At 41.5% G+C, this 121,896-nt stretch overlaps 1 long non-coding RNA gene and 1 pseudogene across 1 annotated transcript; one reads left to right on the forward strand and one right to left on the reverse strand.

Moving 5' to 3' along the window:
* Positions 1-5,174: 5,174 nt before the first annotated feature.
* LOC148147655 (uncharacterized) lies at positions 5,175-118,079 on the reverse strand. The gene is made up of 4 exons (XR_015759489.1): positions 118,009-118,079; positions 112,314-112,341; positions 93,083-93,131; positions 5,175-5,254 (listed from the first exon to the last, which is right to left on the reverse strand). It is a non-coding gene; the product is annotated as an uncharacterized LOC148147655 (long non-coding RNA).
* Positions 34,781-35,863, forward strand: LOC148147656 (uncharacterized; annotated as a pseudogene).
* Positions 118,080-121,896: the final 3,817 nt, after the last annotated feature.

Here is a 121,896-nt window from a genome sequence, read left to right on the forward strand (position 1 = left end):
GCACAGAGAAGGCCAGAGATGACATCTCTGTCCCCATCAACACTTTGTGCTAGGCTGCTTCTTGTCTACCCAAAGATTGTGGGACATCATCGGATTGAGTGCAGCCTAATGCAACATCCAACTTCACCACTTCCAGAATTATTATCTTATTGTCTCACCCACCAAGTTTTTTATTACCTGTAACTATATAGTTAATAGTTTCTCTATTTGTACATTCAGCATACAGTATAACTATTTTTACATTCACCACTACCCAATTTCCACTCAAGTGTCAGACTTCTCAAATTCAGGCAGTCTGGAAATTTCACATTTCTTCAAGAGTGCACTTTCTTCAGACATGGAAGATTGGTAAGTCATTTGTTTGAGGATTGTCAACCTTGATTCTGATCTTGACCTGGATTGGTCTCCAGGAGATTTCTCCACTTTTGAATCTTTTATTGCTGAAGATATTGTTCTAGTTAGACCACTGCCTGATCTGGAGGATGTTTCATGTCCCAGATTTGTTTTGCATAGGAACTTTTTCCTGTTAATTAAGGCAGTTGTCCCATAAACTTACTTAGGGAATCTTCAGTCTCATGAAAGTCAGCAGCTCTGTTCAAGCAAGTATTTTCTTCCTGGGATTTTTAGACCTGGTACATTCTTCTTAACCATATCCTGAACTTATAGACATTGGTCTGGCTTCCACAGTCACATGCAGCCCATCTCGATTGTGTTCAAGCAAACCTTTATTCTCAATCTGTTGACACATCTGCTTTGAAGTGTGAGAGTTCTTCACTTTGTTTGATTGTTAAGGTTGACTGTTTCATTCCCCATCTACGGTCACCCACCAGTGAACCCAACATTTTTGCATCTTCCTCAAACATACTGGAAAACTCTTGTTACCCTTGCTGCTAGTACTATTACTCTCCTTTGAATGATGAAGAGTTGAAAAACTGTTCTTGAACTTGTGATAGCTCATTATCAGCAATAAAGTCAAATCTGATGTTGCAATTTATTCAACAGACTGTATAAAAATATTTGTTTCGAGATCTGTCACAAAGGTAGCACTGTTCTTTCTTGTTCTCAGTATTTGATTCTTCCCACGATGTCGCTTTTTGTGTTCAGTAATGATAGGAAGGAAAAACATTTCCATCAGTCCTGTGAGTGTGTTCAAGCCTCTGTATCGTCTGCCTGATGGAGAAGATTGGAAGAGATCATTACAAGGTTGGGAGGGGTCATTGATGATGTTGGCATACCAGCAACGGAAGGTGTAAATGGAGTCCATGGATGGGATGTTGACTTCCGTGATGATCGAGACTGTGCACACAAGTTTCATTCGCTTCTTATAGTCCTGGGCATAGCAATTACGGTTTCAAGCCATTATGCACCAGGATATAATGCTTTCTATGGTGCATCGGTAATGGTTGTGAAGGTCCCTATGAACATGTCGAATTTTCTAAGCAGCCTGAGAAAGAAGAGAAGTTGTTGTGCCTTCTTGACCTTCACATTTACATGGGAGGTCCAGGACAGATTGTCGGTTCTCATCACTCCTAGGAACTTGACACTCTCAACCCTCTCCACCTCAGTTGATGTAGGTGGGGGCGTGACTTCCTCCTTTCTTCCTGAAGTCAATGATCAGGTCTTTTGTTTTGCCGACATTGAGGGAGGTTGTTATCATTGCACTGTGACACCAAGCACTCTATCTCCTTCCTATATTCTTACTCATCATTGACTGACAAATGATCCGCAACACAGCTATTTGTGAACCGTTACAGAGCTCTGTATTGTCAGAATTGAATTGCTGATGGTTATGAATCAAGAGTGTGGTGCTGGAAAAGCACAGCAGGTCAGGCAGCATCCAAGGAGCTGGAGAATCGATATTTTGGGCATAAGCTCTTTATCAGGAATAAGCGCATTCCTGATGAAGGGGAAATGCACAAAATGTTGATTCTCCTGCTCCTTGGATGCTGCCTGACCTGTTGTGCTTTTCCAGCACCACACTCTCGACTCTAATCTTCAGCATCTGCAGTCCTCACTTTCTCCTCCCTGATGGGTATGTATCAATGCAAGATATTTTAAAGCACGGTCATAATTAAACTTCTCAAAGCTTGCAAGGTAGTCAGGATGCTGAGGTGTTGATTTATCAGATTCCCGAACTTCAAAGAAGATACAGAGATCTTTCTGCCTTTTTGCTCTATATTACTGCTTCCCTTTTGTCTTTTTTTTCACTCATCAGGTACTTGAAGTAGAACTCAAAACTAGCCAAGATTTCTTAGTAACCACCAGCACAGAGATCCCACAGTTTCTTACATAGAGGTTATTCCAATCATTAAGGGCAATCAGTCCTTTTTATTCTAGAAGATCTGCACACAGCTCAATATCTTCCAGTTGTCCACATAATCTTTAACTACAAACAAGCATTCCTAACATAATTTCATTACTATGGCTGGAGTAAATCTTAGCATTTTTCTGTTCCAATCCCTCCAAGAGAAAGAGGTCCTTTTACCCTATATTTGTGTATTCCCTACCTCTTATTGATCATATTTCACATAGCTTTATGAAGCCCAGCCAGGAAATGACCTTTCCTTCCTGCACCCTGCAGAACCCCCCCACATTTCTCCTCACTCACATAGGTTGTCTCTGTATCGTCCCCAATGTCGTTATCCAACCTCCGGCCACAGCCCCTGAAACTAATCTCACTGGCCTTGACTGTGATCCCCAAAAGCCAGCTCCATACTTCACTGGGTCATGAGAATAGCTTTAAGCTCACACATTGCTGCTGATATGATACGATAAAAGGTGGACTGATGCAAGAGCTGTCTAGCCTTCTGCTGGGGAAGATGTTTCATTCCTTTCACTTTAAGTTAGCAGGATAGTACATCACAATGTAATAAGGCTACAGTAAATGTTACAACAGTGCAAGTGAATATATATTTTTTAAAAGAGCAAACCAGGTACATGCAATAAGCACCTGTGCCACCCATGTGCGCACAAATGTCATTGTTTTTATTTGTTGACCACTATATCTTCGTGCGATTCTGACATTCTGAGCTAAAATGGAGGCAGCCTTTTAGTGACTATAACTTGATGATGGTGATGAATTAGCTGGAAGTCTCCTGTGGGCTCAGGGCCTGGACTGCCGAGAGTCTCCTGCACAGTTGAGATGTACCCTCCTGACCTGCTCAAGGTAAAGGGATCACTACAGAGGGGAAGTGGAGAGATAGAGCACTGAGAGGAAATCCTTGGGATTTCTGGCTGTCACTCTTCCTCCTTTTGGGTGACTAATGTGGCTTCTTTGCCTCCCTTAGGTAAAGGTGCAGTTGGAGGATCTCACCTTCCTCTTGTCTTGCCATTAATGCCGAGCACCTGGGACTTCAGTGATGGACTCAGATTAGAGTTCATATTTGGCAGACACTGTGTGCTCTCCTGGATCTGGGTGTTCCAACTGAAGCAGCCAAACATTTACATGCTGGAGCTGTGACAGTAGCCAGAGCTTGGATAGCCTCCTCCCTCTTTCATTCAAATCTAGTGAGGGTCTCTAGCATCACTGCTGCGTGTTCCCCTGTGTGGCTCAGTAGGTTCAATGTGTCACTTATAACTTAGCACAAAACCACCTGCATAACGCTCAGCAGGTTCCTGGTTTCCCAATGCCCTCTGAACCTCCAAGACCTCAGCTGTTGCTTCCTCCACTGGCTCTGAACCTCTTTCAGCGATGTACTTACCGAGTGGCCTTACCTGGGGTGACAGGCTCCTTGCTGCTGGTTGTTGCAGTCTAAATACCATGCTGCTGCCTCCTCTGACACTTCAGAAACATCACCCTCTGAGCTGGTGCTGCTAATGAGGAGAGATTGTGGCATCTTATATTTTAGCTTCTTCTGGTATTGGCTGGCACCTGGAGTGGAGAAGAAAAATAGGTGGTGAATATATGCAGTCACTCATGTAAACTAATAGCTGACACCAACATTAGAAGACAGTGGGTTTCCTCACTGATGTGGGGAAAGTCATGGTCGTCCTCACCAGCTCTGAGGTTTGCTTGTCATATAGAATGAGGATTCAAATACCCGGCTCCAGTTTGAGCCATCTTCCTTCATGTTGTGATTCATCTTGACCTACGAATATAAAGTGAGTGTGATCACCACAGATTTCTGTACATAGTCTTGAACTCTCCCCAGTGATTTGAGTAGGGAGTGCACTGCCCCCCAGAACTGTTAGGACATTGAAAGCATGAGATGGCTGTCAGCCCTTCATTCCTGAGCTGGGAAGTGTGGGCAAGCTTGTGCAGAGAAATGTCCTCTGAGTGACAGTCATAGAGTCATAGAGATGTACAGCATGGAAACAGACCCTTCGGTCCAACCTGTCCATGCCGACCAGATATCCCAACCCAATCTAGTCCCACCTGCCAGCACCCGGCCTATATCCCTCCAAACCCTTCCTATTCATATACCCATCCAAATGCCTCTTAAATGTTGCAATTGTACCAGCCTCCACCACATCCTCTGGCAGCTCATTCCATATACGTACCACCCTCTGTGTGAAAAAGTTGCCCCTTAGGTCTCTTTTATATCTTTCCCCTCTCACCCTAAACCTATGCCCTCTAGTTTTGGACTCCCCGACCCCAGGGAAAAGACTTTGTCTATTTATCCTATCCATGCCCCTCATAATTTTGTAAACCTCTACAAGGTCACCCCTCTGCCTCTAACGCTCCAGGGACAACAGTCCCAGCCTATTCAGCCTCTCCCTATAGCTCAGACACTCCAACCCTGACAACGTCATTGTAAATCTTTTCTGAACCCTTTCAAGTTTCACAACATCTTTCCAATAGGAAGGAGACCAGAATTGAATGCAATATCCTGTACAACCGCAACATGACCTCCAAACTCCTGTACTCAATACTCTGACCAATAAAGGAAAGCATACCAAACACCTTCTTCACTATCCTACCTACCTGCGACTCCACTTTCAAGGGGCTATGAACCTGCACTCCAAGGTCTCTTTGTTCAGCAACACTCCCTAGGACCTTACCATTAAGTGTATAAGTCCTGCTAAGATTTGCTTTCCCAAAATGCAGCACCTCGCACTTATCTGAATTAATGGTGCCACTTAACCTTATGAAGTATAAGCAATCCATCATCCTTATTCCTGCATTGGATCCATGGACTTTTGATTGGGCCATGGGCACTGACCTGTTTTGTGACCTTGTTCCAAGTTACTCAGAGCAGATAGAAGGGTTTTCTGCTGTCAATAGCGTCACAGCAACACCGTCATTTTTGATCTTCTGAAATAAAGTAAGAATTGATCAGCTTCAGGGACCAGATACCTACGGATTGGAAAAGAAAATGAACCAGCATCTGGAAAGTTATCCTGGAATTGAAAATCTGGATCTTCCGAAATTCTATGTGGATTTGATGCCTTTCTGAATAAGGCTGGATGTGAATACAAACCAAGCTTTTGATGTTCAAGATTAGATCCCCTACAGTGTGGAAACAGGCCCTTTGGCCCAACAAGTCCACACCAACCCTCTGAGTAACCCACCAAGTCTCATTTCCCTCTGACTAATGCACCTAACACTATGGGCAATTTAGCACGGCCAATTCACCTGCGTGGACTCTGGGAGGAAATCCACGCAGATGCGGGGAGAATGCGCAAATAGTGGGCGGCACGGTGGCACAGTGGTTAGCACTGCTGCCTCACAGTGCCAGAGACCCGGGTTCAATTCCCGCCTCAGGCGACTGACTGTGTGGAGTTTGCACATTCTCCCCGTGTCTGCGTGGGTTTCCTCTGGGTGCTCCGGTTTCCTCCCACAGTCCAAAGATGTGCAGGTAAGGTGAATTGGCCATGCTAAATTGCCCGTAGTGTTAGGTAAGGGGTAAATGTAGGGGTATGGGGTGGGTTGCGCTTCGGCGGGTTGATGTGGACTTGTTGGGCCGAAGGGCCTGTTTCCACACTGTAATGTAATCTAATGTAATCTTAAAAAAAAATCTAATCTCCACACAGACAGTCGCCCAAGGCTAGAATCAAACCTGGGACCCTGGGGCTGTGAGGCAGCAGTGCTAACCACTGTGCCACCCCTGTCTCAACTTATGACTAGCCATAGACTTGTAGTTGCTGCCTCACATTTTAAGAAAGGACTGATTTCTTTAGGCAACATTTGACATTGATGCAACTTTAAAAGTTTCACATTAAAAGGACCTTTAAGCAGAAGAACTATTAACCTCAGATTTTGAATTTCTGTCATGTAGTAAGTTGTGATAATCAGCTGCCTAGAGGATAGATTTTTCTCTTGGCCCATTTTCACACTTAATAAATTACTGTTAGAAAGTGATGCAGCCTTCTCATTTACATTTCAGTACTGAGTTGCTGTCAGCTCTCCTGGTTGGAGGTTGAGTGGGCAGTGTGTGGAGAAAGTCAACTGTGATGAGAAGGAGAACTGTATAGCCTGAAGGAGAGCTTATATTTATAAATTTATAAAAGAAGATAAGAGATATAGAAAGAACCTGCTGGACCTCTTGTGTGTCCTAAAATGCCACCCTCGCTGCTGGACATGGAACCTTGCCATTTACTTATTCATCTGTAATATTAATAGGCCCTACTGAAAGGAAGGGGATTTGCAATAACAGTGAGCTCATTGACATTAACTTGTGATTAGCAAGGCATGAATCATAAAGCATTTTGTTCAAATATTCACATCCATAGCACTGAGCAAGTGAATATGGTAAAAACAATGACTGCAGATGCTGGAAACCAGATTCTGGATTAGTGGTGCTGGAAGAGCACACAGTTCAGGCAGCATCCTGAACAGTAAAATTTTACTGCTCCTCGGATGCTGCCTGAACTGCTGTGCTCTTCCAGCACCACTAATCCAGAATAGTGAATACAATGTATAATAATCAAACTCTTTAACAGGATTATAACAAACTATTCATATAAGAAGAAAAGGTGCCTTCACATTACTATTGTAAACAGTATCCGAGAATCCCATACAACAGTTAGATACTACTGTGTGCAGTTCTATTTGCTCTGTTATAGGAAGGATGTTTTTAAACTGGAGAGGGTTCAGAAAAGATTTACCAGAATGTTGCCAGGTATGAGTGGGGGGGAGGTTGAGTTTTAAAAATAGGCTGGATAGGTTGGGACATTTTTCACTGGAGTGTAGAAGATTGAAGGGTGTCCTTTATGGAAGTTTTTAAAATCTTGATGGACACAGACAAGGTGAATAGCAAAGGTCTTTTCCCCAAGATCGGGAAGTTTAAAACTAAGGGGCATATTTTTAAAGTGAGAGGAGAGAGATTTAAAAAGGACATGAGGGACAACATCTTTTTTTCCACAGTGGTTCATGTGTGGAATGAATTTGCACAGGAAGGATGTGGGTATAGTTACAATATTTCAAAGGCATTTGGATACGTACATGAATAAGTGAGTCCAACTACAACATTTGGCAGACACTTGGATAGGTACATGAATAGGAAAGGTTTGGGGGGATATGGACTAGGAGCAGGCAAGTGTAATTATTTTAGTTTGAAATTATATTCAGCATGGACTGGTTGGACCGAAGGGTCTGTCATATGACTCTGTGTGGTTTGAATTAGGAATCTATGCCATATTAATACGATTTAAACAAATAATTATGAGACAAAGTCACCATAGTCTCACTCTTTAGTTACAGAGGGACAACTGATGCTGAGTTTAACCAGAAGGTCGCTACACCTCAGGAAAACGTGGGCCTCTGATGGTAACCTCAGGGGGTATGGAACTTCAACCTGCACTCTGCATGAGAGACCAACTGTCCAGCCAACAAAACTAACTGGGCCAAAACTAAATGACTGAGTCCATTTAAAATAATTAACTTTCCAAATCTTTTCACAGGACAGTTATATTTCATGACTCAATCTTCCAAGTTCAGTAGTGTTGCAAGGCCAACATTAATTGCCTCTTCCCAGTTGTCTTTGAATCGATACTCAAGTACAAGTTATAAAATAAAAATGGACATTCAGCCTCACAATATTTTGTTCGGCCTGATGGTCAAAAGTTTTAAGGAGCATCTTAACAAAAGGCAGATAGGATTGGAGGGTAATCCCAGAGTTCAGGACATAAGTAATTGAACAACTACCAATAAGGAAGCAATTATGCTTCATGGATGCTATGAGGTTTGAATTAAATGAGAACTGATACCTCAGAGGATACCAAAGATGAGGGAATTTAGCTGTGTACAGACTGATGGAGCTTAGCCTGTTTTTCTTGGTGCAGCAAATGTTAAGAGAGTTATTTAACATAGTTACTGAACATCATGCAAATGTTTGATAGCTGTCATGTCCCAGATGGGAAGAGTGCACCCAAAATCAAACCCCATTGTTCCAACAGTTGTTGCAGATGTATAAATGACCAAATTTGCCTGACTTTCACCACTAGCTAAAACAAAATAAATTCTCACCAGCTTACATCAATAAATTAGAAAACAAATCTTTATTGTAATGAACTTTATCATCTTACAAGTGGCAAAACAGGTTATTCATTGCTCATATACACACCTAGACAACAACCCTTTTAAATCCCAACACACACACACGCAAATGAACAGTGGTTAGCACTGCTGCCTCACAGCGCCACAGACCCGGGTTCAATTCCCGCTTCAGGCGACTGACTGTGTGGAGTTTGCATATTCTCCCCGTGTCTGCGTGGTTTCCTCTGGGTGCTCTGGTTTCCTCCCACAGTCTGAAACTGTGCAGGTCAGGTGAATTGGCCATGCTAAATTGCCCGTAGTGTTAGGCGGAGGGGTAAATGTAGGGGAATGGGTCTGGGTGGTTTGCGCTTCGGCAGGTCAGTGTGGACTTGTTGGGCCAAAGGGCCTGTTTCCACACTGTAAATAATCTAAAACAAAATGCATTCACAACCAGATAGTTCCACAGAACTCTCATGGCTGGGAAATATAAACAAACATGAACAAATTCCATGAATCAAGGGTCAAAATTCAAAATCAAGAGAGGAAGGTGACCTTCTCACAGTTCTTTTGGTTTCTGGCAATGATCTTGTATTGTTCTTGACCAGAGCAGCCCTCAATTTGGAGCTGGCAGTTGGACCTGGATATTTTTTGAGTTATAAATTCTTCTTTTCTGTGCCTTTGAATGTATTCTACTCGTAAAGAGATAGAGACTTTTTTTGTTTCGCCCACCTTTTGAAAGTCTCAGTGCAGTTACTCCTTCTCAGTTCAATGACCAACTCCTGCGTAATTATAAAGGCTATTGCTGGGCAGTTTTTTTAATAAGCTAAAATTACTTCGTGCCAGTGTCTCTCATTAAAGTATTAAATCCAGCAAAAGTTACATAAACTTATGTAGTCATTAACAGAGCACCATCCAGTTCCACTTTCATTCTCTGCATGACAGAAGAGTGTAAACTTCCATTTTCCAGTTTATATTTCCAAAAAGGATATATGTTGACCTTGCATAGTTTAAATATGGAGAAATCATTTCCAGTAGCAATGCAAGGAAAGGTATTGTATAAAGCGAATTGCTGTAATCTAAAACATTTTGCCTGAAAAATCTGTGAAACAGATTCAGTATGTGCCTTTACTTAAATACATGCTAAATTCAAATCAAACTGTTTGCTGGTTAAATATAAAGCTCCATCCGATGTGATACATATTGCAAATGAGGGACAATGAAAGCACCTGCCATAGTTAAATTCCAGAATTAAACCTGACTTAAGGTAGTAGAAAAACCTTCTTATAATATCAGTTCAGAAAGCAGTTGAGTTTACAGTCTGAACTTTAACAGAAACAGTTACTAAGTAAACAAGAAATGATTCTGCAAGCTCTTTCAGTAACTTCAGACAGAAAATACATATGAGCTAAGAGGGTGGTGGCATGAGCACCAATGATAATTTTCAAAAGAGAATTGGATAAGTATTTGAAGAGAAATGTTTTTGTAGGATGACAAGGAAAGTGCAAGGGAGTGGGTCTAATTCAGTATGACAGCAAAAAGCCAAAACAATGAGACCAATGGCTTCTTTCTGTTCCATATAATTTTACGATTGTAATTATCTGTAATGTATTAGGGAGTTATGGACTAATAAGTCTTCATACTAAAGCATTTTAGAAAAAATACAGCCTGCAATTGTGTCATTATTGATGGAAGAGTTAAGTTCAAATGTAAATGTTGATCTTCAAACATTGTTCCCACTGAGAATTACTGTCTGTTAACTTACCATTATTTTCAATTGTGTTGTAATTCCAATATTATCAGCATTAACATAATCATTCTCATTTCTCTTTAACAATTTCTGAATTACAAGAATACACAGAAAAAGGACAGTTAATAAAGCAGAAAGAGTGGAAGGTGCATTCCAGTAGATGAATGGTATAATCATGTGCTGTTTAATACACCATGAAATTTAACCTGAGTTTTGGAGAAAGAAACCTACTAAATTGCAATGACAAAGTTTGATATAAAACAGGAGACTGCATTTGTTGGAAATCTGAAATAACTTGACCAAAACTCTGTCTTTGGATACAGTGCTGACACTCCTCTTTAAAAAACAAAATCCAGGGAAGTTAGCAAGCAGGTAACAACCTAAGAAGGAAGAAGCATGGTGAAAGGAAAAAGTTTTTTGAAGACATTAAAAGAGGCACTTTGGATATGGCAAAGCCGTTTTACTATTTTTCTGTCAAACCTGACTTTCAGACCTATATTGTTCAGATGAAAATGTTAGGTCATTCACCTGTACTAACTCTTGATGAGACTTTCAGCTTTGGATCTAAGATACTTATAGCACAGAAGGAGGTTTTCACTCAATCACATTCTGTTGTTAGAACAATCCAAAATCAGGTCCCCTCTGCTTTTCCCATCCATCACTTCAGAGGTTTTACTTACCTTTTTCATAAAAGCTACAGTGCTGGCCAATTTCATTGGTTCCTGGGGCAAAGTGCTCACAAATTACTAACAATTCTCTGTTGTGGAGATATTTTTCTCACCTTGCTTCACTGCCTTAGTGAAAATTTGAAACTACCACTGAATTCCTAACCTACCGTATAACCTTTCCATAAAAGCTTGGCCCTAGATGTTTCAATTATACACAACCTGCATTAAACAACAATGTGCTAATGTTAAATGCCTACATGATTTAGCAAAGTAAAGAACGTAAGATCCTCCTGATACTCAGCAACCAATTCCCTGTTGAGTCAAAATACATTGTCACCTTCCACTATCGTTGTCCCCATGTCCAGGCATTAACTGACAGAGCACATTGCAAATTGCTTGGAAGCCTGCTTAATAGATTTTTTTTATTTAATTAAGATGGTTTCAAAGCTTTGAAGTATTTTAAAATAAAAGATTCTCAGCAGGCTATAAGGTTTCTTGTTGTCACCCTTTGAGGAGTTGAAATTAAAATTTTAACAGGTTCAGGAGTCCTTCTCTCTTTCCGAATCTCCAGGTTAGAGGGAATTGCTGTTAATTACTGTGGCTGATTTGCACCCAATTCAATAGTTTCTAGTGGAACTCTGTCTGAAAGTATCTTCTAGCTGATTCTAAAGAGGAGGCAGAAAGCATGGGCATCTCATCCTGTGATCTCTTACAAGTCCGCAGGTCTTTTCCAGGTGAGATGGGTGTCAAAGAGTGTGGTGCTGAAAAAGCACAGCCGGTCAGGCAGCATCTGTGGAGAATGCACGTTTTGAGCATAAGCCCTTCATCAGGAATGAGGCTTGTGGGCCAAGGGGGCTGAGAAATAAATGGGAGGGGGAGGGGGAGGGGGTGGGGCTGGTGGGGGAGGTAGCTGGGAATGCAATTGGTAGATGAAGGTGGGGGTGAAGGTGATAGGTTGGAGAGGATAGGTGGGAAGGAAGGAGGACAGATAGGACAGTTCAAGAGGATGGTGTCAAGTTGCAAGGTTGAAACTGGGATAAAGTGGGGAAAGGGGAAATGAGGAAACTGGTGAAATCCACATTGATCCTGTGTGGTTGGAGGATCCCAAGATAAAAGATGAGGCATTCTTCCTCCACGCATCAGGTGGTAGGGTTTGACAGGAGAAGAGGACCAGGACTTGCATGTCCTTGGCGGAGTGAAAGTGTTCAGCCACTGGGCGGTGGTGTTTTATGTGCTTTTCCAGCATGACACTCTTCAATTTTTAGTCCTACCTGTCCTTCTTTCTTCCCAACTACAGCTCTACCCTCCTCTCCAACCTATCACGTTCACCCCCACATTTATCTATCTATCACATTCCCAGCTACCTTTCCCCCAGCCCCACCCCCTCCTATTTATCTCTCAGGCCCCTTAGCCCAAAGCCTCATTCCTGATGAAGGACTGATGCTCAAAGCATCGATTCTCCTGCTCCTCAGATGCTGCTTGACCGGCTGTGCTTTTCCAGCAACACACTCTTCGATTTTATCTGTAGTCCTCACTTTCTCCAATTGAGATGGGTGTAAAGATCAATGAGAACTGATATCTCAGAGGATACCTCCAATGAGGGAATTTAACTGTGTACAGATTCATGGAGCTTAGCCTGTTTTCTTTAGTGTAGGGAAAGTTAAGAGGGTTATTTAACAGAGTTATTGAAAGTTATACAAAGGTTTGATAGTTGTCACGTTCCAGAAGGGAAAGGTGCACTGAAAAACAAACCCCACTATTCCACAAGTTGTTACAGATATATAAATGACCAATTTAATTGCTAAAATGTCTGTCTTTGACCACTCCTTAAGATAAAATAAACTCACCATCAATAACAAAAAAAGCTTATTTATTATAACAAACTTTTTTTTTTACAATTACTAATATGCACACCTAGACAATAACCCTTCTAAATCCCAACACACACACATTCACAAACACACACATTCACAACTAGGACAAGCAGAAAGTTCTGCAGAACTCTCATGGCTGGGAAATATAAGCAAACGTGAACAAAATCCCATAAATCTAGGGTCAAAATTCAAAATCAAGGGAGGAAGCAGGTACCTTCCCACAGTTCTTTTAGTTTCTAGCAGTGATCTCACATTGTTATTGACCAGAGCATTCCTCAGTTCGGGAGCTAGTTAGTTGGACCTAGATATTTTTTGGAGTCAGAAATTCTTGTTTTCTGTGCCTTTGAGTGCCTTCTGCTCACAAAGAGAGAGAGAGAGAGAGAGACCTGTTTTGTTTTGCAGACTTTTTGGAGGTTTCAGTGCAACTACTCTTTCTCAGTTCAGTGATAAATTATCACTTAACTATAAAGATTATTGCGAGGCACTTTTTCAACTCAAAAATACCGATGCTAGTTTGTCTTATTGAAGTATCAAATCCAGCTTCTCTTAGGATTGGTGGTCTTGTAGGTCACACATCATATGTTGTTGATTCACACCTCTATACTTTGTGAAATCCATGGCCTTTATATTCAAACAACATATTTAATTTGATGATTATGCCCTTTTGGATTGGTTTCAGGGAGGAGTATTGATTAAGTCTGGAACATTAAATTGGGTGACCCGCAGAATGCCATCTTTTGCAGCCTTTTGTATTTAAGTTTTTTAAAATATAAAGATTGGAGTGATGTTCAGACAATTAGTTTGCAATGTTAGAAGAATATTCAAAATAAAAAGCACTTGGACTGCCTGTTGGAATGGAACTGGCATTGTCCATTTTGCAATCATGCCTACTTTATAATTCTCCATTGTAAAAATATACATTTAATACTATTAAACAAGAGAGACTGGACATGTTCAAAAACCAAAGAAAAATTGGTTGGGAAATTTGCACAAGTTTCTTGTTAAGCCATAACTAATGTATTATATACAGTTTTTGTTCATAGACATTAGGACAGGTGTGAGAGTTTTTGACAGGATCGATGGGAGTTTTACCAGTATAATTCCAGAGACGGGGGAGTTTAGATACAAGGTAGATTGAGGTGAGATTTGATTGGGGTATATAAGATTATAACAGGTTTTGCTGAGATGGACTAGAAAAATCTATTCCCATGTATGGGGAGCACAAGGACAAAGGGCACATATCTTACAGGCTGAATTTTCCTGTTAGCAAGTTTTCCTACTTTGCCAGTGATTGCATCATGGCCACGTTAAGGTGCATTATTTTTATTGCTTAGAAATATCGATTATTTCACATGACAGACTTTGCTGAATTGTTCTGAACTACTTTTATTTTTTGGTCTGTACTGAATCATGTCTGAGCCAATGTTCAAAAAGGTTTACTTCAATCTCAATACAGCAGCAGTCAACAAAGCAGTCTGATCTCTGCTTCTTATGAAATCAAGGCTGCTGTGTGGGAGCTATTATTCTGAAGCAGACTGCACCTTAACTATAAAATCAATAGCCACACGTGGAACAGCAACAACCTGAAGGTGGTGCAAATAAGAGTTCCAAGGCTCCCTCTCCTCGGAGAACAGTGATACCAGTAAAATTCAGGCAACATTGGTTGTTCAGACCTGGAGTGATCTGTGTGGCAAGGAAACCTATGTAATTCTACATTGCAACAATTCACTTCCAGAGAAACTGAATGAGCTGTGAAGTGCTATGGATGGTTTTTCTTTTATAATGTAAAATAAGTAGAATGTTAAATAGTGTTACTTTCCAGACATCCTCTACAATAGGATGAGGGACAGCATGTTTCAGTTAGTAACTAGTCCGCATAGAATTTACGACACAATGTTCTTGTCCACACAAAGAACTATCAGATTCAGAATATCTTGGGACGAGATAGATGGTGTGCTAAATTAGATTAGATTACTTACAGTGTGGAAACAGGCCCTTCAGCCCAACCAGTCCACACCGACCCTCCAAAGAGTAACCCACCCAGATCCTTTACCCTCTGACTAATGCACCTAGCAATACAGGCAATTTAGCATGACCAATTCACCTGACCTGCACATCTTTGGACTATGGGTGGAAACCGGAGCACCCAGAGGAAACCCACACAGACATGGGGAGAATGTACAAACTCCACACAGACAATCGCCTGAGGTTGGAATCGAACCTGGGTCCCTGGTGCTGTGAGGCAGCAGTGCTAACTATTGAGCCACCATGCTGCCCGTAATGCTAGGAACAGCATAGTCACACCAATTGGCAAACGAAGACCCTTGGGGCAGCTATATAGCCACGCAAATTATGTTGTTTTTCTCCTGAAGCAATTGATCAACAATCCACAATGACCTAGATGGATCATGGGTTCCTGATGATTTTGTTTGTAGAATATGTAAATGAATTGAATTTTTGTTCAAACACTACATTTTATTCAATTATATAATTCCCAGGTTTTTTTCATTTGTAAGCCTTTACCTGCAACATGAGAATGAATCTAGTCGATGCTAAACCTCAAACAATATTAAAATGTACTCAGCAATCTTCAAAATCTCAAGGTGATTGTCAGGAACTAACGATTCACCAACTCACTGTTTTAAAAAAAGGATTAATGACAGGTACAACTGTTTTTTAAATGTAAGAATGGGGAGATGAGTCAATCATCAAGAGCAGTTGAATTGATAATATCTTTCAAGAACTCAAGATCACAGTGTAGCCTTAAAGTGTACAAGGTTAGTGTGGGTGTGTGTAGATGTAGACTTCAATTATAGTCACAGAGTCATGGAGATGTACAGCACAAAAACAGACCCCTCAGCCTCCAATGCTCCAGGGGAAACCAGCTTTTCAACTTTTTAAAAAACTAATATCTTTTCTGTAGCACTATCACTTATTGAGCAAAATTGACAATAATTATGGGAAACAGAGAGGTAAGCCCATATATTCAAGGAGTCATAACAATTCCAGAGCCACTTGAAATGAAGGGGCAAGCTTCATTATGAATGCTCGATGGAGAACCCATCATCGTAAAATGGTCATGTGAGTGGCCTCTTGTTTACTTTGCTATAGGAAATTGAGACTTATCTAAGAGTTCGAACTCAAATGGCTAACGTTAGTGATAGTTTGCATACACAGCTGTTTATTTTGCCTGACTGACAGCTTTATGTGGTTCTAACACGTTTTTTAACATCAATGTCTCAGTGTTAACGTGCATATGATTCAGAGGTATGAGGATCTAATGACACTCTAATAGGGCTGTAGGAATATCATTTTTTCAATGGATTATGAAAGGTGCTTTTATTTCTGAGTAGTTTCACATATGCTGTTGTTACTATAGAGTTCATTTGGTTTGTGGGTTATGTATATTGGGTAAATGGCATGGAATGACCATGAATAGTAATGCAGGGAGTGAAGGCCATGGCTAGGAGAGGTTTCATGAGTGAGCATTGAGTTATCATAGGGGCAATAAGAGGCCATGAAAGTGGATGGCATGTAATGGAGAGAGTGTGCTGAGGAGTAGAAGGCAAAAGATTTAACAAAATAACTGAGACAAAGTCTCAGAGAAGGGGATAGGTCTTTTAACCAAATGTTGGCACTCTGTAGTATTCTCTGTTCTTTTTCCAGGGATGGGGAGCTCGACTCAGACAACATCTTCTCCTGTCCAGAACCAAGTCTGGGCCTTTCAGGTGCCTTTTAATCAAGATGGGTGTGGCAAGCCAGGAAATTATCTAACGCAAATTATCCATCTCAGTAAGAAAGATCTGGGTTGTAAAGTTGTTTGGAGCCTCCTGTGAGAAGGCGTATTTGAGCAGCACACTGGCAGGTGAAAGTAATTACAGATTAATAAATTGCAAGAGCAGTTTTAATTTTAAATCTGAACAGAGAAAATAATCAAGGTAAAGTCAGACACAAAAGCACAACAAGAACATAAAATGGAAGGGAAGGTTTTGAAGCGGAAAAATGTGTAGTGTTACGATATGGCAGAGAACCCCTCTGGTAATTAAACCAAACACCCAGAAAACTTCACCTCACCTCGTAATCTATTAAAATATGAGTGACAGAGAACTCCCAAATTCCACTATTTAAAAGAAAATAATACCAAATTATTCTTTAACTCCAAATGTGAACATTAAGCAACTAGTATTCACAACTCTGAGCCCCCTCCCTCTTAACTAATTATTATTTGCCTTAAACTATATAACAATGTACTATTCCAATAAAACACTTATTAAAATTGCATCAACTTAATTTCAAAACCATACAGTGGCTGTCATCGTCAGTATCTTTCTTCTTCCAGCTGAAGATCTCCCAGGGTCGTCGTCTTCCTTTTTACTGCAAATATATTTCATATGAAAAGGTACCTTTGATAGAAAGTGTTTCAATGGCAGTTACTGTGTCTGACTTTCAAATTGCCTGTCTTTCGTATACCCCCAACATCAGATTGTCTCATTGGTTCGCTTTTGGCAAAACCAAACAAAATGCAAACGCTATTGGGTTTTAGTATCCTGGGGCATAATTTAAACTGATTGGTTAAATTCAAATTGTTGTCAAAACAGCAACTAACTCAGGTATCCACTTCACAGCCGAATGTTACATATTTTCCAATACACTCTGAGACTGCTAGTTAGTCATGTGACAGGTGCTTGTGAGCTCTCAGTTCAGAACAGCATTCACTCTCCCTTAAGGGTACAGTACATGCCTTCAACTTCATAACAGTAGTTACAAAATTTTAATATATTATGAATTGGGCAATACTTCAATTTAATCCTAACTAGGAATCATGTCTGCTTTTGTATGAGGTCGGGAATCATGGCTGCAAGTGCTGTAGGTTGATTGCTGGAGTAATGATTTACTTCCTTCATAAAATGTAAGTATTGCCAGCAAGCCACTATTTCATGCCCATTCCTAATTGCTTTTGAGAAGGTGGTATTAAGCTATCTCCTTAAGTGCTGCTTAAACTGACAATGCTGTTGGAGTGGGAATTCCAGGACTTTGACCCTGCAGAGTCTAAGTCAGGGCATTATGGAAATTGGAACAATTGGTGGTGTCCCCAGGCACCTTTTTTCTCTTGGGACCAGAGGTTCTGAATTTGAAAGCCACTGTGCATCAATCGTGAACAGAATAAATATTTATTTTGGTGGATGGGATGCTAATTAAGATAGCTGCTTTCTCTTGGATGGTATTGCGATTCCCAAGGGTTACACTGCTCCATTAAACTTAAAGCCACAACTTGCAAAAGAATCTTTAATTTTCCAGACATAACCGTTTTTAATTGGAATGAAACAACAATGTCAGTTAGCAGTCAGTACTTTATTTTTAAAAAATTGAAACACTTTGATACGTGAAAGGTCTTCACCCTAAGCATGCTCACTACAGGTTGATAAGGTCACAGCTAAATGGTTACTTTGTAGTGCCTGAATTCTCCTTTTTTTCCCTTTGCAGTGCTTTCATCTCTGTTTCCAGCTCTTCATTCCCCCTTTTGAGACACATCTTTCCCTTCTTTGCAGCCTCCGTTTGCCATTAGGCCCCTAGCCTTAATCTGGAAATCATCTATCTGCTGCCTAGATTCTATCAGTGGGCCTCAATCACTGACATTGAAACCAACCTCAGTTACTGGCATCATTCATTAAACCATGATCTCACTCTCCAGTTATATCTTCACTCCTCATCCCCACTCCCGGTCTCGCTCCTTGACTCGACAACCTTACTTCCCATTCTCCTGCTAATAGGATCATGATTCACCACAGGGAAGAACCTGATTTTGGAAGTGAATTTGTCCAATGCCTCATTGTACTTTGAGTGTTGACATCAGATATACCTAAAAATGAGGAAGAGGAAGCTCCACAAATAGACCCCTTCTCAATGACAGTGGGAGCCAGGGCAAAACAAAAGGCTGAAACACTTCCAACTACCTTCTGCCTGCCACATGTGCCAAGTGGAATTTCCATCTTGGCCTCCTCCTAAGGTTTTCAGCATCACTAATGCCATTCTTCAGTGAATTCCATTCACTCTGTTTATCAGGATGTGGCTGGAACACTGAAATGCCAAATGTAATGGACCCTCACAACATCCTGGCTGCAGTGCTTTAGCAATAGCTGTGGCCCTAGTCATGTCTTTTTCCCATCTAGCTCATTATTGATTTCTCTCTAATGACGTGATAAGTAGTGTGGGATTGTGGTCAAATAACGACCGAAATTGATGAATGGTGAAAATAGCCTCTTCATTCAGCAATCACAGCACAAATTCCAGGCGGCAATAGAATCCTGAATTTTTTACATTTTAAAAGAGTTTTTAAGTTTTTAAGAGCACCTTTATACACTGCCCTTAATAAATATTAGAATTCCATCATTATGGTGTTACATTTTTTATTTATAGTGCACAAAGGTTTGAGGGGCTTCTGTCCTGGGAGAAGGAGGTGGGTTAAACTAAGTGCTGGCTGTTACATTTTATGGGATTTAAGGGTGTTTTGCATAATTAAGAACTGTTAGTCCTTTTGTCTTAAATTAGTAAATGTTAGTAAAAATACTAGGCCTATATGCTTTAAATAAGTTAGAAATTGTATGTGTACTTAACAAAATAATAAAGGATATTAAACTGATTGCTGCAGCTGGGCTGTGAGATTTATTTACTATTTACCAGTATGAGTTTCATTCATTCATGCAATTTCATGGAAACACTGTTTTGTCAGTTAGTTTCTTCAAGGTATAATGGCCCAGTCAAAAGGTATTCAACAGGTGCTTAGACTAATTGAGGAATCTATTCAGGTCCAGGACATGGTTGGTAAGGGCTGATTAATACTATAATGTTTTGTGGATACTTGATGGGAATGGTATGCTACACTTATTCAGAGGTAAACACTGCTTGTAGCAAGAGCTAATAAGGCGTGAAAATACAGTAACATATAGTATGCTGGTAAGTGAGTTAATAAAGATAACCTATAACACAATACCTCATAACACACTATCTCACAGTAGCCAAGGTATATCCTGTTTGCAACAATCAGAACAAATTCAAACTGGCCAATTACCAGTCTGCTATATGCCTGCTCTTAATCATTATTAAAATGTTGGAAGGTTCAATTGACAATGCTATCAAATGGAATTTACTCTCCAGCAAGTTATTCAATGCTACTTAGCTCTATTAAGAGCATTTAGCTCCAGACCTTTTTACCGCCTATGTCAAAGCTGTTCAATAGAGCTGACTTGTAGCACTGCGGTGCGAATTATCCAATCATCTTCAACTGCTTCATCAATGACCTTCCCTTTGTAATAAAGTCTGAAATGGAAATGTTCACTGATTATTGCACATTGTTCAATAATATTCACAAGGCCTCCAAACATGATTTGGAGATGCCGATGTTGGACTGGGGTGTACAAAGTTAAAAATCACACAACCTGAGAATGCAACTTTTTTAAAAAAGAAAGAAGTGAAACTATCATGGTATTCAAACAGATGAAAGACTAAACAAACAATCAAGGTATTTTTTTCAATGTATAATTTCAGTTACATCACATTGTAAATTTTTGCTATAAATTCTGTGTCTTACAATTGTGTCCTCCACAACCACCTGATGAAGGAGTGGCGCTCCGAAAGCTAGTGTGCTTCCAAATAAACCTGTTGGACTATAACCTGGTGTTGTGTGATTTTTAACTTAGATAATAAAAGCAGCATGTGTTGTACAGCATGACCTGACACGATTCAGTCTTGAGCTAATAATTGAGCAAGCAATGTTTGTGTCACAAGAGGATCACACAAAAGTGAGTCTGACCGTCTTCCCTTGACATTTAACTGCTGAATCATTATTGAATAACAACATGCTCCGCTCCCATATCTATGATTGACAGGCTCATTGTGAGCTAAGTTTTCTCATGTTATGGCTTTAAGTTTAACAGAGCAATGATATTTATTGGGGATATTAATGAAATCTCCTGATTTTGCTTCTCTGCGAATTCAAATCTGCCACAAAGCAAAAAAATATTGTTTTTAAAAACGTCCATAAATATTTTAAAAAATTACTGTGTCATTGTATCCTCCAAGGAAGAAGTTAATGGGACTGAAAACAAAGAGTTCTTGAAAACTAGCACATAGCTCCCAAAACTCAAAAAATACCCTGAAGATATCTCATGAACTGTTGTTAAAAATAAAAAAAGATTTTACACCCTGCCAAATGCTGCACTTGAGATGTTCATGTTCACTCCTCATTGAGCCATGATTGATCCCTGGTTTGATGAAAATAATAGACTGAAGGTAATGCTAGGCCATGAATTACAGGCTGTTTTTGATTGCTGATGATGGTCCACAGTGACTCATGCAAGCCCAGTCTGAAGTTGCTAGATCATTCTGAATCAATCCCATTTAACGACATGATGGAGTATGTCCTTAGTCTGATGCTGAAGATTCATCTCCACAAGGTAATCTCTGGCCAATCCTGTCAAGAACAGATGTATCAATAATAGGTTGCTTGATAAGGATGAGGTCAAGTAGGTTTTTCCTTTGCTTTGATCATCTCACTGTCTTCCATAAGTATAAATTGGCAAGTATTATATCTTCATGATCAATAATGATGCTACACAACCACCCTTAGTGATGGATATTGAGGGTCCCACATGCAATAGATTCTGTGCCCTTGACACCCTGGCTGTTGAACATGGAGCAGTGATGATCCATCTGCTCAAGGAGGTGACATATGGAATTAGCAGGTGATTTCCTTGTCCAATTTTGCCTACTGCCATGAGATTCCCTGAGGTCCTGAGTCAATGTTGATTATTCACAAGGCCATTCTCTCCTGATAGTATATCACTGTGTAATAATTTCTGGTCAATCTGCCCTGCCAGCAGGACCAGACATGCCCAGGAATGGTGATGAAGGGGACTGGCACCTCAATTGTGACAGTAAGAAGCCACCTCTGCTGAATGTATCCTCTGACAGGACATACCTATATAAGGTGATAGCGCTATCTGAGACATTAATCTGACTATGTTAGGTTATTGTTTTACTGGTATGCAGCACAGCTCTTCCAGTTTTGGCATTAGCTCCCCACCCCCCCCACCGAGAAGAGACAAGAACACTATAGAGTCAACAGGGTAGTGTGCCTCTGTCATGTCTAACGTCCAGATTGATGCTGGGTGATTCACCCTGTTTTATTCTTACTTGACTTTCTTCTAAGCAGTTTCAATACAACTGAGCTACTTACTGGGATATTTTGAAGGGCAGTGCAGTAACAAACATGTCACTATCTGTCATAAATCATTTTAAAAATGTAAGGATTCTTCTTTAAAGAATATTAGTGAGCTTGCTGGACTTTCACAACAATCACTTTCATGGTCACCATTATAGAAACTAGATTTTGATTCTATGTTTATTTAGTTAATTGAATTCAAATATCCCTCAGATGTCTTGATGGAATTTTAAATCCATGTTTATGTAATAATAATCCAGGTCCAGTAATATGGCCACTAGGCTCCCTTCAGTAAATGTCATATTGGACTGGAAATGTGAACTCTGTTTTTCTTGTCATTGATCCATTGCAGGTAGCACACTGTAAATTAAGCCCTGGTATCCCCAGAGACAAAAAAAAACTGCAGATGCTAGAATCCAAAATAGACAGGCAGGAGGCTGGAAGAGCATAGCAAGTCAGGCAGCATCAGGAGGTGAAGAAGTCGATGTTTTGGATCCTGAAGAAGGGTTACACTTGAAACGTCAACGCCTCCCAATGCCATCTGGCCTGCTGTGTTCTTCCAGCCTCCTGTCTGGTATTCCCAGAGTCATATTAAATGTTAAAGTTGCGATTTTTCAAGATGCACTTAGTACTCCAATTTACCTGACTTTCAAATGAAGGTTGATAGAAAGCGTGGCAGGTCAGTCAGCATCCAAGGAGTAGGAGAATCAACGTTTCGGGCATAAGCCCTTCTTCAGGCTCATGCCCGAAATGTCGATTCTCCTGCTCCTTGGATGCTGCCTGACCTGCTGCGCTTTTCCAGCAACACATTTTCAGCTCTGATCTCCAGCATCTGCAGTCCTCACTTTCTCCTGATAGAAAGCGTGGTCTAGATTTCTGTTTTAACTGAGAATTATTATTTATTACAAGTAATTAGACTGTAGCTCGCTGAACTGCAAGGTTCCTTATCAGACATTTCCTCACCGTACTAGGTAAAATCATCAGTGCGCCTCTGGTGAAGCAATGGTGTTATGTCCCACTTTCTATTTATGTGATTAGGTTTCCTTGGGTTAGTGATGCCATTTCCTGTGTTGGTGATGTTATTTCCTGTTCTTTTTCTGAGAGGGTGGTAGATGATGTCCAAATCAATGTGTTTGTTGATAGAGTTCCAGTTGGTATGCCATGCTTCTAGGAATTCTCATGCACCTCTCTCGTGGGATGGATGTGTTGTCCCAGTCTAAGTGGTGTCCTTCCTCATCGGTATATAAGGATAATAGTGAGAGTGGGTCATGTCTTTTTGTGGATAGTTGATGTTCATGTATCCTGGTGGCTAGTTTTCTGCCTGTTTGTCCAATATAGTGTTTGTTTCAGCTCTTGCAAGGTATTTTGTAAATTTTGCTTGTTTTCTGTATAGGGTCTTTTAAGTTCTGTTTTAAGCTGTTGTTTTAATGTGTTGGTGGATTTATGTGCTCCCATGATACCAAAATGTTTGAGTAGTCTGGCAGTCATTTCCGATAGGGGAGGTAGGGGAGAGTGGCTAGGGATTCTGGGCGTGATTTGTCTGCTTTTTTGGGTTTGTTGCTAAGAAATCAGCGGACTGTGTTCATGGGGTACCCGTTCTTTTTTAATACGATGTATAGGTGATTTTCCTCTGCTCTCCCTAGTTCCTCTGCGCTGCAGTGTGAAATAATGTTCTAATGTAGCTTCATTTGTGGGTTTTGGGACGATTGCTTCTGTGTTCAGTATTTGGTTGTATGTGTTGTTATTGAACAAGCACCAACAGTGCCACCAGGCTGATGGAGGAAAAGTTAAAGTCAATACTGATTTCTAAACCCTGATGTTGCACAATAATTCCTGCTGGGCAACATGAATTCTGAACAGGATATGACAATGAGACTGAACATACCATAGTTGTGATGTTCTTCTGGTTGAATAACCATAGCAACTGATTATTTTGACTCGTAATAAAGAATGATGAATTAGGAAAGGTGCAATAACATAACCAGTGTCTCTGCAAATGGAAAGAAAATGGCTCAGCATGACCAAGGGTTGGAGAGTGGTAGCAGTCTGGGGTGAAACCAGGTTTGAAAATTTTAAAATCAATGCGCTGTTGAAACAGGGACCAATGTTAGTCAGCAAGGATAAGACTAATGTACATGGAAATTGCAGGAGAGTTGAATATAAGCAGATCAATTTTCATTTGATCTTACAGTACCTGAATATGGGAAATCAGAATGAAAGTATAGTGGAATCTTATAATTAATCAAAGTGCTTGAGTGGAACATAAACATTGCCATACTAAGTTTAAGTAAGAAGATCCTGGTAAGAGGAAACCTCTATCTTTAAGATGAATCCAGAATTAAGGGCCACCATTTGGAACCTTGAATCTGTTCTGCTGTTCATCGTCTTGGGTGATCTAATGGTAATGTCAAATCCACTTTACTACTACACCATTTAAGAGTCAGGGATTATATATCATTTAAACAGAGATTAAGTGAAATGAGTTTTTTTCAAAGTTGAAACTCTCAGAGAGTTTCATGAGACTTTAGAATTTGCCGCCTGAAAGCTGATGGAAGCAGACTCTTTGAATATTTGTTAAAGTAATGGCAGAATGATTCTTGCCAAGCAAGAGGTTGAAAGATGATCAGGTGTAGGCAGTAAAGTGGAATTGACATTACCATTAGATCACCATGATCATATTGAATAGCAGAGCAGGCTCAAGATTCTGAATAGCCTATTCTTGCTCCTAATTCATACGTTCATATATTCATGTGTACATAAACTAAATAAACATTTCAGTTCAACACTGTGCCAATAAAATTCTTTTTATCCTTTGAAATTTGTCACAAGATCTGAGGTTTATGTAACAGAATGAACTCAAACAATGCACAAAATCTGCCCTCAAGTGGTGCAAAGGCATCCTTGCACTAGCAATATTGCAAAGTGTAACAATCAACTGCATCAACCATAATTAGATATGGTGTAATTAAGGCATTCAGGAAAATTGTTGAAGGCATGATAAGAAAATGGATAAGGAGGCATAAGTGATTCCTCAGCTCTGATGAAGTGTCACCAGACTCTAAACATTAACTCTGCTTTCAGCCCACAGATACTGCCAGACTTGCTGAGTTTTGTCAGCAATTTCTGTTTTTTGTTAATAGAATTGGGGAACCGAGCTTATTTCCCCCTCCCCCTTGCACCCTTTGCACTCTCCGCATCTGTAACAGCCACTTAAGCACCTAAAGAGTGGGCAGAATACCTGTCACCTCTGACAGAACCAGTAAAATTTCAAATAGGTCAACCTCTCCATATCTTGTCCTCAAGGTGGATGTGGTGGGGAAGAGGCTTTTGTCCACCTCATTGTGGAATGTGCCTTTGCAATGTAGATCTGGAGAGAGATGCAATTGTTTTTAGTGAAGTTCTTACCAAACATATCTGTGGCACAGGATTCTGTGTTCGTACAGGCTGTTTCCAGGTACATACACCAAGGTAAACATCAGTTGTAGCTGGAAGGCTATCAACTCAGTAAAAGGCACTCTTTGGTCTGTCTGAAACTTGTTGATCTTCCAGTGCAAGGCGTTTTCCTCAACCAAACTGGAACATTCCAATGTGACTGGACTGTGTGCTCAGGGATGTCATAGAGTGATAGAGATGTAAAGCATTGAAACAGACCCTTCGGTCCAACTCATCCATGCTGACCAGCTATCCAAACCTAATCAAGTCCCTATGCCAGCACCTGGCCCATATCCTTCTAAACCCTTCCTAATCATATACCTATCCTTTTTTAAATGTTGTAATTGTAAGAGCATCCACCACTTTCTCTGGCAACTCATTTCATACCCACAACACCCTCTGCGTGAAAAAGTTATCCCTGAGGTCTCTTTTAAATTTTACCCCTCTCACCCTAAACCTATGCCTTCTAGTTCTGGACTCCCCCACCTCAGGGAAGAGACTTTGTCTATTTACCCTATCCATGACCCTTATGATTTTATAAACCTCCATAAGGTCACCCCTCAGTCTTAGACACTCCAGGGAAAACAGCCCCAGCCTATTCAGCCTCTCCCTCTAACTCAAATCTTCCAACCCTGGCAACTTCCTTGTAAATCTTTTCTGAACCCTTTCAAGTTTCACAGCATCCTTCTAATAGGAGGGGAACAGGATCGCACACATTGAAATAGTTACAATTATATTGGTTCAATTTGCTTAAAAATCCTGTAAAATTCAAAATGAAATGTTTGCATAATTATTTTGTTCACAAATCTTTTGGATAGTGTATATTTTTTGGGGAGAGTGTAGCCTTGGGCAGACCAGGGAGCATTTAGATGAAGTCAGACTATCACCAAACATATAAAGATGTTACTGTCTTGATAGAAGAGTGTTACCTGTTACCCTTGATAGAGTTGTTTAGGCTTCAGCATGTGCCACGTTATGTTTTTTTTTAATAAAACCTACTTTTCTTATCAATCTCTTCAGAGATGTTCTTACATACCTCTGGATTGGTGGGACTTGAAGGCAGGCCTTCTGGACCAGGAGGTAGGGACATTACTACTGCATCACATGAGGGTCACAAATTGGGCTTATGTATATATTTCCCTAAATAGTTGGGTTGGAAGTTTGGGTTAGTTTAATTGTTTTTTAATTCACCTATTTTTCTGATCAATGTGTTCCAGTACAGATGGGACTTGAACGCAGGTCTCACAGTTCAGGGGCAGGCATATTACCATTGCACTACAAGAGGGCCCCAAACTGAAGGTAAGGAATCAGGGCTTGTCTATTTGAAGCCATGACCTCTCGTATGTCTGCAATGTACAAGCCCCTAAGCAAGAATCATACCCCTAGACCAATGAGCCATTGACAAAATGTGACTATAATGACTATATAACCATTGCATTTTACAAATTGTCATGTCATAGACAGAGTAGAGGGAATATAATGTTAATTGAATACCTAAACCCTAATTTTCAACAACCTTCAGTTAAGTTCCACATTTTCTTTGCTGTTTTCATGCATTTATTTTACCTCTAAGTCTAACTATGCCAGTGCTGACTATTTCTGGATGGTCTCCTACCAGCTACCCTCTGTGAACCTGATGTTTTCTCAAACTCTGATCACCATATCCCTTTCATACCAAGTGTCATTAACCTACCACGTTTTGCTTGCTAACTTACATTCATATCAGCCCAAGTAGCATTATGATTTTAAAATTCTCAGTCTTGTTTTGACCTCCCTCCATGGTCTAGCCACCTCTCTAGCTCGATAATTTCCTCCAGCCTTGCGATGTTCTAGAGCAAAATACTGCAGACCCTAGAATCCTGATGTAATAACAGAAAATCCTGTAAATGTTCCACGGTTCTGGCAAGTATCCATAGAGAGAGAGAGAGAAACAGAGTTGACAGAACAGATTTCCCTATTTGAAGTAAGAATTGTGAGTCAGACCACTTCTTAATGTTATATTACCACCTCCTAGTTTACCTGACAGGCGCGTCAAACTTTCTGCCCATGGAGCAAGGCCATGCTGGAGTCAGGATGGCAGCCTACTGAGGCAGATATAAAAGAGGAAAGAATAAGTGCCAAGGTGAACATCTTGGAAGCTCACTTCCACTTACTGATACACCTGTCCACTTATGCAGAAACATTAGGCATTCCATCTCACTCCATGACCTGCCTTATCCTCACCACCCCCCTCCATGTAAACCCCAATGCACAAAAAGCACCAAGGGCTGAATCTGACATTATTTTGGACGTCAGTTTTGTTCATTTAAATGGACGGTATAATGATTGTAACAAGGTCAACCAGGTGGACCTCCTTCATAGACATCAAGCCAATGCATGGCAAGAATCTCACCTCTAAACCCAGAACTTAATTAAAAGTTGCAGATAGTTGTTCCCAGTTTCAAGATAGGCCTCTCTGGACCTCTCACACTACTCTGCCATGTTTCTCACTATAGCCTGTGGTGTGCAGACCTCTATAAAATTCTATCCCAAGTGTACAATATTAGCAGAATTCATGAGCCCTATAATAACATTGAGAAGTCCTGGAGATACTCATAAAACTGTAAAAAGAACCATACATTCAAAGGACTCTTCAAAAACTATAGGTGCTCAACTTAAATTAAATCTAAGTAAATCTCAGTCTCTTTGACAACTGTGTCAATTACAAATTAAGCTAAATCCGTAATAAGTTTAGAACTTATCAAAACTTTCATAATATAATTCCATTGATTAACTGCATAAAGTAACCTCATTGAGCTAAGATCTGGAAGGTGAGACAAAACATTCATTATGGGTTTTTAAAGCATGGCTGTGTCAGCAAAGCTTCCAGAAATATACAGATTAAAAGACTACTGAAGTAGAAAAAAATTTAAACTTATCTGCACCACTGCTTCAAAAGACTGAATAAATTACCTGGACTGTGAATCAATGAAAGTTAGAAACATAGAATCCAAAAGACATATCTCAAAACTCCTGAATGCAAAAGAACACTTTATCCTTTGGATAATGCAGTGCAATGTGTGTAAACACTTTCATAATACTGGTTAATTTATTGGTCATTTACCTTTTAAGAACAAAGCTGTATAATCGATAACCATATTTAAAGACACACACAAATTATTAAATGTGAGGTTCTCAATAACTTTTAAACTTATATGCCAAAAGTTTCCAATTCCAGAACCAGCTTCCCCTATGGTCCACAAACCCTTTGATCTGCTCAGGTTCACACAGGCTTAAGAAAGTATCTGTCACTCTGAATGTTACAGATTGCAAGAAATAGGAAATATAGGGAGGCAACCATATTTGCCTTTCTTCAGTTCAAGTTGCAACTGAAACCATTTCTCGTGACAGACAAAATGGTGAGTGGAATTCAGGGGGCCATGTTGGTATTCGGGTACAGAACTACACATGTAACATTGGGCCAGATCTTCCAATAGGAAGGCAGTCACTATTAAGCATGGGCTTCACAGAGGTTCAGAAAAAAACATCCAGCTCATCAAGGTTCTTCATATTTTTCTGCACATTATTCACATGAAAGGGCACTTTAAAACCTGAAAGGTGGATTTAGGGCAAACACAGAATATGTCACTGAATAACTGTGTTATACATTCTCCTTTTCATTGTACTCACAACTTGCTCGTCATGTTAATCTGGTCAGAGAATAAAAAGATTACAGAAGTATTTATATTCACAAGTATATTCGACTATTAAGATCACATAGATTAGGCCAGCAAAGCTGCAATAAACTACAATAAACGTGTAGCAGATAATTGACAAATGAATTTCACTGTAGATGAACATGATGCATTAATCTTGCTAAGAAAAATAAAGAAACCTCATATTTACATGGAAAGTAAGAATTAAAGTGGGAGTATAAATACACTAGAAGTTCAAGTAATAATGTAAGTAATAAGGCTGTAAAATACCAAACCAAGCATGAGGTTTATTGCTAGGGATATAGGATTAAAACACAGGTATCTTACAAAAGTTGTATCATACATTGGTTTCCTAGATCTGGAGAACTGTGCCCATTATATTACAAAAGAATATAGAAGCATTGGCCAGTGTGGAAAAGATGATGTTAGGTTATATCAATCAGGAAAGGCTAAATAACCACCTCTCAAAATGAGAGGCCTGGTTATAGTATCATAGAAACCCTACAGTGTGGAAGCAGGCCATTCTGAGCATTGAATCCACACTGACCCTCCAAAGAGCACCTACCCGGACCCATCCCTTCATCCTGTAACCCTGCATTTCCCATGGCTAACCCACCTAGCCTGAACATCCCTGGACACTAAGGGTAATTTAGCATGGCCGATCCACTTAGCCTGTGCATCTTTGGACTTTGATAGTGAGCTTAGAACAAGGAAAGCTTTTGATATTGGAGACAGTGTTTCCATTTGTGGAGAAATGAATGGCCAACAATATGGGATATTTGACAGGAAATCAAAAGGGACTTCAGAAGAAACTTCTTTGCCAAGAGAATGGTGGACATATGGAGCTCACTGGCAGAGACAGTGGTTGAGGACAGTAACAGAGGTACTATTTCTGCTGGACTTGAATATCTTCAACAAACTTCTTGAATAGTCATTTGGATTTTTGAAAGCAACATAGTATTGTGTACAGAGGCAAGTTTTTACTGGGGTTCCCACAAGCTAAGGTTAAAACTCCTGCTCTTCCAATATTAATAACATACACTTTTGTATGCAAAGCATAATTTACAAATTTGGAGATCAGAACAAGCTTGGAAGTAATGTGAGCTATGATGAGTGTGATGCCAAAGGCAGACACAGGATGGTGGAATGGGCAGACAAGTAAAAGGTGAAATTTAATGCAGAAAAATGTGAAGTTATTTGTTTTAGTCAGAAGCACAGAGACACACAGTAAAAAAACGTAAATTGTACAAATCTAAAGGGGGTGCAGAAGCAACAGGATCTGAGGGAGAAGTATTTGTACATAGATCATTGAAGGTGCCTGAGCAATTTGAGAGGATGATTAATAAATGTGCTTTATTTATTCTATCATCATTATAAATAGGAGGATAGAATAAAAGAATAAGGAAGTTCTGACAAATCTGCATAAAAATCTGGTTCAGCTATAACTGATATATTGTGTCCAGTTGCAGTACCACAATTTATAGAACACAGAACAATACAGCACAGCACAGGCCCTTCCGCCCTCGATGTTGTGCCGACCTTTTATCCTATTCTAAGATCAAACTAACCTACAAATTCTACATTTTACTATCATGCATGTGCCTATCCAAGAGTCGCTTAAGTGTCCCTAATGTGTCCGACTCGACTACCACAACTGGCAGTGCATTCCACACACCCACCACTCTCTGTGTAAAGAACCTACCTCTGACATCTCCCCTAAACCTTCCTCCCATCACCCTAAAATTATACCCCCTTGTGAGAGACATCTCCACCCTGGAAATAAGTCTCTGACTATCCATTCTATCGATGTCTCTCATCATCTAGTACACCTCTTTCAAATAACCTCTCATCCTTCTTTGCCCCATTGAGAAAAGCTGTAGCTCCCTCAAACTTTCTTCATTAGACACACCCTCCAGTCTAGGCAACATCCTGGTAAATCTCCTCTGCACCCTCTCTAAAGCTTCCACATCCTTCCGATAATGAGGCGACCAGAACTGAACACAATATTCCAAGTGTGCTCTAACCAGGCTCTATAGAGCGGCAGCATTAGCTCACGGCTCTTAAACTCAATCCCCTGCTAATGAAAGCCAACACACCATACACCATCTTAATAACCCTGTCAACCTGGATGGCAACTTTGAGGGATTTCTGGATGTGGATTGAAATATCCTTCTTTTCCTCTACACTGTCAAGAATCCTGCCTTTAACACTGTATTCTGCATTCAAATACGACCTTCCAAAATGAATCACTTCACACTTTTCCAGGTTGAACTCCATCTGCCACTTCTCAGCCCAGCTCTGCATCCTGTCAATGACTTGTTGCAACTCACAATAGCCCTCCACACTGTCCACAACTCCACCAACCTTCACATCCAGTTGACCTATCCACATTGAGTCAGGAATCCTTTCTGGACACACCTGACAGAATCTACTCCATCCAAACTATTTGCACGAAGCAAGTTCCAATCAATATTAGGGAAGGTGAAGTCACCCATGACAACAACCATGTTTGTAGAGTTGTAGAGATGTACAACACGGAAACAGAACCTTCGGTCCAACCCATCCATGCCAACCAGATATCCCAACCCAATCTAGTCCCACCTGCCAGCACCCGACCCATATCCCTCCAAACCCTTCCTATTCATATACCCATCCAGGTGCCTTTTAAATGTTGCAATTGTACTAGCCTCCACCACTTCCTCTGGCAGCTCATTCCACCCTCTGTGTGAAAATGTTGCCTCTTAGGTCTCTTTTATATCTTTCCCCTCTCACCCTAAGCCTTTGCCCTCTGGTTCTGGACTCCTCCACCCCAGGGAAAAAACTTTGCCTATTTATCCTATCCATGCCCCTCATAATTTTGTAAACCTCTATGAGATTACGCCTCAGCCTCAGCTCCAGGGAAAACAGCCCCAGCCTGTTCAACCACTCCCTATAGCTCAAATCCTCCAACCCTGGCAACATCCTTGTAAATCTTTTCTGAACCCTTTCAAGTTTCATAACATCTTTCCGATAAGAAGGAGACCAGAATTGCACGCAATATTCCATTAGTGGCCTAACCAATGTCATGTACAGCCGCAACATGACCTCCCAACTCCTGTACTCAATACTCTGACCAATAAAGGAAAGCATACCAAACGCTTTCTTCACTATCCTATCTACCTGCGACTCCACTTTCAAGGAGCTATGAATATGCACTCCAAGGTGTCTTTGTTCAGCAACACTCCCTAGGACCTTACCATTAAGTGTATAAGTCCTGCTAAAATTTGCTTTTCCAAAATGCAGCACCTCGCATTTATCTGAATTAAACTCCATCTGTCACTCCTCAGCCTATTGGCCCATCTGATCAAGATCCTGTTGTAATCTGAGGTAACACTCTTCGCTGTCCACTACATCTCCAACTTTGATGTCATCTGCAAACTTACTAACTATACCTCTTATGCTCACATACAAATCATTTATGTAAATGACGAAAAGTAGAGGACCCAGCACTGATCCTTGTAACACTCCACTGGTCACAGGCCTCCAGTCTGAAAAACAACCCTCCAGCACCACCCTCTGTCTTCTACCTTCGAGTCAGTTCTGTATCCAAATGGCTAGTTCTCCCTGTATTTCATGAGATCTAACCTTGCTAACCAGTTTCCCATGGGGAACCCTGCGGAACTCCTTACTGCAGTCCATACAGATCATGTCTACTGCTCTGCACTCATAATCCTCTGTTACTTTTTCAAAAAACTCAATCAATTTTGTGAGACGTGATTTCCCACACACAAAGCCATGTTGACTATCTCTAATCAGTCTTTGCTTTTCCAAATACATGAACATTCTGTCCCTCAGGATTCCCTCCAACAACTTGCCCACCACCGAGGTCAGGCTCACTGGTCTTTAGTTCCCTGACTTGTTCTTACGAATTTTCTTAAACAATGGCACCACATTAGCCAACCTCCAGTCTTCCAGCACTTCACCTGTGACTATCAATAATACAAATATCTCAGCAAGGGGCCCAGCAATCACTTCCCTAGCATCTCAAATAGTTCTCGGGTACACCTGATCAGGTCCTGGGAGCTTATCCACTTTTATACATTACAAGCCATCCAGCACTTCCTCCTCTCTAATATGGACATTTTTCAAGATGCCACTATCTATTTCCCTACAGTCTATATCTTCCCTGTCCTTTTCCACAGTAAACAATGATGCAAAATACTCATTTATTATCGCCCCCATTTTCTGTGGCTCCACTCAAAGGCCGCCTTGCTGTTCTTTGAGGGGTCCTATCCTCTCCCTAGTTACCCTTTTGTCCTTAATGTACTTGTAAAAACCCTTTGGATTCTCCTTAACTCTATTTGCTAAAGCTATCTCATGTCTCCTTTTTGCCCTCCTGATTTCCCTCTTAAATATAGTCCTACTGTCTTTATGCATTCTAAGGATTCACTTCTGCAACTTTCCAAAATCTGCCTCGCAATCTACTTCTCTGTGTCTCTGTTGCTATTGGGGGATCTGTAAAAAACTCCTTTCCTGTTTCTGACTTCCACCCATACAGACTCTGCAGATAAACCCTGCTCGATGACCTCCCTTTCTGCAGCTGTGTTACTATTCCTGATTAGCAGTGTCACTCCCCCACCTCTTTTACCTTCCTCCCTATTCCTTTTGAAACATCTAAAGCCCAGGACATCCAACAACCATTCCTGCCTCTATGATATCCAAGTCTCCCATAATGGCCACAACACTGCAGCTCTAAGTATTGATACATGCTCTAAGTCCATCACCCTTATTCCTGACACTTTATGTGTTAAAATAGACACACTTCAACACATCACACTGAACTGCAACGTTGCCCTATCAACTGACTATCCTTCCTCAAAGACTCTCTGTATGCTTTATCTGCCTGTTCACCAGTTACCCCATCCTCTGATCCGGTTCCCACCCCCCCTGACAAACTAGTCTAAATGCTCCTGAAGAGCTCTAGCAAACCTCCTGCCCAGGATATGGGTACCCCTCCAGTTCAGGTGCAACTGTCCTCCCTGTACAGGTCCCACCTTTCCCAGAAGGTATCCCAATGATCCACATATCTGAAGCCCTCCCTCCTACACCAGCCCAGCAGCCACGTTCATCTGCACTCACTTTCAGTTCCAAGCCTCACTAGCCCGTGGCACTGGTAGCAATCCTGAGATTATTACTCTGCTCATCCTGCCTTTTAGCTTCCAATCTAACTCCCTATATTTACTTTTCAGATCCTCATCCCTTTTTCTAGCTGTGTCATTGGTACTGATGACCATGAAAAGATTCACATGGATGGTTCCAGAGATGAGATTTGGAGATGCCAGTGTTGGACAGGGGTGGACAAAATTAAAAACCACACAACACCAGGTTTTAGTCAAACAGGTTTATTTGGAAGCACTGGCTTTCGGAGCGCTGCTCATTCATCAGGTGGTTGTGGAGTGTAAGATCATAAGACACAGTATTTATAACAAAAGTTTACAGTGTGATGTAACTGAAATCATATATTGAAAACAACCTGGATTGTTTGTTAAGTCTCTCATCTTTTAGAACGAACATGTTGTTTTCAGTTCTGTCATATGACGGCAATGACGACATTGCGGCAACAGCCTCAGTACTCAACACCAACAACTGCCAATCTCCAAGCACCGTCCTACAACTCATCCGCTTTATCCTCGACCACAACGATTTCATCTTTGACAACCAGTTCTTCATCCAGACACATGAAACAGCCATGGTGACCAAATTCGCATCCCAATATGCCAATATTTTCATGCATAGGCTCAAACAAGACTTCTTCTCTATGCAGGACCTCCAACCAACATTATACACCAGGTACATTGATGATATTTTCTTTCTCTGGACCCATGGAGAAGAGTCATTGATAAAACTACACAGTGATATCAACAAGTTTCATCCCACCATCAAACTCACCATGGACTACTCTCTACTATCTGTCTCATTCTTGTACACATGCCTCTCCATCAAGGATGGGCACCTCAGCACCACACTCTACCACAAACCCACAGATAACCTCACAATACTACACTTCTCCAGCTTCCACCCGAAATATATTAAAATAGCCATCCCCTATAGACAAGCCCTCCGCATACACAGGGTCTGTCCAGATGAGGAGGAACGTGACAGGCACCTGGAAGTACCCAAGGATGCCCTCATAAGAACAGGGTATGATGCTCAACTCCTCGACTGCCAGTTCTGACGTGCCACAGCGAGAAACCGTAATGACCTCCTCAGGAGACAGACACGTGCTGCAACCAACAGGGGACCATTCCTTGTCCAGTACTTCCCAGGAGCTGAAAAACTACGCCATGTTCTTCGCAGCCGGCATCACATTATCAATGAGGATGAGCAGCTTGCCAAGATCTTCCCCACACCTCCACTTCTCACCTTTAAACAACCACCAAACCTCAAACAGATCATTGTTTGTAGCAAACTGCCCAGCTTTCAGGACAGCACCATACAACCTTGTCACAGTGGACGCTGCAAGACATGTCAGAATGTCAACATGGATACCACCATTATGCATGGGGACATCTCCCACCTTGTACAAGGCAGGTACTCATGTGCCTCAGCCAATGTTGTCTATCTCTTACGCTGCAGGTAAGGATGTCCTGAGGCATGGTACATTAGCGAGACCAAGCAGAGACAACGTCAACGAATGAGTGGACACCGCTCAACAATCAAAAGACAGGAGGGTTCCCTCCCAGTCGGAGAACATTTCAGTGGTCCGGCACATTCGTTCTCGGACCTCCAGGTGACCATCCTTCAAGGGGGACTTCGGGACAGACAACAATGAAAGGTGGCCGAGCAGAGTCTGATAGCCAAGTTCGGTACCAATGGGGATGGTCTCAACCGGGACCCTGGGTTCATTTCACACTACAGGTGACCCCATTGCACTATACACAGACAGACACATACACACACATGTGCGCACGCACCCACTCACAGACTTGTACCCCTTCACTCTCACACTCACACACACTCTCACAGACACCCCCTGCCCAATACACACGTACTCACGTATAAGTTTGTTGGGTGAACTTGTACTTGCAGAATTACATATTATTTTGGCCAAAAACTGCATGAATCCATGTTGATTCCATAAATCTGTGTTTTAGATTAGGCCATTGTGGCACAGACAGTCTCACACAGGGCATCTCACTCCTTCAATGCATTATCTGGGCCGATATGACACCGTTGTTAAAGTTCACTTGAGAATGTAACTTTCAAAAAGTTCTGTGATTTACATATAAAAGTACTAAAACCAACATTTTTATTCTAAAATATGAGAGCCTCAACAAATAATCCAGGTCTTTTTCAATATATAATTTCAGTTACATCACACTGTAAACTTTTGTTATCAATTCTGTGTCTTATGATCTTATACTCCACAACCACCTGATGAAGGAGCAGCGCTCTGAAAGCTAGTGCTTCCAAATAAACCTGTTGGACTTAGCCTGGTGTTGTATGATTTTTAAAGATGAGGATTGTTAGTTATGTCAGTAGATGGGAGAAAATGGGACTGCTCTCCTTGGAATAGTGAATGTTGAGAGGAGATTTCATAAAGATGTTCAAAATGTTCTGGGAACTAAACAAAATAGTTAAGGATAAACAGATCCCATTGTTAGGAAGATTAAAGATCAGAGGACATTGATTTAATGTGATTGACATTACAAGGAAGCTGTTGCATAAGTTTGTAAAGGGCCTATGGAGTTAATAATAGAGTTCCTGAAACACCATTCACCATGCTGATATCATAAGATATAGGAATATAACATCACAGAATCTCAAAGGACTAAGATCTTCCACATCATGTCTTTATCATAGTGTCTGTGATGTGTCTATTACATCAATGTAACTTGAACCTAGTTGCTATTATGCAATAGACTGCATCTTATTTAAGACAAGAGACTCTTCTTCTTAAATTACCAAGTGGTTTTCCTTCATCACTCTTGATCCTTTTTAGCAAAGAGGATGGTGACAGCAATTTTACTTCAGAGTGAGCTACAGTATAGAGAGCTCACTATTATATGGTGAACAGTGATATAGATTGATTATACAACAGAAGCAGTTGTTGCATAAGGAGAAATGTTTTTACTCAGCAGATTGTTGGATCTGGAATAGACTACATGAAGGTTTGGTGGAGGCAGATTCAGCAGTGGCTTTCAAAAGAGACCTGGTTCATGACCTGAAGAAGAAACATTTGCAGAGCTATGGCAGAGAAAATAGGGAAGTGTCACGAGATTCACTGCTCTACAGCAAAGTGGCAACAAAGTGCTGAATGGCCACTTTCTGTGCTGGAACCATTCCTTGATTTTAAACTGAAGAAGAAACTGGATTAGACATGTGAGGAATAAGGAGCCAGTGGGTTCTGTTGATGGATGAGGAAGTCTGATAGGATTAAATTATTAGTGCTAGTTTTACTGCTGGGTTTTGAACTGGATATTCTATTTAACATTACATAATTACTAACTTTTACACCTATATGTAAAAAAATTAGATTAATCTACCGTTAGTGGACTTAGTTCAGTCAAAAAAAGATCTCAATTCACTGAGCTAAACAAGTATGTTATTTATATAGAAGCACTTATAAAATTAACTCAATCATATTAACTCAATAAAAGGTAAAGTCACCATAGTCCCAGATAACCATATAGTTTCCCTCCCATTAGAGAGAGAGAGAGATAACTGGTGGTGAGTTTAACCTGTGAGTCACCAAACCTCAGACGAGGGGCAAGGTGAGAAGGTGGAATCTTCATAGTGACCACAGCCAGTATGGAAAATGAAACCGTGATGTTGATAACACTTTACTAAAACCTTTTATTATTTAATCAAGTTAGAATAAACAGTCAGCTGCCACTAGGTGGCAATGTAAGCAGGACAATTGGACAGTGATGAGTCAGGCTGAATTATATATATCATTACAAATAGAGGAATTTGTATGTTGCATGTAAATTTTATCACAGCGTGCAAAAAACAGATTTGAAAACTTTTAAGATCCTAAACAATTAACTCACTTCATTACTCATACATAATTAAATCACAGAGAAGCTATCAGTCTCATTCAAGTTGTGGCACAGTCATCAGATAAATGCAAAAAGATCTCATAATGCAAAAAAGACTCAGGGTTCTTCCATTTCACCACCTCTCTAGCCCTACGATGTATTCCATGAATTCTGAGGTTTCACCTGAAGCTATTTTATGTTGATTAAGCTTTCCCTAAAAATTTGCTACGGTCAACATGAGAAAATTCAGGCAGACACAAATACCATCACACCAATCATCCAACAGTTAAAAAGATTATATCCCTATGTTTAGTAATATTTGCATACTTAAAAGTTCCACAACAGAATGCTGCTTTTAGAAATTAAAATGAGCAAAAGTTATTACATTTGACAATGTTCAAAACAGTCAAGTTCAGAAAAAAAAGAGGAACAATCAAAACCAAGCAGTATGTCTTTACTTTCACAGCCCTGATGACACACTACATATTTTAATTCCATCACCAGGCTAAACAAAAATTGAAGCATGCGTGTTCTTTCCATTATTCAACAAGCAGAGAAATGCGGTGCATGATAGTTTTATCATATTGAAAATAGTCAATAAGAACACATTTTTTAAAAGTGCATGTTAATCACTTGCATTTAGCAATAAGCAATATCAATAAGAAATGCATCTACCATGATTTGGAAGAAGGGCCTGTGCCCGAAACGTCGAATCTCCTGTTCCCTGGATGCTGCCTGACCTGCTGTGCTGTTCCAGCAATAAAGTTTCAACTTTTATGTAACACAGTGTTGATGTGCTGATTTAAATCTCAGGATGCGTTATTACAGGTCTGAACAGAGCAGATGGTGAAACAATTAGTTCCACTTCTCTCTCCTAAACAAGGTCAAAAACAGCATGACAACAGTAACCATTGCTTTCTGCAGTTGAGGTAAATCATTAATCTTGTACACTACACATATATTGTCTCTGCTATTGTATGTGTTTTCTGTACTTCTTTTCTATTTGGTGAGATACTAGAATTCAGACCAAACAGAATTCACCCATCAATAAAGAAGGAAAACTTCTGAATAAACCTTGCTGGTTAACTGCTGCCTATCTTGACATTCTCAGAACTGGACAGAAAATCCTGAAGAGAAACTGACCCAAGCACACGATTTCCTGGTATTTCCTGCAAGGCTGCACAATTCCTTCCTGCAAGTGTGTTTAGACAGAGCTCAGCAAAGCAGAACTGCATTTCCAATGTTGCCCATTTGGAACACACCCATCCTAATCTGCCTTCATAAAACAGGATCAAAAATCAAACAACACAAGGTTACAATCCAACAGGTTTATTTGAAATTGCAAGCTTTCAAAGCTCAGCTCCTTCCTCTGGTATGATAGGGAGCTATAAGACACGGTATTTATAAGCAAAACGTTAACAACTTTAAACCTAGCTGCCCTTGTTGAATGATTTAATCAGCTAGGAGGTAGACTGCTGATGAAAATGCAAAATCCAGATTCCTTTCAAGTCTTTGTCCCTAGGTAATTAAGTGTTTTATCAATGTACAAGAGGTGACATCAGTTTAGACAATGCAATTTTTAGCCAAGCCACCCAGTGGTCTGTGAGCTAGCCTAAACACAAATACAGTCTGTAGCCATTTAAGATGGTTCTCCAAAGAAAGCTCTTTGATAACAAACAACAGAGTTGATTTTAAAGGATTTAACATTCATGTACTTGTCCGAATGTCTTTTAAATGTTGTAACTGTACCTGCATCTATCACCTCCTCTGGCAGTTCATTCTACATGTGAACCACCCTCTGTGTGAAAATGTTGCCCCTCAGATCCCTTTGAAATCTTTCTCCTCTCACCTTAAAAATATGCCCTGAGTTTTGAACTCCCCCATCCTAGGGAAAAGACCTTTTCTATTCACCTCATGATTTTATGAACTTCTATAAGTGCCTCAAGAATACTGTTAGCTGCTGCATGTGTCACACAGGGCTATAGAGACCTAAGCAGTGCCACCATGACCATAGTTATGGGTGTAGCATGATAGACAGCAGGAATGGAAGGAGGTTAAAGATTTACCATGTCTTGTTGTTCGTAGAAAAATGGTAATTCTTTGAAATAGGGTTGAATCCCAGCAGAAGTAGGTTCCTCCCATTTTCTGAATCCATATCGAGTTGTAAGGAGCGGATAGATGGGGTGGGACATTTTTCATTGGAACTAAAGAGGTTACGTGGTGACCTTACAGAAGTTTATAAAAGCATGAGGAGCAAAGATAAGGTGAATAGCAAAGTTATTTTCTCCAGGGCAGGGGAGTTCAAAACTCAGAGCATATTTTTAAGATGAGAAGAGAAAGATTTAAAAGGGACATGAGTGCATTTCTTTCACACAGAGGGTGGTTCATATGTAGAATGAACTTTCAAAGGAAGTGATAGGTGTAGGTACAGTTACAACATTTAAAAGACATTTGGACAAGTGCATGAATAGGAAAGGTTTAGAGGGATTTGGGTCAAAAGCAGGCAAGTGGAAATAGTTTAGTTTGGGAAACTTGGTAGGCATGGACAAATTAGACCTAAGGGTCTGTTTCCGTGCTTTATTACTCTATGAATCTTCAATAACTGATGATTTTCTACTGGTTTTGACCAGAATTTCAGTTGATTTATTGCAAGAAAATAGTAAATGATTCACAACGATCAACCAAAGAATACAATGAGGAACCGACTGATAAGAATACTATGAGGAACTGACTGATAAGAGGAAGTAGGTGGTCAGATACTGTTTGTTGTTCTTTTTAGATATTGCTATCATTCTGTCTACTCCTATCCACTGGGGTCCTAGGCAGAAATAAAATTATGAGGAGAAGATTTCATTTCAATTTTGATCACAACATCCCAGAATGACATTGACTGAAATCTGCACAACTGGGCACTTCAGAAAAATGTGTACCTGCTTTGCCTACAGAAACATTCTAACTTCATGCACACACTCCAAATAAAAAATGACATCAGCCTTCAATGCATCAAAATCTTTACAATTTCAAATGTGGGACATACACGTCAGCACCAGGTGACAGCCAATTCTGTGAAAGAAGTGGCCTTTGGAGAATGCTGAATTCTTTACCCAGTATCCATCAGGGCAGAAGTTACCTCTGGGATTGAGTGCTTCCATGATTCAGTCCAGGAATAGAATGGTTTCTATTTCCACTATAGATTCAGGGTGAAAATCTTCAATTGGAGAATAGCCATACTTTTCACAAAACTTACAATACATACGCTGACTTCATTGGCCTCCAAGGTGACGGAAAGGGTAGGTGGAGTGTGGGAGAAACTGTCTTTTCCAGCTCAAGTACTGTCATATTCATATACATCCAGCAACCATAAAATAGCTTTTCCTTCTGTGGCCACATCATTGGTTTTGTGTACTTTTCATTGAAGAGAATTGGGAGAATGAAAGTGGATGGCTTTCCCTGTCTTCTGTCTTTCTCCTGTTCCAGACATTGATGGGCAGGCCTGTTAAATCCCAGCTGTCATCAATCTTCCTACAGACTCCTCATTAACCAGAAAATAGTAGTTTCACTCACCTTATGGATTATAATGTTCAATGGTTTGATTAATATTTGGTTGAACATATTATTACACTATTATGTGTTTACAATACATTTTTATTTAGTGTAAATAAACCTGCTATAGATTTGGATCTAATATCACCTCTGCATTGCTCTGGGATAAATCATACTTCTATAGTATACAGCAAATCAGTGAATATGAATAAAAATTGGGAACAAAGATAGTTAAGAATCAGGGCAGGACTAATATACTTAATGGGCAGGTCCAGAGGAGTGTTGCTGAGCAAGGAGATCTTGGAGTGCAGGGTTCATTGTTCCTTGAAAGTGGAGTTGCAGGTAGACAGGATAGTGAAAATGATGTTTGTTTCACCTGCCTTTATTGGTCAGCGCATTGACTGTAGGAGTTGGGAGGTCATGTAATGACTCTACAGGACATTGGTTAGGCCACTTTTGGAATACTGCATGCAGTTCTGGTTGACCTGCTATAGGAAAGATGTTGTGAAACTTGAAAGGGTTCAGAAAAGATTTACAAGGATGTTGCCAGGGTTGGAGGGTTAGAGCTACAGGAAGAGGCTGAATAGGGTGGGATTGTTTTCCCTTGAAAGTCAGAGGCTGAGGGTGACCTTACGAAAGTTTATAAAACCACAAGGGGCATGGATATAGTGAATAACCAAGGTCTTTTCCCCAAGGTAGAGGAGTCCAAAGCTAGAGAGCAAAGGTTTAAGGTGAGAGGGGAAAGGTTTAAAAGGGACCAAAAAGGCAACTTTTTCATGCAGAGTAGTGGTGAAAAGTGGTGTGTGTATGGAATGAGCTGCCAGAGGAGGTGGTAGAGGCTGGTACAATTACAATACAATTTAAAAGGCATCTGGATGGGTAAATGAATAGGAAGGCTTTAGAGGGATATGAGCCAAATTCTGGAAAATGGGACTCGATTAATTTAGATTATCTGGTTGGCATGAATGAGTTAGATCGAAGGGTCTGTTTCCATTTCTATGAATCTATAAGAAATATTTAACTTTATTGGCTCCAGAAACCATTTCTTCCTTTAGCAAGGGATCCACTCCATGTTGTAAGAGTGATGAGCATAGATAGTTTGGACAAAGCAGAGATCCATTAAAAATTGATTCTTGTACATTGTCACAGTGCAGAAGACCAGTAAAAATTCCAGTGGCTTACAGAAAATATGTTGACATTTGATATGACAGTGAATGCTCTTGAAAAGATCTTTTGGGCCAAAGAAAAAGTGTGATGAGTGAAATAAATTAAATTGGATATTGCAGGGAAATGGTGAGCCCTTTAAACAATTCATGGCATATTGGTTTCAATTAATATACCAACAAATCAACTCATTTATGTATTGGCGGTGCCAGTGTTAGACAGGGGTGTATAAAGTTAAAAATCACACAGCACCAGGTTATATTCAACAGGTTTATTTGGAAGTACTAGCTTTCAGAGCGCTGCTCCTTCATCAGGTGGTTGTGGAGGGCACAATTATAAGACACAGAATTTATAGCAAAGGTTTACAGTGTGATGTAACTGAAATTATATATTAAAAGAGACCTGGATTGTTTGTTAAGTCTCTCATCTTTTAGAATGGGCAAGTTGGTTTCGATTTGGAGATGCCGGTGTTGGACTGGGGTGTACAAAGTTAAAAATTACACAACACCAGGTTATAGTCCAACAGGTTTAATTGGAAGCACTAGCTTTCAGAGCGCCACTCCTTCATCAGGTCATTGTACAACCACCTGATGAAGAAGCGGCGCTCCTAAAGCTAGTGCTTCCAATTAAACCTATTGGACTATAACCTGGTGTTGTGTGATTTTTAACCATGTTGGTTTCAATTCTTTCATATGTAAACACCAGAACTTTCTTAAAAATTACATTCTCAAGTGAACTTTAACAGTAGGTGTCATGTTGGCCTAGATAATGCATTGAAGGTCAGAGCTGCCCTGTGTGAGGCTGTATGTGCCACAATGTTCAGACTGATTCTAATCTAAAAAAATGGATTTACTGAATCTTACATGGATTCATGCAGTTTTTGAGCAAAATAAGATGTAATGTTATTTTTGTATATTTTATCTTGCAGAATTAAGAGCAAAGTCAGGTCAGTGGGATTGAGATACAGATAAGCCATGTTCTAATTGAATGGTTGAACAAACTTGAGGGACTGATTTGATTTGATTTATTATTCTCACACACACCTAGGTACAGTGAAAAGTTTTGTTGTCTGTGCAGTACAGGCAGATCATGCCATAAAAGTGCATTAGGGTAATAATACAGAGCAAATAATACAATGTTATAACTGCAAAAAGCAAGATCAACATTAAAGTTAAAATTTGAGAGGTCCATTCAGAACTCTAATATCAGCAGGGAAGGAACTGTTCTTGAATCTGTTGGTACGTGTGTTTAAGTTTTTATATCTTTGGCCCGACTGAAGAAGGTGAAAGAGATTAAAACCAGGGTGGGCCAGGAATGGCCTACTTCTGTCTTTGCAAGTTAACACAAGGAATTATATTGCATACAGACTCAATAAAAGGTCTTGATTATGCAATAGTTTTGAAAATTAATTTATGCACTGCACAATTATTAATTACTATTGCCATTAAGAAACTTAAGGGTTTTTCATGTTTGACTGCTCTTACCATGCTGGTTTGTAACTTTAATAATTTTGTAATCATATAAACTTTCCCTAATTTTCCATCAGCACTCATGCTGTGAACATGCACCTTTTCCAATAAATTGCATAAAAGTTCTGTGCAACTTTAGACGTTTGTAAAGTGTAACATATTGTTCATCAAATGAAAGTTTCAGAGCAACTTGAGTTTGAAAGTTGCCATGTTTGTACTTCAAAGTGTATGTCTTGACAAGAATGATTGTCCCTTGAATACACTCCAGGCTATAAATGATGAACATTACACAAAAAATTGGAAATATTTAATGTTGGACTTACTGTAATACAATTTTGAAATGTCTGCAGCAGAAAAGTGTGATTCAAATCAATGTTCATGCCGTGGGGCCTCAGATTTAGGCATGTCACCATAAAACGGAAAGTACCCTTCAGATTTAGGGGCAACACATTTCATGGATCAGTCCTATTGCTGACATGTAATTTTGTGGCTTTAAGTGAATCATTTTTACTATTATGTCAATTTTGAACAGTAAAATATCTACAGGGTTATTGTATCTCTCCTACTTCTTTGGCCTCAGCGAGATTACATGAATTTAGCACTGCCCAGTAATAGATTGGAAATGTTATAAAACAAACCCAAGATATACTCCCTTTGCTAAATTTGCAAAATCGTATTGGCTTAAAAGTGGACTATAAAATGGCAAGTCTGTTTTGTAAAATGAATAAATAATTACCTAGATACAAAGTATCTGAAAATGACAAACTGTAAAGCAGTAAAAGTAATTCCTTATTAATTTGGGAAGACCAAAATATAGATTTAATTGTCTCCTTGGCTGTACAAACCTTGAACGAGAAAACTTGAGAGCAAACAGAGATGGAGTCAACCAGCACTATAACAGCATTAGATGCAATCAACCTTCCAGCCAATTACCTGCTTCCTTGCATTGGAAGGAAAGGAGCGATCCATGACTAATCAGCGACCCAGGATGAGTGAACTGGATATCACCCTCACTCACCAAGTGTAAAGATCCCCTGCCACTTCATCCTCTCCTTACTTGTCATGTCAGTCTAAAAACAATGAAAAAATAAAGAATAATAACCTCTAAATGCTGACATCTTTGGCCACACATAATGCAGCTGTGGCCCTATTTGCAGGCCTTTATATCTGCCCTTGTGTCACCTCCTGGTGTAACTGTGCATGTGTGTGTGTCTGTCCGTGTGTGTAGGTGTGTCTGTGTTTGTGCGTTTGTCTGTGTGTGCGTGTCTGTCTGTCTGTGTGTTTATATGCAATGGGGTCACCTGTAGTGTGACATGAACCCAAGGTCTCAGTTGAGGCCATCCCCATGGGTACCGAACTTGGCTATTAGCCTCTGCTCAGCCACTTGTTGTTGTTATTTGTCCCAAAGTCCGCCTTGGAGGATGGTCACACAAAGGTCCGAGGTTGAATGTCCCAGACCACTGAAGTGTTCTCCGAATGAGAGGGAACACTCCTGTCTGTTGATTGTCCTGCAGTGTCCATTCATCTGTTGCCATAGCCTATGCTTGGTCTTGCCCACGTACCATGCCTCAGGGCATCGTTGCCTGCAGCGTATGAGATACACAACATTGGCTGAGTCGCATGAGTACCTGCCACGTATATAATGGGAGATGTCTCCACGTGTAATGGTGGTATCCATCTTGCAGCGTCAACCGTGACAGGGTTGTATGGTGTTGTCCTGAAAGCCAGGCAGTTTGCTACGAACAATAATCTGATTGAGGTTTGGTGGTTGCCTAAAGGCAAGAAGTGGAGGTGTGGGGAAGATCTTGATGAGGTGCTTATCCTCATTGATAATGTTTTGCAGACTGCAAAGAACATGGCGTAGGTTTTCGGCTCCAGGAAAATACTGGACAACGAAGGGTACCCTGTCAGTTGCAGCACATGTCTGTCTCCTGAGGAGGTCATTACGGTTTATTGCTGTGGCACATTGGAACTGGCGGTCGATGAGTTGAACATTGTACCATGTTCTTATGAGGGCATCCCTGAGTACTTCCAGGTGCATGTCATGTTCCTCCTGATCTGAACAGCTCCTGTGAATACATAGGTTTTGTCCATAGGAGATGGCTGTTTAATATGTTTCAGGTGGAAGCTGGAGAAGTGTAACATCATGAGGTTATCCGTGGGTTTGCGGTAGAGTGAGGTGCTGAGTGATGAAGGGCTTTTGCCCGAAACGTCGATTTTGCCTGTCTTCGGATGCTGCCTGAATTGCTGTGCTCTTCCAGCACCACTGATCCAGAATCTGGTTTCCAGCATCTGCAGTCATTGTTTTTACCCCACTGAGGTGCTGAGTTGCCCATCCTTGATAGGGATGCATGTGTCCAAGAATAGGACAGATTGTAGAGAGTAGTCCATGGTGAGTTTATGGTGGGATGAAACTCATTGATATCACTGTGTAGTTGTAGATGACTCCTCACCATGGGTCCAGAGGAAGAAAATGTCGTCAATGTACCTGGTGTATAGTGTTGGTTGGAGGTCCTGCGTAGAGAAGAAGTCTTGTTCAAACCTGTGCATGAAAATGTTGGCGTATTGGGGTGCAAATTTGATCCCCATAGCTGTTCCGTGTGTCTGGATGAAGAACTGGTGAAAATGTTGTGATCGAGGATTAAGCGGATGAGTTGTAGGACGGTGTTTCGAGATTGGCAGTTGTTGGTGTTGAGTACTGAGGCTGTTGCTGCAATGCCGTCATTGTGGGTTTTGCTGGTATAGAATACTGAAATGTCCATTGCGACAAGGAATGTTCCTGGTAGGACTGGTCCATGGGTGCTGAGTTTCTGTCAGAAATCTGTAGTGTCATGGCAGAAGCTGGAGGTCCCCTGTACAATTGGTTTCAAGATGCCTTCAACATAGCCAGAGAGGTTCTCACACAGGGTCCCATTACCTGATACAATGAGACATCCATCCAGGTGTGTTGGCTTTGTGTATCTTCGGAAGGCAGTAGTGGTCACCAAGTACATGGGATGAGTGTGCGTAGGGAACTCTGAAGGACTGGATCCAAAGTCTTGATCAATGTGTTTAGTTCTCTTTGGTATGCTCTTTGGTCAGACCGGCTGGTAGTTGCCTGTAGTGTTCCTGGTTGTTCAGTTGTCGGTACACTTCCTTGCAGTAATCTGTTCTATTCTGAATGACAATGGCTCCTCCTTTATCTGCTGGTTTGATGACAATGTTGTGATTGGTTTTGAGAGCCTGGATGGTGTTGCGTTGTGATTGGGTGATGTTCTGCTCCACCTTGTGGGTATGGCTGATGAATTTGGCTTTTATATATTTCCTGACGGTTTGAGCATACATGTCAAGCCCAGGGCAGCGGCCCTCAGGTGGAATCCAAGGTGACTCCTTCTTTGGTCGCTCCTCTACAGGTTCCTGTGATGACTGTTCAGGTTCCTTGGTGGGCTCACTGGGCATCTTGAAAAAATTCCTGGCGTCTCGTTCATCTGATGAATTCCTCCGTGTCTGCTGCACCAACCATGGGGTTCATTTTGGTGGTGGGGCAGAAATTGAGACCCCTGCTAAGAAATTCAATCTCTTCCAGTTGAAGGGTGTGGTCCAATAAGTTGCTAATCGACTTCCCCGTGGAGATAAAGTTTTCCACTGTGGTGCCAGGGTGGGCTTGGCTACTGCTGGTGGTGATGCCAAGTTTCTCCAGTTTCTTGTTCTTGATGTGCATGTACGTGGTGTAGTTTTGTCACACTGCCTGTTTGGTAATGACCCGTAACTGTACCACTGTATCCTGAGTGCAGGCTGATAGTGTGGACTCCATCTTAATTTCAAGGTTGTGCCATCTGATGTAGAGTTGGTGCATGAGATGATTGAGGAGTTTGCGAGAGGTGGAGTGGCAAAGTCTCTCCGCATAGTCTGTGTTGTAGGTCGACTTGAGCGGGTTCGTGATCCGTAATCCTTTTGAGATCTTTCCTGCTTTCCTGCACTTCTGTAGAAACTTAATGTCTGTGTCAAGATGTGTGATATTCTTGGAGATCCTCACCACTTTAAGCTGGCAGTTAGTGGTGTTGATGGTAGCCATGATGTGGAGATGCTGGTGTTGGACTGCGGTGTACAAAGTTAAAAACCACACAACACCAGGTTATAGTCCAACAGGTTTATATGGACTACACTCACGCAGACCCTCTCTCATACGCTCACACATACACTCCCACACTCACACATGCACCCTCTCACAGACTTACCCACACACATACACTCCCACTCACACACACTCTCTCACAGACACTCATATCCCCCATTCCAATCCCCTCACAGACACATCCACATGCACACATACACATATAAGTTTGTGGGATGAATTTGGACTTGCAGAATAACATTTTACTTTGCTCAACAACAGCATGAAGCCATGTAAGATTCTGTAAATCCATTTTTTAGATTAGAATCAGTATGACAGACAGTTTCACACAGGGCACCTCACACATTAAATGCATTATCTGAGCTGACATGACACCAATTATTAAAGTTCACTTGAGATTGTAACTTTTAAATGTTCTGTGATTTGCATATGAAAGAAGTGAAACCAACATATTCATTCTAAAAGATGAGAGACTTAACAAACTATCCAGGTCTTTTTCAATATATAATTTCAATTACATCACACTGTAAACTTTTGCTATAAATTCTGTGTCTTACGATCTTATACTCCACAACCACCTGATGAAGAAACAGTGCTCCAAAAGCTAGTGCTTACAAATAAACCTGTTGGACTATACCTTGTGTTGTGTGATTTTTAACTTAGATATATGTGTCTGTCAGCCCACACTCTCCTGAGACAAAAACAGAAATTGCTGGAAAAGTTTGGATTGTGAAGAAGTGTCTTTGGACCCAAAGCATTAACTCTGATATCTCTCCACAGATACTGCCAGACCAGCTGAGATTTTCCAGCAATTTGTTTTTTGTTTCGTTTATCCACAGTTCTTATGCTTATTTTTGTCTTTCATTCCTCTAAAGTCTGTTATTATCCACCTTGCTGTTTGTAGCCATGTACGCTGTTCAGAATCAGGGAGATAAGGATTTCTCAAATACCAGCTTGATGATCAAGAATCTGGAGTTTCTGGTCGAGTTGCATTCTCCTCGACAACTGATTTTACATCCCTTTTCCTAGCTCACAGAGTTATTTCAAGAATTTCTGATAATTGTGTATGACATTGAGCAAGTTGAAAGCCATAGATTAAAACTTGCTGGTTATTCCCCAGGCTCCCTGCATTCTGAGACTAACTTGAATGCTAACGAGCTTTGCCTTTTACCCCAACAATTAAGATAGGTTTTCTTATATGCTGACAAGCTGACCTCTGGAGCTTTGGATTTAAAGACGTCTTCTGATTTATAGACAACTGAAAGATGCTGGAACCTTGACTGTAAAGATTGAAGAGGATGCAATAAGGCACACTTTAGGCGATTCTTATCAATAAAGGGAAGTCAGTAGTGGTTTATCATGTTAGCACGCAGAACTCTGCAAGAGGTTGGTGGGGGTGTGGATTTAAACACTGCTTCCACTATACATTGATGCAAATATTGAATATCAGATAATTTCCAAGAGGAGATGGCTTCCTCAGGCTGTCCTTTAAAGCTAACTTTCAGAGAGCACATGGGGAAAGCTAAGAATGACGGCCCACCTGCTCAGTCATAGATGGTGTAAAGATTGGAAAGAACAATGCCGGAAAAGCAAGGACCAAGAAAAGAACACAGTTCTGACACAGGTTGGAGGGGGTACGTTGTTTTCTTTTCTAATCCCATTCGTCCAAGTGTCAAAGCCAACCTTAAATGTAGCCAAGTGATGATGGGGTCAATTCTACGAGTCTCAGACTGTGTCAGGTTCAAAATTAAGATGTCAGCAAGGTTTCATCAGTCAAAAACCCAATAGCTGGTTATTTCCAAAAATAAACTGACTCAAAGATACAAAGATTATTGACAATCACAACTTTGGGTTGTGAAAAGCCTTACACCTACCTTCTTAAAATAAAACACACCCACACACACTCCACAGATAAATTCTCATACACACATATGCTCATGCAATGAGGGGAAATAAAGACAAACCCTGCAGAGTGTTAAGCTTAAAGTACTGACCAATTATTGGGTTGAAGTCATTAAAATACTGGTAAGTCACAAATGGTCCCCGAATAGTGTTCTGATTCTGTATTTACGCTACACGCACAGGCTACTGGCACTGGAGTGGCTTCCTGAGAAATTCCTTATCATGAACTTTCCTGATTGGTAAAGATTATAGTGTGGCACAGTGGCTCAGTGGTTAGCACTGCTGCCTCACAGTACCAAGGACTTGGGTTCAATTCCAGCCTTGGGTGACTGTCTGTGTGGAGTTTGCACCTTCTCTCTGTGTCTGTGTGGGTTTCCTCCTACAGTCCAAAGATGTGCAGGTCAGGTGAATTGGCCATTCTAAAACTGCCTGTAGTGTTAGGTGCATTAGTCAGGGGGAATGGGTCTGGGTGGGTTACTCTTTGGAGAGTCGGTTTGGGCTGAAGGGCCTGTTTCCACACTGTAAGGAATCTAGTCTACTAACTTTTGGTGGATATCCTGGTCAGACGTTTTGCTGAAGTGAATTACAAAGAAAGAGAGAAAGAGAAATGGGCTGATGCTTCTCAGGTTGGTATCAAATTCTTTCCTGCTGTGTCCAAAATGCAACAGTCCTTGTGAGTATTTTCTGAAAGTTTCCCAGACTGTGATTCCATTCTAGCTCCCCACTCCTTACAGATGCAACGTTATCACTGCTATAGATGGTGCCTTTTCCATTGTAAAGGGTCATTTGTTTAAAAGTTCAAAATGGATCCACATAAACTTAAAAAAAATATTTTGAGCCACATCCTTTCATAACATTTGCTAGTTGGGAACTATTTGCAAAAATGAAGCCTGGGATGAAGGCCTTTGGGTATAAGTCATGTCACAGGAGCTCACTAAATGGACTTACACATTTATTGCAGCTTACACCCTCAGGTTGAAGAACATGCAATTTTATATGCAAATATAGCAGGCAATCTGCAGACAGTACCACAACCAGAAAATGTCAGCCTAGATTATGTGTGGGTCAATAATGACAGTTCAACCCACAATCCTATGAGTCACAATTCACAGAGCTATCAGCCGTACATGCTGACACTTCTCCAGTGCAAAGTAACTCTCTCTCTGGTTACAGTGATGGAGCCTTCCTCTCACTTTGTTCAGTTAATCTCTCTCTCTGAATATTTCCCCTGACTTCTCTATTACGTTTTAAGAAAACAGTTTTAACTAAGATGTTATGGGTGTCCTGTTATTGAAAATATGTAAGGCTGAAGCTAAAGGGATTTCTGGTATTTCAGGAAATCAGAGGATATTGGGAGGAGACAGGCAGATTGTACTGAGGTGAAATGAAAGATCAAGAATGATTGTGTTGATTAATGAAGCAGACTTCACAAGGCTTACTCTTGCTTCAATTTCTGACGTTCTTATGAATCACTAGAAGGTGAGGCATATGAGACCACGTAGAGAGACCATAGTATTTGAAGGTGAAGGCTCCATTTATGTGTTAAACACACAAAAATGCACAAAAAAATGGGTCCTCATGGAATGGGGAGTGGGACAAAAATGAAGGGGGGTTTAGTGGAGGGGTGAATAGACAGACATAAAAACAAGAACAAGAGTAGATCAGTTGGCCCTTTGAGCTCACTCCATCATTCAGTAAGGTCATGGCTAATGTGATTTGATCCTTAAACCTACATTACTACACATCTTACATCCCCTTAGTATTCAAGAATCTATGTAGCTCTGCCTTAAATGTATTCAGATCTGTGTCTACTGCCTTTCGAAGAAAGCGAATTCTAAAGACTCATATTTCTCTAAGAGAAAAAGATGTATCCTCATAGGTGACCTCTTCATACACAGAGCAGTAGATGTGATCTATATGGACTTCAGTAAGGCGTTCAACAAGGTTCCCCATGGGAGACTGATTAGCAAGGTTAAATCTCATGGAATACATGGAGAACTAGCTATTTGGATACAGAACAGGCTCAGAGGTAGAAGACAGAGGGTGGTGGTGGAGGGTAGTTTTTCAGACTGGAGGCCTGTGACTAGTGGAGTGCCACAAGGATCGGTGCTGGGCCCTCTACTTTTTGTCCTTTACATAAATTATTTGGATGCGAGCATAAGAGGTACAGTTAGTAAGTTTGTAGATGACACCAAAATTGGAGGTGTAGTGGACAGCAAAGAGGGTTACCTCAGATCACAACAGGATCTGACCAGATGGGCCAATGGGCTGAGAAGTGGCAGATGGAGTTTAATTCAGATAAATGCGAGGTGCTGCATTTTGGGAAAGCAAATCTTAGCAGGACTTATACAGTTAATGGTAAGGTCTTAGGGAGTGTTGCTGAACAAAGACACCTTGGAGTGCAGGTTCATAGCTCCTTGAAAGTGGAGTCGCAGGTAGATAGGATAGTGAAGAAGGTGTTTGGTTTGCTTTCCTTTATTGGTCAGAGTATTGAGTACAGAAGTTGGGAGGTCATGTTGTGGCTGTACAGGACATTGGTTAGGCCACTGTTGGAATATTGTGTGTAATTCTGGTCTCCTTCCTATTGGAAAGATGTTGTGAAACTTGAAAGGGTTCAGAAAAGATTTACAAGGATGTTGAGATGGAAATGTGTTGCTGGAAAAACGCAGCAGGTCAGGCAGCATCTAGGGAACAGGAGAATCGACGTTTCGGGCATTAGCCCTTCTTCAGGAATGAGGAAAGTTGGTCCAGCAGGCTAAGATAAAAGATAGGGAGGAGGGACTTGGGGGAGGGGCGTCGGAAATGTGATAGGTGGAAAGAGGTCAAGGTGAGGGTGATAGGTCAGACTGGGGTGGGGGCGGAGAGGTCGGGAAGAAGATTGCAGGTTAGGAAGGCGGTGCTGAATTTGATGGATTTGACTGAGACAGGCTGGGGGGAGGGGAAATGAGGAAACTGGTGAAATCTGACCTGCTGCGTTTTTCCAGCAACTCTCCAGCATCTGCAGACCTCACTTTCTCCTTTACAAGGATGTTGCCAGGGTTAGAGGATCTGAGCTAAAGGGAGAGGCTGAACAGGCTGGGGCTGTTTTCCCTTGAGCGTCAGAGGCTGAGGGGAGACCTTATAGAAGTTTGCAAAATTATGAGGGGCATGGATAGGATAAATAGACAAAGTCCTTTCCCTGGGGTCGGGGAGTCCAGAACTAGAGGGCATAGGTTTAAGGTGAGAGGGGAAAGATATAAAAGAGATCTAACGGGCAACTTTTTCACGCAGAGGGTGGTACGTGTATGGAATGAGGATGTGGTGGAGGCTGGTACAATTGCAACATTTAAGAGGCATTAGGATGGGTATATGAATAGGAAGGGTTTGGAGGGATATGGGCCGGGTGCTGGCAGGTGGAACTAGATTGGGTTGGGATATCTGGTCGGCATGGACAGGTTGGACCAAAGGGTCTGTTTCCAGGCTGTACATCTCTATGACTCTGTAGAATGCTTTATAGTGTAAATCAAGGTACTTTGAAGAAATTTACTGGAATCTGACCCTACGAACTTATAAGTAGTGAGAGACCTTCCCAATACAAAACAGGTACCAGTTAAACTAACGAAATATCCAAGTAGCATTCAAGTAGACCCAAACCACAATCATGGCAAAAGGGTGATAGCACTAATCTACACACAATTTGTTGCCTTTGATGAAACCCACTGGAAGATATAAGAAGGAGACTTCTTCAGGAAAAAAGTCAAAAGAGTAAACTTGATGAAAGACCCACTGACAATTGGTATCAATGTCAACACCAGTTGAGCAGTCGCTACCCTTTTCCCAGCCAAACCTCCAAAGATCCATCGGGAGACCAGTGATGGGAATTGTAGGGAAAGCAGTTCAAAAGTATTGAATAATGTTGGTTTTGCATGCAAAAGAACTGGAACACCAGTTTTGTACATTCCTGTCCACGGTGGGGTATTTGTTGACAATGTCCTTGTTGGAGGCACATGAGAGTTTAGCAGATTTGACACCATCCAAAAATAGTTTGATGTATATCTTGGCCCAAAATGGAAACTCATCATCAAGGGAACGTGATCCAATCTGAGACCTCAAAGGCCTGGGGAATCCATCAAATCCTTCCTGACAGACCTGGACTATGGCCACTTATTGTAAGCATCCACAATGAAAAGTGATTAGGTTTCTTGTGGACAAAAGAACAATCTAATACTCAAAGAAGTAGTTCAATGTAATGGATGAATCTTTTAGGTGGACGGGCACAAAGGTAGCATCCACACTCACTCAGAAGCCTACTAATATGGGGCCCAGAGTGGGAAACCCCTGCGGCAGCCATTTTCAAATGCTCACATTATGAAACTAAACTGCAGCATCAAACGCAAGTTTGTTCAGCGGAATTCAGAGAGTTTCCAGTGAGGGAAGACAGCACTTTAAACAGTTTCTGAAAATATGAATATAAACAAAGGAAGAAAGCAGGGGAATATTTCTGATATTGCAGATCGTCCACAACATTAGGAATAAGTAAAGAAATGAGACACAGATTTTCTTGAAGTAAAGGGTCAAGAATTAACATTTAGGCCAGTTATTTTATAATTTAGAAGCATTAAAACTAACTTCAAACTTGACACTGAAGCAAATGCTACAGAAATGGCTGACTATTTGGAAGGATCAAAGCACTAGATATCTAGCCATCAAAAATTATATTGCTATGTACAAGTGGCACAATTCTTCATGTAAAAGGTCGGATAATCACCACTCTTCACCTCAAAGTGCAAGAGGTTAATGAGATTCTCTAACTTACACAATCAAAGAGCATCTTTACAGGGCAATAGTGAATGTATACAACTGCATCTTCTAGACATAGAAGATTAAATCCTACAGTGTGGCGACTGGACAGAATTCTGCCAAGAATTCCCACAGCTCAGCCAAGTACCAAAGCAAACTCTGATCACAACAGAGACATTATCTAGAGCTACAGCTCATCAAACAGTAATCCAAAACGTAGGATAGAAACTAATAGGGATCTGAACGAAATGAGCTATGACAAGATTTGAACTATGGATGAAACATCTGGCAATATCAAACTCAATATTGGGAGCATCTCATTCCATCTTTTGTGATTTTCACAGACAGCAAAGCAAGGTTCTCATCAGGCAGTAGTGAGTTACCAGGTAAGGAGGATTATTGTTTGTAAAACACTTTGTTGATGGCCCAGCTCCCCTCATAATCATTCAGCTTTCCATCTGAGAAAGCTTATCAAAAAAGACACATAATGAGAAAACCTGATAAGGAAACCAGAGTGGATACCTGGGGATTTCAGCTCACTGCTTGGTCTAAATGACCTTAATGTTGGACACTAAGCACCAACATCCATGGATTCATGGGCACATGCTTCCCAATAGAAGCCAACCTCTATAAGGTCCATCACCAATCTAGTTACAGGACACTTCTGGACAGCAATGCTGTATCTCAGGTTACTCCAGCAACCATCATTGTATTGCTGCAGTAAGGACAGTCTGCCCTCAGGAACATGGACCTGGCTTATGGACTGGAACAGGCCGCAATTCTGGGTGCTTCGCTCAATTTTGTAGCATTCACTCACTTTGACCCTACCTGGATGCTCATAGAATCCTTGCCTTGCCTTCCCTTAATGTACTCTGCCCCCTCAGTCAGAGATACCAAGCTAACATTACTTCTATCTTGCCCTTCTGTTTAGCACATACAAAAAGATGAAAGCCTGACTTGGCTGTCAGCAGGCCTCAAACAAGCCAAGGACAGTATAATTAACCCTTATCTAACCCTTCCTTCAAGTGGTCATAGCACAGGAAGGCAAGGGCAGTCTCTGATACCAACCCAGTCAGCCATGCAGAGGAGGCAGAGTAGAGAGACTGTCCACACATAGATTAAGGAGCCAAATGCTACCCGTCTTGAGTCTTTATACCATATTGATGGCTGTTTTCCTCTTAGAATGTGAGAAAAGCAGGGAGATGAAAGTAGATAGCATGGTCATTACTTTTGGTGCAGGTTGGAAGGTACCCTGAGCAAGTGAGCATGGTGGGGTGGTATGAGTGAGAGTAAATGGGGTAAGATGTTGCAGACAATAGTGAGAGTGGTGGAACATAAACCTTGGTGTAAGATGGGGACAGTAGCTGCCATAAGAGTGATTGTGAGGAATCAGAGAGATGATGATAGCACTCACACTCGAGCAGTGAAGAGATCATTGACCTTCTTCCTCAAAGTGCTGTGTACCTTGCTAGATGGCGGAAACAGTGCTAACCTGGGTGGCAACCCTGGACCAGGCTGGCATGGTTTAGTGTCATGGACTTTACATCTTGCCATGCCTCGCAACGGAAATCTCTCCACCAAACTAGATGTAACTTGCACAGAGCCAAAAATCATTATGTTCAGCCCATTGTGCTTATATCAGATGTGAAATCATTTCAATTTGTCATTGCAAACTCTCTACCAGCTTCTGAGTTAAAAGAAAAAAAATTAATAAAACACTGAAGGAAATGAAAATGTGCCCAGTTTAGAAAACTTTACCAAGAAGGTTAATCAAAATAATATCCAAACAAACAATCAACTCTTGCAGGAGTAGCATGAACACAGTTATGGACGATATTCTTGTCTTTAACCATAGATGAATAATATCCATGGCAATGAGGTATGGTGGCCCTCAGGTTATATCACCACCAGTTGTGTCTCTCCAAACAGAGAGCAGCCCTATGGTCTGGTAAGACTATGGCAACTTGACTTGACTTGGAAAACACAAAAAACATTGTTAAAGCAGCGTTTAAAACCAAATATTAAATTAAATAACCATGAGTGAGTAAGAAAACTGGAGTATGATCAAAGAGAAAAACTGATTTAACTCTAGGTATAGAATGCAGATTATACAAGGTCAAAAGGTGTGGCTCAATTGTCTGAGGGTGCAGTCCTTAAACAGTGTCGCCTGTAAAATATTCTACGCAGACAGTTTGACCAATTTATTACTCAATTTATTCCTGAAGAAGGGCTTATACCCGAAACGTCGATTTTCCTGCTCCTCGGATGCTGCCTGGCCTGCTGTGTTTTTCCAGCACCACACTTTTTAACTCTGGTCTCCAGCATCTGCAGTCCTCACTTTCTCCCAATTTATTACTCATAAAGGCGTTTTCCCAGATACCTTTACGTATGACAAAGAAAGAATTGCGGTTCAAATTTAATTTTAGTAAAACACTCACAAGTGAAAGAAAATAACTCTGACACAAATTAAGTTAACTTTTCACAAACTAAGCTAACTGCCTGAAACACACATGTACTTCATTGCACTGCTGGATTCAATTCACTGAGCCTTATCAGCAGGGCACTCAGGGTCTCAGAGGACTGGAAAATCGCTAACGGGACACGCCTGTTTAATAAGGGAGTAAGGCAAAAGATGGAAAATTGTAGATCAATTAGCCTAACATTAGTTGTGGGTAAGATCCTGGAATCCTTTGTGAAGAATGAGATTTCTGAATACTTGGAAGTATATGGTAAAATAGGGCAAAGTCAGCATGGTTTCATCAAGGGGAGATCATGCCTGACAAATCTGCTAGAATTCTTTGAGGAGGTAATGAGCAGGTTAGACCAAGGAGAGCCAATGGCTGTTGTCTACCTGGACTTCCAGAAGGCCTTTGATAAGGTGCCGCACAGGAAGCTGCTGAGTAAGATAAGAACCCATGGTGTCAGAGGCAAGGTGCTAGCATGGATAGAAGCTTAGCTGTCTGGCAGAAAGCAGAGAGTGGGGATAAAAGGGTCCTTCTCAGGATGGTAGCCGGTGACAAGTGGTATTCAGCAAGGCTCAGTGTTGGGACTACAATTTTTCACTTTATACATTAACGATCTAGATGAAAGAACTGATGGCATTCTGGCTAGGTTTGCAGATGATAGGTACAGGGACAGGTAGCATTGAGAAAACAGGGAGGCTGCAGAAGGATTGGACAGGTTAGGGGAGTAGGCAAAGAAGTGGCAGATGGAGTACAATGTGGAAAAGTGTGACGTCATGCATTTTGGTAGGAAGAATAGAGGCATGGACTAATTTCTAAATGGGTAGGAAATTCAGAAGTCTGAAGTGCAAAGAGACTTGGGAGTTCGAGTCCAAGATTTTCTCAAGGTAAACTTGCAGGTTGAGTCAATAGTTAGGAAGGTAAATGCAGCGATGACAGTCTGGGCTTGTGGTATAACGGTAGCGTGTCTGACTCTCGATCAGAAGGTTGCATGTTTAAATCACATCAGGCTCATTGAAGCTCAATTTCTTATCATAGCTGCGCTGAAGGAGAGCACTATGATAGACTCGAGCAGTGAGGCAATATGGGCAGAGCTCAGAAATAGGAAAGATGCATTAACAATGTTTGGGACTGTACTATAGGCCTCCCAACAGCGAATGTGAGATAGAGATACAAATATGTAGAGAGATCATAGAAAGATGTAGTAGCAACAGGTGGTGGAGATAGGAGATTTAAATTTTCCCAACATTGACTGGGATTCACTTAGTGTTAGCCGTCTGGATGGAGCAGAATTTGTAAGAAGCATCCAGGAGGGTTTTCTAAAGCAGTATGTAAATAGTCCAACTTGGGAAGGGGCCATACTGGACTTGGTATTAGGAAATTAGCCCAGCCAGGTGGTTGAAGTTTCAGTAGGGGGTTATTTTGGGAATAGTGATCACAATTCCATAAGCTTTACAATACTCATGGACAAAGATGAGGTCCTAAAGGAAAAGGGATAAACTGGGGGAAGGCCAACTATACCAAAATTCCGCAGGAGGTGGAGAATGTAGAATGGGAGCAGCTTTTTGAAGGTAAATCCACATTTGACATTTAGAAATTAGTCCATGCCTCTATTCTTCCTACCAAAGTGCATGACCTCACACTTTTCCACATTGTACTCCATCTGCCACTTCTTTGCCTACTCTCCTAACCTGTCCAATCCTCCTGCAGCCTCCCTGCCTCCTCAATGACGTTGATGAGAGGTCAGGAGAGATATGTTCCTGTGAAAATGAGGGTTAGAAATGGCAAGATTAGGAAACCATGGATGGCAAGTGAAATTGTGAGACTAACTAAGGGAGAAAGGATGCATACATAAGGACTAGTCGACTGAAGACAGACAAAGCTTTGGAAGAATATCGGGAATGTAGGACCAATCTGAAATGAGGAATCAAGAGGGCTAAGAGGGGTCATGAGATATCCTTAGTGAGCAGGGTTAAGGAAAATCCAAAGTCCTTTTTTTATAAATAAGGAGCAACAGGGTAACGAGGGAAAGGGTTAGCCCACTCAAGTCAAAGGAGGAAAGATATGCGTGGAGTCAGAGATTATAGAGTCACAGAGTCATAGAGATGTACAGCACGGAAACAGACCCTTCGGTCCAGCCCGTCCATGCCGACCAGATATCCCAACCCAATCTAGTCCCACCTGCCAGCACCCGACCCATATCCCTCCAAACCCTTCCTATTCATGTACCCACACAAATACCTCTTAAATGTTGCAAATGTATCAGCCTCCACCACATCCTCTAGCAGCTCGTTCCATACACGTACCGCCCTCTGTGTGAAAACATTGTCCCTTAGGTCTCTTTTATATCTCTCCCCTCTCATCTATGCCCTCTAGTTCTGGACTACCCAATCCCAGGGAAAAGACTTTGTCTATTTATCCTATCCATGCCCCTCATAATTTTGGCAACCTCTATAAGGTCACCCCTCAGCCTCCGATGCTCCAGGGAAAACAGCCCCAGCCTGTTCAGCCTCTCCCTGTATCAAATCCTCCAACCCTGGCAACATCCTTGACAATCTTTTCTGAACCCTTTCAAGTTTCACAACACCTTTCCGATAGGAAGGAGATCAGAATTGCATGCAATATTCCAACAGTGGCCTAACCAATGTCCTGTACAGCCACAACTCCTGTAATCAATACTCTGACCTACCAACTCCTGTACTCAATACTCTGACCAATAAAGGAAAGCATACCAAACACCTTCTTCACTATCCTATCTACCTGCGACTCCACTTTCAAGGAACTATGAACCTGCACTCCAAGGTGTCTTTGTTCAGCAACACTCCCTAGGACCTTACCATTAACTGTATAAGTCCTGCTAAGGTTTGCTTTCCCAAAATGCAGCACCTCATATTTACCCCTCACAATTAAACTCCATCTGCCACTTCTCAGCTCATTGGCCCATCTGGTCCAGATCCTGTTGTAATCTGAGGTAACCCTCTTCGCTGTCCACTACACCTCCAATTTTGATGTCATCTACAAACTTACTAACTGTACCTCTTATGCTCACATCCAAATCATTTATGTAATTGACAAAAAGTAGAGGACCCAGCACTGATCCTTGTGGCACTCCACTGGTCACAGGCCTCTAGTCTGAAAAACAACCCTCTACCACCACCCTCTAGTCTTCTACCTTTGAGCCTGTTCTGTATCCAAATGGCTAGTTCTCCCTGTATTCCGTGAGATCTAACCTTGCTAATCAGTCCCCCATGGGGAACCTTGTCGAACGCCGTACTGAAATCCATATAGATCACATCTACTGGTCTGTCCTCATCAATCTTCTTTGTTACTTCTTCAAAAAACTCAATCAGATTCTTAAAGAGTACTTTACATCAGAATTCACCAAGGAGAGGGACATGGTGGATGTTGACGTTAGGGATAGATGTTTGATTAAGTCAAGTAGGCATAAGGAAGGAGGAAGTGTTGGGTATTCCAAAAGGCATTAATATGGACATGTCCCCAGGTCCGGATGGGATCTATCCCAGGTTACTGAGGGAAGCAAGAGAAGAAATAGTTGGGGCTTTAATAGATATCTTTGCAACATTCTTGAACACTGGAGAGGTCCCAGAGGACTGGAGAATTGCTAATGTCGTCACCTTGTTTAAGAAGGGTAGCAGGTATAATCTAGGTAATTACAGACCTGTGTGCCTGAAGTCAGTGGTAGAGAAGCTATTGGAGAAGATACCAAGGGATAAGATATATGCCCATTTGGAAGAAAATGGGCTTATCAGTGACAGGCAGTGATAAGTGCCTATGTGATAGGCAGTGATAAGTTTTGTGCAGGGAAGGTCATGTCTTGCAAACCTAATAGACATGCAGGTCCTTGGACTACTCCATCGCCAGACCATAGCAACATGACGGCTGGAGGAAGAGTGCCTCATCCACCGCCTAGGAACCCTCCAACCACAAGGGATGAACTCAGATTTCTCCAGTTTCCTCATTTCCCCTCCCCCCACCTTGTCTCAGTCCCAACCCTCGAACTCAGCACCACCTTCCTAACCTGAAATCTTCTTCCTGACCTCTCCGCCCCCACCTCCACTCCGGCCTATCACCCTCACCTTAACCTCCTTCCACCTATCGTATTTCCAACGCCCCTCCCCCAAGTCCCTCCTCCCTACCTTTTATCTTAGCTTGCTTGGCACACTCTCCTCATTCCTGAAGAAGGACTCATGCCTAAAATGTCGATTCTCCAGCTCCTTGGATGCTGCCTGACCTGCTGCACTTTTCAAGCAACACATTTTCAGCTCTGATCTCCAGTATCTGCAGTCCTCACTTTCTCCTAATAGAAATCTTTGAAGATTTGACAACATTGATTGATAAGGGAAGGGATATTGATGTCATATACATGAATTTTAGTAGGGCGTTTCATAAGGTAGGCTGATGAAGAAGGTGAAGTCATATGGGGTCCAGGGTGTTCTAGCTAGATGGATAGAGAACTGGTTGGGCAACAGGAGACAGACAGCAGCAGTGGAAGAGAGCTTCTCAAAATGGAGAACTGTAACCAGTGGTGTCCCACAGGGATCAGTGCTGGGACCATTTTTGTTTGTGATATACATAAATGATTTGGAGGAAAGTGTAGGTTGCCTCATTAGCAAGTTTGCAGATGACACTATGATTGGTAGATTAGCAGAAAGTGAAGGGAAATGTATCAGAGAATACAGCATGTATAAATAGGTTGGAGAGTTGGGCAGAGAAATGGCAGATGGAGTTGAATCCGGACAAATATATGAAGGTGCTAGATATGAGAAGAGGTTGAATAGATTAGGATTATTTTCATTGAAAAGAAGGAGGTTGAGGGGGGACCTGATTGAGGTCTACAAAATCATGAGAGGTACAGACAGGGTGGATAGCAAGAAGCTTTTTCCCAGAGTGGAGGACTCAATTACGAGGGATCATGAGTTCAAAGTGAGAGGGGAAAACTTTAGGAAAGATATATGTGGAAAGTTCTTAATGCAGAGGGTGTTGTGTGCCTGGAACACATTTCCAGTGGAGGTGGTAGGAGCGGGAACGATAGCATTATTTAAGATGTATCGAGACAGATACATGAATGGGCAGGGAGCAAAGGGATACAGATCCTTAGAAAATAGGCGACAGGTTTTGATAGAGGACCTAGATCAGTGCAGGCTTGGAGGGTCGAAGGGCCTTTCCTGTGCTGTAATGTTCTTTGTTTTTAGTATTTTGTATTAAAGCAGGGTGTACTTCTGAGGCTCTATAAGGCTCTGGTCAGACCACATTTGGAGTATTGTGCGCAGTTTTGAGCCCCATATCTCAGGAAGGATGTACTGGCCCTGGAGGGGGTTCAGAGAAGGTTCACGTGAATGGTCCCAGGAATGAAAAGCTTTACATATGAGGAACGTTTGAAGACTCTGGGTTTATTATGATGGAGTTTAGAAGAATGAGGGGAATCTCATTGAAGCATACAGAATACTCAGTGGCCTGGATAGAGTAAATGTTGGGAAGATGTTTCCATTGGCAGGAAAGACCAGGATCTGAGGGCATAGCCTGAGAGTAAAAGGAAGACCCTTTAGAATGGAGATAAGGTGAAACTTCTTCAGCCAGAGAGTGGTGAATCTATGGAATACATTGCCACAGAAGGCTGTGCAGGCAAGGTCATTGAGTATATTTAAGACTGAAATGGATAGGTTCTTGAGGATAAACGGTTACAGGGAGAAAGCGGGAGAATGGGGTCGAGAAACTTATCAGTCATGATTGAATGGCGGAGCAGACTCGATGGGCTGAATGGCCTAATTTCTGCGCCTAAGTCTTATGGTCTTTTTAGTACAAAGGTGGGTCTCACATAGAGTCTTTGTTGGCCAAGTCTTTGCTGAGGGAGTGGCCACCAAGTGTCTTTTCTTAACCCCCGTCCCCCCTTTCTGATCCATTCTGGAATGTTCTCTGACTTCAGCTGATGGGGGTCACAGGGCAGAGGTCACAGCACCCAATGGTCTTTGGCCACGTCACCTAGGTGTACCTATCTCCTTCTATGATATGGTGCCAAGACATCCGACCAAAACTGGGGGATATACAAATGTAATGTATATTGCTCTATTGCTCTAGCCGAATACTGCTTAACAAGTTTCAGGTCATGACAACTCTCCTGGTGTTCAATATATGCAAGATAGTTCTGGGCTGATCCTTGTTTGCTTTTGACCTGTGGTAACCTTGGTCTCTTTGTGTTGCATCAGGCCTTGCTTGCAAAAACTGTTTTAGCCAATTTTATGTTGGGCCTAGTTACTTCGGCTATTGTGGCCAAGTGGCCAAAGGCCTAAGTTATAACTACACAGGTCAATTCACTGTTGGACTCAACTTTCCTGATAAAATCCTGACCAACATGCTTTCCACTCCCATGGTTCTCAGTGGTATCTGTAGCTATCTAATTCTGGCCTCCTAAACATCTCTGATTTTAATTAGTCATAGAGTCATAGAGATGTACAGCATGGAAACAGATCCTTCGGTCCAACCCATCCATGCCGACCAGATATCCCAACCCAGTCTAGTCCCACCTGCCAGCACCTGGCCCATATCCTTCCAAACCCTTCCTATTCATATATACGTCCAAATGCCTCTTAAATGTTGCAATTGTACTAGCCTCCACCCTGACATTTACTATCTAAATCTCTCTGTCTGTCTACTTCTCATTAAGACCTTTTTAAAACCTATCCTAGTGACCAATCCTTTTGGAATCTGCCCCAATTTTGCCTTGTATAGTTTGGCACCAGGTTTTGCTTTATAATGTTCCTGTAAAGCATTTTGGAATGTTTCTTTATATTAAAAGATACCAAACAAATGAAAGAAGTTTTCTGTTACAAATGCAGAACAGTGGAAATCCAAAACAGAAAGTTTTAGAAGTATTAATAGCTCAGCCACCTACCGGATTCATCCCTCCAATTGACCAACCAGGTCGTACCATCTACCTGTCTTCACCTAACCCCACCTCACCATTCTGCCTCCCTCTCAACCCCTTTATCTGCAGCTCCCCTTACACCCATCCCCAGTCCTGAAGAAGGGTTACACCTGAAACGTCGACTTCTCAAATTCCTGATGCTGCCTGGCTTGCTGTGTTCTCCCAGCCTCTTACTCGTCTACCTTGGATTCCAGCATCTGCAGCTTTTTTGTCTCTCTTCAGTCAGAATATGTGGCACAAATTGACCAGTTAACCTTCAGGTAAAATGCCTACAACTAGAGGAACAATGTATAGACAAATACCATATATTTTTACACCCTCTTGGCTTCATTCAGTTTTTTTTTTAAATATCAAATATTTGTAATTTTTTCCAGTTTGAGTGAAAAAGGTTTTGAATGAAAGGTTAACTTGTCTGTTCTCTCCAAAGATGCTGACTGAATGTTTCCAACAATTTCTGTTTCTAAATTTACTAGGGGAAGGTGGTAGGGGGTAGCGCAATAGTCAAATGCAGGAAAATTACTGTAATGTGACCATTTCCTTGTGGGTAGTAAGTTAAAAGTCACACAACACGAGGTTATAGTCCAACAGATTTATGTGGAAGCACTAGCTTTTGGAATGCTGCTCCTCGATCAGGTAGTTGTGGAGTATAAAATCGTAAGACACAGAATTTATAGCAAAAGTTTACAGTATGATGTAACTGAAATTATCTATTGAAAAAGACCTCGATTGTTTGTTAAGTCTCTCATCTTATAGAATGAACATGTTGGTTTCGGTTCTTTACATATGTAAATCACAAAATTTTTTATAAGTTTCATTCTCAAGTGAACTTTAACAATTGAAGGTGTGAGACTGTCTGTACCACAATGTTCAAACTTATTCTAATCTAAAAAATGGATTTACAGAATCTTACATGGATTCATGCAGTTTTTGAACAAAATAAAATGTAATTCTGCAAGTACAAATTCACCCCACAAACCTATGTGTGTGTGTGCGCATGTGGGTGTGTGTGTGGGAGGGGGTTATGACTGTCTGTGAGAAAGTCTGTGTAAGTGTGTGAGTGTGAGTGTAAAAGGGTATAAGTGTGTGAGAGGGTGCATGTGCGTGTGGACGTGTATGTGTGAGCGTATGAGAGAGAGCTTGTGTATGAGGGAGGGTCTGTGTGAATGTACGTATCTGTAGGAGTGTGTGAGTGTGTGTGTGTGTATGTAGTGCAGTGGGGTCACCTGTAGTTTGACATGAACCCAAGGTTCCAGTTGAGACCATCCCCATGGGCATCTCCAAATCATTTGTAGGTAGAAGCCGTGCACTAAAAAGCGCCTCTGCCAAGATAGCATAACCAAGTTAAAATAAAATACACCTACATTAACTTTCCCTTGGTTGTACTCTAATGCCCACCTTTATTTTGAACATGATAATGCTCTAAATATTAGCAAAACCTACCCAATTTCAAAGAAGCAAGTGTAAAATGCTTTACATTATAAATTATAATTGAGAAAGTGCATTTTTTAAAGTGTGGAAATTTATTTTCTTAATGCGAGTCATTCTTGAGGGCGTGGCAGGTTTAAAACAAAGGAAGGTATGACTAATGCAGATTAGAAAATAAGTGGGAAGGATTTTAGTAAAAGCAGTTGCGACTTGTAAACCCTATTATCAGAGCATCACAGGTTTAGCAAAGTGCTAGACAGCATTTTAAGGTTTTAAAAAAGCACCAACTGTCACACAAAGAAAATCTGCCCTTTGATTCTATTGGGTGAACTCTTCACAACACACCATGAAGTGACACTTTACCGGATTTCATCAGACTACTCACTTACCATACTCTGCTGAATATTTAAAGAGACAAAATGGCTCTGCAGGATGAAGTCTACAGAAACTATAGTACATTTTACAAATGTTTCAAATGAAAATAAAGGTTTTCATTATTTGTGAGGTAACTCCTTGAAAGTGGAGTCACAGGTAGATAGGATAGTGAAGAAGGTATTTGGTATGCTTTCCTTTATTGGTCAGAGTATTGAGTACAGGAGTTGGGAGGTCATGTTGTGACTGCACAGGACATTGGTTAGGCCACTGTTGGAATATTGCATGCAATTCTGGTCTCCTTCCTATTGGAAAGATGTTGTGAAACTTGAAAGGGTTCAGAAAAGATTTACAAGGATGTTGCCAGGGTTGGAGGATCTGAGCTACAGGGAGAGGCTGAATAGGCTGGGGCTGTTTTCCCTGAAGCATCGAAGACTGAGGGGTGACCTTATAGAGGTTTACAAAATTATGAGGGGATAGGATAAATAGACAAAGTCTTTTCCCTGGGGTCGGGGAGTCCAGAACCAGAGGGCATAGGTTTAGGGTAAGAGGGGAAAGATATAAAAGAGACCTAAGGGGCAACTTTTTCACGCAGAGGGTGGTACGTGTATGGAATGAGCTGCCAGAGGATTGGTGGAGGCAGGTACAATTGCAACATTTAAGAGGCATTTGGATGGGTATATGAATAGGAAGGGTTTGGAGGAATATGGACCAGGTGCTGGCAGGTGGGTCTAGATTGGGTTGAGATATCTGGTCGGCATGGACGGGTTGGACCGAAGGGTCTGTTTCCATGCTGTACATCTTTGTGGCTCTACGACTCCATATGAGCCTTTTCAATTAATGAAATATTTATGTTTACTCAGGTTAGATCTCTTTTACGAAATGACTCCACTGGAAGACTGGCTTGCTATATTCCCAGAAGCTCAACGCTGAAGGATCTAATTGATGGCTATCTTTATATGCTTTTATAAAGATGTATTTACAGGCTGACATATTACTAGCAAACGCTTTTTAATCTAATCACCACAGACTCCATTTGGTCCTAATTATACATGTATGAGCAAATCCCCAGTTTATATCATTGATTTAAATACACTATTGAACTAATACAGCAATCTACTCAAAGCAACATGTTAAGTTGCTTTTGTTATCACCAGTTCCTGGACAAGATATAATTTGTTATCCAGACAGGATACTACGAATCATTGAGTTCCAAGATGAGGAGGGATGTACTGACTTCCCTCCTTTATTTGCTCTCAATGATGCAAATTTCAATGAACCCTCCCCTTGTGCATTCCCGTTTTCACAAAAGAAATTAATTTATGTTCTAAATAAATCAATATAACCAGCCTTTCCAAAGTTAACAAGAGTACGTTTATTAGTCACTAATAAAGAAATAATAATTGATCACTCATATAGACAGATTAAAAATGATACATGAGTCCAAGCATGATAAAATTGAAAAGGATGATATTTCGATCAGTCTCTGTACCATTTGTGAAGAGTACATTATAGAATTTTGCACATTACATTAGATGGAGCAGGTAGCATTAAGCAGTTGATTTAGAGATTCTTGACTTTTCAGGCTGATTCAAATTCTTTAGTCGTGGGTCCTTTTAACAGCAGTAGACTGAGAGAGTGTCTTTTCCCTCTGTTTCCCTGCAGTTCAGGGATGCTTAATGGCTGCCCTAAAACTGTGGCATTCACAGCATCTCACCACGATTTTATAATCGATATTTGAAATTTAGATCATGTCCTCTTGCAGTATTTTGCTCATATTGCCTTGACCAGTATGAAGGGTGCTCTGCTCAGTAACACACACAGGCCAAGGGTTTCAGTTATTTTTAAATGTCTTTTCTTTATATAAGGGTCAATTTTAAACACGTTTGCAGAAGATGGCTTTTGTTAAGAGGGGAGGGGAGGTGTAGTCAACCTTTGGTTATCTCTTTTCTTAGTCTTTCAGTTGAGGATTCCCTCACTCAGGTTAGGGAAAACAGGTATGTCCACAGGTGTGACATTCCATGGGTCTCCAAAGGACTGTGCAAGACTTTCACTGAATTTACATCAGCAGTCATAATTTTAAAAAAACACATGGTGGAATCACAAATTCAATATGTCCATAGGTACTTCAGAGTTCTGAACCATCATGATGGCGCCTTGTACTACAACCAAGGCAGCGTTGTACTTTGAATCATGAGTCACTTGCACACAATAGTAACCGTACTCTAAGCCTTGCTAGTTGACAAAGGTTAACAATAAGCAAGTAAATCCTTTCCCAAATTCCTTATGTTAGTTCTTTAAATAATGGACTGTAATAGAAGCATTTATGAGATGTAAATGTATAAGGTAGAGAAATATAAACAATCTCACTCTGTATCTCCACTCCCAGTATCTCACCACAATTTTAAAATCAGTATTTGCAATTTATATCATGTCTTCTTGCACTATTTTGCTCACACTGTCTTAACCAGTATGAAGGGTGCTCTAGATTGTCAGAAAAGGTGAACTCACCTTTCACCTACCTTCACTCATTAATTGACAGGACCCTGATTGTTGCAGTGTTCTATCATTTGTTCACAGACTTCACTTCCTGTTTTCACACTCCTCATAAGAGCTGAATGTTCCCTTTGTGTTGGAGGAGCTTTATTTCATTTCTTTATACTGATATGATTTCCCAGTAAAATATAGCCAAACTATTTTGAGCTTGGATCACAGATTACAGTGGAGCTAGGTACAGCATAATGGGACCAGGAATGATTTATGTTGATCTCAAGGCGTGATAATCTTTCAATAATTGGTCATGAGCAAACAGTTATAGAGATGTACAGCATGGAAACAGACCCTTCGGTCAACTTGTCCATGCCGACCAAATATCCCAACCCAATCTAGTCCCACTTGCCAGCACCCAGCTCATATCCCTCGAACCCTTCCTATTCATATACTCAATCAAATGCCTTTTAAATGTTGCAATTGTACAAGCCTCCACAACTTCCTCCAGCAGCTCATTCCATACACATACCACCCTCTGCATGAAAAAGTTGTCCCTGAGGTTTCTTTTATATCTTTCCCCTCTCACCCTAAACCTATGCCTTCTAGTTCCGCACTCCCCCACCCCATGGAAGAGACTTTATCTATTTACCCTATCCGTGCCCCTTATGATTTTATAAACTTCTATGAGGTCACCCCTCAGCCTCCGACGCTCCAGGGAAAACAGCCACAGCCTATTCAACGTCTCCCTCTCGCTCAATTTTCCAATCCAGGCAACATCCTTGTAAATCTTTTCTGAACCCTTTCAAGTTTCACAACATCTTTCCGATAAGATGGAGACCAGAATTGCACGCAATATTCCAACAGTGGCCTAACCAATGTTCTGTACAGCCGCAACAGTACTCTGACCAATAAAGGAAAGCATACCAAACTCCTTCTTCACTATCCTATCTACCTGCGGCTTCACTTTTAAGGAGCTATGAACTTGCACTCCAAGGTCTCTTTGTTCAGCAACACTCCCTCGGACCTTACCATTAAGTGTATAAGTCCTGCTAAGATTTACTTCCCCAAAATTCAGTACCTCGCATTTATCTGAATTAAACTCCATCTGCCACTTCTCAGCCCATTGGCCCATCTGATCAAGATCCCATTGTAATCTGAGGTAACCTTCTTTGCTGCCCACTACACCTCCAAGTTTAGTGTCATCTGCAAACTTACTAACTGTATCTCTTATGCTCACATCCAAATAATTTATATAAATGATGAAAAGTAGTGGACTCAGCAACTATCCTTGTGGCACTCCACTGGTCACAGGCCTCCACTCTGAAAAACAACCCTCCACCACCACCCTCTGTTTTCTACCTTTGAGCCAGTTCTGTATCCAAATGGCTAGTTCTCCCTGTATTCTGTGAAATCTAACCTTGATAACTAGTCTCCCATGGGAAGCTTGTCAAACACCTTACTGAAGTCCACATAGATCAAGTCCACCACTCTGCCCTCATTAATACTCTTTGTTACTTTTCAAAAAACTCAATCAAGTTTGTGAGACATGATTTCCCACACACAAAGCCAAGTTGATATCCCTATTCAGTCCTTGCCGTTCCAAATACATGTACATCCTGTCCCTCAGGATTCCCCTCCAACAACCTGCCCACCACCGACCACCCGATATCAGGCTCACCAGTCTATAGTTCCCTGGCTTGTCTTTACCACCTTTCTTAAACAATTACACCACGTTAGCCAAACTCCAGTCTTCAGGCACCTCACATGCGACTATCGATGATGCAAATATCTCAGCAAGAGACCCAGCAATCACTTCCCTCGCTTCCCACAGAGTTCTAAGGTACATCTGATCAGATCCTGAGGATTTATCCACTTTTATGCATTTCAAGACATTCAGCACTTCCTACTCTGTAATATGGACATTTTTCAAGATGTCACCATCTATTTCCCTAGATTCTATATCTTCCCTGTCCTTTTCCATAGTCAAAACTGATGCAAAATGCTTGTTTAGTATCTCCCCCATCTCCTGTGGCTCCACACAAAGGCCACCTTGCTGATCTTTGAGGGGCCCTATTCTCTCCCTAGTTACCGTTATGTCCTTAATAGATTTGCAGTTTGCAGGACTTGAATCATTTACAGATGGTGGTCCTGGATGAAACGGTTCTGCTCCCTCTGGACCATCAGGTGCTCCGTAAACTGGTGGAGTTACCCTTTCTTGTATCCCTTTACCAATTTGGTTTCCCAAGGCTATGAAACTCCAGCTTATGCGAGTTAAAAGTGAAAGCTGGTTAAAACACAAGCTATTTCAAACTTTTGGTAACTAATCCATCTCCTGAAAATGGATTCATGGGCCTACCTCCCTGCCTGTCTCCATTAAAACCATAAGTGAGCAGGTTGAGATTTTAAATTTCCAAAGTTTAAACTTTCCACCTGATTCAAACCTATTCACTATTAAGTTACAATTCGTTGTGGGAACATTAATTTCAAAAATCAATTTATTCTTCCTGAGTGAAGTTAACGACCGAGGGACCTCGATTTCCTGAAGGACACAGGCGGGGGATAATTCCATTCAGTTAATTGAATGCTGGATAATCAAATGCTGGATAACATAGCTAGCCAATCATGAGGACTTTGCGATCTTGTTTGGATAATCCAAAAAGCGGTTAATCGAATGCCTGATAATTGACGATCCTCTGTATTGCAGCATTCGATGGAGTCTGGATAGGTTTTATTACATTTTTATGCAAGGTATTCTGAAGGCACATTACAGAGAATATCATATGATGCATTGAGTCATCGAAATGTACAGCACAGAAATCGACCCTTTGATTCAACGCGTCCATGCTGACCAGATATCCTAAATAAGTCTAGTCCCATTTGCCAGCTTCCTGTTCATATGCCCATCCAGATGCCTTTCAAATGTTGTAACTGTACCAGCCTCCACTTCCTCTGGCAGCTCATTCCATACACGCACCATCATCTGTGCGAAAAATTTGCTCCTTACATTCCTTTTAAGTCTTTTTCCTCTCACCTTAAACCTGTGCCTTCTAATTTTGGACTCCCCCACCTCAGGGAAAATACCTTATCTATTCACACTATCCATGCCCCTCATGATTTTATAAACCTCTATAAAGTCACCCCTCAGTCTCCGAAACTCCAGGAAAAATAGCCCCAGTCTATTCAGCCTCTCCCTATAACTCAAACCTTCCTACTGTGGCAACATCCTTGTAAATCTTTTCTGAATCATAGAACATAGAAAAATACAGCGCAGTACAGGCCCTTTGGCTCTCGATGTTGCGCCGATCCAAGCCCACCTAACCTACACTAGCCCACTATCCTCCATATGCCTATCCAATGCCCGTTTAAATGCCCATAAAGAGGGAGAGTCCACCACTGCTACTGGCAGGGCATTCCATGAACGCACGACTCACTGAGTAAAGAATCTACCCCTAACATCTGTCCAATACCTACCACCCCTTAATTTAAAGCTATGCCCCCTCGTAATAGCTGACTCCATATGTGGAAAAAGGTTCTTATGGTCAACCCTATCTAAATCCCTAATCATCTTGTACACCTCTATCAAGTTACCCCTAAATCTTCTTTTCTCCAATGAAAACAGCCCCAAGTGCCTCAGCCTTTCCTCATACGATCTTCCTTCCATACCAGGCAACATCCTGGTAAACCTCCTCTGCACCCGTTCCAGTGCCTCCACATCCTTCCTATAGTATGGCGACCAAAACTGCACACAATACTCCAGATGCGGCCACACCAGAGTCTTATACAACTGCAACATGACCTCAGGGCTCCGGAACTCAATTCCTCTACCAATAAAAGCCAGTACGCCATATGCCTTCTTCACCGCATGTATTTACCTGGGTGGCAACTTTCAGAGATCTGTGTACATGGACACCAAGATCCCTCTGCTCATCCACACTACCAAGTATCCGACCATTAGCCCAGTACCCCGACTTTTTGTTACTCTTATCAAAGTGAATCACCTCACACTTACCTACATTGAACTCCACTTGCCACCTTTCTGCCCAGCTCTGCAACTTATCTATATCCCGCTGTAACCTGACACATCCTTCCTCACTGTCAACAACTCCACCGACTTTCGTATCATCTGCAAACTTGCTCACCCAACCTTCTAGCCCCTCCTCCAGGTCATTTATAAAAATGACAAACAGCAATGTCCCAAAACAGATCCTTGCGGAACACCGCTAGTAACGGCACTCCAAGATGAACCTTTACCATCAACTACTACCCTCTGTCTTCTTCCAGCCAGCCAATTCCTAATCCAAACCTCCAACTCACCCTCAATGCCATACCTCCGTATTTTTTGCAGTAGCCTACCATGGGGAACCTTATCAAATGCCTTACTAAAATCCATATACACCACATACCGCTTTACCCTCGTCTACCTCCTTAGTCACCATCTCAAAGAATTCAATAAGGTTTGTGAGGCACGACCTGCCCTTCACAAAACCATGCTGACTATCCTTGATCACATTATTCCTATCCAGATGTTCATAAATCTTATCCCTTACAATTCTCTCTAAGACTTTGCCCACAACAGAAGTGAGACTCACTGGCCTATAGTTACTAGGGTTATCCCTACTCCCCTTCTTGAACAAGGGAACCACATTTGCTATCCTCCAGTCTACTGGCACTATTCCTGTAGACAACGAGGACATAAAAATCAAGGCCTATGGCTCTGCAATCTCCTCCCTTGCTTCCTAGAGAATCCTAGAATAAATGCCATCAGGCCCAAGGGACTTATCTATTTTCACCCTTTCCAAAAGTCTTTAAAGTTTCACAATATCCTTCCTATAGCAGGGAGACCAGAACTGCACACAATTCCAAAAGTGGCCGAACCAATGTCCTGTACAGCTGCATCATGAGCTCCCAACTCCTACACTCAATGCACTGATCAATAAAGGCATGCATACTAAACATCTTCTTCACTATCCTACCTACCTTCCGACCTGTGTTCAGCAACACTCCCCAGGACCTTACCATTAAACGTCCTGCCCTGATTTGCCTTTCCAAAATGCAGCACCTCAGATTTATCTATAATCCATTCAGGCAAAAAGTTATCAAGCACTTGAATCAATCAGAATAATCACACCTAAATTGACATGAATAATTAGAATGTTGTGAATGGATTAACATAAATGTTGCCGAACAAACTGCCAAACGAGAATTGCATTTCTTACCATCTTAAAATTACAAAAGTTCATTCTATTTTGTAACATGGGAGTAAACAGAAACTTTTGATACCATCATAAATTATATCACTATGAAGTTGGCAACTAACCATCTTAGTCCCATGTTCCATAATTTCTTCTCCAAATATACTGCCTCTCTCTGGTCCTTAACACCTATATCTGATAAAGCTTTCTGACACTTCTAACATTTCATTCATTGGATTGGTATGCATTTCTGCCTGACTTCATCTTGGGACATTTTTCTATAATAAAAGGTATTTTAATTCAAATTATTATTATAGAAACTAAATTACACGCTGTTCAATTATGATATCTTCAACATCTCCCTGAGCTGTGCCATAGTTCCAATGTGCTTCAAGGCTGCTACCACTGTCTTTGTGCCGAAGAAGTCTTCAGTGTCCTATCTCAACAATACTACCCTGTTGCACTTACACCCATCATCATGAAGTGCTTTGAAAGGCTCGTGATGAGGCATATTAAGACCCTGCAGCCCCCTCACTGGACACCCTGCAGTTCACATATCGACCCAACTGCTCAACAGATGATGTCATTTCCACCACCCTCCATCTGGCCCTCATCCACCAGGAGAAGAAGGACACCACCATCAGACTACTGTTCATAGTCTTCAGTTCTGCTTTTAACACTATCAAATCCTTAGCATCTGACTGGAAAGCCGAGTCTGCTGGGCCTAAATAGCTCAGTTTGTCACTGTTTCCTAGACTTCCTGACTGGGGCCCTCCAAGGCTGTGTGCTCAGTCCAGTGCTGTTCACCCCGCTGACACACGGCTGTACAGGCATGCACAGCTTGAATCACATCATCGGGTCCACTGATGATATGATGGTAGTGTAATCACATTACAGCTAACACATGTTTTAAAAGTTCATGCTTTAGTAACAGTGTCCTCAGTTCGTCAATCGCATTACAATGAATTTAGTCTTAATGAAATGCCTGTTATAGCAGAACAGCCTGTAATACAGAAAAAGATTAAAGAACAGAGCTAATGATAGTTGAGGTAAAAAGATATAAGAAAGGGTGAACCCACCAGGTAGAAGCCTTAACAGCCAGGGGAGAAAGACTATTTCCTCCTTGGTGAGGAAATCCATTACAAAATAATATCAATGGTTAACTGTATTGTATAAAGTTTCCATTTTGCTTTGCTTATTAGTGTTAACAGAAATGATGCAAACATTTGGCTTATCAATGGCCAATCAATCAAACATATGTGTAATAGGACACCAGCTCAAGATGGATATATAAGTAAGATTTAACTATTTGCACAACAGACCTCTTGAGTGCATTTTGACAATGATAGCTGAACTGTCAAGTGTCTGTGCAACACTGCCACAAGTAGCAAGTGATCCAGGTTTTCACAGCCATACACTGCAAGTGATCTGATTCCACTTTGTGAATTATAGTACTTGTGCAGTGGTTGAGTGTATGTGTGGTATTCTATTGGAGTGCATGGGAGACAGGAAACCTTGTATTCATTGCTGCAGTTCTTTAACAGGCCCTTTGTGAACTCAATGCTTTTCTGATGTTTCTACTGTGGCTAAACATATTCCTCACAAAGCATGGATCAGTGGGAGTTGATGACTGAGCCAACTGTTTTAGCTGCCTGTTCAAATTGGCCATTTATATGAATGAATATTTTAGATGAATGCGTTGTGATGTCATGAGTGTCACGTGTTGTAGTCATGGAGTTAAATGAAAAGTGCCAACTGTGGCTCAATTGGTCGCTTTCTTGTCTGCAAGTCAGAAAGTTGTTGTGGGATCGAAGTCCTACTTCTGAACAATGAGCACAAAATCTAGCATGTGGGTGTGCTGTCCTGATGCAGACATTTCCTTTCCAGATGGACATCAAACTAATACCATCAGCAAAGACTCCCACGCGCCCGAACAATGAGAATTGGAGCAGAATGGCAAAGAAGGTGTTTCTCGACATTAAGGGTAACTCATTGTATCATTTAAGTAGATCCACATTCAGTGTGATATTCGAGGTTGGGGATGGGAAGTTGTCATTAAGAAGGATTATAGTTTATTAATGACTAATCTAATCTAATCTTCTCTCTAATGAAAACAGCCTCAATTCCCTCAGCCTTTCCTCATAAGACCTTCTCTCCATACCAGGCAACAGCCTAGTAAATCTCCTCTGAACCATTTCCAAAGCTTCTACATCCTTCCTATGATGCAGTGACCAGAACTGTACACAATACCCCAAGTACAGCTGCACCAGAGTTTTGTACATCTGCAACATGACCTCGTGGCTCCAAAACTCAATCCCTCTACCAATAAAAGCTAATACACTGTATGCCTTCTTAACAACCCTATCAACCTGGGTGGCAACTTTCAGGGATCTATGTACATGGACACCGAGATCTCTCTGCTCATCTGCACTACCAAGAATCATAGCATTAGCCCAGTACTCTTTACTCCTGTTGATTCTTCCAAAGTGAATCACCTCACTCTTTTCTGCATTAAACTCAATTTGCCACCTCTCAGTCCAGCTCTGCAGCTTTTCTATGTCCCTCTGTAACCTGTAACATCCTTCAGCGCTATCCACAGTTCCACCGACCTAACTATCATTCTCAAGTTTCCGAATCAATCCTTCTACTCCCTCATCCAGGTCACCTATAAAAATGACAAACAACAGTGGACCCAAAACAGATCCTTGTGGTACATCAGTAGTAACTGAACTCCAGGATGAACATTTCCCATCAACCACCATCCTCTGTCTTCTTTTGGCTAGTCAATTTCTGATCCAAACTGCCAAATCACCCTCAATCCCATGCCTCCATATTTTGTGCAATAGCCTATCGTGGTGAACCTTATCAAATGCCTTACTGAAATCCATATACACCATATCAACCGCTTTACCCTCATCCACCTGTTTGGTCACCATCTCAAATGATTCAATAAGATTTGTGAGGCACAACCTACCCTTCACAAAACCTTGTTGACTATCCCTAATCAACTTATTCCTTTCTATATGATTATAAATCCTATCTCTCATAACCTTTTCCAACACTTTACCCACAATCGAAGTAAGGCTTACTTGTCTATAATTACCAGGGTTGTCTTTACTCCCTTCTTGAACAAGGGGACAACATTTGCTCTCCTCCAATCTTCTGGCACTATTCCTGTGGACAATCTGTTAGTAAATTCAAATTCTCTGGGTCAACTGAAATGAGAAAGAAACATATGAAGCTTCGCCCAAGTGATAGGTCAATTAATTAGATAATGACTAAAGTGTTTCTTGCGCTTCCTGCAGGGTCATATCTGTCAAAATCAAGTAGGCAATTTACTGATGTGATGACAGAATTTACAAAAATGTCTCCAAAGAACTGATGGAAATCAGAAACACAAACAGAGGTTGCTGGAAAAAGTCAGCATATTTAGAGAGAAAGCAGAGTTAAAGTTCCAGTCCAAAAGTCTTCTTCAGAATTGATAATTGATTGTAGCTCGGAAAAAAAGTTGATATATATGCTGAAGATGGGGTTTCAGGGTGGTGGGGATGTTTTTGGGGGTGGGTGGGTGTGGGGGGGGGGTTGGTGGTGTGGTGGGGAGTGGTGGCAGGTAGTAAATAATAGGTAGAGATGGAGCCCAGAAAGAGAGAGAGAGAGAGAACAACAATTGGCCAATCAAAATAATGCATGAAGGTTAGCCTGGGAGAATGTATACAGTGCGACATCCGTATCCACGGAACCTTTTTCTCCGTTTTAAGTTATCCGCAGTTTACCACGGCCCAAACATATTATAGAGAACATTCCAGAACCAGGGACCAGGAGGCTGCTGGGAAGGTGCGTTTCCCATTTAAGTGAATGGGCTTGCTCCTATCCGCGGTTTTGGGCTACCACAGTAAGTCTTGCAATGTATCCCCCGTGGGCAGAGGGAGACTACTATAACTGCTAATTGGAATGGTTGTGGTACCAGCCTATGTGATGACAAGGCCTGGTGTGTGGGTGTTGGGGCAAGGACATGGAAGAAGGTGCTTAGGCCCTAAAATGATTGAATAGAGTCCCAAAAGTTGCAGGGTCCCCAAGCTGAAAATGAGTTGCTATGCTTTCAGCTTGCATTGAATTTCATTGGAGCACTATATCTAGTCTGAGACAGAGATGTTGGCCAGGGCACAGGGTGATGTGTTGAATTCCTGAAGAAGGGCTCATGCCCAAAACGTCGATTCTCCTGCTCCTTGGATGCTGCCTGACCTGCTGCGCTTTTCCAGCAACACATTTTCAGCTCTGATCTCCAGCATCCGCAGTCCTCACTTTCTCCTAGATGTGTTGAAGTGGCAGACAACTGGAAGCTCACAGTCATTTTTACGGACATTATGTCGGTGTTCCGCAAAGTAATCGCCCAGTCTGCATTTTATCTCCCAAATATAGAGCAGACCTCATTGTGAGCAGTGAGTATAGTAGACATGATTGACTGAAGTGTACATAAAGCTCTACATCACCTGGAAGGTGTGTCTGGGCCCTTGGGTACTGAGGACGGAAGAAGTAAATGTGCAGGTGTAACATTTTCAGCGATTGCAGGGGGAGGTGTGTGGGAGGTGTTTGGGAATGGAGGAGAAGCAGACCAGGGTATCCCCAAAGGAACGGTTCCTGTGGAAGGTTGACAGGGGAGGGGAAGGGAATATATGTCTGGTGGTGGAAGCCTCTGGAGGTGGTGAAAATGACTAATTAACCAAAGATGCAGATGCTAGTGGGATGGTAAGGATCTTCTTGATGTTGTGGGAGGACAGAGAAGGGGTGAGGGCCGAAGTGTAGTAGATGGGTCAGGCACAGCTGAAGGGTCCTCTGAAATGTCCACCTTCTTCCTCAACCATGGTGGTGGGAAACACTCAGTTGTGGAAAAAGGCGGAGATTTTGGAGATCCCCTTGTCCAAGTTGACAACATCAGAACAGATGCGACAGAAACGGAGAAACTGAGAGAGTGGAATCGAGTCTTTAATGGAAGTAGGACAAGAGGATGTATGGGAGTCGCTGAGTTTATAGTGGATATCAATGGCCAGCCTATCCCCTCACCTGGGGCTGAGTCAGGTGTCTGGTCTCCTGTGGTCCTCTGAGAACCAGAACCTGGGGCATTTCTTCCTCAGCCAGCTGTGGAGTTGTCACAGTGCAATGCTTGCTAGATTGTGCTCCCAACATTTCTACGAGTGATATTCCCACTCTGGTGTCAGTGTCTGAGCTGGCAGGAGATGCAGGAGGAAGTCTTGCCAATGCTTCTTCTGTACTCTCATGCTCAGAAGTCAAAGACATGGCATCTGAAAGAGTGTGCCCTTTCTTCAGCGAAGATGTGGACATCCTGATGGTACTTGCAAGATACAAGAAGAGCAGGCTTCACAGTCAATGGCTGGCAGCAGTGTGCAATGACTGAGACCGACAGCAGGGCTACTGTGAGGGTTGCAGTGGAATGAAGGATTGTACTTATGCGGTTAGCAGGAAATGGATATCTCCATGTCTTCACGGGAGTGTTCCTGGTCTTCTCTCATGACGGACAGGTTTCTCTCCTCACAGTGGGTGAGGAGTATTATGTTGGGCACCCCTCCACTTTTCTGGGCCCTTTTGTGAGCTATATTCTGGAATGAGAGAGAGGGGATTGAGTGAGATGAAAGTCGGTGACACGGTTGTTACTGCTGGAGGTGAGGCAGCCTGGACAAGTGAGGAGGCAGTGCAGAGGGCATGCAAGATTAGTGGTGTGGGAGGTCAGGGAGACACAAGAGTGAGTGAGGTAAGATGATGCAGACATAATGGGAACAGCAGAATATGGGCTTCGGTGTGGGGTGGGTGCAATATTAGATATAGAGTGAATGAAGTGGGTCAGAGAAGGGTGTTGATACTGAGCCAGGTAGAATAGAGAAAACCATTGACCTTCTTGTGCAGTGTTAACATTTCTTCCAGGCCATGATCATACAGATCTAGATTGTGAACTCAAATCAATCTGGGTCTTGAAAATACTCCTCGTCCGGGCCACTCCATCGACCAAAATCTCTGGGTCGCTGATAGAGAATCACAGCACCAGCTTCCCCTTCTTTAATATCTTCTGGCTGAATGTCCATCACCGAGTGTGCTGTGGCCTTTTAAATATGGGGTGAGCAAGCGAGTGCGTATCCACTGAGTGACAAGTTGTTCCAGGAATGCTGCGCGTTAAGATAGGGCTAGTGTGGGATGATAGGGATACGATTGAGGTTTGTTATGTAGTTAAGGAGCTGAGAAAGGCATGTCCAGGGATCTCATTAGGCTGCGCCTAAAGACTTGATAAGGTTGACACTTATCCAAAAGTCTGATTCAGCCTTTCATCTCTCTTAGGCGTCTGTAAAATATTCCATGGAAAATTTCTGATAAAGAGTGCGGAGCTGTCTCCAGTTTCCTGGCCAAGATGTTTCCTGGGTTTTCTTTATAACAAGTGCCATATTGCTATTTTTTGGATCTTGCTGTATGCAAATTGGTAAAAGTGTTTCTTGTGTGCAGCAGCGTCTACAATTGGTTTTAGGCACTTTGTAATGTTGTGAAAGGTGTCTGTAAAAAAAACTGTTTCTTTTTCTAAAGCTTTCTGTGATACCTGCCATAAGCTGTGTGATAGCCATATCATTTTGTACTCTTTGTATTTTGCCAAGCAAAGCTACCAACAGTTTGGGAGCTCTTTAAAAGCCTCTTCAATGGAGCTGAAAAAAAAAGCTTGGCTGTGTTTTGAATTTCAAAGCATCTGTACAAGCAGGGGGTGTATTGGCAAGAGCTGCCCATGATGATTTTTTGGCCTTTCCAATTGACGTTGATACTTGTACAGTTTCCTCTTGTAGATTAGTATTCAGTACATTGCTCGTCCACTTTTAACCCGACCAGGAAAACAATTAAGTGCCAAGTCTTCACAATCCACGTGCAGTAGCAACCTCTATTGAAAATCAGATGCAACAGGTCAGCTAGGCCAAACATTGTGAGACATTTATTAACAACCGAAAATGTATGAACCAAGGTCTCTTCATTAACCATCTCCTCTTCGAAATGTACAACAGCTGTGCATCACAGTGTCCTTCCTCATCACAGTCACTGTACAATTCCTGTGAAATCTCTGTCTCTGGGCTGCTTTCTGTTGGTGTGGATAATGGTATTTGTTACACAAGGAGAAAGTGAGGACTGCAGATGCTGGAGATCAGAGCTGAAAATGTGTTGCTGGAAAAGCGCAGCAGGTCAGGCAGCATCCAGGGAGCAGGAGAATCGACGTTTCGGGCATGAGCCCTTCTTGAAGAAGGGCTTTGTTACACAAGTAAAGGTTTCAATAATCACTGCAAGTCGACAGTTCAACCGCATAAATTTGGTTCAATCTGATATCAGCCATGGCTCAGTGGGCAGCATGCAGGTAGATTCAAATGCTGCTTCAGAGAATGGAGCATGTACTCTAACCTGACAATCCAGTGCAGTACCGAGGGAGCACTGCACTGCCGGAGGTACTTTTTTTTTAGGCAGATGTGACAGAGCCCATGTCGTTATTTTGATGAACAGTAAGAGGGATCTGTCCTGGCCAACATTTATCCCACAACCAACAGCAGTAAAAAAAATTCATCTGTTTGTCATGGGTGACAAAGTGGCTCAGTGGTTAACACTGCAACCTCACAGCACCAGCGACCTGGGTTCAATTCCAGCCTCGGGCAACAGCCTGTGTGGAGTTTGCACAGTCTCTGTGTGTCTACATGGGTCCCCTCTGGGTGCTCTGGCTTCCCCCAGAATCCAAAGATGTGTAGTTTAGCTGGATTGGCCATTCTAAATTGCCCATAGTGTCTAGGGATGTGCAGATTAGATGTATTAGCCATGGGAAATGTAGGGTTACGAGAGGGCGTGTCTGAATGGGATGCTCTTCAGAGGGCGAGATGTGATGAATGACCTGCTTCCACATGGTAGGGGTTCTATGAATATCTCATTACTGTTTGTGGGAGTTTGCTGCATGCAGATTGACTGCGTGTTTCCTACATTACAACACTTCAAAATGATTTTCAGTGACTGTAAAGTATTTGGGGATAGCTTGAGTTCAGGGAAGGCTCAGCATTAAATGACAATCTTGTTTAAAATCAATTTCCAGTGCTCCTGCATCACAAGATGCTTAAAATAATCCATAGGAAGCTCAAACTGAACATGAAAGAATAAAAATAACCATCAAGCATGACTAAAAGTTCACAGCTAGACGATTGGAGAAAAGGGTGGGGTAAACCATGGACAATTCACTGAAACTGGAAGTTAGCATGCAGCAGGAATGAGAAGTGATAATCAGATCTTGAGACAAATAAATGGATGGAGCTTAAACATTTGGTGATAATGGCTGGAATGTAATACTTTCCCCTGAGGTAATTTGGGGGTGGGGAGGGGGGGGGAGGGTGTGGAGTAAAGTCAGGCAGGGGACCTGCTCCCTTCCAGCCTCTACCTTAGTTAACTCTAGGTTGGGATGGTTTGTGAATGGCGTTTCAATGCCAATTCTATTAGCTTGCCTGGATGGTGGTGAGGGAGGGGAGTGGAGGTTTGGGGGTTGGGGGGGGGGGGGGGGGGGGTCTCCCTCCACATGGAGGAGGCTTTCCCTTCAGCATCCACATGCACTAATCCTGGTAGAGATATGTTCTCATCAGGTTGCTCAGAGATTATGACAGACCTCCGGGGCAGGTGGGACTTGAACCCCAGTCTCTCGATCCAGTGACAGGGATACTGCCACTGTGCGATCTTCCAGAGTTACACTGGCACCACACCCCACCTCTTCCTCTGCTGTTAATAAAAGGAAGGTACAAAGAGAAGGTGAATTGGTGCTGAATGGACTGTCTGAGGACACAGACAACGTGGAAGATTGAGTGCTGCACAGAAGTTGTAAGAATGGGCAATGAATGGGTTAATGAGACAGATTTAGGAATGAAATTTTGTTCAATCACACACACATCATTTAGGTATTACAGGTGTTGTTTAGAGACCTAAATTCCCATTCAAAGTATGCACACACACTTTCACCATGTGCTAGGTGGACACCATCACAGTGAAGGAGTGAAAGAGGCATCCTTTACCTACATCTGATGGAGGCATTTGAAACCGAATATTTCCAAACACATGCTATGGTCCTCAATGCACCTTTGGTTTACACTGAGGCCATCATTGCTAATGTTGATTGCCTCCAGCAAAACCCAAAGAAAACATCATATCACTAAAAATTGCTAGGTATTTTAAATCATCATTGCCTACCTGGTGCATGATCTCTGATCTGACATCCAACTGCAATCTCCAGGGTCCCCAATGCTGTACAGATCACTGTCCAGTCCTGGCCTTGACCAGCTATCTGATCCCACCACTACCCATTTCACACACCCAGCACCTCCAACAGCAGTTCAAAACCTCCCAAATGGGACTTCTCAGCTCTAATGGCACTCTGACAGCACTCAAACTCAACACTTCCCTCCCCCACCCAGCCACTGAATTACAGTGCTCCCAACATCTCCGACATTCCTGCTGATTCCCCAAAAGTCTTTACTCATGGATACAAAGGCACACCAATCTTTCTACAAATCCGTGTAAAAGATAAAGTTGCCATTGTCCTCTTGGACCTTAGGGCTGCTCTCTCATTAGAGAGAGAGAGAGAGAACAGGCTGTGGTGGTTTAACCTCAGTGTCACCACACCTCATGTGAAGGGAGAGGTTCAGAGGAGAGTCCATCATGATAACCTCAGCCAATGTGGGAAATTGAACTCACACTGTTGGCATTACTCTGCATTGCAAACCAGCTGTTCAACCAACTTAGCTAACCAACTCCAAATCCATTTGTCACCCCTTGATTGAAACCAGATCATGACGGGTCCTGACAGGTCAGTGTGGGAGAACTTGGAACTTGGGGTCACTACTTAAAAATAAAGGGCTGCCAATTTAAGACAGGGATGAGGAGATGTCTTTTCTCCTGGAGGACTGAGAGTCTTTGGAACTCTCTTCCTCAAAGCATGATTGAAGGACAAGGTTTGAATATTTATAAGGCAGAGGTATACAGATTCTTGATCAGCCGAGGGGAGGGGTCAATGGTTATGAGAGGGAGTCAGGAATGTGGAATAATCAGATCAGCCATGATCCTATTGAATCAAGGCTCAAGGGGTCCACATACCCTACTCCTGTTCTTAATTCAATCATTTGTAACCCAATCATTTACCAACTCCTGATGACATTCCTGATGAAGGACTTATGCCTGAAACGTCGACTCTCCTGATCCTCGGATGCTGCCTGACCTGTTGTGCTTTTCCAGCACTTTACTTTTTTACTCTAATCTCCAGCATCTGTAGTCCTCACTTTCTTCTATTGGACTTATAACAAAGTTACTTTATGATGAGGTCTGAAGGCCAAACTCCAGGGTTCCTCAGATCTCCCATTTGAACTGGAATGGTTAACACTGTGCAAAGCAGGTAGAACAGGTCAAAATAGACACATCAAAGATTCTGATGCTTGGATTGTTCTGGAGGGGCTTTGCAGTAGTGTGCCACATAGTCCAAGCAAAGTGTACCTGGAGAATGTAAAAAGGGGTTTAATGAACCCTGATGAGCTGGGAGAATGGAAATGGGCTTCTGAGAAGGAATATGAGGATTGTGAGCAGGAGGAACATCACCTTCTGCGAGACAGTGCGGTGCAGCATGAGATGCCACAAGCCACTCAGAACATAATCAATACACTTTTGAGTAGATGAGAGCTGCAGCAGTGATCATTCATTGATAATAAAATTGCTGTTTCTTGAAAGGTAAACATTCTGCTCCTGTTCCAAAAGGCAAGTGTAGTTTCTGTTTCTTTGTTTTCTCTTAGCCTTTGCTGCTGTTGAATAAAAGTGATTGGTTTGAAGGTTCCCTCATTCTCGTGGCCCCACATTGAACAATGATAAGATGCTGTCTATGGTGGGCTTTAAGGAAAGGAAGCAGTGACGTAGAGAGGAGTGTAAGAGATGTGGCAATGGACAGATAAGTGGGGTGACCTGGAGCTTAAACAGTAATAGGTGCAGGAATGTACAGGTGTACATGCAAGAAATGTCAGCTGTATCAACAATGTGCTCTGAGAAGTGTTCGTTTGTTGATGCTTTCCGACTACACAAATAGTGTGGGGCAACCCTGGACTGTCAACACTTGACCAGGAACATAGCTAGACTTCAAAGATGGGCCCAGGAGCCAGGGATTCATGGATATCTCCACAGTGATGATACCTCTGTCTACGACAAGTGGAAAAATCAGGCTAGCATCAGACGAGATGGGCACAATAGGGGCATGGTACTGAATTAAATGATACAATAGCGTGAGAAAATTCACTGAGCCTCACACAGAGAAAGCCTCCATGAAAATAATACTTAGCTGATTTCTGGTAGAATTCAGCCTTTAGACCTAAAATACAATAGGAAGCAGAAAATTTAGTATTAATAAGAAATATGTTTTCTTCCAAGGTTTCAGTCCTTCACAGTTGAGAAGAAAACATTCCCAATGATGTGTTTCATATTATTTATCTACGAGACAATACAATTTCATTTACTTCTGGAATCTTCTTCCAGTTTGAGAATTTTTAAAGAGTTCTTTATGTGTTTTTCGATAATGGAGTCAGCTTATTCTCTTTATAATCTCCTGCTAAGTCCATTATACTCCTGATAAACTGGAAACAAATTGGGAAACTGGCAGGAAACCTTTAACTGAATGCAAGAGAAAGCTATTGCTGACTTTAAGAAACCAAGACCTATAAATAGAGAGGTGGGACATACCACCAGTGCTTCACCAGAGACTCTCACTGATGATGTTACCTAGTATGGTGACGAAATGTCTGAAAACAAACCTTCAAGCTCAGTGAGCTAACAAAACTTCTCAAAAATCGTTAATTCATGGGGAGTGTTGATGAAGACAGTGCAGTTAATGATGTGCAGATATTTTCCAATCGACCTGTGCAGGTATGGGATTACACATCTCTGAAGCAGGTGGCACATGAGCCCGGGTCTTTACGAAGGCACACACTCTAGGCTTGTTTTGAAAATGGAAGCCCATCTGATTAAAAGAACAATAGCCATATGAGCAGAAACTGATCAGCTAAGGGAGTCTTGTGTCAGAGTAACCATGTTCCTACCAGAACGCCTAAAGGACCAGGCTCAAGTTCCATCTCCCCTGGAGCTGTGCCATACAAAGTCTGAACAAGTTGATTAAAAATAATTGTGAAACTGGTCAAGTAATTAGTGGTGAATAGTTTTTCTTTCGAACTGGAGGGAAATATGCTGTTTTCTTGCTCTCGGGTCAATATTAAGACTGCTCTTCTGTATGATATGCATTAATGACTTCTACTTAGGAGTACAGGGCATAATCTCAAAGTTTGTAGATGGCACAAAATCTGAAATGTGATTTCAGGAGCAGAAGACAGATTGATGAAATAGAAAGCACTGTTACAAATTAGCACTGAAGTGAGAAGTGATTAAACAGAAACAGAAATTGCTGGACAAGTTCAACAGGTCTAACAGCATCCATGAAATCAGAGTTAATGCTTTGGGTCCAGTGACCCTGAGCCTAAAAAGTTCATTCTGATTTCTCTCCACGGGTGCTGCCAGACCTGCTGAGGTTTTCCAGCAATTTCTATTTTTGTTTCTGATTTCCAGCATCTGCAGTTCTTTGCTTTTTTTTTGTTCAGTGTGGAATCCTTAGCTTAATGATTAAATGCACTGCGTGCCAAAGCCAGGAAATTCTGTTTAGACATTTATAAATCACTATTTTATCCCTAGCTGGAATATAATCCAATTCTGAGTAGCACCATTTAGGAAGGATACCCAGGCCTTGTGCAGGATATAAGAATGATTTACTAAAATGAAACAAAGGGTGAAGGAATCCATGCCCTCAAACAGATTGAAGAAGCTGTCTTTCTTCTTAGAACAGGGAAGGTCGAATGACAAAATTATAGACATATTCAAAACCCTGAACAGTTCAGATAGATTAAGCAGAGACTGTTTCCAGCTGTACAGGAGTCAATGACCAGAGGATAACACAGGTTTAAGGTCATTGGGAAAAGATACAGGCAAAATGAGGAAAGTTTTATTTTATGGGCCTGGATGAACAGTCTGAAAAGATGTCTGAAGCAGATTCAATAGCAACTTTAAAAGTGGATAAATGCTTCAAAATAAAATTTGTCTATGCCATGTGCTCTATCTTTCTATGAAATCAGAGATCAGTTCAATACACAAGGTGATGAATCACAGTTCAGGAAGATGGGGTAAAAACATATACTGGAAATTTGTGTGTGTTTCACTGATCACATAGAGCGATTATCTTACAAAAATTGTTCTAGGAACTCCCCTGTAAAGCAGTCAGTAAATGACATGGCAATAAGTTACACAGATTAAAACTGTTCATCCAGGGTCTGCGCTAAATTGGTCGGACCCAGCTGCTGAGGGCACGATACAAAAGCAAGCCTTTTTTTTCTCAGTGGTGGATCAGTCCACCAAAACTGAACACAATTCTCAAACAATATACTTGAAAATTACAGATAGAGGCTCTGAAAATTAGAGACAATCTCAGATGTAATAAAGATGCGTTCTGTCACCATTAGGTATAATTATAGACCACACCAAAAATATACACCTGTACTTGTTTTGACACCTCAGGATATGGATATGATTCATCTGGAACTTGCCCACACAATACCTGGTTCAGTTACTGAAGCATAATAAGCTGTAGTCAGCAGGTTGTAACCACATCATGTAAAGACAGTTAAAAAGTCAATCTAATTTTACTCCTCAACAATCACATCCCCCGTGGATAAACCACTGTCTCGTATAAAGACCACCTAAATTCACATTCAAAAGGGCACCACAGTGGAGTTTTCAAGTGGGTGGAGTTCACAAAACAACTCACTGGAAAATCTCTACTGAAACTGTACTGCACTAACCACAAGAGAAAGTTTGTGAAGCAGTGCATGGCAAATCTGCGTCATTTTTCTTTTAGTTTATACATTTAAAATGAAAAGTGCAAAACATTTGGCAATGTACAGATGTTCAATAAACATGCTGCTTAAATGACTTTCAATCTTTTAAGTTTGTCTGAAGTAAATGTGTGCAGAACTGAGGGGTACTGCAAGAATTTCAGTTAGGATTTTAAGATGCACAACACAAATAAAGTTAACTCTATAAGAAACGGATGTTGGATTTGTTTGTCACATTTATCTTACCCATGTGTCGCGACCATACTGGATCAGAATACTGAAAAGTCTCACATTAGCTTTATTATTACCTGCTGACTGACTTGCACTGTTGCCTCGTATTCCATTACCATTTTACCATGAAAGGACGACAGTCAAATCATTACTCATGGTGCTCGAGTATAATGGAAAACAAACACATGACAAATGAGCACATTGCCACATCTGCTGAAGCACTAATGGTCATTTCATTGTGGTTAAACTGCACTGACACTGACGTCTAACTGAACGAGGCATCAAACTCACGAGGCTCCACCATAAGCATGGAGCAGTGTTGTTTTTATTATGATACAGGCTCTTTGTACAAGTACTCAAATGAGAGACAGAAAATTGAACAAATTAAACAAAGCTTAACAAGTATGACATGAGTCTTATTACAAAACAAATGCGCTGTTTCTAATCAAGACCAGCCAGTTTGAGGTCTGCTGTGTTTCATTACAGAAGAAAGTGAGGACTGCAGATGCTGGAGATCAGAGCTGAAAATGTGTTGCTGGAAAAGCGCAGCAGATCAGGCAGCATCCAAGGAACAGGAGAATTGACGTTTCGGGCATAAGCCCTTCTTCAGGAATGAGGAAAGTGTGTCCAGCAGGCTAAGATAAAAGGTAGGGAGGAGGGACTTGGGGGAGGGGCATTGGAAATGCTATAGGTGGAAAGAGGTCAAGGTGAGGGTGATAGGCCGGAGTGGGGTGGGGGCGGCCCTCACCTTGACCTCCTTCCACCTATTGCATTTCCAACGCCCCTCCCCCAAGTCTCTCCTCCCTACTTTTTATCTTAGCCTGCTGCACACACTTTCCTCATTCCTGAAGAAGGGCTTATGCCCGAAATGTCGATTCTCCTGTTCCTTGGATGCTGCCTGACCTGCTGCGCTTTTCCAGCAACACATTTTCAGCTGTGTTTCATTACAGTAAAACAGCATCAACAATGTAAAAGTGCCTACTTGGCTATAAAGCACTTGAGGTGACGGGGCATCCTAAAATTGTGAAATGTGCTTTTTTTAATGCTAGTTCCTTCTTGCTTTCGATTTGCATCCATACCTCATCTGAATAGTCATTCTTCATTTAGGTTCTGATCAGAACAGCAACTTGCATTTATATAATGTCTTCAACACAGTAAAAATGCTAAGACTTAAGGAGAGATTTGGATAGGTGTTGAAAAGCTTGGTCAAAGAAATGTGTTTTAGGGAATATCTTTGGTGGGGGGAGGGGCAAAGGAGATAGCAAATGGAGTGATGGAATTAAAAATAATTTAAAATTTTAAAATGAGGGATCAAACAACAATGCAAATGCAGTCTTTACAAATAAGAATACTTTGGTACTCCAGAGTCTGGGCCTTGGCAGCTAAAGGCACATCAATCAATGGTGGAGTGAGTGATTAAAATTCAGGCTGCTCAAGAGACCAGAACACACAGAGAACAATCACTGTGAGGCAACACACCCGCACTACTGTTAACCAATTAGAGAGCAGAGACAGGAGAAACTATGCTGCAGTGGGAGCTCAATTACACCTTCAGCCACTGATTAATTGCCAACAGTATTTATCTAAATCAAGTAAATGATTGGCCATTTAGGTGGTTCAATAGTGCTGTGGGCCAGAGGACTATCCGTCCTCCATGCTCCCTTCTGCTGGGAATGTGACATGGCTCTGGGAAGATGATGGGTACTCTACCCACCATCCTGCACCATTTTATGAACCTTCCCGCCTGTTTCCTGAGGGCTAGTAACATAGAGTTCACAAATTTTCCCAAATTACAACCTGCGGTGTGCTTATGGAGTAAGATTTCCCTTTCTTATATGAACTCATGAACGGGAGTACAGAACCCTTTCATGTATTCATTGTAGCTTCCTTTTTATTGCAGTATAAGAGGAGGAAAATGTTGGCAGGTTCCACTTTCAGTTTGTATCTACATAAATGCACTACATATGAAAATCAAGAGTCCATGAGTCATAAACCGCAGCTTACTGAGACTAAGCTCTCTAAAACAATTTTCTTTTCAAAAAATATTGGTTTAAAGCTGCTGTAAAGTGTGGTTTGCACATGACTAGCCCCAGCTATGAAATCCATTTCTCCAGATCTTATTAAAGCCAACATAAGATTAATGTTAAAATATTTCCTCTATCCTCTGTATGGGATATATGCTTGCTGTCTTAATTATTAATTAGATATGTTTTTTTTATTCAAGTACTTTCTTCCTTCCAGTTTTATTGCATCTCCTGACACCACTTATTGATAAAGGCAGAGAAAAGCTATGTGCATCAAAGTGTTTCAGTTCTGAATAAGGGTCACTGGACCCAAAATGTTAACTCTGCTTTCTCTCCACAGATGCGGCCAGATCTGCTGAGATGTTTCTATTTTTTGGTTTTATGTGCTTCAAGGCCCTAGCCAGTACAGTGAAACCGCTTATTAAGAAGCATAGAAGAAACGTCCAAGTGACTCTTCCTCAGATATTTTGTCCTGCCTGTGCTAAACACCTGGTTTTCATTTAGCACTTCGCCATATAATACATGCAGTGAGATTTCCCTTTAAATGCATTTCCCTTAAAATACATGTTAAACAGCATTTAGTTAGATTCAATGCATATTATTATTATTTGTTTTCATTGCCCAAGAACAGTGATTGAATTTTCCCACAGGCTTGACGATTCCAACATCGTAACCAAATGGGGAGCGCAGACTCAAGTAGGCCAGAAGTGAGACTGGCTGGGCACTATTCCCACAGACAGCTCACTATCCAATTGAGGATGGCAGATAGCTTCTCTATGCTATAGGCCAAACCAGGGGATCAGCAGTTCTGAAGAACAAATGGCAAATAAGCATGTGTGGAATTGCAAGATGAAACTGAATTAATAGTAGAACCACACAATAATAACCATCAGCTTGATCGAATTTTATTCTAATCAAATGATCTAAGATGATTTTGTGTAGCGAAGCTATGCTTTAACAGGAATATGTAATAGAAATGCAATCCACAAAAAGCTTTTGATTACATTAATATTGGTCCAAATGTAAGGAGTATTTGTTGAATTTGTTTCTTTCAGATTAGCAAACAATTTTATTTTCAAACACTGCTGGACTGCATGGTGGCTCAGTGGTTAGCACTGCTGCCTCACAGCACCAGGGACCCGGGTTTGATTCCAATCTTAGTTGACTATCTGTGTCGAGTTTGCACATTCTCCCATGTCTCGTTACATATGGTCTTGTTTCCAAAATGTGCAGGTTAGGTGGATTGGCCAGGGCTCTAGAGATGTGCAACCTAGGTGGATTAGCCATGGGAAATGCAGGATTACAGGGATAGGCTAAGGGGGTGGGGTTTTTTTTAGATTAGATTACTTACAGTGTGGAAACAGGCCCTTCGGCCCAACAAGTCCACACCGCCCCGCCGAAGCGCAACCCACCCATACCCCTACATTTACCCCTTACCTAACACTACGGGCAATTTAGCATGGCCAATTCACCTGACCTGCACATCTTTGGACTATGGGAGGAAACCGGAGCACCCGGAGGAAACCCACGCAGACACGGGGATGGGATGCTCTTCGGCGGATTAGTGTGACTCAATGAGCTGAATGGCCTGCATCCACACTGTAGAGATTCTATGATTGTTTGTGGGAGTTTGCTGTGGACACATTGACTGCTATGTTTCCTACATTACAATAGCCTTTACACTTCAAATATTTTTCAGTGACTGAAAAGCGCTTTGCGATATCTTGGGTTTGGGGAAGGTTCAGGCTTGATCAGTGAACAACCTGCTGTAGGGATTCTATGAAACAAGGGTCATAACAATGTCATATAAATAAATACAATATACGTGACCTACGCGACGTTCATTCTGGCAAGGTTCTGAGTGCACTGGTTTCTCAATTCCACCTTCCTATCTTTTTTATATATTTCTTAATTCCCTTACTGATTAAAAATTGCACATCACAACCTTGATTACAATTAAGACTAGATTAGATTCCCTACAGTATGGAAACAGGCACTTCGGCCCAACAAGTCCACACCGACCCTCCGAAGAGTAACCCACCCTCTGACTAATGCACCTAACACCATGGGCAATTTAGAATGGCCAGTTCACCTGACCTGCACATCTTTGGACTGTGGGAGGAAATCAGAGCACCCAGAGGAAACCCACGCTGACACAGGGAGAATGTGCAAATTCCACACAGACAGTCACCCAAGGCTGGAATACACTGACTCTACAGCCCTCTGCAGTAAAGAATTCCACAGTTTCATGACTGTCTAAGGAGATGAAATTCCTCCTCATCTCTGTTTTAAATGGGCGGCCTCTTACTCAGAGATTATGCTGTCTGGTCCTAGCCTTTCCCACAAGGGAAAACAATATCTGGAGATCAAATGGAAAGAATGGGATACCAACGTGAGCATCCTCCATTAAGCTCCACAAAGAACTAACTCCATTGGACAGGCCACTGCATCCAAATGATAAAAAAACACTCTCTTTTACAGGTTTTCTCCTCTCTCTCTCTGTTAGACAAAGGTCAAGGGGTGGACAAAAGAATAGCTATAAGGACAGTTTCAAGGTCACCTGAAAGCACAGAGGTACTGATACCACTGACTAGGAGGAGAAAGTTGCCAACTCGTCAGCCTGGCACCTCTGGATCCATCAAAGTGCAAGACACCTTGAAGTTTGGAGACTCCACCACGAGATCGAATAGCAGTGGCAGAGAAAGGAGAAAGAAGCCATCCATGAAATAATATATCCCCACTTTGGGAAAAACCTGTCCCTCCAAGACTAGGCTCCTCAATCTTCTGAAGACTCATTTGGCCTGACAGCTGTCAACCTTCAATTTCAAAGGTCTGCCACCACTGATAACAATGCAAAAGATAGTACTCATGAATGGGTCAGCAAACTAATTAAAATAAAGGACAGAAAGCTTGCATAATAATGCTAAATGTACACTTACCTCTCAAATTAGACTATCCACCTTGATGTTTCTTCTCAATCTATTATCCCTATGGCAACAGGAAATAAAAGTAAAATTGCAGGGAAGGATCAGAGTGGTAGACATGAGCTGAACAGGTAGTTCAAATAACACAAAAGTATTGGAAAACGCAACAAGCAATGGGAATCTGTAACAAAAGGCTGCACAGGAAGAGCTACAACATTATGTAAAAATAGTCCAGATCCCCCACAAAAAGCCCAAGAAGAGAGGCGTTCAACAAGGTTCCTCATTGTTAGCAAGGTTAGATTACACTGTGTAGAGGGAGACCTGGCTATTTGGATACAGAACTGGCCTGAAGATAGGAGACACTTTTTCTCAATCACATCCTCTGGCAATTCATTCCATATCAGGGTGGTACATATATGGATTGAGCTGCCAGAGAAAGTGGTTGAGACTGGTACATTAACAACATTTTATGGGCAGTTGGACAAATACATGGATAGGAAAGTTTAGAAGGATATGGGCTAAGTGCAAGGACATTTTGGTCATTTTGGTCAGCATGGACCAGTTTGGGCAGAAGGGCCTGTCTCCGTGCTATAGAACTCTATGAATGTATGAGAGAGGGTGGTGGTGGAGGGTTGCTTTTAGTGGGATTGTGTTCAAATAATGACTGAAATCGGTGATTGGTGAAAATAGCTTCTTTATTCAGCAATCACAGTAGCACAGATTGAGGCGGCAATGGAATACCGTAGCACAGTTCTTACAGTAGCTTCTTTATACGCAGCTTCTACATATATAAAAATTCTATCGCTACATTGTTTTATCTGCTGTACTTAAAGATTTGGGTGACCTCTGTCCTGGGTAAACAGGGAATGGGATTAAGAATGTCTGTCTGGTCTGAGTTTGCATAATGAAGAGGTGTTAGTTCTATTGTCTTTTGAGTTAAAAATCACACAACACCAGGTTTTAACTTTGTACACCCCAGTCCAACACCGGCATCTCCAAATCATGTCTTTTCAGTTAGTAATGTTAGTAAAAGTACTAGGCCTTTATGCTCTAATTGAGTTAGAAATTATGCATGCACATAATTAAAGAATAAAGAATATTAAACTAATTACTGCAGCTGGGTCATGAGTTGTCGGTATGAGTTTCATTCATTCATGCAATTTCACGGAAGTAGTTAAAAATCACACAACACCAGGTAATAGTCTAAAAGGTTTATTTGGAAGTCCTAGCTTTCAGAGCACTGCTCCTTCATCAGGTAGCTAGTTGGGCAGGATCATAGTGCACTGAATTTATAGTAAAAGATCGAAGTGCACGGTGGGACAGTGGTTAGCACTGTTGCCTCGCAGCGCCAGAGACCCGGGTTCAATTCCCGCCTCAGGCGACTGACTGTGTGGAGTTTGCACGTTCTCCCCATGTCTGCGAGGGTTTCCTCCGGGTGCTCCGGTTTCCTCCCACAGTCCAAAGATGTGCAGGGTCAGGTGAATTGGCCATACTAAATTGCCCGTAGTGTTAGGTAAGGGGTAAATGTAGAGGTATGGGTGGGTTCGCTTCGGCGGGTCGGTGTGGACTTGTTGGGCTGAAGGGCCTGTTTCCACACTGTAATGTATTCTGTAATCTGTAAAATCTGTAATAACTGATGTGACGTATTGAACAAACCTAGACTGTCTTTAGTCACTTAGATTGGGTTGTAGGTTTTGATCCATTAATATGTAAATCCCAGAACTTCTTTCAAGTCAAATTCTCGAAATAACTTAAGGTCTTATTAAAAAAAAGTGACATCTCAGTTCAGACATAGCATGAAAGCCTGTAACCCAAATTTGTTACAGACACTGTCTGTATTCCAAACTTGAGTCAGACTGGTTCTATTTCCAAAGTAGGAATTTATAAAATGACACATAAAATGTATGACACTTCGATCTTTTGCTATAAATCCTGTGTCTTATGATCCTGCCTCACTTGCTACCTGACAAAGGAACAGCATTCCGAAAGCTAGTGCTTCCAAATAAACCTGTTGGACTACAACCTGGTGTTGTATGATTTTTAACTTTGTCGATTTTAGTCCAACATCCAGTTTACCAGTTGAGAAACTGTTTGATATTCTATAATCTATTCAGATCCTGAGAGATGGTTTGTAATGGCTGATTAGTATTATAATGTTTCATAGAACATAGAACATAGAAGGTACAACACAGAACAGCCCCTTAGGCCCATAATGTTGTACTGAGACTTAATCCTAATGTAAAATATAGCAACTTAACTTACGCACCCCTCAACTCACTGCTATTCATGTGCATGTCCAGCAGTCGCTTAAATGTTCCCAATGACTTCACTTCCACCACCTCAACTTGCAATACATTCCATGCATTCACAACTCTCTGAGTAAACAACCTACCTCTGATGTCTCCTTTATACCTTCCTCCTAATATCTTCAAACTATGACTTCTCATACCAGTCAATCCTACCCTGGGGAAAAGTCTCTGGCTATTGACTCTATCTATTCCTCTCATTATTTTGTACACCTTGATCAGGTCTCCTCTCTTCCTCCTTCTCTCCAGAGAGAAAAGTTCGAGCTTATTCAACCTTTCTTCATACGGTAAGCCCAGGCAGCACCCTGGTAAACCTTTTTTGCACCCTCTCCAAAGCCTCTGTATCTTTTCTATAGAAGGGTGACCAGAACTGGACACAATATTCCAAGTGTGGTCTCACCAGGGACTTGTAGAGCTGCAGCAAAACCTTGCAGCTCTTAAACTTGATTCCCCTGTCAATGAAAGCCAAAACACCATACACTTTTTTAACAACCCTATCCACTTGGGTAGCAACTTTGAGGGATCTATGTACTTGCACATCCAGATCCCTCTGTTCCTCCACACTGCCAAGAATCCTGTCTTTAATCCTATATTCAGCATTCAAGTTCGACCTTCCAAAATGCATCACATCGCATTTATCCAGGTTGAACTCCATCTGCCATTTCTCAGCCCAGCTCTGCATCCTGTCTATGTCGTGCTGCAGCCTGCAGTAGCACTCTATACTATCGACGACACCTCCAACCTTTGTGTCATCTGCAAATTTACTAACCCATCCCTCAACCTCCTCATCCAAGTCATTTATAAAAACTACAAAGAGCAGAGGCCCAAGAACAGAGCCTGCGGGACCCCACTCAACACTGTCCTCCAGGCAGAATATTTTCCATCTACAACGACTCTCTGCCTTCTGTCAGCCAGCCAATTCTGAATCCATAGATTTGGGTAGGTCATGGAAACATGGTGTCAGGATGGTATTGTTTTTGAATAGGTTAATAGCCCTTGATATTTATTCATTTTGATGTAAATAGGTCTGATAAGGGTTGAAGGCGTGAAGGAGCAGTAATAGATTTGGTAGTAATTTAATTTAGGCCATCTTATAATAGTAAAATGCACTACGAAAACCTAGTTTTATGAATGAATGAATGAAAACGTGTTATAGTAAACAATGGATTAGTAAAGGGTTATGAGTAAATGAATGGAAATGTGGTATAAATGAATGTAGCGAACTGGTGAGCGAGTTAATAAAGATACCTATAACACAATATCTCACACTTTTCAGACTGGAGGCCTGTGACCAGTGGTGTGCCACAAGGATTGGTGCTGAGTCCACTGCATTTTGTCATTTATATGAATGATTTGGATGTGAAATAAGAGATAATGGTTAATAAGTTTGCAGATGACACCAAAATTGGAGGTATAGTCGTCAGTGAAGAAGGCTACTTCAGAGTAAAACAAGATCCTGATCAGTTGGGTCAAGGATTGGCAGATTGAGTTTAATTTAGATAAATCTGAGGTGCTGCATTTTGAAAAGGAAATCAGGGCAGGACTTAAACAATTAATGGTAAAGTCCTGGGGAGTGTTGCTGAACAAAGAGATCTTGGAATGCGGGTTCATAGTTCCTTGAAAGTGGAGTCACAGGTAGATAGGATAGTGAAGAGGGCATTGGTATCCTTGCCTTTATGGTCAGAGTAGTGAGTATAGGAGTTGGGAGGTCATGTTTTGACTGTACAGGACATTGCTTCGGCCACTATTTGAATATTGCACGCAATTCTAGTTTCCCTGCTGTAGGAAGGATGATGTGAAACTTGAAAAGGCTCAGAAAAGATTTACAAGGGTTGGAGGGTTTGAGCTACAGGGAGAGGCTGAATAGACTGGGGCTACTTTCCCTGGAGCTAAGGGGTGACGTTGTCGAGGTTTATAAAATCATGAGGAGCATGGATAGGGTAAATTGACAAGGTCTTTTCCCTGTGGTGAGGGAATCCAGAACAAGAGGACATAGGTTTAAGGTAAGAGGGGAAATATTTTTCACACAGAGGGTGATGCGTGTATGGAATGAGCTGCCACAGGAAGTGGTGAAGGCTCGTAGGATTACAACATTTAAAAGGCATCTGGATGGGTACATGAATAGGAAGGGTTTAGAGATATACGGTCCAAATGCTGGCAAATGCGACGAGACTTATTGAGGATATCTGATCGGCATGGACAAGTTGGACAAAAAAGTCTGTTTCTGTGCTGTATATCTCTATGACTCTATGATTCTAAGAGATTTTTCAACAGAAACTGGAAAGCTTTGCTGGATAACCAATTATTTCTTGTTTGAATACTTGGGCAGTTCCATCTTATATTTTGATTCTGCCTTAGCTCTATCACTGGTGAAATCCTCATCTGTTACCTCCAGATTCAACTATTCCTATTCTTGGCTGGTTTCCTCCCTTTCACGCTTTACAAACTGGAGCTCAGCCAGACAGAAACCCCGTGACCCATTCTATTAGAGTTCTCTGAGAAAAGATTGATAGTGGAATGCAGAACACAATGATGAAGTGTTGAGGGCTGCCAAGCCCCCATATGAATACCTACTACAATCACAAAGAGTTCATGAATGAGGTTGCTCCATGTATGCTGACCTTCTGATTGTAATTTAAATAAATGCTTGAGTCCTGCCACTTTTGATATGATTTCGAGAAATTGCAAGTTTGTTCTTTTAAAACTGTTTTTAAGAATAAATGTAGCCTTTGTACTTAGTCTTTAAATTAAGCATATTTTCTTCTATTTTCTTTTGTAGAAAAAAAATGCCTGTTTATTCTGCTGTCTGCCTCTCTAGTTCAAGGATAGGTCACATATATTTACATGTGGTTACTCTGACAAAGCTTTCTTTTTAGATCCAATGGGTACAATGGTAGGGCAAGCTATACGTTACATGGCCTTTGACAGAATGAAAGTGATTTAGCGTGTTTCACTGGGAACAGATGCATCTAACATAGGATGTAATATTCCACTGTGGTTGCACAGACCTGGACACCTGCATTCTGCTAATCCCCATTGCAGTCCAATACTAACTATCTCAATACTACTTATTGTTGTCCAACCTCATCCCTTATTCAATTAATGTATCACACATGCTAATGTGGACAGTTACATGCTCATTTAAACAAAACATCCTCCATGAAATGAGAGGAGAAAATGTTGAAGGAGCACAGTAAATGTTTGCCCGGTGACAGTTTCAGAAAGGCAGAGCTTGATTTTGAGATAATTCTTCTTATAATTTTATAATTGATCCATAGAGACCCCATTAAGTCTTGGTTTACATGGGTCTGCATTGTCCTTTCTGCTTTGGGCAAGGCATATTGAGTCTTTTCCTAACTTTCCTTCACTCTTCATTCTCTCACAGACCTTTGTCCCTGAAATGTGACTGAGCAAGGTTCAGGCTTAAAGCAGCAAGGAGACATTTGTGTATCCAGGCACAATGATTACAAGGCCCACCTTCGATCTCTGGGATATTAATCTCCCTAGCCCTCAACTTCACCCCCCCATCTCATGTCTCTCTTCTTGCTACTAAACCCTCTCCATGCCTCCCTCCTATCTCTATGCCTATCCACCACACCATGTCCATTTTATTACAGCTTGTCTCTTACATGCATCCCATTCATCTTCTATATTCACTGTCCTATATTCTTGATGTTCAGAACCAATGAGTCATTGGGAAATCTTTGAAGTTTCCTGGAACTGATAACAGAACCAGAGTGTTTGGGAACCTACACTGTCAAAACATATCAGCTTACAACCTCATAAAGCTGCCAATCAACCACACCTACCAATTAAAACTTGTTATAGTCCAACAGGTTTAATTAGAAGCACTAGCTTTTGGAGTGCCGCTCCTTCATCAGGTGGTTGTGGAGGACACAATTGTAAGACACAGAATTTACAGCAAAAACTCACAGTGTGATCTAACTTAAATTATACATTGAAAACTACCTTGTTTGTTGAGTCTTTCATCTGTTAGAATACCATGATAGTTTCACTTATTTCATGTGTAAATCACAAAAATGTTTTAAAAGTTACATTCTCAGGTTAACTGTAACAATTGGTGTCAGCTCAGATAATATGTTGAAGGTGTTAGCCCCCTGTGTTCTCTGTCTGTTCCATAATGTTTAGATTGATTCTAATCTAAAAAGTGATTGAACAGAGTCTTAGATGGTTTCATGCAGCTTTTGAGCAAAGTACAATGTAACTCTGCAAGTACAAATTCACCCAACAAACGTATATGTATATATGTGCATGTGGGATTTTTTTTTGTGTGTGTGTGTGAGAGAGAGAGTGGAGATGTGTGTGTGTACGTAAGTGTAGAGTGTCTTAAGTCTGTGAGAGGGTGCATGTGTGAGTGTGGGATTGTGTGTGTCTGGAGTGGGGGTGCTGTGAGTGCCTGTAAGAGAGAGTGTATACGTGTGTGTGAGTGTAAAGAGGTCTAAGTCTTTGAGAGGATGCATGTGAGAGTGTGAGAGCGTGTGTGTCTGTAGGAGTGTGTGTGTGTGTGTCTGTGTGCGTGTCTGTGTATACGTGTGTCTGTGTGTATAGGAGTGTCTGTGTGTATCTGTGTATAGTGCAATAGTGGTCACCTGTAGTGTGACATGAATCCAAGATCCAGGTTGAGGTCCTCCCTATGGGTACCCAACCGGGACCTTGGGTTCATGTCACACTACAGGTGACCACCATTGCACTATACACACACAGTCACTCCTACAGACACACATGCTCCCACACTCACACATGCATTCTCTCACAGACTTTGAGCACTTTACACTCACACACACATATACACCCTCTCTCACACTCACAACCCTCACCCCAGACAGACACACACACACACACACACAAACCCACATGCACGCATATACATGTACTTGCAGAGTTACATCGTACATTGCTCAAAACCTGTATGAAACCATGTAAGACTCTGTTAACTCACTTTTTAGGTTAGAATCAGTCTAAACATTATGGCACAGACAGGGAACACAGGGGGCTAACACTTTCAACATATTATGTGGCTGACACCAATTGTTACAGTTAACCTGAGAATGTAACTTTATAAAAAAAAAGTTTTGTGATTTACATATGAAAGAAGTGAATTTATCATGGTATTCTAACAGATGAGAGACTTAACAAACAACCAAGGTATTTTTCAATGTATAATTTCAGTTACATCACAATGTAAGCTTTTGCTATAAATTCTGTGTCTTACAATTGTGTTATTCACAACCACCTGATGAAGGAGCAGTGCTCCAAAAGCTAGTGCTTCCAATTAAACCTGTTGGACTATAACCTGGTGTTGTGTGATTTTTAATTTTGTACACCCCAGTCCAACACCGGCAGCTCCAAATCACACCTACCAATAGCATCAACATCAAGAGCTTTTTGATCTGTACATCCTTGTTTACTATAATCTGCCTGTACTGCTCGTAAACAAACCTTTTCACTGTTCTTCAGTAAATGTGACAACAAATAAACCAATCAATCAACCAATCAAACAATTTTGCCCACTTCACACTTCTTAATCAAATGTCAGTAAGCATGTAGGCATTGAAAAACCACATTAAAGAAAGAATAACATATTACGAGGTGATAAGGATGTCCATCAAACAAACATTACACTTCCTTGCAAGCTTTGGGCGGCACGGTGGCACAGTGGTTAGCACTGCTGCCTCGCAGCGCCAGAGACCCGGGTTCAATTCCCGCCTCAGGCAACTGACTGTGTGGAGTTTGCACGTTCTCCCCGTGTCTGCGTGGGTTTCCTCCGGGTGCTTCGGTTTCCTCCCACAACACAAAGATGTGCAGGTCAGGTGAATTGGCCATGCTAAATTGCCCGTAGTGTTAGGTAAGGGGTAAATGTAGGGGTATGGGTGGGTTGCGCTTCGGCGGGGCGGTGTGGACTTGTTGGGCCGAAGGGCCTGTTTCCACACTGTAAGTAATCTAATCTCTGTTAATAGACCCCTCTGCTATGTTAAAAACACTATCCATACTTGGAGCTAACATAAACATTCATGCTGAAGCCATTTACCAACCACATCTGCAAAAGAAGTTAGAACAGATGGTCAGAAAACTTTTTCCAAAAGGCCTCACTTTAAAATGCGCCATAATTGGAAATCAGCCTAACTCTTTCGAGAGATTCAGGCTGGTATAATTAAGGGATCTGGATATTTGAGTAAACGTCAGAAATGTTGGTCCGAAGACATGAAAATCTTTTCTTTAACTCCAATGTTTCCCAAACTTTTCCTATTTTGGGGTTTGAAAATTGTTGTGAGAAATATAAGAGTTGTGAGAACAGCGGTGGAAGGTAGTGTGGAAGAACTATGGGAGTGAGGGACAGGGGAGAGAAGATCTGTAGGAGTGTGAGGGAAGGGATGTGAGGTAAGTTGGAGCTCTGTGATGGCAACTGTGACCTTGGAGATCATCAGACTAAAATTTTAGCTTTCAACCCCACTCAGGGTCCCACACTCTACTTTAGGAATACCTGATCTACAAAGATGAGTGGAAAATGCTGACAACACTGTCAGAGTGATGAATTGAGAATCCACGTCAACCTTCAGGAGTTAATTATAGTCAACTGAAGGGAAGGAAATTAATGATAGTGATAAATAGAGCACATTTGATTGCAATCAATGTTCATTTGGAGGATGGTTCGCTTGGAGGATAAATACAAACTGATTAGTCCTGTTTTTGTGTCAAAATTTCTACGCAAATTTAGATGATAATGTCAGGAATTTCTAAAGAAACTCTACAAGTCAGGCAGCACTCTGTGCAGAGAAAACTGAGTCAACTTTTTAGTCCAGTAACCCTTCTTTTGAAGTGAGCAAAGAGATCATCAATGAACTGCACACCTCAGTTGATGAATGTTTAACCGATGTAAGTTGGAGCGTGATACAACTTGGTGAACAAGCAGCTATGACAAATTCAAGTCTGAGGTTCGATGCTGAGAAGAGGCATTCTGAAGCTGTAGATTTGACTTCCTTATCTTTGCAGAAAGAATCCTCAGTAATTGTGACAGTCATCATGCCAAGCCAGAAGCAATCCTTAATAAGCAGAACTGTGGAAGTGAGCATGCTAGTTTCATCATAATGTAATTGCTGAGGGTGAATGACAGTCCAAACCAATCAATGTGTTGAAGTAAAACAATGATATGCTTGAGAACAAATCTATCAGGAGGATGAGAATAAAATCTGTTAACACAGATTTAAAATGTGGAACATAAAACTCATTGGAAGCAACCACTGAGAAAATGATGAAAGGAAGAAATTGCCCGTTACATCAGGAAAGACATCCTCTGTAAAGTGAATACAAGATGTTAAAGGTCCTCCAGTTTAAAGTGACCAAGCTCAGGCTGTCATCAAGAGAATCAAAGTCTATAGTGGTCCACACAGCACGCTACCAGTCTTTCAAGTCTGAAAAGCACAGGGGCTGGGAGAATAATGAACTTCCAGATCACCTGAATTTGTAAAGTCAGAAGTTCAGTGGAGGGTGGGATAGTAGTGACTTTAGGTATAAATTATGTAATTAATAAATGTATCGTGTGATAATTAAAAAAAAGGTTTGGTGCGATGTTCTAATGGATGTGAAAGTGGTAATACTGACTGTCATAAGTAACATCCACCATTATGAGGTCAAACTGACTTGTGGTGCTTCACAGCTTAGCATCTTGAAGGAGTGAGAATTGACAACTGGTCCTCCTCAAAGTCTCTATAATGATTTCTATCATATCAAAGCAAGTCATAACTAGTTGCTAATAGCAATAAACTCTATCTTGTTAACCACAAGAAACTCTTCTAATTAAATCAGGAAGTGTTTTATTTTTCTATTACATGAAACAACACGGGTACTGTAGTTTTCCACTGTTAAAGAGATGGGTGGTAGTGATTGTCATTATAAGCAGTAGTTCATACATCAAATATCTGCAGTATGGAAGCAGGCCACTCAGTCCATCAATTCCATACCAATCCTCCGAAAGGCATCCCACCCAGACCCACCCACACATTTCCCTTGGCTAACCCACCTAGCCTGCACATGTCTGGGCACTACAGGAAATTTAGCTTGGCCAATCCACCTCACCTGCACATCTTTGGACTGAACCTCAAGATCCATCTAAACATCAATGCTGTTCACGGTCCTGCCGTTAACTGTATACTTTTCCTTAATATTTCCCAAAATGTAGCAGCTCAACTTAACCAGATTAAACTCCCTCAGCCATTTCTTCACCCATATCTTCAACTAATCTATATTCCACTGTATCCTTTGACAAACTTCTACACTATCCATAACTCCACCGATCTTTATATTGTCTGCTAACTTACATGTACATTTTAATTTAAGCCATTTATATATATCACAAACAGCAGAGGGGCCAGTACAGATCTCTGTGGAACACCATTAATCACAGACCTCCAACCTGAAAAACACCCTTCCACCATTACCCTCTGTCTTCTATGGGCAAGCCAATTCTGAATCCACGCAGACATGTCACCATGGATCCCATGCATCTTAATCTTCTGGATGAACCTACCATGAGGGACCTTGTCGAAAGCCTTACTATAATTCATGCAAACGACATCCACTACTCTACCCTCATTGATCACCTTTGTCACCTCCCCGAAAACTTCAATCAAGTTAGTAAGACAAGACCTGTCCTACACAAAGCCATGCTGATTGTTCCTAATTACGCTATGCTTTTCCAAATGCCAGAAGAATTCTCTCCAATAGCTTCCCAACCACCGATGTGAGATTCACCTGTCTATCGTTTCCTGGATTATCCCTATTTCCCTTCTTGAACAGAGGAACAACATTAGCTACTTGCCAATACTCCAGTATCTCTCCATTGGCTAGCGAGAATACAAAGATCTTGGTTAAGGCCCCAGCAATCTCTTCTCTTGCCTCTCTCTATAACCCAGTGTCGATACCTTCATGCCCCAGGAATCAATCCACCTTAATATGCTTCAGGAAACCCATCACCACTTCTTCCTTAATCTCAAAATGCCCTAGCACATTAATATGCTCCACACAAATCTCACTTTCCTCCATATCCTTTTCCTGGGTGAATACAGATACAAAGTACTCATTAAGGATCTCACCTACATCCTCTGCCTCCAAGCACCAGTTCCCTTCTTTATCCTTGAATGGCCCTACCTCCCCCCTATTTATCCTCTTGTTTTTAATGTATCTATAAGATGCCTTGGATTCTCTTTAACCCTACATGCAAAGGTCATTTCATGGCCCATTCTTGCTCTCCTAATTCTCTGCTTGAGTACTTACCTACTTTCTTTATATTCCTCATGGCCGAGTCCGAGTTTAGCTTCCTAAACCTTGCAAATGCTTCTTATTTCCCTTTTGACTAAATTTACAACCTCACTTATTATCCAAGGGTCCCTTAATTTGCCATCCTTGTTGTTCTTCCTTACTGGAACATGCTAGTCCTTAACTCTCATCAGCAGGCCTTTAAACAATTCCCACATGATAAATGTGGACTTGTGTGATGATAACTCCAACCAATTAACACTCCCTAGTTCCTGCCGAATACTGACGTGATTTGCTCTCCCGCAGTTTGGTACCTTGCCACATGGTCCTGAATTATCCTTGTTTGTAGGTATCTTAAAACTTAAGGAGTTATGATCACTGTTTCCAAAATGCTCTCGGGCTGAAAGGTCAATCACTTGGCTCATTAGCCAATACAAGGATCAGTATCGCCCTCCTCCATTTAGACTATCCACGCATTGTTTCAAGAAATCCTCTTGGCACATGACAGGTCCTGCCCCATTTAAGACTCTTGCTCTAAAGGAGATCCAGTCAATATAGGAGATGGCATGGTGGCTTAGTGGTTAGCACTGCTGCCTCACAGGGACGTGGGTTCAATTCCCACCTCAAGCAACTGTTTGTGTGGAGCTTGCACGTTCTCCCTATGTCTGCGTGCGTTTCCTCCCACAATGCAAAGATGTGGGTCAGGTGAATTGGCCATGTTAAATTGCCCATAGTGTTAGGTGCATTAGTCAGGAGTAAGTGTAACGTATGGGAATGGATCTGGGTGGGTTACTCTTTGGAGAGGTGGTGTGGACTTGTTGGGCCGAAAGGCCTGTTTCCACACTGTAGGGAATCTAATCATCTAAAAATTGAAGTCACCCACTAGGACAACTGTTTTTATTGCACCTTTCCATAATTAGCCTTCATATTTGTTCTTCAATGTCTTGATGGCTGTTGGGGGCCTATGGTATAATCCTATTAGAGTAATTGCACTCATCTTATTTTTGAGCTCCACCCATAATGCCTCAGTGGACATGCCCTCCAGTGTGTCCTTTCTGAGTGCGGATGTAACATTCTCCCTGACTGGTAATGAAATTCCTCCACCTCTTTTATCTTCCTCTCCAACTCGTCTGAAGAAATGAAACCCTGGAACATTGAGCAGCCAGTCCTGTCTCTCCCTCATCAAAGTCTCTGTAATAGCCATAGTCCTATGTACTGATCTAGGCTCTAACTTCATCTGCCTCACCTATACTACTCCTCGCATTGAAATAAATACACTTCAGCCCATTAGTACGATTGTGTTCATTCACCTGTCTCTACCTGTCCATTTTTTCTGATTTACTAGTCCTAACGTCTACCTTCCACTCAATCCCTCCACTTACGGACATGCTGATGTGGTTCCCAGCCCCCTTCCACTCTCAACCATCCTGAGTAGCATTAGCAAACCTTCCTGTGAGGAAATTGGTTACCCCCCAATTTAGGCGCAACCTGTCCCTTTTGTACAGATCACTTTTGCCCCAGAAGAGGTCCAAATGAGCCAATAATCTGAAACGTTGCCACCTGCACCAGTTCCTTAGCCACACATTCATCTGTCCTACCTTTCTATTCCTTGCCTCACTAGCATGTGGTACTGGCAATAACTCAGATCTTCCAACTCCTATACTCAATGCATTGACCAATACAGGCAAGTGTACCAAATGTTTTCACTACGCTGTCTACCTGCGAGTCCACTTTCAAGGAACAATGAACCTGCGCTCCAAGGTCTCTTTGTTCGGCAACACTCGGTAGATCTTCCCATTAAGTGTATAAGTCCTTCCCTGATTTGCCTTTTCAGAATGTAACACCTTACATTTATCTAAATTAAACTCCATCTGCCACTCCTTGGCCTACTTGGCCATCTGATCAATGCTCCATTGTACTCTTATTTAATCTTCTTCGCTGTCCACACCACTACATCATGAATTTTGGTATCATCTACAAACTTACTAACAATACCTCCTATGTCACATCCAAATCATTTACATAATTGATACAAAGCAGTGGACCCAGCACCGATCCTAGTGGCATACCGCTGGTCACAGGCCTCCAGTCTAAAAAGGAACCTTCCACCACCACCCTCTGTCTCCTACCTTCAAGCCAATTTTGTATCCAAATGTTTAACTCTTCCTGTATTCCATGTCATCTAACCAGTTCCCTATGCAGAACCTTGTTGAATGCTTTACTGAGCCCAGAAAGGCAACATCTGTCATTGTGCCTTCATCAATCTTCTTCATCACTTCTTCAAAAACTCAATGAATGTGAGCCAGGGGTTTCATTTTATGAGACAGTTTAGGAGTTGCCTGGGAATACTGTAGATTAAACACCCAAACTATTTCTGCCTGGCAATCTGTCACCTTTTGTCCATGCCAAACAATTCTATTCACTAGCTGTCAATTCAATCCATTTCTTTGGCCAGACTCTGAGACTGAACCAGACCATTTGTAACTATGGCATCCTATTTCAGCATGAGCCGAAGTTCTGGTGCCATGTACCTGCCATTTTCCACTTGCTTCGATCTCTGTTACATTGCCTATCTCAGCTCATCTACTGCTGTCGTGAATAAGTTTGAGTTTTTTGAACATTGCTAAAGTAGCCTTCAGCCAGAACATGGTGAGTTTTACATCATGATCCTAATCTGTGCTTTATAGATTCTTAAAATGGGTCAGGAGATTAACCACATGGTTCATGCCATACTCTCATAATCATTGTTTGTATAATTTAGAACAACTTTAAGTATAAGTTAGATAGTTGACAGAAAGAAGTCCTGTTACATTTCTAATTTTTCATGCCAACTAGGAAGGCATGTGAGACCAAGTCATAATGGGTTTAGCACTTGGGCAGAGTGAGCATTCATGTTCAGGGTAAATCATTACCTTAGAAAAGGAGAGAATTCTTAGAAAACAAAAGATTGCCCTATCAACAGCCATGCAAAATTGCTAATAAAACTTCACTCTTATCAATAATTAACTTTCAGAAATACTGGGTGGAATCTCCCCAGTCACTGAACGAATAGACAGTTGGGAAAGCAAGGTGAGATTAGCAGAAATTAGATTCATAACATCAAGAGGTAAAAGTCTGAATCTCCAACAGATTTTGAATGGCCAGATAAGAACCTCACTACTGAGTGGCGAGAGATCTCTTTGCATTTATTTGCATGCATTAGCATGCCATTATTACCTAAACTCATTCCATTGATGTGCAGTTTCCCACCCACTAGACAGAATTAGACTGTGAAAACACCCAACATAGAAATCAGACTAAGTATCAGGTAACTCCATTTGCCATGTGCTCCTCTAGGCTCCAGTGTACTCAGCAGTCACCAGTATCTCAGGCAACATTCTGTGGATAGCTTCAGTCTGAAGCCCCACTGCTCCCTCCTCCCCAACCCACTGAATGTTAATTCTGTGGGGTTTTTGATCACAGTTACCTAACATAGGCTGCCAATAAATTAGAGCAACTTTTGAATAATTTATTCAGTTTCTTAAGAAGCAGCAGTTCAGATATAATACATTAGTGAATTAGTAAGAATGCTTCACTGATCCCAAAGAGAATGAAGGAGTAGATGTAGGACACTCTCATGTCTCAGACATCTTGCAGTCTTTCATGGCTGTCTTTGGTGGGTTTGTCTTTCACTCGGGCTGATATAGGCAAACCCTCAGTCTTCCTCAAGAAGATGGTGATGATAGGTTATCTCAACTCGAAACATTAGATTAGATTAGATTCCCTACAGTGTGGAAACATGCCCTTCTACCCAACCAGTCCACACCGACCCTCCAAAGAGTAACCCACCCAGACCCATTTCCCTCTGACTAATGCACCTAACACTATGGGCAATTTAGCATGGCCAATTCACCTGACCTGCACATCTTTGGACATTAGCTTGCTCTGTCTCCACGGATGCTGCCTGACCCATTGTGATTTCCATCATTTTTTTGTTTTGCGTACAGGTTCCAGATCTGCAGTAATTTGCTCCTAAAATGTGACCCATCTGCCTGCTCTTGCTCAGAGCCATCTCTCACCACTTATCTCTGTTGACATGGAATACTTTTGGGCCAAGTCTGCTATCAATCACTTGTCTGAACCCTCTTGGCCAATGACCATGGGCAGCACTCATGATGTCACGATGACAGTTGTCCCCTGGCCTGACTCCATTTGAAGATTAGCTTTCATTCCTTCTAAGAATAAATGTTTCCTAGCTCCAAAAACATTGCCTTGAAAATAGAGTAGTGTAGCACCTTATAAATTATTTGTTTATGTTAGTGGAAGGCTAGTCACTAATGTGATACAATTAACTTATCTCTCATGATACACAGGAAGTACCAAATATGGAATGCTGAGTGACACAGGTTTAAGGGAGAAGCCCAATTTCCAACAGGAGGTTCACATTGACCATATACCAGCCTTAGCACATCTTCTGGCCCACTTACAGTATAGTTCTGCACTTCAAAGCTGCACTTTGCCGTACACTGGCACCCATCTTTGCAAACTTGTTGCCAGGACACTTTGCATGCAGGAATAAGCACCTCACTCATGGAAGGGACTAGGCTGCATCTTAGGGATCTTCACTTGTTCTCTTAGCACTCATTCACATTGCATCTGTCTTACCTTGCTTTCTTGTCTTACATTTTTTATGTTTGACCCCTTGATTTTTGTTTTGCCTTGCTGTTTAGTACAGGCACGTATCTAGGCAGCTTGTCATGGTTATCAATAGTTAGCAGTCAAGAGGGTACATGGTGCTTGACACCGAGCTATGTCAATCTCCACATCTACATCACATGTGCCAGCAGTATATGCAGGCAAATACCCTGCATGTGCTTCAACCAAATGGCCATGTCTCAAAGTCAAAGGTGTACTGTCCTCACTCAGGCCAAGGGAGGAGTTTTCAGTCAGGCACTGCTAACACAGTGAGTCAAGGACAACATCCAATATCAGCCAAGGATCTTGCACACAGTCATTTGGCCCTGGGTCCTCCAGGTTAGGGTTCTGTGTCAGTATACTCCAGGAAACGGTCACATTGAGTCCTGCCAGACCAGTGCATCCAGTCTGGTGAGTTGCAGTAAATCAGTTGAGGATCTGCACACAGAGCAGTGGGGGGTCTGGTCAGATATCAGTTGGAGCTGTCTGTTCAAGTCAGTCAGTGGTTTGGGATGTGGTTAGTCCTGAGGGTCAGCTCAAAGAAATTCAAAGGGGAGTTATCAGGGGCCAAAGGTGTGGTAAAGGGTATGGGAAGTCTTTTTTGGGAAATGGAAGCAGCATGGTGGGATGCAGTTGGGAAAATAACTGTGAAGTGGGGAAACACAACATGTAAGGAGAAAGGTGGCAGTACAATGGAGGGCATAGGCTACAATGGAAGAGGAGTGATTTATGGTCACAACCACACTAGCTTCAAAAGGAGGACAGTGTACCACGGTGATGCTGGAGGTTACACTGACCAGTGGGGAAGTGTAGACATGATTCTAATGTCAGATGAGGCTAAGATCAGGTAATCCATGTACCTTAGTTTTTAAAAAGCAATACATTAATGAATGTGCATTTGTATTTGTAATGAAGGGTCAGCTGTGCCAGCTAAATACCCTAAGAAATGTTTGTTTTTGGTGCCCGTCCCACTATGTGCATGGTAAAGGACAAAGGGCAACTCCTAGCTGGCAGCACTTGGCCTGATGCCCAGTTGAGCTTCAATAATGATGCTGGTGCCAGGAATCCAGAAATTCCCTGGCAATTGTCCTTCATTGCTAGAGGAATAGAGTGTAAAAATAGAGAGGTTATGCTACAGCTGTACAGGGTGCTGGTGAGTCCACATCTGGTGTACTGTGTACAGTTTTGGTCTTCTTACTTGAGAAAGAATGTACTGGCATGGGGGGGAGGGTGCAGAGAGGTTGATTCCGGAGTTGAGAGGGTTGGCTTATGGGGATAGTATAGACTGGGAACATACTCATTGGAATTTAGAAGAATGAGGGGAAGATCTTATAGAAACATAAGATTATGAAGGGAATAGATAAGATAGAAGCAGGGAGGTTGCTTCAATTGGAGGTGAAACTAGAACTAAAGGCCATAGCCTCAAAATAAGGGGAAGTAAATTTAGGACAGAGTTGAAGAGGAACTTCTTCACCCAAAGGGTTATGAATCGGTGGATTCCCATGCCCAGTGAGGCTACCTGGTTGAAGATTTTTAAGGTAAAGATAGATTTTTGAACAGTAAAGGATTTAAGGGTTGTGGTGAGCAGATGGGTAAGTGAAGCTGGGTCCACAAAAAGATCAGTCATGATCTTACGGAATGGTGGATCAGGCTTAATGGGCCAGATGATCTACTCCTGCTCCTCCTATCCCATATGTTCATATGGAATGCCAAGTAATGTTGCCTCTGGCATGAAGAAGGGCATGGCAACTGGGGCTTGCAGTGATGAGATGAATTTCAGACAATAGGTAAGTCTTGCTAAGGCTCATGGAGAGAAACTCTCCAGAAAACTCACCAAAATTTACTCTTAGCCAATTTCTGTTCAAATTCAGCCCACTGATATGATATAGCTTTATGGGGCACAGTGTGGGATTGCCATGGCAACACGCAAAAGCCAATGATTTCAGTGACATCAGCCCTAAGCTCTGGGATTTGAAACTAGGAACAAGCACACTCGCCCCTTTGAGCCTGATCTGGCATTCAATAAGATCCTGGTTGATCTGCTTTTAGCTTCACCTCTGCATTTATGCCCACCCTCAATAACCCTTCACTCCTAGTAATCAGCAATCTATCTACCTTCCCCTGAAAACTATTTAAAGATTCTGCATCCTATGCCTTCTGAGGAAGGAAATTCTAAAGACCCACACCTTCTGAGAGAACATTTTTTCCTAATCTCCATTTTAAGTGGACATCCCTTATTTTTAAAGTCTAGATTCTACCCAAAAAGCAAACATCCTTTCCACATCCACTTGGTCAAGTCCTCCCAGGATTTTATGTAGTTCAATTCAGTCACCTCTGACCTCTTCTATACTCCAGACAATATAGACCTAACCTGTCTAGCCTTTCCTCGTAAGGCAATCCATTCATTCCAAGTATTAGTCGAGTAAATCTTCTCTGAACTACTTCTAACACATTAAAATACTTCCATTCTCTCCATTAATCTCTTCACCTCTTTTTCCTCTTCTAAGACGTTCCTTAAAGTATGAAGGGTCACCAGAACACAAGTTATTTTTGCCAAAAAATTGTGAGATTATGCCTCGATTAACTCATAGGTGAAAAGAAAGAGCAAAGTCACAGCCTAAACATTTTCCTAAAGTGAGTATATGTGTGGGATGTTGGGCACAACAAATCTTCACAACTCTCTTCTGCTGTAGATAAACTGGTTTAAAAGGAAATGGTAAGGAGCAGGAAGCAGGTTAACTCCCTCACTCTCAGCTTATCCAGTGTACTCACAACAAGTGTTCCTGAGGAACACTATTCAACTTCTCTTCTTTTCCACTCTTGAATTGCCACTCCAGACTGGAACTCCCTTTGAATAAATGCCAAATGGCTCCCCGAATATCTCGAAAAGACCAATTAGAGGACTTTTGACTGCACACATTTACAGTCAGGACATATCTTTATTCAATAAAACAAAGAATGATGGATGTGAAACAAGCAAAAACAGAAATTACCTGAGAAACTCAGCTGATCTGGCAGCATCTATGAAGAGAAAACAGTGTTAACATTTTTAGAATCCAACGACCTTTCTTAATGACCTCTCCTAATTTCCTCTACATTGGGGAAATGAACCGCAGACTGGGTGAATGCTTTGTGGAACACTGACTTCTGTCTGTAAAAATGATTCCCAAACTTCCAGCTGCCTGCCACTTCAACACACCGCCGAGTTCCCTGGCCAACGTCTCGGTTTCAGGCCTGCAGCAATGCTCCAACAAGGCTTGAGACAAGCTGAAAGAACATCACCTCATCTTCCATTTCAGGACCTTACAGTCTTAGGGGTTCAACATCAAGTTTAATAATTTTAGAACATGACCACCTCCTTTTACGTCTACTACTTACCCTCACAACCCCAGGTCCTATCGCGAAATGAGCTCCTTTCTACACAGCCTTCTTCCCTGGCTTACTATCAACAATCCGTTTGTCTGCCCACTATTTGCTCTTGCTCTCTCCTGGACTCCATCTCCTCTTATCCCTCCCAATCCACATCATCAGTGTAAAAACCGCTTTTCTCTAGTTTCTACCAGAGTCTGAAGAGGAGACACTGGATACAAAACACTAATTCAGTTTTTGTTCTTCAAAGATGTTGTCAGACCCCTGCTGTGTTTCTCCAGTAATTTGTGTTTTTGTCTGCTTCTGATCTCTAACATCCCCAGTTCTTTGTTTTATTCCCTCTTAACCACTTTTCACATCTCCCCTCTCCCCTGCCCCACCATCAGAACGTAAATAAACATCACAGCAATGTGACAAGAATTAATTTTGATTTATGATATGGAAATACAGCTTCTGAAATAATTGCCATTCATAGAAAATCAAAGCAATGAACTGAAAAAGGTGAAATGTGAAGAAAGCACACTTTGAATTGAATTAACTTGCTAATAAATTCACTGTGACACATCAGGCTCAATGATAAAAAACGAATGTCTTTAATGAAAAATTACCTTCTCTTTACAAGCAAAAGGATTACTGTTTTTTTAAACCAGACCCCTTTTCGAGATAACGTCTATTCCAGTAGTCATCACAGTCAGAATATATTCAAAGGTAGAAATCAAAGTCTATTCTCTAAAGAAGGAAATAATCCTGTTCCTGGTCATTAATAATAAACCACCGTGACACAGGGGCTCTTTGTACAGCCGCTGACTGGAATCTCAAGTCGAATCAATACATGTGCTTCCAACAGAGAAGCACCAGGCTTAAAATAAATTCATATCCTCCTCTTAACATTCTTGTCAAGAGTATTAGAAGAGATTAGAGAACTACAGCTTGTGGCCCACAATACAGTCTATGGAACCTTAATCTTACTAATTGAAGACATAGAGGTTTTACATCACGCTTTTCTTAATACATTAACCCAACCAAAAAAGTTACTTTATTGGCTACATAGGCAGTTAGTGGATTCTAATTAATTACATTGAAAGCCCTTGCTAAATGCACTTCTTTCCTTTACTAGCTGAACAGATCATTGGTCATGACAAATCTTTGAACAGCTTCACGAGTAATTTAAAAGGCTGCCTTTCGGTCTCACCACTGTTGGTTAATATTTTGTAAAAACAAATTGATGATAAATATTCATTTACAAACTTTTATAAATATATCTCAGCTCCAGGACATCCCTACAGGAGTTACTCAGAATTAGAATTTGCTTTTACTGTCACGTGTACTCAAGTATAGGAATAAATGAGTACAGTGAAAAGTATACAAAGTTGTCATTCCTCAGGGTCATGTCTGGGCCCAACCATCTTCATTTGCTTCATCAATGGGAGCTTCGCTCCATCAGAAGGTCAGATATGGGGGTGCTTGCCGATGATTGCACAATGTTCAGCATCACTCACGACCCCTCACATGCTGAAGCAGCCCATGTGCAATGGGATCTGTGCAATATCCAGGCTTGGGCTGACAAGTGACAAATAACATTTGAACCACACAAATGCCAGGCAATGACTGTCTCCAATACGAAACAATCTAACCACCACCTCTTGACATTCAATGGTGTTACCACCACTGCAGCCTCCACTATCAACATCCTAGGGGGTTACCATTGATCAGAAACTCAACTGGAGTCACCACATAGAGTCATAGAGTCATAGAGATGTACAGCATGGAAACAGACACTTCGGTCCAACTCATCCATGCGGACCAGGTATCCCAACCCAATCCAGTCCCACCTGCCAGTAACCGGCCCATATCCCTCCAAACCCTTCTTATTCATATACCCATCCAAATGCCTCTTAAATGTTGCAATTGTACCAGCCTCCACTACATCCTCTGGCAGCTCATTCCATACACGTACTACCCTCTGCGTGAAAAAATCGCCCCTTAGGTCTCTTTTATATCTTTCCCCTCTCACCCTAAGCCTATGCCCTCTAGTTCTGGACTCCTCGACACCAGGGAAAAGACTTTGTCTATTTATCCTAACCATGCCCCTCACAATTTTGTAAACCTCTATAAAGTCACCCCTCAGCCTCCGACTCTCCAGGGAAAACAGCCCCAGCCTTTTCAGCCTCTCCCTGTAGCTTAGATCCTCCAACCCTGGCAACATCCTTGTAAATCTTTTCTGAACCCTTTCAAGTTTCACAACATCTTTCCGATAGGAAGGAGACCAGAATTGCATGCAATATTCCAACAGTGGCCTAACCAATGTCCTGTACAACCGCAACATGACCTCCCAACTCCTGTACTCAATACTCTGACCAAACGCCTTCTTCATTATCCTATCTACTTGCGACTCCACTTTCAAGATGCTATGAACCTGCACTCCAAGGTGTCTTTGTTCGGCAACACTCCCTAGGACCTTACCATTAAGTGTATATGTCCTGCTAAGACTTGCTTTCCCAAAATGCAGCACCTCGCATTTATCTGAATTAAACTCCATCTGCCACTTCTCAGCCCATTAGCTTGTCTGGTCCAGATCCTGTTGTAATCTGAGGTAACCCTCTTTGCTGTCCACTACACCTCCAATTTTGGTGTCATCTGCAAACTTACTAACTGTACCTCTTATGCTCGCATGCAAATCATTTACGTAAATGACAAAAAGTAGAGGGCCCAGCACTGATCCTTGTGGCACTCCACTGGTCACAGGCCTCCAGTCTGAAAAACAACCTTCCACCACCACCCTCTGTCTGCTACCTTTGAGCCTGTTCTGTATCCAAATGGCTAGTTCTCCCTGTATTCCATGAGATCTAACCTTGCTAATCAGTCTCCCATGGGGAACCTTGTCGAACACCTTACTGAAGTCCATATAGAACACATCTACTGCTCTGCCCTCATCAACCTTCTTTGTTACTTCTTCAAAAAACTCAATCATGTTTGTGAGACATGATTTCCCACGCACAAAGCCATGTTGACTACCCCTAATTAGTCCTTGCCTTTCCAAATGCATGTACATCCGATCTCTCAGGATTCCCTCCAACAACCTGCTCACCACCGAGGTCAGGCTCACCGGTCTATAGTTCCCTGGCTTGTCTTTACCGTCCTTCACATGAATATAGTGGCTCCAAAAGCAGGTCAGAATCTAGGAATACTGTGGTGAGTAACTCACCTCCTGATTCTCCAAAGCCTGTCCACCATCTACAAGGTACAAGTCAGGAGTATATGGGCTACTCCCCACATACCTAAATGGTGCAGTTCCAACATCACTTAAGAAGCTTGACACCATCCAGGACAAAGCAGTCCTCTTGATTGGCATCACATTCACAAGCATCCATTCCCTCCACCACTGATGCTCAGTAGCAGCAGTATACACTATCAACAAGATACCCTGCAGAAATTCTCAAAGATTATTAGACAGCACTTTCCAAACCTATAACCACTTTAATCTAGTATGTCATGGGCAGTAGATACATGGGAACACCACTACCAGCAAATTCGCCTTCAAGCCACTTACCATCCTTCTTTGGCAATATATTGTTGTTTCTTCATGTTGCTGGGTCAAAATCCTAGAGTTGACTCCCTAAGTGCATTGTGGTTCAACATACAGTATATGGACTGCAGCGGTTCTGGAAGGCAGCTTATTACCACCTTCTCGAGGGCAACTAGAGATGAGCAATAAATGCCAGCCTCGCCAGCAAGACTCTCAACTGATGAGTAAATGTTTTTAAAAAATCAACATAGAGCTAGATTCTGCTTTTCTGGCTACACGTTTATTCAAAACTTGAGCAGATTGAGAACATAACTGTGGTTACTCAACCATCCACAACCCAGTCTTGATCCCCAAGTGGTGTGTGGTACATCAGAAAAGACAACAGTTTATCACTGTCTGTCTCTTACTCTAGATGGAAAGCAGGGCAAAGTTAACTGTATGTTATAGTAAATTCATGATAATGTTTTCTGCAAATATAACTTGCACATTGAACAATACTCTCGCATTATTGAAGATAATCTAATCCTTTGAGATTGCTGTCCTGCTGCAGTGTTTTTAGTTATAATTTCCTCATATTAATTAACTATCCTGAATTACATTATCAGGGCAGATTTCCAGGAAAAGTGCAATGTTTGTAAATTTTCTGAAGTTTGAAACATTTCAGTACAGTATAATAGTAAACAACTTCTGAGAGTTCATTGAACAGACACTTGAAGCAGTCATAAAACAGAAGTTGCTGGAAAGGCTCAGCAGATCTGCCTACATCTGTGCAGAGAAATCAGAGTTAACGTTTCGGGTCCAATAACCCTTCCTCAGAACCCGTTTTGAGGAACAGTTAACAAACCTGAAATGTTAACTCGGATTTCTCTTCACAGATGCTGCCAAACCTGCAGAGCTTATGCAGCAACTTCTGTTTTGGTTTCTGCTTTACAGCATCTGCAGTTCTTTAAGTTTTTACATGAAGCAGTCAGATGGAAGTAACATTAACTAACATTCCCTGCATAGAAAAACTCTAATTTTCCTTTTGTGTTAAAAATAATTTCACATAAGAAATCTTCTGCTTTGTGGTTGCTGGACAGCATGATGCGTCACAATGAATTTATTAGCATATTAATTCCATTTTAATGTGTGCTTTCTTCACATCAAGCTTCACAATATATTACATTGATCTCACAAGAAGTGAATCTTAAAATTGATAACCACGAACTACTCACTGAGGTTTACTGAATGACAGGCTGCAATTTTGCATACAAGATCATATTCATTAAAATCCATATTCATTCTCTTTCGATTGTTAAACAATATGAACATCTTGTCAAAATTCATCTTCCCGTGACATCAGATGTAGATGCCAATTTACCAAAAACCATCAGTTGAAGAAGGCAGCAGCTTAGGGAAAGCTTTTGGGGAGACAAAGCAGCATCATTGATCTTCCAGACAACACAGCACAAATAGAGTACTGTATCAGACAAACCATACTGACCCAATAGGCAGACACAAAAGGTGATTATGAGGACAGTAATACTCAACAAATCTAATGCATTTCAATTGCAGTACTATTTCATTAAATTCAATTCTTCTATTATTTTGGAACCATTCTGAAATGATAATAGCATTGAGTCAGACATTAGGCATTAAACAGACCGTTTGTTCTCTTTTGCATCACCTAGGTAATGGAATGACCTTTCAGATGCTGTAGTAAAATTAAAATTCACAATCTTTAAAAGGGAGTGAACAGATACTTTTTAAAAAAAAACAAAAAAAAAGGTTTGGGAAGAGCACTAAGAGAATACCTTCATGGGTGGCACGGTGGCTCGGTGGTTAGCACTGCTGCCTCACAGCACCAGGGACCTAGGTTCGATTCCTGCCTCAGGTGCCTGTCTGTGTGGGGATTGCATGTTCTCCATGTGTCTGTGTGGGTATCTTCTGGGTGCTCTGGTTTCCTCCTACAGTTCAAAGATATGCAGATCAGGTTAATTGGCCATGCTGAAATGCCTATAGTGTTAGGTGCATTAGTTAGGGGAATGGGTCTGAGTGGGTTACTCTTTGAAGGGCGGGTGTGACTTGTTGGGCCAAAGCACCTTTTTCTATACTGTAGTGAATCTAATCTAACTTTCTTCAGGGAACCATGATGACCAATGATAGGCTAAATAACTTTCCTCTGCATGTGAAATTCTATAACATATCAGTAGCTTATGATTTATACAAAGATCGCCAGTTGCTGGGGAACATTCAGGCATTTGCAGGTTGCATATTTTGTGAATACAGTTAACTTGCAATCGACAGCAAAATGATGTATTAAGTTTTATGCATATCACTTCTGTCATTCTATTTAATTTGTATCTGAATTTGGGTTTACAAAGGAATGCCACCACATATGCCAAAACGAATAATGCTGAGGGCGTTTCAACATGTATTCACTTGCTAGCATTTCACAGGGTAATTTTTTTCCCACTGGGAATGTCCCATCACATTAATCAGAAGACAGAATTGAAACTGATAGAAACAAGTTGCAGAGTTGACAATCTGATGTTGTTTTCATACTGCCTGTTGCGTACCAATTTCAAGATAAGTTGATGATATCTGACAGTCAGTTATGTTTACCAATAACAGTATATGAGTGCTGAATAAGTTTGCATGTCATGCCTTCGTCCAATATCTTATCAAAAGACAATTATTATAAATAACTTCTAATGTTAAAAACAGTTCATGATTGAAATAAACAGCAAATAATCAGAACCAGAGAGAAAAATATACTGACTTGGTTTTACCTTTGGGACAGTTTGGTTATAATTATCTTGTGACAATAGTATTGACATGTTCCTTAAGTTATTTAAAAAGAAGAATGGTTTACTTAAATTAATCAAATCAGCTCACCTCAACTCTAGTCATCTTTCTTAGGACCGGGATGTCAAGTAACAATAGAGATGACAGAAATTCCATTTTCTCTTGCAAATGTTGTACCATGCTCTTGGTTCCAGGTAAAAATATTATGTGATGTCTATATTCCCATTCTTTAATTAGAGTCATGGAAACAGACCCTTCAGTTCAACGCATCTATGCCCACTGGATGCTCTAAATTTACCTAATTCCATTTGCTAGCATTTGGCTCATATCCCTCTAAACCCTTCCTATTCATGTACCCGTCCAGATCCCTTTTAAATGCTGTAATTGTACTTGTCTCCACCACTTCCTCTGCCAGTTTGTTCCATACATGCACCACCCTTTGCATGAAAACGTTGCTTCTTAGGTCCCTTTTAAATATTTCCCCTCTCACCTTAAACTTACACCCTTTAGTTTTGGACTCCCCTACTCTAGGGAAAAGACCTTGACTGTTCACCCTTTCCATGCCCCTCATGAGCTTGCAAACTTCTATAAGGTCACCCCTCAGCCTCCAATCTTCAGGGAAAATAGACCCAGCTTATTCAGCCTCTTCCTACAGCTCAAACCTTCTGATCCTGGCAATATCTTTGTAAATCTTTACTGAACCACTTCAATTTTCACGGTAGTATTTATTTATTTTAAATCCATTTCTGACTTCACCACGATTGAATAATAGACTCATAGAACTTTACAGTACAAAAGGAGGCCATTAAAACCATCATGTCTGTACCTGCTCCCAGAACAGCTACCCAGCTAGTCCCACTCTCCAGCCGCATCTCCGTAGCCCTCTAACTTCATCACATTTAAACATATATCGAGCTCTCTTTTGAAACCTCCTATGGAATCAGCCTTCACCACTTTCCCAGGCAGTGTCTTTCAAATCCTAACAACTCTCTGAGTAAAGAGGTTTCTCCTCATCGTAATCTTAGCTCGCTTGCTGACAACCTTGAAATTGTAACCCCTAGTTAATGACATGCCAACTAGTGGAAACAGAATATCTTTCTTTACCCAGTTAAAATCGTTCATGATTTTAAACATTTAGATAAGGTCACCTCTCAATCTTCTCTGCTCCATGGAGAAAAATGCCCAATCTCTCTAATCTTTCCTTGAATGTAGAATTCTTTATTCCTGGTACTGTTTCACTAAATTTCCTTTTATTTTCTCTCCAGAGCTTTAACATCCTTCCTTAAATGAAAACTGAAACAATATTCTCTACATGTGGTCTTAGCAATGATTTGCAGAGGTGTAGCGTCACTTCCTTGTTTTTATACTCTATGCCTCTATTTATAAACCTAAGGATTCTGGAAGCCTTCTTAACAATTGTTTCAACTTGCCTTGTCACCTTCAGAAAATCATACACATGGATCAAAGGTCCCTCTGTTCCTGGAATCCCCCCTCAAAGTTGTACTATAGAGTCATAGAGTCATAGAGATGTACAGCATGGAAACAGACCCTTCGGTCCAACTCATCCATGCTGACCAGATATCGCAATCCAATCTAGTCCCACCTGCCAGCACCCAGCCCAAATCCCTCCAAACCCTTCCTATTCATATACCCATTTAGATGCCTTTTGAATGTTGCAATTGTACTAGCCTCCACCACTTGCTCTAGCAGCTCATTCCATACACGTACCTCCCTCTGTGTGAAAATGTTGTCCCTTAGGTCTTTTTTATATCTTTCCCCCTCACCCTAAACCCACACCCTCCAGTTCTGGACTCCCCCACCAAGAAAAAGACCCTACCCATTTGTCCCATCTATGCCCCTCATAAATTTATAAATCTCTACAAGACCATCCCTCAGCATCCAACACTCCGGGGTAAACAGCCCCAACCCACCCAACCTCTCCCTATAGCTCAAATCTTCCAACCCCAGCAACATCCCCACAAATCCTCTCTGAACCTTTTCAAGTTTCACAACATCCTGCCAACAGGAAGGAGATCAGAATTGCATGCAATATTCCAAAAGTGGCCTAACCAATGTCCTGTACAGCCACAACATAACCTCCCAACTCCTATACTCAATACTCTGACCAATAAAGGAAAGCATACTAAACGCCTTCTTCCTATCTACCTGCAACTCTACTTTTGAGTCTCTGTGTTTCTTCTACCAAAGTGCATTACCTCACACTTTGCATTGAAGTTCAGCTGCCAGGTGTCTGCCCATTGACCAACTTGTCACTGTCCCTCTGAAGTCACTCAGCATCATCCTCACAATTCACGATTCTCCCTTGCTTAGTATCATCTAGAAATTTAGAGATTTTTGCCTCAATACCCAACTCCAAATTATGTATAAAAAATTTAAAAAGCAAGCTCCTCAACACCGATCCCTGGGGAACGCCACTTTCAGCTCATCTCCAACCTCACAAATGATCATTTAGACCTACACTCTATTTCCTATCTTTTAGCCAACTTCTACTGCATGTCGCAAAGAACCCATCAATCCAAACATTTCTAATTTGCTAACCATCCTGCCATATAGCACCATATCAAATGCTTTCTGAAAGTCCAAATGCACCTCATTTACAGCACTACCCTCATCAGACTGTGCCATCTCGTCAAAGAATTCAATTACATTTGTCAGACATGACCTGCCCTTGACAAAGCCATGTTAACTGCCTAGTAATAACTAACTTTTATTAAGTGTATTTTTACTGTATCCCATATTATGGCCTCCATCAGTTTTCCCACTATTGATGTCAAGCTGACAGCTCTATAGTTTTCCGGGTTATCATTTGCCCCTTTCTTAACCAACGGTGACATTTTTGCAATCCCTCAGCCCCTCGGGACTAATCCTGTGTT

The sequence above is a fragment of the Chiloscyllium plagiosum genome, unplaced genomic scaffold (assembly GCF_037043375.1).
Source record: "Chiloscyllium plagiosum isolate Xiang-an unplaced genomic scaffold, Cpla_swu_hap1 HiC_scaffold_15, whole genome shotgun sequence".
Lineage (NCBI taxonomy): Eukaryota > Metazoa > Chordata > Chondrichthyes > Orectolobiformes > Hemiscylliidae > Chiloscyllium > Chiloscyllium plagiosum.